Raw genomic sequence first — 135,320 nt, forward strand, 5'->3', positions numbered from 1 at the left:
CCTGGGATAGACTGGAGAACCTTAGTTTATTTGTTGTGTTGGAATTTGAAAAGAAAAGAAGTTTTTTGAGGGCATGATTGTTTGTCTCAATTAAAGCAGTTATTTGGGAGCTATCAAGGATGTGAAAGTTCTATTGAATGTCTTTTTCAAGAACCTAGCAAGATATATTTTAATAAGTGAAATTTATGTCTTTTCTTAGTAGTAGTAATGTTTGCAACTTTGAAGGGAGTAAGAAATATCCTAGCAAAGCCTTAGACTGTGACCTCAGAACACATGGAGATTCGTAATTTTGATTTAGTCTTTGGGTGTCTATAAATCAAGAAATTCCCAGAGGTTTCTGTTGTTGTTGTTGTTATTGTTGTTGTTGTTGTTGTTGTTTTGCCTTAAAGGGGACAATTTTTAAGCAATGGCCTAATAGCTTATAACAAATGTAAAGATAAAACCATTTGTTGACCAGGGCATCTAGTGCAAACACACTGGCCTGAAGTTTGGCTAAGTGCATGGTTTCTTGGTCTCCATCATTTATTAGGCACTGATATGGTTTGAATGTTTGCCCCCTCAAAATCTCATGTTGAAATGTGATTCCTAATGTTGGAGGTGGGGCCTGGTGGAAGATGATTGGATCATGGGAACAGATCCGTCATGAATGGCTTAGCATAATCCCTTTGGTAATGACCGAGTTCTCCCCTCAGTTAGTCCACATGAAATCTGGTTGTTTAATAGAGTTTGGGATCTCCCCCTTGTCTCTCTTGCTCCTGCTCTCATCATGTGACATTTTGGCTCCCCATCACTTCTGCCATTATTGTAAGCTTTCTGATGCCTCACCAGAAGTAGATGCCAGCATCATGCTTAATGTACAGCTTCCAAAACAGTGAACTAAAATAAAACTTCTTTTCTTTACAAATTACCCAGTATCAGGTATTCCTTTATAGCAATGTAAAAATAGCTTAACACAGAAAATTGGTACCAGGAGTGGGATGTTACTATAAAGACAACGAAAGATGTGTTAAGTGGCTTTGGAACTGGGTAAGAGGCAGAGGTTGGAAGAGTTTGGAGGGCTCAGAAGAAGACAGAAAGACAAAAGAAAATGTGAAACTTCATAGAGATTGGTTAAATGGTTGTGACCAAAATGCTAATAGAAATATGGATAGTGAAGACCAGGCTGACAAGGTCTCAGATGGAAATGAGGAATTTATTGGGAACTGGAGTAAAGGCCACCCATGCTATGCCCTAGCAAAGGGCTTGGCTACATCGTGTTCACATCCTAGGGATCTGTGGAAGGCTGAACTTAAGAATGATAACCTAGCATACCTGGTGGAAGAAATGTCTAAGCAGCAAAGTGTTTACGATGTGGCTTAGCTGTTTCTAACAGCCTACAATCAGATATAGTAATAAAGAAATGACTTAAAGATGAAACAATTTTAAAAGGGAAGCAGAGTGTAAAAGTTTGAAAAATGTGCAGCCTGGTCTTGTGGTAACAAAAGAATACAAGCAGGCTGTGGAGCAACCACAGGTTAAAGAGATTACCTTGACTAAAAAGGAGCCAAGTGCTAATATTCAAGATAATGGTAAAAAGGCCTCAAAGGCATTTCAGAAGTCTTCAGGATGGCCTCTCCCATCACAGATTCACATGCCTAGGAGGATAGTGGTTTCAGGGGTTAGGCCCAGGGCACTGCTGCCCTGCTTAGCCCCAGGACACAGCTCGCCTCATCCTGGCCACTCCAGCTCCAGCCTTGGCTCAAGGGAGCCCAAGTGTAGTGCAGAATAAAGCTCCAGAGGATGCAAGCCATAAGCCTCGGCTGTTTCCACATGGCATTAAGTCTGGGGTGCTCAGAATGCAAGTGTGAAGGAGGTGTGGCAACTTCCCTCTAGGTTTCAGATGATGTTTTAGAGTGCCTGGGTGCCCAGGAAGAAGCATGCTGCAGGGCAAAGTCTCCACAAAGAACCCCTACTGTGGCAATTCCCAGAGGGAAATGTGAGGTTGGAGCCCCCACACAGAGTCACCACCAGGCCACTGCTTAGTGGAGCTGTGGGAAGAGGGCTGTCATCCTGTAGACCCCAGAATAATAGAGCCACTTGCAGCTTGCATCCTGAGCCTTGAAAAACTATAGGTCATTAATTCCAACGTGTGAGAGCAGCCACAGAGGCTGCACCCTGCAATACAGAGTTGCCCAAGGACTTGGGAGCCCACCCTTTGTACCAGTGTGCCCTGAATGTGGGACATGGAGTCCAAGGAGATTATTTTGAAACTGTAAGATTCAATGACTGCCCTGCTGGGTTTTGGACTTAGTTGGACCCTGCTGCCACCCATTTTTTATTTTTTGGCTGATTTTTCCCTTTCAAAATAGATATGTATAACCAACACCTGTACCACCATTGCATTTGGGAAGTAAATAACTTGTTTTTGATTTCATAGGCTCAGAGGTGGAAAGAGCTTGGCCTTGAGTCTTAGATAAGATTTTGGACTTTTGATTGAATTAATGTTGGAATAAGTAAGGCCTTGGGAGACTATTGAAAAGGGATGATTGTATTTTGCAGTGTGAGAAGGACATGAGATTTGGGGGGCCAGGGACATAATGACATGGTTTGAATGCATGTCCCCTCAAAATCTCAAATGTTGAACTGTGGTTTCCAATGTTGGAGGTGTGATCTGGTGGAAGGTGGCTGGATCATGGGGGTGGATCCCTCATGAGTAGCTTAGCATCATCCCCTTGGTGATAACTGAGTTCTCCCTCAGTGAGTTCATGCAAGATCTGGTTCTTTAAAAGAGTCTGGGACCTCCCCCTTCTCTCTCTTCCCATGTGACATGCTTGTTCCCTATTGCTTTCTCCCATGAGTGTAAGCTTCCTGAGCTTCAGGAGAAGCAGGTGCTAACACCATGCTTCATGTACAGCCTGCAGAACTATAGGCCAAAATAAAATCTCTTTTCTTTATAAATTACCCAGTCTTTATAGCGATGCAAAAAACAGCCTAACACAGGGACATTGTGGCTAAGGGATGGAAAGAAGCAACATTCCACTAAGTACCATGATGTATGATGGTTAGCAGTGCTGTCCACATAGTTTGCCAACTCTCATTACCATTTACTCAGTTATTCCCAATGGGCTTCCCAGGTAGAGAAGGGGTATAGGGTAAGGATGACCTCCTCCAGCACCCTGGCATCTTTGAAGGGACTGAGGACCAGGGAAGCCACCCTTCCTTCTGGTAGCATACACCAGAAGGCCCAGGTTTGGCTCCTCTTACAGGGACCTTGGTAGCTATGCCAAGTTTGTAGGGTCTCACTCCTGTTACTTAAAGCATAATGAGCAGTTGGGTATGGAGATTCACAGATTTAGGGTTTCTGAAAGTCTCTATTTTCAAGAGATCCCTGTTGGTAGCCAGGCATTTGTTGTCTTAATAGTGTATAGCATAAAGCTAAGAGGGGCGATATCTTGTATAAGAATCCCTGGGGCAACCAATGGCAGTTATCAGTTGTCCAGAGACTCCTGGAACCATTACAACAGGTTTTCATTTTTTTTCTTTTTCTTTTTTGAGACGGATTTTCACTCTGTCTCCCAGGCTAGGATGCAGTAGCGTGATCTTGGCTCACTGCAGCCTCTGTCTCCCAGGTTCAAGCGATTCTCCTGCCTCAGCCTCCCAAGTAGCTGGGACTATAGGTATGTGCCACCACACCTGGCTAATTTTTGTATTTTTAGTAGAGATGGGGTTTCACCATGTTGGCCAGGTTGGCCTCAAACTCCTGACCTCAAATGATCCACCCACCTTGGCCTCCCAAAGTGCTGGGGTTACAGGCATGAGGCACTTCACGAGGCCAAAAGGTTTTCAAAGACTCTACAGTGAAGGAGTTTTTTGAAGGCACTCACAGGAGTGCCTATTGATTTTAATCTAGAAGTAAAATTTGTAAATGAGGAATATGTTGCCACCAGAACTCAGAAGTACTAAGAAATATTGGACTTAACTAACCTTAATGGTTGTACACAATGAATCTCCTTGAAGGAGGATATTAATGTAATGGCATACCTGTGTTCCTGGAGAAAGTGGATGCCATTAAGATCTTGTTTGCAAATATTGTATGTGATGACAAAGCTGTTGGGAGGTATCCCATGGGTAACCCGGAAAGGCGCATTGTGTTTCTTCAGAGGCAGAGGCAAACTGCAGCCGTGAAAGGATGTAGAAATGGAAACTGAATGGAGCAGGTTAGCCAAATCTATAAGAACAAACTATGAACCAGAGGTTGATTGGGTTGAATCAACAATGTTAATAATATTAGTTACTGAGTATAGAGGTCCTAATGAATAGGATCACAGTATTAAGGTTGTAGTAGTCTATAGTATGGCACCTTTTGTATGTGTACATATACATATATTTTTTTCAGATTTGGGAACAGGGAAAGATTGGCTGCTAAATGGAAAAGCAGTAGGGAGAATTATCCCTTTAATAATTAGGTTTTATATAATTAGTTTTAATCCTTAAGGAACTCATTTCAACTTACATAGGGCCATATTAACTATTAACTGGGGGGTTTATGGGGTCCCATTTTTTCAATCCAATTTGTAAGTGACAAAAACTTACTTTAATTTAAATTTATTGCTTACTGTGTCAAGAGAATCTAAGTCCAACATAGAATATGTTATAGCAGTGGGGTATATGATTATGGGAAATGTAGGCATGGCCATAGTTAAATTGAGGAATACTCATTTTTATATTTTATACAAAATATAGAAGTAGAATATTTAAATTTAGTGGGACCCCCAAATGTAACTATAATTTGAGTCCTGGTATTAATTAAACCCATTCATTTTGGTCAATTAGTGCATTTTAGCAAATGTTAAAAGTTAAGTTAAAATCTCTTTTGTAGAGGCACAAAAGCCAATCAGTGCCCTTTATCATTTTTATTACTAACAAAAATTCTTTAGTATATGAAGTTTGACTTTCCAATGAAATCAAATTATGAAAAATATATATACAATTTATTATTATATATTTATATTGAAATATTGTGTGTTTGCATATATATGTATTCAAATTCTACACATAAAGGTAATTAATTTAATTACCTTTTATTTTCCTCTTTTAACTAAAGGTTTGCCCATAAATTGATAAGCAATCTAGGGTTAGCATTTTGTTTGCTAGACCTGGGGTTTGCTCAGCACTTAAAGTGTAAAGTTCTTTTATTGTTGCTGTTGGTGGTGGTGGTGGTGGTGGTGATAGATTTGTGGCCCACCCAAAGCAGTAGTGTCCTTTTTGCTGTTTTTTTTTTTTTTTTTTTTTTTTTTTTTTTTAAGGTTTTTCACTACTTGGAACTGAGGGTCTGAGTATCTGTGGTTGATAAGAGAAAAAGAGAGAGCAGGAAAGGGGCCATGGTCTCTAGGCAGTAACCTGTCTCTTGGGAAAACCCTGTACCCTGAGATGATCTTTAGAACAGCTTGTATTTCTAGGAGGCTTACATTTTTTTTTCTTTCTTTCTTGTCCTGCTTTGAATATTTACCTGACAAGCTCCTGGTGGTATCAAATAGCCTTCTGTGTTTTGACCTTACAGGTTTTTACTAGAAAAAATTGGGGTTAACCTCCATGTGTACCCGTCACACAGGCAGCCACTTCCATTTCCAGGGTGTCCAAATCAAGCTCTGAGGGCCTTAGGGAACAAGGACTGACAGCAGCAAGCAATGCGTAACAAAGGAGGCACCTGCCTTCACAGCACTCAGTCTTGCTAGGCACCTTGAGGATTCAGGTGAAGTTACCTCTGACCCACGTTACGGTTAGGCGATTTTATCCTTTCACCCCAGCTCTTCTTCACCAACACAGTGAAGCCCAGTGTCATATCACACTTTCCAACTATTCCCGAGGGGTCATTGATGTTTCCCTGGAACCTCGTGGCCCCTGTCTATAACCTGGGAAATGGTTGTAGAGTTCCACCACCCTGGCCAGCTCACTCTAGCAAGATACTAGGACTTCACCATTTATAGTCAATACATTACTGACCACTACAGAGATCCCAGGGCACTGGAACAGTGTGCCTGCCACAGGGAGCAGCACACATTCAGATAGGGACCTGCTGCATAGGGTCCTTTCGGATCCCAAGAAAAGCTGATGATGTCACAAAGGGAAACACACCTGCTTATACTGGGACTTGCTCTCTGACAGCTTCAGAAGAACTTAATGGATCATAGAGCTGTCTACAGCCACCGCAATTTCAACCAAATCCCCAAGGCAACACCTGAGAGCAGAAGTAGGCAGCAGTGTGAAATAGCCTGACTGAATACTGGCAAGTAGTAGTGCCATCAGATACCAGCTGGACCATCTGATACGGAAAATAAGTCACCCATTCCCAGTGAGCAGACAATGAAATTGTATCCTAGCTTTGACTATAATCATACCTTCTACATCAACTGTTTTGGATAAAACTCTTTGAGTTTCTCTATCAGCTTAGCTGATAGCTATTGTTTTCAGCAGCTACCAGATATCCAGACAGAAGAACATCACCCAGGGATTCACCTGCATGAGTCTCTTTTGGGTGGCTTCACAGTCAGGGGTCAGATTGCAGATGAGGCTTCATTGACACAACCACCATAAAATAGTTTAAGAGATTTTAGTACTCACAGACCCTGGAGGGTATATGGCATGTCAGGAAGCCTTACCCACATAGAGGTCAGGGGACTCCGGCAGAGAGAAAGAAAAGGGACCCATGGGTCAATGCCTGTATTGGGTCCAGGCCATTATCCAAACAGTTTTCCTGTGGGGAGCAGTAACTGGTGGTTTTAAAGCAAGCAGTCATTATTTCCAGGAGGTCACGTAGTGACTGGAAGGTAGACACTTATAATTCACAGGCAAGTGTCTGAGGGGTCTACAAGTGACAGAAAAGCTGGGAGCCCAGCCTACTACATGGGAGAGATGCCCGTAAGTTTTTGTCTCTGGTCACTGGCTGAAACCATTTAGGTGAGTATAATATAGGAAACTGTGCCAAGAGTGACTGGGCCCTATTTCTGGTAATAAAAAGTTAAACTTACATTCAAAAATGGATGTTAAGGCAACAGAAAGTTATAAGCACTCTATACTCTCCACCCTCCACATACATATTTTATGTTTTTGATGTCAAAATTTATATCATTTTATAATGTATATATCTTGGCAATCTATCTTAGCTACAATTTTTATTAATAGTTTTATATACCATCATTACAGAACTATAGTATTTTGAATATGGCTCTGCTCTACATATACCATTGAGTTTTGTGATTTATTATGCTTCATGTTATTAATTAGCAGCCTTTTGCTTCGGTTTAAAGAACTCCCTTTAGCAATTCCTATAAGGCAAGTATAGTGATGATGAACTCTCTAAGCTTGGGTGTTTGTGTAAGAAAACTTTTATTATTGTCTCAATATGGAAAAATAGTTTTACTGGATAAAGTATTTTTGGTTAGCAGTTTCCCCCACCCCTTCAACACTTAGACTATATCATTCCATTCTCTCCTGACCGTCAGGATTTCTGCAGAGAAATCCACTGATCCACTGATAGTCATATTGGCACTTTTATATTTGATGTCTCTCTTACATCTTGCTGCTCCCACAATTTTTATATGTGTTTAATTTTTGATAGTTTCATTATTATGTGTTTTAATGTACTCAATTTGAGATGAATTTAATTGGAGCTCTCTGCTTCCTGTACCTAGGTGTTGGCATCTATCCCCATATTAGGAAAGTCATTATTTATTTAAATATGGTTTCTGGCCTTTGTTTTCTTTCTTCTCCTTATGCAAAGGTTTGGTCTCTTGATTGTCCCATAATTCCTGTAGACTTTCTCCATTATTTTTCATTCTTTTGTCTGTTTGCTCTTCTAAACGAATAATTTCAGATGTTCTGTCTTTCAGCTCACTGAATTTTTTTTCTTCTGCTTGTTTGAATCTGCTATTGAAGTTTTCTGTTAATTTCTTTTGTTCAGTCATTGAATTCTTCATCTCTAGAATTTCTATCTGGTTATTTTTTTATTGTCTCTATTTCTTTGTCAATCTTATTGCTCTTTTCATTAATTGTTTTCTAAATTTTGTTAAATTTTCTCTTCATATATTCTTATAGTTCACTGAACTTCTTTATAAGTATTTTTCTGAATTCTTTGCCAATCATTTCATAGATCTCCATTTTGTTGCAGTCCATTATTTATTTATTTATTAAGAGGTAGAGTCTTGCTCTGTCGCCCAGGCAAGAGTACAGTGGTGCGATCTTGACTCAGTGCAACCTCCGCCTCTCAGATTCAAGCAATTCTCCTGCCTCAATCTCCCAAGTAGCTAGGACTACAGGCTCCCACCACCACACCTGGCTAATTTTTGTATTTTTAGTAGAGACAGGGTTTCACCATGCTGGCCATGCTGGTCTCAATCTCCCAACTTGAAGTGATCCGCCTGCCTCAGCCTCCCAAGTGCTGGGATTACAGGCGTGAGCCACCATACCCAGCTATTATTGAAGCTTTATTAGTTTCTTTTGAAAGTGTCATGATTACATGATTCTGGGTAACTCTTGCATTCTTGTGCTGTTGTCTGTGCATTTGAAGAGACAGCTCCCCCTTCTGGCCCTTTCAGGTGTTCTTTGGCAGGCATAGACTTTCATGATTTAGTCTAGTCTCTGATTCTGCAAGGGCCAGCTGTAAAAATCCCAGGCAGGTAGAGCTTGTTTTGAGTTCTTTAGCTGACTGGGATGCTGCCTTCACTCTAATGTTGGATGGGACTGCTGCTATCTGGTGAGACCACTCCCAGGGCCCTGCTATGAGGCAAAGCTACTGGCTGGGTACTACAGTGGCTTTTGGTCAGGCAAGTTACAAGATATATTCCCTGGAGAGGCAATTCAGTTATTCGGGATCTATATTTGAGTGGATCTGTAGGATGGGCTTCAGGGTTAGGTATCAGTGCTACTCAGGACAGGTTGGACCAGAGGCTATGCCCCTTACAAATGTGTGACTAAGGATTGCCTCCCTGTCTGGGTGGAGCCATGGGGTGGGCTTTTCTATGAGCTGAGTAGCTGACCACTCCCAGGTCAAGCCCATTTAGCTCCTTTGCTTTTCTTAAATCCATGGAGGTAAGAATCTCCCTGCTTGGGAAAGGTCATTGTGTAGATTTTTTTTTTTTTTTTTTTTTTTTTTTTTTTTTTTTTTTGGTTAAATGGAGCTCTGCTTCACTTCCTAGGTCAAGTAGAACTAGTCTCTCTGTTTCTTTAAAATACATGAAAAGGGGAGTCTCCCTGCCTGGGTAAGGTCATTGACTGAAATTGCGGCAGAGTGGAGTTGATGCTTCACTTCCAAGGTTAAGCCAGTCTAGCTCCTTCACTTCTCTGAAATCCACTGAGGCTGAAGTCTTTTTGTCTATGCAGGCAGGGTCTCTGGGTGGTTTTTATGGCTAAATGGAGCTGCTGCTTGACATTCTGGATCAAGACAGTCTAGTCCTTTTGCTTCTCTAAAACGGGAGGAGGCAAGCATCTCCCTGATTGGGTGGGACCATTGGAGTAGGCTCTGAGGCAGGCAAGGAGAATAATAGTCTAGAAACTCAAACTAGCTTGAACTTCCCACCATGCATCTTAAGACAACCAACTCAGCTTTGTGGATGGACTATGAGGTGGACTGATGTCTCTGATCAGGCTCCATAGCTGGCAACAGCACAGAGACATTACTAATATCCAGGTGCTGATTACTATGACTTCTGCCTCCTTTCTTTATTTCTACCTGACCCCAGGCATTCTGTCCATGCCATTTTCCCTAGTGTTCCCTGTGAGACTAGAGTGGACTTGTAGGAAACAACTCAGAATGCTGGGAAAGCTGGATGACTACCTCTAGTGCTCTTTTCCCCCTGTAAAAACTGTGAGCCCAGGGAAATCCTCTCCCTCTGGCATCGTGCTAACTTGGGGAGGAAAAAGGGCGGCACAGTCAGAGTGAGACCATTCTTCTTATCCTTCTAATTCAGATTTCATTCAGTTCTATGGACCATATAGGTGTCAAAGGCTTGTTTCTAAATGTTGGGGTTTTCAAAAGGATGTTCTAATCTGTGAATAGTTGTTTGCTGAACTTTCTGTGATGGGGGATTGAAGCCCAAGACTCTCCATCTTGCTGACCTCTCCTGTCTTTTGTTCATTTTTATCTCTTACTTTCTACTCTAAATGGTAAAGTAAATAAAACTCTTACCTGTCCACCTGCCTCACTTTTATAATTCTATCATAAAGTATAAAGGTGAGAAATCTTGGCTTTCAAAATACCTTCTAATATTTACAGAGCCAGAAGATTGTAAAAAATTCAGAGTGGCCATATTCATTAAGAACTTTGCTCTCCAAGGCTACAGGAATGCATCAAGAAAATAAACCATAAATATGACACATTGTTGATCATTCAACACTCAAAAGACTCTCTTCAAGGACTATACTTTAAAAATACATAGTTATTCTACTAAAATAAAATGAACTTAGAATTTGAAGCTGATGAACAGCAAAATCAATGTCAATGTAATGAAATTTTATCATAATATTTCTTTTCTGGTTCCACAGCTTTAATACTCTTAGCAGTTATTTATGTATATTATATATATATATATATATTTGCTTTTATTTGTATATTTTATTTATATATTGTCATTTCCAATGAGAATGTTCCAAAAATTAATATTTTAACTAAAAACAAGTGTTGAAAGGCTTGTACTAAATGTGAAGTTTTACAAACACAAACTCCATTTTCTTTTGTATAATGTATGTAAACAAACTCTTTATGATGTTTTTCATGAACTGGTTATTTAAATATGTGGAAGTGAGCAAATGTTATTGCTGATTCAAAAGATGGCAAAGGCACTTGCTGTGTGGGCAGAAAACGTTGAAGCTATTTGTGAAGGAAAGAGTATGTCACGTAAATTAATGTGGTAGACTCGCCTCATAAGTCATCTCCACCACTCTGCTCTACCACACTGCTGGAAAGAGTAGAGGTCAATATTCTACTCATTTAGAACATACAAGGCCTATTTATCCACTGTGAGACTCATATTTCTTCATGTAGTCAGGATACAATAAGACTCAGGTTAAAAACTTATTTAAGAAATCAATTATTCAAGATACTATATCAGCCATTAAACTTAAGCAAATATTTCAAAATCTTGCTTGCTGTCGTTAGTGAATGCCATGACTAGACTACATATACATCTACAGACTCCAGTTTCAGCACTGTTACGTAGGTTCCTCACTCCCACTCAATAAATTTTCCTTCCTCATGTGTTTATTGAATCCTGCTTTCTTTTCTTTTATTTTTTTTCCAAAATCCTTTTTAAAGGTACGTGACATTTCTCTGCTCAATTAGACTTAATAAGTAAATTTTTGTATGCAGAAGGGGTGCCATATTAAGCATGGTGGCCATGCTGACACACACACACACAAAAGTGAGGGCCGCACGTGAAGAATATCAGACATAAAGAGGCACTGACAGTGTCTAAAGCAAATTTCAAGTGGTCAACATTTTGTTTCTGATTCTCTTTTTGTGGAAGGTAATAAAATACTACATGTACTTATGGTAATATTTAAAGAGCAATTTCTGAAGATTTAGATTAATGATTGCTACTTACAGAAATTAGGATTGGTCATAACAATTAAATGAATATTGAACAAATGGACTCTTCCTATCCTTGTGGGCCAATTTCCAACAGGATACGTATTCTTGGTACTGTTTTGTTCCCATAGTTGCACAGTTATACTTTGGTTTTGTTATTCAGGAAATAAGCTAATTCAGTATACCCATATGGTGCCCTAGATTCTATTGAAAAGTCAATGAATTATGTTGGTGAATGACAGTGGACCACTTGATGCCCTCATTTTCTTTTCTATTATTTGGTTTGAGTGCTTTTTGATTGCTGAATATTAAGTATCTGTATCTGCTTAGAATGGATGAGAATTATAAGAGCTGAGAATATGGTGGAAAAAGGCAAGCAGCTGACTCAAATCTCACAGCTGATGTGACGAGATTTGACCACCTGGGTTGCCCATTTTCTAATGTTCCACAGAGATCTGTGTACATTCGACCTTTTCTGCCAGTCTTTGTTTCAAAATCAAACTACTTCTCTAATAACTTTCTTTCAGATTAATTTTTTAAAATACTCATTGAGTACCAATTATCTATGAAGCATTGTGATAGGTTTTTAAAATAAATAAATATTAAGAGACTGTAATTCATGTTTTCAAGGAGTTTAGGATCCTTGGGAAAATCACCATTAAATCAATACACTGAAATAAAAACTACTGTAACTGGTGGCATGTTATATGTGCAATAGAAAAGATAAACGTGTCTAAGGAGGCTTGGGACAGAAGGGTTAAATAGCAAGAAAAACAAGTAGTACTTTCTAAAAGAAGTGACATTGAAGGGGAGCCTTAAAAACTGTGATCGTACTCCCTTCTTAGTATATGTAAAGGAATAGATATTGCTATGCCAAAGAGATACCTGCACTCGCATGTTCATTATTCATAATAGCCAAGGTATAGAAGCCACCCAGGAGTCCATCAACAGATTAATGGATAAAGAAAATATGATATATATACATATACAAAATAAAAGGAAATTCTGTCATTTACAACAACACAGATGAAATTGGAGAGCATTCTGCGAAGTAAAATAAACCAGGTACATAATGACAGATATTATACCATCTCACTTACACTGGAGTGTAAGAAAGTCAATCTTTGAGAAATAAGGTAAAAAGGTGGTTACCATAGGTTGGGAAGGGATGGGTATAGGGGAGATGTTGATCAACAAGTACAAAATTTCAGTTAGACTGGAGGAATAAGTTTTAGTGATCTATCGCACTCTATGGTGACCACAGTTAATAAAAATATGTTGTATATTTCAAAATTGCTAGAAGAGTAGATTTTCCATCTTTTTAACACAAACAAAAAAATAGTTGGTGAAGTGATGGATATGTTAATTAACTTGACTTAATTTTCCTGAAATGTTTATATACATCAAAATATCACATTGTATTTTTCAAATATACATAATTGCCATTTGTCAATTAAAATATAATTTTAAAAAATTGTGATTGCAAAACGTAATGTGAATTTGACAGGTGAGATCTAGCGATTACTGCCTTTGCCTCACCAACTAAAGGTATAATAATAAGGTCAGAGTTTGTCCTTCCATCCCTTGCACTTTCAGTTGATATATGTTTCCATTCCATGCATTGCTAGCGGGTTGGTTAGAATTTTTGTTGCAATGAATCCATCATCCCTACTCTTCTTTCATTTCTTTGTGACAAAAGACTCAATTTCTATAAACATATTTTCACATGTCTCTTTTTCTATCATTTTGTCATATTTCAGTCCCTTCCTTGACAATTTGTAAGTTCTCTAAATTCAGTGAAATGGTGCTCTCCAAAGCAAAACAACAAAGGTATCAGACCTGGAGCAAATCAAAGTTGGTTTCTCTTTTCCTCTATGATATAACATTAAAAAAAAAAAAAAAAATCTGGCGGGGCGTGGTGGCTCATGCCTGTAATCCCAGCACTTTGGGAGTCCTAGGCAGGCAGATCAGAAGGTCAGGAGTTCGAGAGCAGCCTGGCCAATATGGTGAAACCACATGTCTACTAAAAATACAAAAATTAGCCAGGCATGGTGGTGTGTGCTTGTAGTCCCAGCTACTTGGGAGGTTGAGGTGGAAGAATCGCTAGAACCCGGGAGGCGGAGGTTGCAGTCAGCTGAGATCTTGCCACTGTACTCCATCCTGGGTGACAGAGAGAGATTCTGTCTCAAAAAAAAAAAAAAAAAGAAAAAAGAAATGAGACAAGTCAACAAAAGCAGACCTCACAAAACCACCTAAAATGATTTGAAGAGTAGGCCCTGTTTCTTCAGATTGCTGAGGGAACACCATCATAGAGGAAAAAGCAGGAACTCTGAATACTGGGTATCTCTCCCACTATTTGTCCCTTGTGTTTTCATGTTCTATAATGCGGCCAAACCTTTGGCATCGCCTGTATTCAAGTTACATTCATGCACTTGTCAATGTCATCCCTTCAGGTAGAAGAGAGGAGGCTAATTTTGTTGTCATATGAAAACAAGCATATGTAGAAGTGAAGGTGCAGAACAGGCAAGGAAGCATGGCTGTTTATGGAGAGCTTTCAGCAACAGGAAGCAGAAAGAATCAAGCAGAGCACAAATGTGTCAATCTGGAAGAGAACTGCCTCTGTATGTTCAGCAAGCATTCATCAACCTCTCCCTCTCAGCTCACTCATTCTTCAATAACCACACCCTAGAAATTGACACTATCACTTTCATTAGTTATATTTTTGTTTGTCTAATTGTTCTCAACCCTCTCTTGGCATAAGAAACATGATTGTAGACAACTATTGTTGACTACTATCCCCAGGAAAAGTAGATTCCATCTTCAGTAGCTTATCGAAAGGCTGAAAATAATTTATTCTTATTGATCTCTTCCAGAAAGTCACAGAAGGAACAGCCCACCACCCAGAAGAATAAAGAGAGGCAATTTTTCTGTGATTTTAAATGTATAAAAAGAAAAAAATATCCATTGCAGCGTTGACTATAAGCTGCACAGACAATAAATTGTTTTGAAGATTGATTAAGCTCCCAAGTGTTGCTGTGATTATTAACCAATAGCATCAGTAACTTACTACTCTACTTTACGTGTCATAAACAGAGTAATAGTGAAGGATCAACAGGCACAACTACATATGGTTATAATTTGTTCAGGTAATCTTAGAAATCTCATGAAAATGGAAAACAAAGCAGGTATTAGACAGTACAGAAATCTAGGTATTCCCATTTTAATTGTTCCTGTACCAGCAGAGTTTAATTTCAGATTGTAACATTTTAGGATAGAGATTGGTTCATTGTGTGTTCCAGTTTTAAAAGACAGAATTTTCTTATGTGGAAACCTGCCTGCAATTGCTGTAATTTTTTTCTATCTTTTACTGTAACTTTGAAAAAAAAACACACTTAATTTCACCACCTTTCACACCCTTTATTTTTGTCTACTAGAATAAAATTGAGCTGAATATTTAATCTACCCACTTTACCAAGCATTTTCAATCATCAAAAAGCTGATGTGAAGGTAGCTGAATGTGATATGGAAAAACAGTATGAATCAGTAGAATTATCTAAAATTTATGTCATTCTAAAGCCGAGAGGTCAGTTCTGATCTTTTTTACACTTCTTCATATTACCTAATTCAGTAGATGGAATATAACAGGTTCTCAGAATTTCTTGGTAAAATTGGATAAAGATGAATATTCTTGTGTTATACAGAAACAGTAAATTATATTTGTCACCCACTTCTTACAACAGAGTCTCTAGGGAAGCAAGAGGTCATCTAGCCTTTCAGAATTAAGGCTCGAAAAGTAGATTTGCTAAGGTAAACGGTAAAGGCCAGTTACAGGATCAGTGTTTCAGAGTATGAGACCTGGCCAGCAGTTTAAGTGAAATTGTCTCTTCAAAGGGGAACAAAGCATAGCAGAAAAAACACTAGAGTGGGAATTGACTAACAGAATTCTGTCTTATGTCAAACAATGTCACATAATTGTTTGTACACTGGATAAATCTTTTAAACTTGCTAGATCTCAATTTACTCATCTGTAAAGTAAAGCAAATTGAACCTAGAAATCTTCTATGTATGTCAAGGTGAATGTCCTTTTTACTAGTCTATTGCCTTTTATTTTGTAAACCAACATACATGAGAAATATTAACAGAAGTCTTTAAAATTAACCTTTAATAATTATTTAATAATAATAATTAAAATAAAATCATGGCAAAAATGGGTCATCATATTTGACTCCTTGCCGAGGGCCTTGTCTTTCTTCATTATTCTTTTTTCTCTGCTTTGTGTGCTGTTGGAACATGTGTGTATGTGTACGCCTGTGAGTGGTCCCACTTTGGCTGACAAGTGTGCTTGGCTTCTTGGATTTCTTCACAAGATCCAATGTGTTTGCCTGCACCAGTGCTTTCATGATTTCTTAGTGATGATTTCTTCTAATCTTCCAACATCCTCCTTCCAGAGCTTGATTTTCCCAGTAAGCTCCCACATGTATCTGTAGTGTAACTTCTTTCACAAATTCTGAAAAATGCCTTACTCCATGGCTCTGTTCTCTTTGATGATAACTGCAGGATACAATGGCAGTAGGTAACATGTTAACCAGCAATTACAGTCTTTAACTTTTTTACATTATCTTTAGTCTCTAACTTCAATCTCTTTATTGCTATTTGGCTTTGAACTTCCTTGATATACTGAATAAATGCAGAATAAATACAGGATGACTGCAGATCCATATACCTATTCTTTATCAGGCAGGACACAGAGTCTTGACAACTGCTTCCTGCTGAAAAGAGTTCTTTGTCCATTCTACAAATAAGAAAATAGAATTAAGGGAGAAATAGAAATGTTTCTGGGCTGATCTCATTCTAAGAACAATTCCAGAACTGTCCCTAAGGAGAGGAAAGAGGCAGAGAAAAAGGGCTATGAGGTGCAACTCCAGCAACTGTCCTTGAGATCTCTATACATTTTTACACTGATCCTTTCTTTTCTAAGAAAAATTAAGATAAAATGCAGAAAATAATTATAAAAAAACTAAACAGTAGGCATGAAGGGAATATTTTGCTACTGAAAATCAGTACAAATATATGTAAAACACATTTAAGAATAAAACTAAGCCTATATTTTGATTTTTGATTGAAAATAGATTTCAAATTGTTGAATGACACAGAAGACACAATCATTGGTAACTGTGAAGGACGATCTGACTGTTAACTACTTTGAAAGGCACTCTTTGACCCCTGTGTCCTACTGGTTTTTTTAGCCCATTTCTAAATAGCAGTGCCCTATCAAATGCTCAGATGCAAAATCTAGAGTTCAAATAATTGTCAGCACTCATCTGGACTCTTTTTTATTCCATCTTACATTTCTAAATCACATTTATTTCATAATGTTAAACTCAAGCCAGATGAAATCCCTTGACAAAGGAATTGAACAAGTCCAAATTGATCTCTAAGTGGATCAATAGAAACTTAACTGAAATGGATTGGGGATTTTATCAAACTTGATGTAGTAGAACACTAATAAGATCACTTCCAATTCACACACATAGAACTAAATTTTCAGCACAAATTGATCTGATTACTAAGGATGAATGGTCACCTTTAATAATGGATTAAGGTGGTAAATAATTCTTTTTTTATACAAAAATGCTTTTTTTTTAAACTCTTGGAGATTACTTTAACTTTTATTCTAATACCGAATTGTATTTGCTTCTTACATGGTTTGACTTACAGGTATGACTTTAGAAGCGTTTTAAATTTTTGTAATTTTATCTTCTTTTTTAAGTCAGAAATGTCTTCTGAAGTGTTTTCAAAAGAACAGTTTGTTAATTGCCAGAAAAGCCATTATAATACAGTGTACTGCTCCAATAAACCAGAACATCTCTAAAAGCTGTTTGTAAACTAATGCAAATAATAGTTAGTAAATCTGTCAATGTGACAGAGAATTGCCTGTTTGAAATGTTTGCTTTGTCCATTTTGTGACTATTAATTTGATAATTTAGATACATGATACGAGATCTGTCACATGTTAAAATTTATTAAAATTTCTCATAAAATTTATGCATAAAGTTTGCTGATAAATCTTCCACTGAATTGGTTTAAAAACTTAACACAGTGATGAATAAAGGCTGAAGATTATATTTCTCTAAGAAACAAAAGCCCTAATCTACCTTCCAATCCACTTGAACTATTAGAAGACTCGTTTATCCTAACATCCATCTCTTCATTTCAATGTGCAGTGACCAGCTTCTGCACTTCTCTCTAGTGTTGGCTACAGAATGCTCAGAACAAGTTTCACTGTTCTCCAACAAGGAGAGTGTTCCAATAAAATGTTTTGATTCTAGGATATCTTATTAACATTTTGCTAGTGAATGCATACTTTTTCTGGACTTTTCCTTCCTAAGATCATACAGTCTCTCTTTCTCTTTCTCTCTCTTTCTCTTTCTCGATCTTGTATCTCCCCCTTTTGAAGTCCTTGACTCTGTTGACTCAATCTCTCTTCACTTTCCTTCCATTAGATAAACAGACCCTAAAGCAGATATCTTCTCTTCTCTATGCCTAAGAAAATATTCAAAATAAGCAGCCAAGGCTTGGAGAAAAGGTGTCTTGTTTTGCATTCTCCTTTCCTAACTGGTTGGTGTACTCTCAATTAGAAATCCTCAAACATATTCATACTTCAGTAAAGGAATAACAACACAGGACACATAGGCAGACTTCTTTGCTTCCAGTTTCTTAGATGTGCTGAGTTCAGATGTCTGGACTCCATTCTAAAGTGTTCTCCATCTTTATGTTTCAAGAAAATTCAAAAGAGTTCTGCATTGGTGTATTCCTAAAGACCTAGAAATTCCTGTAATGTCTTTTCCCTTGTGTTACCTTTTCTGTTCGTTTTTACCAAGAACTACAAAAATAGCTGATTTGTCTGGTGTAGATTTTGGATATTTGTGGATCACTAGGACCATACCACCATAAGGTCAAACTAACATCTTTCAACATGAGAACTATGCTAAATATATAAGTAAACAAGGTATTATATAGACACTCAAATAAATGACTTGGAATTATCCCTGTCTTCCCTGATGTCGTTCTCCCATAGTTTTTCTCTTTACTCTACTTCTTCTTATGTTGTTTTCCAAAATAATTTTATTATATTGTTATGACTCTAAAAGTAATAATATCCTTATTGTGAAATAAATATTTGGAAGATCTGAAAAACTACAAAAATAAAATTTAAAAACTCATATATAATACCATAAGCCAAAAACAATCATTATGTTTTAGAAAGAACCTACTGGGCCAGGCACAGTGGCTCACATCTGTAATCCCAGCACTTTGGGAGACCAAGGAGGGTGGATCACGAGGTCAGGAGATCAAGACCATCCTGGTTAACACGGTGAAACCCCGCCTCTACTAAAAATACAAAAAATCAGCTGGGTGTGGTGGCGGGCACCTGTACTTCCCAGCTACTTAGGAGGCTGAGGCAGGAGAATGGTATGAACCCGGCAGGGAGGCGGAGCTTGCAGTGAGCGGAGATTGCGCCACTGCACTCCAGCCTGGATGACAGAGTCAGACTGCGTCTCAAAAAAAGAAAAAAGAAATAACCTACTGTATATTCAAATCCAAAAGTTCTGGAACTGAATAGTTATATAGGAAATCTCTTTCTACTTCTAGATCAAAGGCCAAATAATAGTCACATGTTCTGTCTATTCAAACCAAGATAAGGCCACCTTTTCCAAAAGGAACAGAAAAAAGATTCAAGAGCTTTAACAGAATAGTTATGTCCAATTTATTTTAGGCGATATCTGGTCCTATCCTCATTTCACTCACCCATCCTACCTGGCTATGTGGGAAGGAATCCAAAAGGGAGAGAGAAAGTAAATATAAATGGCCCCAGCATCTCTTAGAAAGAGCACGATCCAGGCCACCAACAGTACCAGACCACCCTAGCTCAGCACAGAGAAAGCCCTGCCCATTTACAAGTGGATGATGATGTGTTTTTGCCTTTGAACAATATACATCTCCTACAGTTTCATTTAAGTGAAATATTTCCATCATTTCTTGAGTAAGGATTCAAGAGGTTGTGTGAGGAGACAGCATTTCAACTCTCTTAAGGGGCTAACACCATAATATATAATATGTGACATGAGTATAGATGGTTCAAATGGAGTAGTGGTGGAAATTACTTAATCTGAGATAGCGGAGGGAATGAGAGATGAGTGTCGTTATTTACTGTAAGGTCAAATATTATTATTTCCCTTCTTGTAATGGTGAGAGTGATGTTTCCACACCCTCACACAGTAGAACTTGGGAGTAGGTATGCCACTTGTTTGGATCCATGAAATGTTCATGAAGTGATGTGAGTCGATGAGAGACAAAGGTTTTGGGAGCCTATGTGTGGTCTTTCACGTCTCTTTTCTGTCTTCAGTGACACAATTCCAGAGAGAGAAGGCTCCATCACCCTGAGTTCTACAGGGAAAGAAACAAGGAGTAGAGTCAGAGCTAACAAGTGAGGACATTAACATGAGAGAGAAATAAATAGTTATCAATATAAATCAATAGAATTTTTGAGTCATTGTAGCGTGACATAGCCTATTCTGACGGATATAAGCCAGATGCCAAAGCTTTCACAAATTGATGGAGGACATAACAGATAACACCAACAAGTAGTCGCAGAGCATACTACAGCTATAAGGACTGAGTCACAAAAGAGATTTGTTTTCATGAACGGGCCAAAGGTAAACTTCTTAAAGCTGCATAAATTCAGATTTTTTTTCACTATGTGTATGATTTTGATTTATGCATTCTTTATTTTTACTTAACATAATACTGTGAGCATTTTTCATGTTTTAAACATTTTTGGAAAGTATGATTTTTAATGTCTATATGCTATCCCATTTATTTACTTATCGTATCACTGGCAGTTAGTCTCCTATTTGTCATTGTCAATGAAACTGTAAAAATTATCTTCATTCTAATATTTAAATTTTGAGTACAAAATTTTACAACCTTAGTTGGCTATTCATGTTTTTAAAATCTTTTTTGTGTTCTCCCTTGCATTATTATATAGTTCCTTTTATGCACATGTCATGTTTATTATTTCCCCTTAATATCCCTTGATATTTACTCCAGTAAATTACACAAAGGTAATACATAATAATTATAACTAGTCAACAAACCAAAGTGTGCTATGAACAAACTTTAACTCTTATAAAGAAAACTGGAAGAATTGTGGAATGACTTCTGGACAGTACTTGCAGCACAGGTGATCTAATTGCATCAGCATTACTTTGTATTTACAGGAGGGCTAATTCTAGCATGTGAACTGAGTTTTATGGTACATTTGATATAGATGGCTGGGCTCTCATCAGAGTTTAGAAGACAATTTAAGGAAAGGGGCAAAAGTCTATATTTTAATATATCCAGATTCCTCTTTTCTTCCTTATTGATGAAGTAAAAGCTATTAAATACAATAGGATTTTGTAAAATCAAAATTGTAACTAATTTAGTTATGAAACAGGACATTACTGGGAATAAAAGAAAAACTAAAGTCTTTCTAATTAGTCATCCATAGATGATACACAATCTAGATACTTCTGAAAGGAGTTGAAGAGAGAACTCAGCTTCACTCAAATTATCTTGTATGCAATAAAATTAGAAAATCTATCAGATATAATAGATGTACAGGATATTGTGGAGGGAGTTGAAACTGATAACCAAATCTCTGACTTGAGCCATAAGTAAAATGGCAATGCCAATCCCTCAGACAGAGAAAACCAAGTTAGGTATTGAGTCAAGAGGAAAGCCTCTTGTAGACATGGACATGTGAGAACAATGTGAAGCCAGAGTATTTAGAGTGTTTAATACATGTTTCTCCATTTGCTAATGTGATGGTAACTTGCTACACTTAACAGCCTGGTTGGTGCAGTATCTAATCCTACTCATTAGCTAGTTATATTCTGTGACATAAACTTACAAAAGAACAGAAAAGCAGTGGAGAAGCAGGGAAAATGTTTATCAAGGCAGTAAAGTAGTGAAAATAAATGCTTACACAATAACATGCTTTAACTCATTTGGAGTAAGTGCTGGCTATTAAATATAGTCAAAACAGATACCATGCTGTGAATTATAGGGTCTTAAACATCTCCTTCACTGATATTTGACTTGTTAGAGTGTAATGGTGGGTGGAGAGAGGAGTATCACAATAAATAATAGAAGACAAATTCTAGGCCTGTCAGCAATGATTTCTTATGTGTTATTTTCACTTAAACACTGAAGGAAATGACAAAGGCATAAATAGAATGAAAGCCAACTTAATGAAGTCTTTTTTATACAGTTCAGCAACACTGAATCTAAACCAGACAAGAAAATTTCCACACTTAAGTCAGACCCCAGGACTGGTTTGCCAGAATTGAAACTGAGATGCACTTCTGGAATTATCTTAGAATGAGTTAAAAAGGTTAATGTGTTCATGTCATCTAATTTTTGTATTTTTTCAACGTGGTGGTGCCTGCAAAATCTCTTTAGAATTATAAGGTTTACTCTGCAGTTGAAGATGTGCTATAGATTAGTGACTACTTACTCACTGCAGAATTTGAGCATAGCAATAAATCTAAAAAACAAAACAAAACAAAACAAAAAAACTATGAACCTCCAAAGGTTAAGAGGCCTCCAGTTCAAGCTAGTCTACCTTTTAGCTTCCAAAGATACTTATATCTGAACTGCAATTCACCAAAATTTACATTGTCATTGCAAAATTAAAACAAGTCAAGGATTGTGCTGTGTTAATCTTCCACACACTGATAGCTGTCTATGAACAAAAGTTGCTTCAAGAAAGCCAATTGGTATTTCATTAATCCGTTCATTTAACCATTTTATTGAGGATCTATTTCATGTCAGACACCATGTCATGTACTACTATAATCCAGATATTAAGCGCATCTTCCTTCCCTCTCTGTCTTAGGGACCTAGGTATATGGCTTGAATCATAAATTCTAAAATAGGAAAGCCAAAGCCTTCTTGTATAGCCTTACTTTTCCTTGGTGCCATCTACTTCCAGACCTATTTATAAAGAAAGTTTAGTTCCTTTAATAGTAACACACACACACACACACACACACACACACACACACACACACACACACATATACTCCTGCGTATTCTCAAGTTCAGTAATGCCATTAAAAATGTAGTACTCACAAATATAGATTTAAATGGCAAAATGCATAGCCTTCTCCCATTTCTCCAGGTCTCTGCTTATACCTCTCTCCTCTTTTCCAATCTCTCTCATGTCTCAAAACCAAAACAAATTTTTTCCTACTTTTATACCAAATTATTTCTTACTTTTAGACATCTCTGTAATATTTCATTGGAATGTTCTAACTCAAAACTAAGTCCTCTTTCCAGTTCATGGTACCCAATAATATCTCCAATCTCTAGAAAAGGATTGCTCAACAGAATTTTCTGTAATAAAAGTATTCTATATTCCTATTTTCCATAGACTAGCCACTAACCATTTGTGGCTATTGAGCATTTGAAATGTGGCTAGTGTAACTGAGGACTGACTTTTTAACTTTCTAAAATTTAATCTAATTTAAATTTAAATAGTTACATGTGGCTAGTGGTTACCATTTAGGAAGGACAGCACTACTTCATACAAAGAAATTTCTACTAGACCTTCAAGTACTTGCTTAATAATCAGAGCTTATTTGCAACCATGTCACCAAGCATATCTTCATAGACCTCATTTTCTTCATATTAAATATTTCAATCTTTTGACAAAAACCTCAAAGAACTGAATTATCAAACCAAACTCACATGAATCAGAGATTTTACCCAGTATCATGCTTTCCTAATAGTTTTGAGTTTAAGGTAATCCATGGCACAGGCAGAGTAAAGAGAAGTCCAGATCCCCTAGTTTAGCTGTCCTGGTGTCTTCTCACCAGATCAGAATACTTTCTGGCCCTGAGTAACTTAGGTAATCTCTAATAACATATGCAACAACACTGCTTACACAGAAGACATATCTTTTATCATCCAATATCTCCATTTTATACCAAAATAGTTTTCACAAAATTCCCTAGAAAGTCTTGGCTACACATCTATAGACTTCATTCCTAATAATTGACAGTTTGCCATAAGCAATAATTGACAGACTAGGTGCATCTGCTCAAAGCTTTCCATTGATAAGGACTTTCCCATTACTAAATACAGTTAGTGTGTTTCTCAGTAGATCTGTAATTTGAATGTGTATAAGAAGACTCAACTCGGTCGCTTTTGTTCTTTTTTGGGGACATTTTCCAGGCAAATAAGAAAATAGATTATACTGCTGCTTAACCATTTTTTTTCCTACTCAAGAAAGTGTGTGTTGTTAGAATGGTGATCATTAAAGTCAGGAAACAACAGGTGCTGGAGAAGATGTGGAGAAATAGGAACATTTTTACACTGTTGGTGGGACTGTAAACTAGTTCAACCATTGTGGAAGGCAATGTGGTGATTCCTCAAGGATCTAGAACTAGAAATACCATTTGACCCAGCCATCCCATTACTGGGTATATACCCGAAGGATTATAAATCATGCTGCTATAAAGACACATGCACATGTATGTTTATTGTGGCACTATTCACAATAGCAAAGACTTGGAACCAACCCAAATGTCTGTCAATGATAGACTGGATTAAGAAAATGTGGCCCATATACACCATGGAATGCTATACAACCGTAAAAAAGGATGAGTTCATATCCTTTGTAGGGAAATGGATGAAGCTGGAAACCATCATTTTCAGCAAACTATCGCAAGGACAGAAAACCAAACACCACAGGTTCTCACTCATAGGTGGGAATTGAACAATGACAACACTTGGACACAGGAAGGTGAACATTACCCACTGGGGCCTGTTGTGGGGTTGGGGAATGGGGTAGGGATAGCATTAGGAGATATACCTAATGTAAATGAGGAGTTAATGGGTGCAGCACACCAGCAGGGAACATGTATACATATGTAACAAACCTGCACGTTGTGCACGTGTACCCTAGAACTTAAATTAAAAAAAAAAAAAAAAAAAAAAAAAAAAGAACGTGGAGGAAATAATAAGCAAAAAAAAAAAAAAGAAAGTGTGTGTTCATTTATGCTAAGTTATACATCTAATAGTTAGGCAGCTGTGGTAAGAATGTATTCCTGGTTAAGTGTCATCCAAAATGCAACTCCTTGTTTGTGCTAAGTTCATCAATTCCAGAGAAGCACTAAAAATAAAATACTAATATTGAATGCAGCTTACCTGCACTATGCACAACTAGATTTTTGATGTTGCAGAACAAGGCCCCTGGTGGCCTTGCAACCCAGCTCTTCCTCTTTCTCTCACTTTAGAATAACTTATAGAATGTGCTGCTGGGAATATAATATCTTGGACTAAGGAGGAATTGACTAGAATAGCTTGGACTCTGTTTTCACCCTCCTAGAACAGGATGGATGCTTGCAATGCTTTAGCTTAGCTAGTCAAGTTACCCCTAGGTATAAAACCCAGGATAGAGTGCCTTTCAGGGTACCTCTGCTGTGCTGTGACATACAGCCCATGCATATGAGGCTCCATCCACCCTGGACAGTGTTCCTCAGCCTTAGGAGACCGGCTCACCATGGATTTTAGGCTTCTATTGTCCCTTGCTGCCCATCTCTGAGTAATAAAATTGCTTCACTTGTGTGAGTGTTTTACTGGAATCATGTGGATTGATACCAGTGCATGTTATTAACAAAGTGTTTAGTGCCCTCCCCTAAGATTGATGCCAGTGCACAGTGAACCTGCTTCACAGGTGTCCAGTATGGTAGCCAGTAGCCATATGTATCTATTAAGCACCTGAAATGTGGCCAATCCAAATTGAGATGTGCTGTAAGTATAAAATGCACACCAGTACAACAAAAGAAGTATAAAATATTTTGTTAATAATTTCTATATTGATTACTAAGAAAATAATACTTTGGATATATTGTGTTAGATAAAATATGCTATTAAAAATAATTTTACCTATTTATTTATTTTCAGGGTTTTTTTTTAATTTTTTATCTTTTTGAGACCGAGTTTCACTCTTGTCACCCAGGCTGGAGTGCAATGGCCCGATCTCCACTCACTGCAACCTCCGCCTCCTGGGTTCAAGTGATTCTCCAGCCTTACCCTCTCCAGTAGCTGGGATTATAGGCACACCGCCACCATATTGGCTCCTTTTTTTTTTTTTTTTTTTTTTTTTTTGTATTTTTTGTAGAGATGGAGTTTCACCATGTTGGCCAGGAACTCTCGAACTCTTGATCTCTGCCTCAGCCTCCCAAAGTTCTGGGATTACAGGTGTGAGCCACTGCGCCCGATCTATTTTTACTTTTTAAATGTGACATGTAGAAGTTGAGGTGCCTGTGGAAGCTCAAGCCAACAGGAGATATCTAGTAGGTATGCTTTATTTAAACCTGAAGCCTGCATGAGAATGCTGTTGGCACTTTAAATTTGGATGAACGTAGCCTTTAGGGAGCAGAGTTGAAACCATGTTGGATAAAAACGCACAAGGAAGACTGAGAGTGAAGAGAGCAACAGGAAACCTTCATTTTAGAGATATTTGGAAGTTGAGAAGCCTTCTACATTCACTGAAGGGGACTTATCAGAAATGAAAAATTGGGAGAGTAGAATGTCTCAGGGGCCAGGAAAACAGAACAATGATTTTTACACCATGCTCCCGGAAGTCCCACTGGGGATTACTACGTTTTGTAACAGCGGAGAGGAATGAATAGTTGAATAGATGTGGCTCCACATCTCTCACCAAAATCAGAGTAAGGGTGCTTTTATTGATCAGTTTTCACTTGTTCATAGAATTTTATTTAAATAACCAGTCTGTGATAAAATTACATTTAAATTTTGAGTAGAAAATATGATGTAGAGTGAATGATGAATGTCACCTGGTCACTTGACTGGAGCATACTATAAATGTAGCCAAAAAGATGCAGCTACTAGGCTGAGCAAGATGGCTCATGCCTGAAATCTCAGCACTTTGGGAGGCTGAGGTGAACAGATTGCTTGAGGTCAGGAGTTTGGGACCAGCCTGGCCAACATGGCAAAACCCCGTCTCTACCAAAAATATAAAAAATTAGCTGGGTGTGATGGCACACACTTGTAATCCCAGCTATTCAGGAGGCTGAGGCAGGAGAATCTCTTGAACCAAGGAGGCGGAGGTTGCAGTGAGCTGAGATTGAGCCCCTGCACTCCAGCCTGGGTGACAGAGTGAGACTCTGTCTCCAAAAAAAAAAAAAAAAAAAAAAAAAAAAGATTCAACTACTAATTATGTTCATCAATTCACATAATTAATGATATGCATTTTTGTTCTCTGTGTTCCCATAGCCTCTATACAGTGCTGTATGGTGGTGTTTTTCATATCTATCTTCATTTTTATTTACCTTCCCTGTATACCCCTCTAGACTGTGAATACACAAAAAAATCTCTCCGGTGACTTTCATCTTTGTATTGCAAGTGTAAAAAGTTGAAGAAAACTTTATTCACTAGGCCTGATCTTAAGGAGAAAACTGCCTGATTTCAGGAAGACAGACAAGTCTCAGAAGCGTGCTCAAACAAAATAAGATGCTTACTGAACTACTTAGCAGGAGAGAAATAGTTTCTTTTGTTTCTTAGAAGAAAGAAGAAAAAGAAGAATGAATAAAGAATTAAGGGAGAAAATGGGTAGCGAAAGAGAAGGCAGAGCTTATGGTAGATTCTGTGACTAATACATTGTCAATAATGTTTCTACACATATGAATTTTTTTCTTTAAATAACTGATAAAGCTTCTAAATTTTATATTGGTACTAATGTAGAGCAAAACACAGACAATGTGTGTAGGGCAGATATTTGGACAAAGTCCCAAGAAAATGGACTATCTGGGAATTCAAAGAGATCATGCAGAGGCTTCGAACTTTCGTAGGCCAAAGGTATTTGGAATAGGACTTTTTAGACTAGCACTGGCTAGTAAAAATCTAATGTGAACCACAAAATGCAAGCCACATATGTAATTTTAAATGTTGTAGTTGTCACATATAGTTGTCCTCAACATTATAGTCTTCACACCTGAATGAGTTTCTTTCCAATATGCTTTGTCTCAGTAGATGAACACCGTCATTTTTTTTTTCTTGTTTGTTTACTTTTTAATTTTACTTTTATTTTATTTTACTTTAAGTTCTGGGATACACGTGCTGAACATGCACGTTTGTTACATAGGTATACATGTGCCAGGGTGGTTTGCTGCATCTGTCAACCCGTCGTCTAGCTTTTACGCCCTACATGCATTAGGTATTTGTCCTAATGCGCTCCCTTCCCTTGCCCCCTAAACCCCGACAGGCCCCAGTGTGTGATGTTCCCCTCCCTGTGTCTATGAAACACCTCTTTTCTTAAAATTAAGTAAATTAAATACCTGGGAATATTTTACTGTCTCCCTCATTCATTCCACCCCATCTTCATAAATTAATAAATTCTCCCAAATACTTTTTGCATGTACTCCCTGTGACAGACACAATAATAGCCCACCAAAGATGTCCACATCCTAGTCCCTCAAGCCTGTGAAAGTGTCCTCTTAGGTGACAAAAAACACTTTGCAGATGTGATTAAATTGAAGTTCTTGGGATAAGGAGATTATTCTAGATTATCTCAATGAGCCAAACCCAATATAATCACAAGGATCTTTGTAAAAGGAAAGTAGAAGGATCACAGTCAGAGAAGGAGATGTGACAACAGAGAAAGAAGCCAGAGGGACTCAGGAAAGAGGCCTTAAGGAATGCAGGAAAACTGGAAAAGGCAAAGAAACAATTCCCTTCCCCAGAGTAATAAGAGGAAACACAACTCTGCTGATACCTTGATTTTAGTCCCATAGATCCATTTCAGACTTCTGACTTCCAGAACTGTAAGATATAAGTTTATGCTATTTTAAGCCACTAAGTGTGTGGTAACTTACTTTAGTAGCTATAGGCAACCAATACGTCCCCTCATTACAGTCTCTATGTCCACAGACTAGGTTTGGTGCTTATCATGTTGTAACCACCCAATGGGTTCACCTTGCCCACTACCTATGGAGAGCCGATTTATCAAGACAGTGAGATTGCAATAGAGAAAGAGTAATTCACTCAGAGCTGGCTGTACAGGGGACTGGAGTTTTATTATCATTACTCAAATTAGTTTCTCTGAGCGTTAGAGGATCAGAGTTTTTAAGAATAATTTGGTAGGTAGAGGAAGGCCAGTGAGTCGAGGGTGTTGATTGGTTGGGTAGGAGATGAAATCTTAGGGAGTTGAAGCTGTCCTCTTGCACTGAGTCAGTTCCTGAGCGGGGACCACATATCAGATGAGCCAGTTTATCAATATGGGTGGTGCCACCTTATCCATCAAGTGCAGAGTCTGCAAAATATCTCAAACGCTGATTTTAGGAGCAGTTTAGGGAGGGTTAGAGTCTTGTAGCCTCTAGCTGAATGACTTCTAAACTATAATTTCTAATTTTGTGGTTAATTTGTTAGTCCTACAAAGGCAGTCTAGTCTGCAGGCAAGAAGGAAGTTTGGGGAAAGGCCTGTTGTTTTCTTTGTTTTAAAGTATAAACTAAGTTCCTCCCAAAGTTAGTTCAACCTACACCCAGGAATGAACAAGGACAATTTGGATGTTAGAAGCAAGATGGAGTCGGTTAGGTCCGCTCTCTTTCACTGTCTCAGTTCTAATTTTGCAATGCTGGTTTCAATGTCTTGCCTAGAACAATTGCCACAAACCTCTTTATTGTCGCCCTTCTTATGTGTTGATCCTCTATAATCTACTCTGTTCAAATACTCAGGGTTTTTGTAGAGATTTTCCTTGTTTGTCACCCAAAGAAATCATATACAGCTTCCTCACCAAGTCCTATATGGCGCCATCTGACCTGGTCTTCACCTGCATCTGCAGCCTATGCCTCTCTCCTCTGCCTCAAACACTGCTTAAGATCCCTGTGCACTTTGTACAGTATTTTCATTCTAACTTTGCACGTGTTGTGCCCAGCACGTACAACAGCTGGAATGCTTTTCACAATCCTAACCCTCCCATACCCCTTTGCCTGGTTAGTTTTTAATGCCTTGTGTATAAATCATACCTCTAGAATCTCATCTCTATGCTCCCTAGGTAGGATGAGGTATTACTATACGATGCCCCATTCATGCCGCTATCAGGCCCTTAAAGCACAGTCTTATATTTGTTTACGGGTCTCTCTTTCTTCAGACTGTTAATTACTTGAGAAAAACTGCTTCATGTTCGAATGCACAATACTCAATCTGGGACACAGTAGTTTTTTGTTAGTTGAAAGAGTTAAATTATTGAATTAATGTATATAATATGGTACATCTATAAAAAAGTTTGGTTTCTAGGAAAAAGAAGGAAATACTTTACCAGTAAATTATAATAATGTTAAGAAACAATGAGAAAAACATGTCATCTGTTAAAGAAAAATTAATGCGTGTTACAAAACATCACAACTTATTTAGTTATTGATAATCTGGAAAATCCATTTATAACAGGAAATGTTGTATAGAGCAAATCAGGGTTTCAATGGTACATTTCCAGTTTAAAAATACAAATTATCATTGGGTTTGTATAATGCAGATAAGAATCAGGTTGTTAAATGAGGGAAAACAATTTTATAGGATAAACCAATGATTTAAAATCTATATTCATGTTGAGATTCAATGAACATCTCTGGAAGGATCTTTCATTGCCACATTCATGTTATTATGTAGCTAAAAAGCTAATAGACTCATCTCAAGGCTTCTTGTAGCTTTATTTACTAAAGAGTTAAAGGTGGCTGGGCGTAGTGGCTCACACCTGTAATCCCAGCACTCTGGGAGGCCGAGGTGGGCAGATCACGAGGTCAAGAGATAGAGATCAGGCTGACCAACATGGTGAAACCCCGTCTCTACTAAAAATACAAAAATTAGCTGGGCGTGGTGGCACGTGCCTGTAGTCCCATCTACCCAGAGGCTGAGGCAGGAAAATCGCTTGAACCTGGGAGGCGGAGGTTGCAGTGAGCCGAGATCACACCACTCCACTCCAGTCTGGGCAACAGAGTGAGACCCTGTCTCAAAAAAAAAAAAAAGAGTTAAAGGTAAATTGTGGAGAGTATCTTATTTGAAAATTACACTGCCTGGACACCGCAGATTATTAGGTTATAGAGTCTGCTAGAAAAGCAAGAAGTGAGAGAATCTATCTGTTCTATACTTGTTTATTCTCAAACCTAAAAAATAGCAGTAAATTCTCTGGACAGTGAAGCAGGGAATTGCAGTACTTTATGGGCAAGACAGACTTTTCTTGCTAACATGGAAAACTAACCATCCTTCTTCTTTTTCTTCATTTTTTCCTCTCTCTCATTTAAACCTCAGATGTATAAATAACTGAAGAAGTTGTGCTATTTTAAAACATGCCCTGACGATTTTTCACTGGTACATGCATTTTTATCATAGTCTTTTAGTATCATTGTAATTTGCTGTTTAGTAACTCCCCTTTCTAAAAACTGACTTTAATGGAATACATTATTGCATTTAATTTGTTCAAAATTATTATTATTTTTTTTTTTTTTATTTTTTTTTTTTTGAGACGGAGTCTCGCTCTGTCACCCAGGCTGGAGTGCAGTGGCCGGATCTCAGCTCACTGCAAGCTCCGTCTCCCGGGTTCACACCATTCTCCTGCCTCAGCCTCCCGGGTAGCTGGGACTACAGGCGCCCGCCACCTCGCCCGGCTAGTTTTTGGTATTTTTTAGTAGAGACGGGGTTTCACCGTGTTAGCCAGGATGGTCTCGATCTCCTGACCTCGTGATCCACCCGTCTCGGCCTCCCAAAGTGCTGGGATTACAGGCTTGAGCCACCGCGCCCGGCCCAAAATTATTATTTTTAATACTATTAAGCATTTCCTCAGTTCGTGATCCTTCCTCTTGCTGAAGCTGTGCAGCCCCTCACCTGGTTTTGTTGCTGCTTTGTTGTTTGTCATCGTTATTTTCCTTCCCGTGGCCACAGCTCCATTCCCCTTACCTTCTAAATGTCTCTCTAAGAACTGCTTTAGCTAGAACCTAAAAATGTTGACTTGCTGTTTTTTCATTATCATCCTCTTCTAAGTATTTTGAAACTCTTTTTTCCTACCCTAAAGTTTTACCCTTTTTTTTTTGATAGTGTCTTACTCTGTTACCCAGGCTGGAGTGCAGTGGTGTGATCTCCGCTCACTGCAACCTCTGCCCCCTGGGTTCAAGCAGTTTTCTTGGCTCAGTCTCCCTAGTGATTACAGGGATTACAGGTGTGTGCTATGTAGCCGGGCATGTAACACCCGGCAATTTTTTTTTTTTTTCGGTGGAGACAGAGTCTTGCTCTGTTGTCCAAGCTGGAGTGCAGTGGCATGATCTCGGCTCACTGTAACCGCCACCTCCCTGGTTCAAGCAATTCTCTGCCCTCAGCCTCCCGAGTAGCTGGGATTACAGGCACCAGCCACCATGCCTGGCCAATTCTTTCATATTTTTAGTAGAGATTGGGTGTCACCATCTTGGCCACACTGGTCTTGAACTCCTGACCTCATTATCCACCTGCCTCAGCCTCCCAATTACAAAAATTTTTGTATTTTTAATAGAGATGAGGTTTGGCCATGTTGGCCAGGCTGGTCTCAAACTCCTGACCTCAGGTGAACTGCCAGCTTCTGTCTGTCAAAGTGCTGGGATTATAAGCATGAGCCACCGCACCCAGCCAACGATGTATTTTTAAGATGGCAGATATGTAGGATTTTAAACTATCCTTTTGTTGTTGATTTACAATTTTGCTATATTATTGCCACAGTCTCTCAGATATTGAATTCTTGGAATTTAATTAGTTTTCACTGAGTCCCAGGAGAAATTCAGTTTTTGTGAATGGTCCGTGGTTATTCAAAAACTATATTTGCTTATTAGGTATTAAATATATATACTAATATATTAGGTAAATATAAATATGTCTATTAGTAAGCTTAATTTTAAGTATGTCTATGCATGTTAAAAACATTCTGTACTTACATGTTTTGTCAGTTTGATCTAAACCATTTTTGAGGAAGTGTTAAAATCTCTAACTGAAATTGGAAATGCATCCACATCTGCCTACTGTTCTGCCCACTGCTCATGCCACTCCTGATGAAACAGAAACTTCTGAAACCAAGGGGAAAGGGGAATTGTTAATTAGAAGTAAATAGTAGCTAGTAATCATTTTTACTAGCTGTGACCTCATGGCAGGATTGTCGAAATGAGGCCTATTATTTGTCTTGAATTGCTTTACTATTTGCTGGATTTTCCCTTGGTGAGAAAACCTCCGAAATTGTAATTCACCCCTAACATTCATCTACAGCTAGGCGAGGCAAATGCCAGTATGCCCTGTGGTCAATGGATAGCCTGAAGAACCAAGTAATATTCATCATCAATTCTCCGATGATGGCAGTTTCTTCTGCTTTTGTCCAATAAGCAAAAAAATTTCAATATTTATGAATAGATGAACAATAAAACAATTGGTGGACAAAGAACAGGAATAATTTTAAGAGGTTTTTATGTAAAGGCGTCTAAAACAGTGTGCCAGACACTCACTGCGTGCCTTTGGACAAACTACTTAACTGCATCTTGCTTCATAGCAGTGTAGACCTCATAAAGTGGCATGAGGATTGAACAAATTAGCATACTGTTAATGCTTAGAATGTACTAAAGTCATATAATGTGCATTTGATAGTCATTGGATATTATTGGCTGCATTTCACTTTTCATATTCTTTCCACTTTCTTGATTTATTCATGCTTTGTGTAACTGTGTATGTGGTATGTGTGTATGTAGAGGAAACCTTTTATAGTCATTATATTCTCTGGGAATTTTACTTCTTCAAAATCATTCACCCATCTACTTGTGCAAGGACCTTAGAACAATTTTTAGACTCTATGTGGGGTTAGAACTTAGTATCTGTTATTGTGACTAAAGATTTGAATCTTTGAGTTGTTCTCTTGATTGGGGAAGATATATAGCCTAAGGCATTGCAGAGAGAAAGCCAGTACGAGGAAGAATAGAGGTATAATACGTCACCCAGAGACATAGAGATAAGAAATGGAGAGAGAATAATGCCTGGTTTCATATTGCTTTCCATTTCCAGATTTTCGGCCCTTCTGAGGCCAGATGGCATTCCTGACAAAGGGTTTTTCAATACATTACTATATTCTTATCATAACTCCTCTTTTGCTTCAATTACTTGAAATGGTTTCTATTATTTGCATCGAAAAGAGTATCAAATAATACAATCTAATAGACCATAACAAGCTTGGTAAGGCTGAAAATTGTGTCCTTGACTGCTTCTGGGATCCGAAGATAATACAGCGATCATTGTTTGACCTCTTTTCACATATCTGAAACACAAAGCTCAGGATGTCTGCCATCCATCCAACTTGAACAAATTTGAGAAATAAAAGATGACATCAATGAAGATATTCTGAAACTACAATAAATTGTTTCATCATCTAAAATAGACATTCATCTTAGATCCAAAGATTCTTAGTAGATGCCCACTGCTCTTTTCCCTTTTAGTTCTTCTGCCTCATTTAATTTCCTACCCAACTCATGCAAGCTTATTCCATGGGGCTATACGCTTCCATTTTTACATTCTCACTGATGGAAAACCATCAATTCACATCATCTTCAACTGGCAATTTCATTTCATCAAAAAGTATATGTTGAGACTAATATTTTCCAGACAGCCTATTGAGTTAGGTTGTGGCTACAAAGTGCAATAGACATGGTTTCTAAACCCAAGGTATCATCTCTCTCAGAGTATGCCTAGGTGTGATAAGGTGGGGAAGAGCAGACGGTTTTTTCGCAAATAACATGCCTGCCACTTGTTTTCATTAAGAGCTACGTTAAGGAAATACTCTTGGCCTCTTTTTAGAACAGTAGTGTCTTAATCTTATAGATGAGTTTGGTAGAAAAAAAAAACCAACTGATGATATGTATTTTCTTCTTGGGAAGCAGCCTGACCACAGAGGACATTGATTCTGCTGGGCGTTAATTCACACTATAAGTTTTACAGGGTCAAGGATCTGTGGGAAAAAGCTTGAATGGTACAAGGCTGCCTGTGGTTAAATGGGCAAATTTTTTTAACCCTCGAGTTCAATATTAGAAAGTCCACTTGTCCATTGCCATAAGTAATATTCTCCTGTGTTAGCTATATCTGTGTGATGGTGATATTTTGTTCTTCTATCTGCCTTATAATTTCGATGTACATCTTAATTGATTAATAGACCCAGTGGAAAAGAGTGTTATTAGCCTTCTCAAGAACATTAACAGTGTGTATCTAGAATCCCGTCCTCTCACCTGAGGTTTTGCCCTGTAATCTAATAATCTGGGAAAATATCCAGGTGGATTTTTTTTTTTTGTTTTTTTTTTTTTTTTTTTTTTGAAATGGAGTCTGTCTCTGTTGCCCAGGCTGGAGTGCAATGGCAAGATCTCGGCTCACTGCAACCTTTGCCTTCTAGATTCAAGCAATTCTCCTGCCTCAGCCTCCTGAGTAACTGGGATTACAGGCACCCACCACCACACCCAGCTAATTTTTTGTATTTTTAGTAGAGACACGGTTTCACCATGTTGTTCAGCCTGGTCTCGAATTCCTAACCTCAAGTGATCCACCCGTCTTGGCCTCCTAAAGTGCTGGGATTACAGGCATGGACCACAGTGCCCAGCCCCCGATGGAATTTTCACCACCCCAAATTCAGCACTTCACAAATGGAAATTTGTGCCAATCTCCAATCATTCCATAAAGGAAAATCAGAAGTTTATCACCCAGCATGCCTGTTTCAGTCACATACTTCTCTAATCATCAACTCATTCAGCTGAAACCTCAGAGTCACAATGACTCATCCTCTTCTTATTCTACTAAGTTAGGCATAAAGTCCTTTGGTTTTTTCTTCACAAATGTTTCATTTATCTGCTTTCATCACTAATCCCAAGCTAGACTTCTTCATGCCTGCTCATTGCAAAAGCTCATCAGCTATATTTTGCTGATTCTAGATTTTTTCCTTATAATCTCTCTGGCAGAGCTGACAACATAACCTTGCTTAGTTGCCACTTTGACCACATTATTCCTGCCAAAAATACCTTCAGTGACTTCCATCTTCAGATCAAATTATTTTTCCTATTTTAAAGGCTCTGTCATAAGTGAATATAATACAACCAACTTCTTCATATTTGTTATTCTCTAGTCTACTTGGACTTAACTCTTTTATAAACCAAAAGCATGGTCCACTTTTACTATATGTCTTTACTGAAATTGTAAACCACACATATATCATCATCCGAAATCAACTTCTACCACCCTGTCAATCACCTCCAAATATTTAAGGACTAAAGCAAAGCCCAGCATCTCTTATCCATTAACTTATTTACAATTATAACATATAGTTTCGAGTTAATCATACACTATATTAAATTGTTTGTGTATTCCTGTGGTTTTATAGATTCATCTTTATCCAAGCTGAATTACTGTGAGTTCCTAGGGCTGAAGAATCATGGTACATTTCCTACATCATAAAATTCATTGTTAATCATATAGCAGATAAAAATAATATTTAATAATTGATTGCCTTATAAATAAAACTAAGTAATTGCCTTCACCTAAGAGATGGCTTGATTCAACACTTTGAAATTTGAGTCATTTGATAATCAAAATCTGCTCTGACCTCTGATTTTCTCTGTTGCTTTAGGCAAGCCATTTTACTTACTTTGGACTCATTTTCTTAATCCAAAAATGGAAGCAAGGCTTGTCATCTGTCTTATTCATAGTCACAGGTGAGGAGTATCCTAGTCAATACAAGGCACATAGCTAATACAAAGTTTAATAAAAATGATAAATAACATCTATTACAAAATTGAACCATTGTTCAATTTCTTCTGCCCTTTCAGTTCTTTGATTCAATATTCTTTCACTGAAATCTGAAAGCTTTAATTTGAAAAAGTGTTTTACTAATAATTGTAGACTTTCTACATTAGCTTTTTCTTATCATTAGGCACACCTGGATGATATCAAATTATTCTTTTAAAGAAATCAATATGTCACTAAAAATGCATAGAAAAACATCTGGCAATAACATTTCAAGTAAGAGAAAATTGGGTATGAGAAAACTATATCATAGAATTAATTCCCTGTTTTCCATGGAAACTTTCTTTAAATAATTTAAAATAATATTTTCTCTATTTTTTAATCCCTTAAGCAAAATTACTCTTCTTTTGCTACAGGAGCCACTTTTATTGTGAATTATGAAGAGTAGAAAAAAATGAAAAAAAAATATCATTCTCTGGGTCTCTAAAGAATCAGAAAAAGCTTTAAATAATTTTATTATATTGAAGATTTTCATAGTAAACTATTAAAATCAAATAATGCCTTGAGAGACAATAACTTTGTTAACAGCACATCATATTAATTAGATTTTGTTTAGTGTTTTCATGTGTGCAAAATAAAAATTTTAGGCCGGGCATGGTGACTCGTGCCTGTAATCCCAGCATTGTGGGAAGCCGAGGCAGGTGGATCACTTGGGATCAGAAGTTCCAGACCAGCTTGACCAACATGGTGAAACCCTGTCTCTACTAAAAATACAAAAATTAGCCAGGCATGGTGGTGCACATGTGTAATCCCAGCTACTTAGAAAGCTGAAGCATGAGAATCCCTTGAACCTGGGAGGTGGAGGTTGCAGTGATCTGAGATTATGACACTGAACTCCAGCCTGGTCAATAGAGTGAGACTGTATCTCAATAAATAAATAAAGAAAGAAATTTTAGAAGTTAAAATTAGATTAAAAAATCAAAATACCAGAAGAGTATTTATTTTTTAAAAATCACAAATGTTAGAGGTAATAATCAGTGAGTGTTTAACAATGTAGATCAGATATAATCTAACTTGGAAGAGAGGAGGGAAACACGCTAAGGAGAGATGATGGTAAAATTCCTAGAAATAAGATTTCTCACATTTCTTAATTATATAATTCCTTCAATTATTTTCTCTTTCCAAATATGTGTCTTAAGCCCGTTGCAGTTTACAAAGATAAAATATAAGAATTTTTAAAAATAAACTTAAATCTTTTTTTTTACTATTTAAAAAAATTCTATGTACATGTGAGAAGGAAATATTTGAAATTTTGATAAAGTTCGGTTTATATTAAATGTATATTTCATTTGCCTATGCTATCTTCATTATATTGGTAAATACTGAAATCTAGACTATTGCCTAATAAGTACTCTACGCTTGCTCCTCCTAGAGTGAACTCTGTACTTTGCCACTATACTCTAGTTGTGCTGGTCTTTCGTTTATTTCCTTAAACAAGCCTGGATTATTCTGGCTTAGGGCTATTGTCACATCATTCACTTTGCCTGTAACACTCCTCACCCTGCCTCCTATTATCTGGTTAATGTGCACTCATCCTTCAATAGCAACTCATACTACATCTTCAAGAAAGTCTTTGCCAACTTCCCAGGCCAGATCATATCCACCTGGCTGTACTGTCTTACAGCACCTGAGACTAATCCTAATTTGTGACTACACATTTGACTGATTAAGAAAAAGCACCTCTCCCCACAACTAGATGGTAGGTTCATGAGGCAGAGGCACTACTTGTAAACTGTTAGTCATTGCACTTACAATATTCGTTTGGCATATGGGAAGTGCTGAGTGAATTTTTGCTGAATTAATGAACGAAGAACTAAACTTTGACTGTAGATCATTGAGTAACAAATTATGAAAGGAACATGGCAATGTGAGAATTAAAAAGAGAACATTCAGAACATGAAATAAATTTTTATGGTGTCCTTAGATTTTAGGAAACAAAATATATGACCATAATGACATGTTCCATAGTTACAATGTTAATTACATAAAGTAAAATTAGTTTATCTTATTTTCAATAAAAATGAAAACTAGTGGAAAATAACTTTCCCATATGTCTCTTAGGGTTGTCTTCATTTACACTTACTAAGTTATTTTATCATAGCTGGAGAGTTATTTCAATGTTTGCAGTGTTTAGCCTGCATTAACACCTCCAAAATCCTATTTTATGCCTTTCAGAGATGAATAAATGTTAGAAGCTAAAATTCGTAAGGAATTGAATCCTAATTATATTTTTATTTCTGAATTCTTTCAAACATCACATGTTTTTTAGATCATAGTTTTAGCCACTGCCCACTGATGACCAGGTGTTCTTAAGCTTAAGAACATTAAAAAAAAAAACAGGCCTGACTTTCAAAGTCAGATCTCTAGGGAGTCTGCAAATGTAATTGTTAGGGCATGTAGAGACAAAAGCAACAGTACACTTACCCACCCAAAGCCTGCTTGTCCCAGCATGCATAATCATCTCAAATCCTTATAAATTAGACATTGCCTAAAAGTTTAAGAAAAAGTGTTTAGATGTATTCCAGTTACAAAAGTCTATCTAAACCTGAACCGGCATGTTTAAAAGCCTAATGACAATTTAAAAACAAATTACTAGACATTATACATTTTCATTCAATACATGCCATATTTATTAATTTTTAAATAAATATATCTGAATATCTCATGGCTTGCATTTATTTTCAAAACTGTAAAAATTTAATAGGTGCCAAAGTTGTTGGTTTCTTTTTTCATTGTTCTCCCAAAACATTTTACCCAGGGAAAAGTGCTATTAAATCTCCCATGTCTATTTCCAAGTAAAATTTGATCATCAAAAATTTAGGGTTTTTTTCTGCTCTACATATCAGACCATTTTTTTTTCAAGATATATGAAAAAGATACTGTATCAAGAATGTAGGGACCTAAATGATTCATAATAGGCTATTTGTCTGAGTATTTCCCTCATCAGGACCTACCTACCTGTGGTGGTAGAGAAAAAGAGAGACTGACTCAAATTTCCCAGTCAGCTTGCTTTTGTTCTGCTGGTAGGTTTTATAGAAAATCTGTTTCCATAGAATCTAATGGATTGCTTAAATTCAGGAGTAACAAAACCTGTTTCTATGCTAATCATAAAAAAAGCTTATCCTGCAACCTAATGAATGTCATTTATTCATACATGCAGTTACTGAATTTATACATTTAATAAACATTGAGCACCTACTAAGTTTCAGTTGGCAAAAGACAAAATCAGCAAATTCAGGCAGAAAAGTGAGTCCAGCAAATCAATTACAGCAGTATACAATGAGTTCTACAAAACAGATGGCCTCCAGATGATGAATGAGTTCAGGTGTCAGGTCTTAAAGCAACTTGGGGAAGGCTTCTGGAATAGATTACTTTTGAACTTAATTTTAAATGTTGGGTAGAAGTTATCTGTGTGTGGAATAAGGAGATGGGAGTTGGGGAGGAAAATATAATTCCTATAAGAGTCTTCACTGTGTAAAGAGAAATAATGGCATCACATTTTGTTGCTGTTGAACTACTGTGAACACATTTAATATGGCTGCCGAGAATGTGGGAAGCTGGAGAAAGAAAGGGGACAGGTGATGGAAAGCCCTATGTGTTATATGGAGGAGTTTGAATTTTCTCCATCCACAAAAAAATAAATATATAAATGTGAAACCATTGAAAATTTTGACCTCATTTGAGTTTCAGGAAGAACATTCTGGGGAAAAATGTGAGAGTGTAAAGAGACAAAAGACAAAATTCTTGTTAAAGGCATGAAATGAAAAGATTTTGAACTTGTACAGGTGGAAATAGAACAGGAGCTAGATATTTCAGACCAGAGGACAGACGGATGTAGACCATGAGAAAGAAGAGTGTTTCCAGGAGACTGGGTCTGCCAACACTTTCAGTTTTTAGTACAGGAAACTGGTGTGAAGTAGGATGCTCCAACAAACTCATGGAATCAGTGATAGATAAATTCAGTCACTAAAACTAAGGCCTTCAATTTAAATGAATATACACTACTTAAAAAGAAAGCAAAACATGATATTTATTATGTAAACTAACAAATGTTTATTTAAATTTCCATTTAAAATATTTTCAAGTAAAAATATATACAAAAATGGTTATAAAAAGGTTGAAGCAACTAGAAGCATGAAAGGTATAATACATATAAATACAACCAAAATTCAATTCAATGCAAAGTTAAATGACATCATATTGCACCAAAATTTATTCCATACAAAAGTACATGCATCAAGAGTTTCCATACGATGAAAACACACTTATTTCATAGTATCTTACCACTTACACAAATAACCCATAAACACCATCTGGCATTGTGATTGTGGTACCAGAACTCTCCCCAGAGGGGAATCATTTAGCTATAGAAGAATCCATTTTATTGACATATTACATGCTTGCGCAGGCATCAGTGCCAAGGAACCGTAAGAAACAACGCAATCCACAGATGAAAGTCTCTCTGCATTGTTTATATCTTCATAGATAAATATCTTAGTTCTACTAATATGATTGGAATGTAGATGCAGAAATAAAGTGCAGTTTCGCTCTTTAAGAATTTATCAATCAACGTGAAGACATTGTATTAAATTTGTATAAAATACACACAATCCCCTTTACTAAGTTTCATCATCGCAATGCCAGAGTGAAGAAACTCTGCCTGAGTTCAGGACCAGTCAGGATATTGAGCCTCACTCTTTCTCAGCTGGATCTCTCTGTTCTTCTGTTTTCAATCACTAGACCAAACCCACGATGCCCCTGAAATTCTGGGAACGGTACAAGGTCATAGCTAATGCATTCCAGATCCAAGTTAGGGATTTAGCTGGTCTATAAATTACAGTTTAAGCACAGATCAAAGAGATGGCTGCCAGCATAACCCTCAAGGGTAACCTGAGTTCCAAGACTTTCCCACTGGGCTAAATGGATTCCACTGTTGCAAATTATAAATGCTTGTCACAGAATATGAAAGATATTGAAATACATTCATAGATAGTACCTAATCATATGTTAATATAAACATAACAACACACATTTTATTATTCTACCCCTTGGCAACTGAAAATGAAGTTACCATTCCTAGGTCAAACTTTCAGACAAAGCTTTTCTAAAACCATCTTCCTAAAGTAAATCCAGATATGCTTACAATAAAAAGACATAAAAGATTTATCTTGAGATGAATTCTCAGTCAATAACTAAAAACCATTTCTACCAGTGCATCACTACCATGTAATCCATTCTACGCAAGCTCTACAAATATTGAGTCAAATCCTGTCAGAAAATTAAGACCCAATAAGTTTGCCCAAGTATTCAGTACAAGAGGCCATTCATTTGTCTTGCCTTTTTCTGACACGTGCATACTATAAAATCACAGGTAGCCAACATTTAGTATCAGTAAAAAACAACTACGTTTGTTCACCTGTTTGGCATAGGGAGAAAACAATGTATCTCATAGCATTAAATGATACAGTCTTAACACATATGATGCTTATATTTGCAAAGTTCCCAAACGTTGAGAAGTTCTAGTGAAAACTCATTACTGTTGTGCAAAGATGAAAATTTGGAGCCAATGTCTGTATTCAAAATAACCAGAATATATTTTAAAGCAAAATATATCCTGACACTACTATAGATTCTAGGAACTGTCCTAAAAGAGTAAAGTGTTATTTCCTTTCTGAACATGAAATAACACCAAAGGAAGAACCCAGTTCTCAAGACTTAAGTAGGAAATTTATAGAAATTTGATTTATACCAGGAGTAATAACATTCATGAGGAAAAACTATTAGGTAACAATTTTCTCCAAGAAGAGGATCAGATTATTTAAAATCGTTGCAGAATTCTGGTAGTTTGTGCAATAATCATAGTGATTTACATTGCTTTTCTTCTTTTCAGAGCAATAAGAAAGTTCTTTGGGGTAGTACTTGAAATAATTCATATGCACAGTCATTTAACATAGATCGTTTCAAGTATAAGCATACATTCATGGGAACAATCTGTTTCCTTCTTCAAAGTATGTTTCTACTTTGGAATGAAGGAGAAATTCTAGGGAAAAATTAATTCAGAAATCCTTTGAAATAAGACAGTTCAAACCTAGAACCAGGGAACCACATTGCATTGCCTCCCAGTGTGATACGACTGTGCTTCTAACTATGCATCTAATAAAGTTAATTAGAAGGAACATTTGATGTCTAAATTTTATAATACACATTTAAGTCAGACCACTCACAACCCAACAAATTACACAGCTTTAACATGCAAAGGCCTAATAGGTTTTCCCACAAGATGCTGTATGAAATACCCTGTCACACAAGGTACTCAAAATACAGTCACCATTGCAAAAGAGATACCTGTGCATTACTCTTTTTTTCCCTCTGGCTTTCAGCATGGCTTTTTGAGGCTTCAACAAGAGGTAATAAGGACTTAGCAAGCAGTTCTCCTAACCAATACATTAATTCACTTGAAAGTCATACTTTAAAAAAAAAATCAGTAGTGTATATGTTGAGGAAAAAAAGTATGTTCACTTTGGAACAAGTGTGGCCCTCTGTATGGCTCTCAGATGCCTAATGCTCTACAGTTTTGTGACAGAATTGTTAGCTGCAAAGCTGTAAAGGTGGTTATTGGTACTATAAATGTACGCTTGATTCAAGTACGCTGAAACACACACATGTAACAGATAGCTATTAGGAGACTGTAACCATCCTCTGTGTGTTTTAAGGCCAATAGTAACAGAGAGGAGGGAGAAAAATAACTACCAAGAAAATAAAACTAATTGGTAGATTCACCCTAAGAAAATGTAGGTAATTATATAAATTCATTGTTATGAGGCTGTAGAAAGGACAATTATCTCATAACATATGGAAAATTGGTGAATTTCCTGTGAGACCATGATTTATGCTTTTGTGAATGTATACCTGATCTAAAATTAGACAAACATTTATTTTTAGACACCAACTAATTTGAAAATACAAGGAAAGAAATAATTACATCCCAAAATTGACTATTAAAAATCATTTTTAAGTACAGTACTAATAAACTAAGGACTACCTAGAGATCATACTTTTAGCTATTATTCAAAAAAAATTTTTTTTTTTTAGATGAAGCCTCACTCTTGTCCCCCAGGCAGGAGTGCAATGATGCAATCTCAGCTCACTGCAACCTCCGCCCCCTGGGTTCAAGTGATTCTCCTACCTCAGCCTCCCAAGTAGCTAGGATTACAGGCACCTGCCACCATGCCTGGCTAATTTTTGTATTATTTTTAGTAGAGATGGGGTTTCACCATGTTGGCCAGGCTGACCTCAGGTGATTAACCCACCTTGGCCTCCCAAAGTGCCGGGATTACAGGCATGAGACACTATGCCGGGCTTATTTAAAAATGTTTTTAAAGTACAGTACTAACAAACTAAGGACTACCTAAAAATCACACTTTTAGGTATTATCTATTTTAACATAGATTAAAAATACTGTTTATGTGAAAATTAAGCTTAAATACATGTATAGGTAATCATTATTTTGCCTATATACAAGTAATGTAAACAGAAACTATCAAGGTGACCCATTATGTACTCTAATTTATATACACTATGAACTTCCTCCCAGCTATACAATGCCATATTTTAATTCCTGACTTTGAATGGTTAGGAAAGCAAAACATAACTCTGTAAACTTGATCAGCACTAATGTACAACATATTATGGAGGGTAAAGTGAAGCAAGAATATATTCAAGTAAAATTAAATGTCTTTCATGGGCATTCAAATCCCATATCTCTCTGTATTTCTTTCCAAACTAAGAAAAAGAGCTATAATTAAAATCCCATTTATTATTTTTCTGTAGTTCAGAATCAACATATAAAATATGATGAAAGTGAATCTATCTCCCTATATATCATATCATATATATTATGAGAAAGTCACTTGTTATATATGGACATTTCAATTAACTCATAACTTACATTTTTAAAAATATATCCTCCATACTTATTTCTAATAGAAAAAAATAATAGGAATTATTTTACTTTACTCACATGGACAATGCAGATTTTGTGGGGGTAGAAGTATACACAACTTTGCTAGTCCTCTTCAACAAAATTAATACAGAATTCCTAATGCAAAGTTAGGTTCAGGACCTCGAATGGAACATGTCTAAGTGAGAGGCACTGAAGCTTAGGTTTCATTAACTTCTTGGGAGATCCACCTATGCACAGCAAACAACTAATTTTTAATATTTCTCTGACTATGTTGCATAACATTAAAATATTGTTACCTTCAGTCACATACTATCTTTCATTTCCTGATTCTCTGGCCTTCAGTTTTTTATCTTTCCATAACTTATACCTCAATTACAAAAGGTCAACTTTAACAAAGGTCAGAGTTTCTCCCTTTCTTAGCAGCATATTCATCTGCAAATCGAGACAAAATAATGATTTTACTGTAGACTGATTACAGTTCATGAGGAATTCTGTTATGTAATTATACTCTTGTTAACCCTCTATCGATAAGTCAAATTGTAATTGGGGAAACAATTTTACCAGACACATAAGACGAACAGGAAATCTGTTTCAACGTGAATATCTTAGTGTTGGAGAAACCGCCATGCATTGATAATGTAACCTAATAAACTGTCCAAATTTTGTGTCCACAGGGCTGAGGAGCTACAGTCTACATGCATATGCATGTTTGGAACTGAAGTCAGCCATCTTCCCTAGGACAAATCTTTACTCTTCTAAAGAAGGACAAGAATAGGGTCTACTTTCAGCTAACCATTTATAATGGTTCAGATTTCATTTGATCAAAGGAATATAATCTAATACTTTTTAAATGGGGTCAAAACAGTACTATGAGGAAAATATTTACTGCAAATATTTATAATTGTGTAAGGAGAATCATTCTTTTTAAAATCAAATTGTGTTTTAGCTTTAGAAGTCTTCTTTTTTTTTTTTTTTTTTTTTTGAGACGGAGTCTCGCTCTGTCGCCCAAGCTGGAGGGCAGTGGCGCTATCTTGGCTCACTGCAAGCTCCGCCTCCCGGGTTCACGCCATTCTCCTGCCTCAGCCTCCCAAGTAGCTGGGACTACAGACGCTGCCACCTAGCCCGGCTAGTTTTTTGTATTTTTTAGTAGAGACGGAGTTTCACCGTGTTCGCCAGGATGGTCTCGACCTCCTGACCTCGTGATCCGCCCGTCTCGGCCTCCCAAAGTGCTGGGATTACAGGCTTGAGCCACCGCGCCCGGCCTAGAAGTCTTTACTGGATCTTTTAAAATCACAATTAAGTATTTGAGAATCCATCCCCACAAAAATTAAAAAATACTATATTAGTTATTTTAAACAGTATTCATTACTTTTACTTTTTATGTTATAATAAACTTATGAATATGCATGGTACAAAGTACAAGTACAGCACATGTAGTAGTATGTGCATGTGTGTGTGTGCATATTGTATAAAAATATGAGAAAAAATTACTTATATAAAAACATACATATATAAATAAGTGTACAAGAGAGTTTTTGAATGAGAATCTGCTTTACATACTACCATTTTGAATGAAAATTATGAGTATTAATTTCCTGATTAAAGGAACTCTGTGTCTTCTCATCATGAGTCCTAAAAATAAGCCAAAATATGACTTAATCTCCATCACTTTTTTTCTTAATTACTGGCTGACTTTTTTTCTGCTTGAAATGGCATTACAATGGCAGGGAAATTTAATAATGCAAAAATCACTTTTGAAAATGAGAAAGAATAATTCTAGTTACCTTTTAAATTGATACTTTTAAAGAGAAATTCAAATCAAAAATAAATAAATTAAATTCTGAGACCAATTTGCCACTGTGAATATAAGCACATTAACCCCAGGAATAGCCAAGAACTGCACAAACTCTCTGAGAATTTACCAGTCTTCTTTCATTTGGCAAGAAAAAGCTCAGGAAAAGTTTGCTTGTTTAAATTCTATGAGCCTAGTCTATGGGGAAAAAAAATAGGAATATAAAAGAAATTCTTACCTCCAGCAACATATGATAGGGAGAGATGTGGACAAATGAACAACATTTACTAGAAATAGGAATTATAAATCAAATTTTGAAAACTCTATGCTAAGGAAGGAAGGAGTTATTATAAATTCACTTAGAGACCCAAACGTTAGGTTCGGCTAAAGAAATGTCAGTCTTTGATATATATTAAATATTTTCAAGAGCAAAATTGAAATTACTGAATTGGAAATGCTCCAAATTATAGGTCATCATTTATACTTTGGACAATTTTCTATGAACTCTATGTTTGCCTTTAATAATTTTAATTGGTATAATTCTTTCAAAAATCCTTATTTTCAAATGGACAAAAATTAAAGGATGAAACATATTCTGACCATGACTAACCATTTTACCTTAGATGTTTATAAATAACAGTTGAAAATTTCATCATTATATTGCTCTCATTTGTAAGTTCCACCATACACACACACACACACACACACACACACACACACACACACACATATACTTTTTGGAGATGGAGTCTCTCACCCAGGCTGGAGTGCAGTGGTACCATGTCAGCTCCCTGCAACCTCCGCCTCCTGGGTTCAAGCAATTCTCCTGCCTCAGCCTCCTGAATAGCTGAGATTACCAGCATGCGCCACCATGCCCAGCTAATTTTGCATTTTTAGTAGAGACAAGGTTTCCCCATGTTGGTCAGGCTGGTCTAGAACTTCTGACCTCAGGTGATCCACCTGCCTCGGCCTCTCAAAGTGCTGGGATTACAGGTGTAAGCCACCATGTCTGGCCCACAATATTTTCTAATACTGGCATAACAACATCTTCTGAACACAAACACTCATCCACAGATTCTCATTCTTTCAATTTTCTTCTTATCAGTTATCTCTTTTGCAAGTTGAATGATAATTAAGGTGTGGAAATTACTGACAAAGCCTAGATATAGAAGTGGAAATTTTCTAGAAACATCAGTTGTAAATCTTATTTAGCGGTGACATTTCTTTCTCAATTTTTATGTTAATATATGCCTTTTCCTAATTAATCTGGACAGTTTCATCTGAAGAGATATTTTAACAGAATATAAAATGTATAAAGAAAATGCACAAACTGTCAAAATTCATCATGATGTAAAAATAGCCATAAATTTAAAAAACTGTTCAGAATTACTAACATTGCATGTAGATATCATTACAGATATGGGACTATTATTTTGAACATTTTCTTTGTTGGTGATTTCTCTCATGTTGACAATGTAATTTGAAGGTTTAAAAATGCATATGTTTAGATATACTCATCAGGGGTAAGTTATTAGTGAAACAGGTGGTTGTTCTTAAGAGGATTTAATACCAAACTTACTCTTGCTCTAAGATGTGTTATACATTTTCCTGATCAAACTCATGTGAAAAAAATGACAGATAACTAAAACTTCCTGATAATGAATGACAGAATATCTGACATAATAAATTCTCAAGGATTTTTTACTCAAACATAATTCCTGGATAGTGTCTTATAAACAGTAGCCCCTAGAAACTCTTCTTTAATGTATTCAACAATCCCCTCTGACCTTTGTTCAAAATGCTCTGGGTATAATCCATTAAAGCATGAGTGTTATCTAAATTGGTATCTAAGGGGAAGCAATGCAATGTCAATGTAAAATAAATTTCTTTCTCTCCTCTTGGTCATAATCATGATGTATGCTTTTTTTCAGAATTGAAAACATTTTTCACAGTATAGTCATCTATAGTGTGTAAAACCATGTTTACAGAATTCATATATACAGAAAAATCTCAGTCTTCAATTTGAAGGTTCTTTGCTATGCTAACATATGTTGTAGAGAATGACCACATAGTAATTGTTTAGTCTTTTCTCCTAACCCCAATAGGTAGGTATCAGAGACTCAAGAATTGTGTGACTCATAGAACAACTGCATAGTTGCTTTCTATAACTACAAAGAGTTATAACTAAATTTCTTAGAAATTAGTTTGAATATGCTAAAATATATGAATAGAAATAACTGACTCCTTTTGTTTATCAGCGAAGTTGTAATTCTCTGGATTTTCAGAAAATGAAGTAAAAATCCCTATTATGTGTCTCCCCTTGGGCAGATTGCCAAGATCTCAAGTCCATTAGTTCATAACTTATCTTCTTCTGGTACAACTTCCAGTATTATTTGTAATGTTCTGGTTATTCTCTCTACAAAGAAAGAAAAATAAATTAAAAATGCATGGAAATCAGAAATGCATAAAAACAGCAAAATAGGAATTATTTTGGGGTGAATACCAAAAACACACAACTGTCTACTTCATAGAGCACTTTCAAGAATTTTTTGCTTCATTAGAATCCTATCATGCTCAATTAATTTATTTGTCACTTCTGTAACTTCCCATGATGGCTTCTCAGCAAGAATACATTAATATTTTGCATTCAAATAGGATTTTTATTCATGGACCCGAAGAGTGAAAATATTTTGAGACAGTAGGACCAATATATAAATAAATGTTTAAAAATACACATCATATTCAACTTAAAATTGGTTTATTCTTTTTGCACCTATGAGATTACAGTCAGTTCCTCAGAAGAATCAGAAGGAGAATCAGAATATGATTTTCATTCTCTAACTTGTAACATATTATTGAGAATATTGTCTTATCTCCTAGGGCCTAATATGCCTAATCAGTAGAATGAGAGACTAAATCAGTGATTCACAAAGTGTGATCCCTGTACCAACAAAATTAGCATCACCTACCATATTAGAAATGCATCTTTGCAAGCTCAATCCTAGACCTACTAAATTAGAAACTGAAGATGGGGCCTAGTAGTCTGTAATTCTGATAGACACAAAAATGTAGGAACTGAGGACATCTCAAGAGAGGCTGACTCCAGTGTTCAGAAGGAGGCCTACCTTTTTTCCTTCAGAACCGTTGGGCTAGATCTAATTCCCAAGGTCATTTTATCTCAGCAGTTCTAGAACTCTATGACCTTGGTTTCTGGTTTCTGGGGACATTAATTCTTGTTTGCCTCTTTTTTTTTTTCTTTTTTTGAGACAGAGTTTCATTCTTGTTGCCCAGGTTAGAGTGCAATGGTGTGATCTCAGCTCACTGAAACTTCCACCTCCTGGATTCAAGTGATTCTCCTGGCTCAGCCTCCCAAGTAGCTGGGATTACAGGCATATGCCACCATACCAGGCTAATTTTGTATTTTTAGTAGAGACAGGGTTTCACCATGTTGATCTGGCTGGTCTTGAACTCCTGACCTCAAGTGATTTACCGGCCTCGACCTCCCAAAGTGCTGGGATTACAGGTGTGAATCACTGTGCCCAGCCAGTTTGCCTCTTATCTTTGTAATGAATTCCTACAGAACCTTTTCAATGTCCTGCTAGTCCTGGAGCCATTTAGAGCCTGACCTCTTGATGGTTTCAGACCCAGATTGTCTTTCGTCTGGACATAGAATATTTCTCCTCATTCATGGCTTGTTATCCGTAATAGCTCCTTTCAGGCCATATTTAATGACATTTAAAAAGGTATTTTTTTCAGGCAAGGCACAGTGGCTCATGCCTGTAATCCCAGCACTTTGGGAGGCTGAGGCGGGTGAATCGCCTGAGGTTGGGAGTTTGAGACCAACCCCAGTAACATGGAGAAACCCTGTCTCTACTAAAAATATAAAATTAACTGGGTGTGATGGTGCATGCCTGTAATCCCAGCTACTCAGGAGGCTGAGGCAGGAGAATCACTTGAACCCAGGAGGCAGCGGTTACGGTGAGCCGAGTTTGCACCATTACTCTCCGGCCTGTGCAACAAGAAAGAAACTCCATCTCAAAAACAAAAAAAAGGTATTTTTTCATCCTTTTCTTTCTGTGTTTGTCCAAGATGTTGTCCTCAGCCCATTAGTTTTACAGTCTACATTAATTGTAAGGGGCCCAGCACAGTCGCGGTAAATTATAAACTCTATGTGAATGTTTCCTAAATAAACTGTATTTTACACAGCCCACTCTTTACATTGAGATGTAAGTGCAGCATAAGGGAGCACTCAAGAGCAATTAAAGCCCATATTTTCAGAAAAGGGAAATGACAAAATTATTCTATAAAAAATAGGCATTTTTGGGAAAAGGAAATATTAATAAATTGTAAAGAAAATGTAGCTTAAACAGAGAAGGGGCTAGGGATATGTGACAGTAGTTTAAAACAAACAAATAGAAAAACAAGAGATCTCAGGCATCTGCAATGGCCAAACGAAAAGCAGTGATGTTAAAGAGACATCATCTCCAGCCCTGCCTCCCTAAAGAGATCCTGCCGATAGCCTCCTGAACTAATCTCCATGACTGCCCTCCACACCCAACACGAAAGCCTTTTCCAAAAGTGTCTCTCTATATTCAGGGATCCCCAGATGTCTGCTATCTTAGAACATGCCTCCATTCAGACAAATGAGGAGCAACTTAGATCCTGCTGCTTCCCTAATGTGTCATTCTTCCTAAAAGCTTGGTTTGGGTCCATTATTCAGTAGCACATCATCATAGAATCTCTATTCTGGTTTTGCACACTTTCTGCTATCTTTCCTTTTCCTTTGTGTTCAGTCAGCCCCGCTGACAATATCCAATGTATCTTGCTTATGTGATCTCTCTTGGAATCTCAGGATTTGAATGACTTTCATCGTAATGAAGGCTTCTACAGAGTAGTTGATTTTGACCATGAGTACCTGTTGGAGTCACACCAACTTTCCCTTCCAGATTATCTGACAGCAGTGGACCAGACAGCGGTGCTCAAGAGAGTCAAGTATGTCTTTAAGGAAACTTCCCGCTTGCCTGGGAAAGCTGCAGAGCATGTGGCATTCAACTGCCATGTCTACATCCATGTTCAAAAACAGTCTTTCGGCTTTAAGGATAATCAACCCATGGTACTCTTTCTTTAAATAAAGGTGTGTTAATGAGTCTGCATTTGGTGTTTTCAGTAACTGTAAGGTACAAGACCAAATAACAGTTGTAGTATTTTTAGCTTTACCTTTCATGTTCAGTGTTATTCTTGAAATAATTTGAAACAACAACTGGCCTTGAAAAATTTGATTTACGCAACCATACCTGGTACCAGCATGGGAACTACAGCAAAAATTGCCTACATTTTTGATGTAGCACAAGGTCATTTTTTTTTCTGGAAGTGTTCATAAGAATAATAGTATTTTTTTAAGGGTACAAATATTTTCACAAGCATGAGCTCATTTTATCCTTACAATGAAGATAGTTTGGACCCCTAAGAAATGCAGGGAAGCTTAATTAATTTGCATATCACACCACAGTATTTGTGAACAGTCTGTTAAATGCATTATTCAGCTTTCAGTGACTTAACATAAATGAAGTTATCTTGACTGACTGTATGCAGCATATGTTTTTAGGACTCTCGAGTTGCAAATTCGCTGTCCACAAAGATGCATTACAGTCATTCTGCTGGTGTTTCCCAATCTGATTTTTTATAATTAAAGATTTTGTTTAAATAAGACTGTCCTCTATCTCTCTCCCTGAGCAAGAGGGACCCACTTCCAGTCACCCTACTCAACCCCGTGACAAGGTTTGGCTGATAAATAGAGACAGCCAAGTAAAATGGCTGCTGTGAGCCCTGGCCCAGGTTTGCCAGGTCTTGCTATCTTTGTGTATTTGCATATGTCATTGGGGTATCTGCCCCTTTTTCCTCACGTGAGAAGCTTGTGTTTCTGTAAGTAAATAAATAATATAACTAACCCACCAGAAGAATAAACCACTGTGTCACAGATGGCAGAAAAAAGCTTTCTGTGTATCTCACCATTCCCTTAAGAGCATGTTTTCTTTTCTCCCTAGAAATGCTATCAAACAAAAAGTGGTTCAATACTGGCATCCTGTGGCTGGAGAGATTTATCAAATCTCTGATAAATCTCAGCTCCTCGGATTCTGAACATTCCCTGGCTGTCAGTTCTCAGCAACCTTTCACCATTTTCTGAGTGCTATTTGGTTACCTCTCATTTTTCATGGAAACAACCTAGGTAAAATGTATTTTGATAGACTATCATTTTCACAGGGCTAATCTATTCATGCATTATCAGGGTAAAAATAAATGATAATATAAGGGTTATGGAATTTTACCAAATGAAAGCACATGATATTAAATCATTGAAAAAACTGCTCCAAGCACAGGCTCTTGGTCTCTAAGTTCACACTGAGTTTCTCTCTAACAAAAAGATCATAGAGTAGTTGGGAGAAGGCTCAGGGCACTGCCTCAGGATTCTGTTGTTTGTGTGTCTGTGTGTGAGTGTTTTGTTTTGGCCAAAGGCTAAGAAAATACTTCCTATTGCATCAATAAATATTATGAATTTTCTTTATTTTACTACAAGAATGCTGCCTCAGAGAAAAATCAAACAAAATTACGGAGGACTGTTGCTTTTGCTACTCACTTTCAAGGCAGCTATAAAGATAAAGAGTTACAATGATCGCAGTTTAAAAGCAGTATTGCCATGCTCCCTGGTAAGACTTAATGGCATTTTTGAGAACCAAATAACCATTATGGGACTACTCCATTGCTGCTAGTTTCACAAATGGCTAACACTAAATTTGGAGGCCTTGGAAATGTTCAAAACATCATTAGAGACACAAAAATAGGAAAAAACTTTAAAATTACATGAACACCAAAAGACATCAATGAGGGATCAAGCATGAAAACTGCTTGTTGGGATGAACTGACAAAGAAATAATGCAAAGTACACACATGTTTGTTAGCAAGAGGAAAGGACTATTAGAGTTGGCTGACTCCAAACAGGAGAAACAAATGCCTGCTAAAGTGGGATGGAACAATGGCTTCCCTCTTTAATCATACTCCCTCTCGTTCTAGTCTAACTCTAGGACCACCAGCTCTTTCTTCCTCAATTCTGTTAATTTTCTGTGCTGCTCAGGGGTTTTAACTGTCTCAGTTAGTATGGGAGACAGACATAGATCTCACAGCAATGAGTGCTAATCTGTCCTAAATGTTAGCAATGAATAAAGCAACCCTAATGGTAAATGGTATTTAGTAAGATCCCTTTTCCCTCCGAATAGGCTCTATCTTTAGTGTTTAGAACAAAGAGAACTTAAAAACATTCCACAGAAAACTAGTGTGATCTGAGAAGAAATGGAGATTAAATACTCAGTTAAGGCAATCAGTGCGCCTGTGTCAGCCATAAAGCACCTCATTTGTATAGTAACATTTCTTTGGGGAAACGAAATCCAGATATAAATAGCAGTATAAGATCTAAAGATGCAAAATTCCAATTGAATGCTAATAAAAGGTATTAACAAAACTGCTTTAAAGGACTGACTTCTCAATGAGTCTGCACAGCACACTAGAGATTCAATATGCATATCAAAGTTTTCGGTTGTTTGTTTTCTAGTAACACTGCCATCATTTATTAATAATTTAACCAGAAATCTCCCTAACCTTTTAACTGGAATTTAAAAAATTAATTATGGTAAAGTAAGTAAATTAAAACAAAGAAAAAGTATGAAAGCTATGTTCTAAACTCACCAAATTCACCAGCGAGACTAGATCTGCCCTTCTGGCTGTATTTGTGACCTACCTGCCCCCCTCTCTTCCACAAGGGATCCAGTCTAGAAAGAGCATGAACTTAGAAGTCCAGCAGATGTGGGTTCAATTCCTAGTTCTATGGTTTAAAATATGTACACTCAAAAATAAATTATCCATTTTTCTGAGCCCTGGTTTTCTCATCTGGACTTGGCAATAACAGCACCTCACCCAACAACCTTGTTGAGGATTGCTTGAGAAGATCATGTAGGGGAAAGGACTCAGGAGAGCCTCTGACAGAGAGGCAAGCTTTCAACACAGGCTATTCATAAGCACCCTTCCTACCTAATGATCTACTATGTTTTCTCCTCCCCCAATTTAACTGGTCACCAAGTCTTGCTGGTTTTTCCTTTTAGTATATTTTTCACTTTCTCTCACACCCTGCTAATACTGCCTGTCTTCAGAACCCCCTTCAATTCTCAACAGGACTGCTGCAGTAACCACCAAAGTCGATGTTCTGTCTTCAGCCCCAACCTATCTTAATCCATCCTCACAACCCCCAGGGTGACTCTCCTAAAATATAAAGCTGCCTGAGTTTGACTTTCAGCTACTCTACTTTAAATCTGTATGACTTGGAACAAGTGACCTGAATTCTCTCATGCTATAAATCAAAGCCTATTAAATGGGGTTAATAATTTTTCCTACCTCAGTAGGATATTATGAGAATTAAATAAAGTCTTGTTCCCCTCCCTGTGTCCATGTGTTCTCACTATTCAACTCGCACTTATGAGTGAGAACATGTGGTGTTTGGTTTTCTGTTCCTGTGTTAGTTTGCTGAGAATAACGGCTTCCAGCTTCATCTATGTCCCTGCAAAGGATATTAACTCATTCTTCTTTATGGCTGCATAGTATTCTACGGTATACATGTGCCACATTTTCCTTATCCAGTGTATCATTGATGGGCATTTGGGTTGGTTCCAAGTTTTTGCTATTATAAATAGTGCTGCAGTAAACATATGTGCTCATGTGTCTTTATAGTAGAATGATTTATAATCCTTTGGGTATATACCCAGTAATGGGATGGCTGGGTCAAATGATATTTCTGGTTCTAGATCCTTGAAGAATTGCCACACTGTTTTCCACAATGGTTGAACTAATTTACACTCCCACCATAGCACATGTACAACTATGTAACAAACCTGCACATTCTGCACATTTATTCCATAACTTAAAGTAAAATTTAAAAAAAAGAATTAAATGAAGTCATACACGTGCACACACATGTGGAAGCTGATATTGTTCTCTTCATTGTTCTTGTTATTATAATCCTTCATGAGGCACCCTTCCTTTTAAGGTACTGCACAGTCATAATGTTTAAGGCATTTGCAGGCCACTGCCTAACTTCCCAACAAATCTCATGTCACTCATCAAGTTACATGTTACGATATAGAATCACCAAACTGCATTCAACCCAGAAGGAAAATAATTAGGTTAGTAAGGGATTCAAAGAGAGATTAGGTCGTTTAGAGAACTACTGATAAAATTTCATCTAAAACAAAGCTGTTTCTCCTAAGAAGTGATTAAGGCAGCCCAAACTAATATCCTCAAAGGATTCAATGGCTGTACCCTAAATGTCCTTCCTGCCAAAAAGTAGTTCCAATTAAAATGCCATAATGTTCTCAAATTATCAATTATGCCACTTACATTTTTAAATGTTAAGTATATTACGTATGTACACCTTTACGGGTTTTCTACATGGTGTTGCACAATGTCCTGAAAGTATTTAAAATTCTTACCTGACATTATTCTAAACCACTTGGGTTTCTTGTCCCATATAATAAAGAGATAATATGCAGGCACTCCAGTCAGAGTGATGATAAAGCCAATCCCCGTACTAAATGGGTCCGAATAGAGGGAAAGGGCAACCATGAAGAGGCATGTGAAGGAAAACAAAGCTGGGATGAACAGTGGAACCTGGAACACAGAACACAAAAAAGTCACTTCAAACATGTTCAAGCAACAGAAGTTGGGTTTGAGATGAGCATGTCAGTCATGACATATACTTTAGTGATATGCTGTAGTCATGCGACCAGGTGATAGGCACCAATGTGCCTTACCTTAGTAACAAAATCTCTTTCATGGTGCACAGATAATGTATTAAATATACTCTTGGCCGGGTGCGGTGGCTCACACCTGTAATCCCAGCACTTTGGGAGGCCGAGGCAGGTGGATCACGAGGTCAGGAGATCGAGACCATCCTGGCTAACACGGTGAAACCCCGTCTCTACTAAAAATACAAAAAAAAAACCTAGCCGGGTGAGGTGGCGGGCGCCTGTAGTCCCAGCTACTCCGGAGGCTGAGGCAGAAGAATGGCATGAACCCGGGAGGTGGAGCTTGCAGTGAGCGGAGATCGCACCACTGCACTCCAGCCCAGGTGACAGAGCCAGACTCCGTCTCAGAAAACAAAACAAAACAAAAAAAAAAAAAAAAAAAAAAAAAAATTAAATGTACTCCCTTAAATGTCTTAGATGTAATTCAACTTAATTTAAATTGTTTTTAATTATTTAGATAGAACAAAATCTAAGGACAAAAAAGGATATTTTATTAGAGATGTTCTGTTGGAATTATTTTACTAGTTAAATGCCATGATGATTATGGTTTTGATTTTAAAAGACTGACTCTTTGATAATTATGATTAGAACCCACTTTAATGTGGAGTCAAGAGCACCGGCTGCTTCTTACATGTTAAAGTCTTCCAGTGCATATTGATTTTCTGTTGAGATTCACAATAAGAACGGACAGGAATAAAACAAGCCAACTCCTATTCAACCACTAATAAAGATGCCACCAGCATTAGGCAATGAATATTATTAGAAACAAATCCTGACAACATGACTGACAACATTATCTATGCCATTTCTTAAAAACAAATAAATGATGAGGTCAAATCAACCTGTGAGTCAAGTCTGAAGAAGATGACAAGCTTCTTCTCCAGTCCTCCAAAACGGAAATGCTTACTTATGGGAAATAGGTATTAAGTGGTAAATTCATAGATCTTCTCTTTCCCCGTATACTTTACATTTCTATTCCTTTTAGAGTGTATAATATAGAGAAAGAGCAATGTAACAAATGACAACATTTAAGTACTTAAAATGCCTATTTTGTAAAGGCAAATTTCTTTTTGGAATTGGCATTAACGAAGTATCTCCCTTACTCCTTCTCACCACGGCTGTCCACAACTCCAGCATAAAGACAGACAGAAGTAGCCCATACTTTGAGTATATCAGGTCGTTGAACACATTCATGAAAAATCAACATACCAAACATTCATTCATACCGTCATTTTTCAAAAATGTGACATACAAAGTTCAGCACGTCACATAAAAAATTGGATGAACTATTTTTTTCCAACTTAAAATAAATCCAACAGGAAAGCACTGCCTGCAAGAGTTAAACATTTTTATTCCACAGATGCTGCCCCCAGCCCAACCTCCCCATCAGTAAGTTATGACCAAGGGAGGACTAGGTATTAGGAGAAAGATTTATGTAAACCCATCAAGATTGCTGAGGTTACCTTGAAAGGACGATGCATATCTGGGCATTTGTATCGAAGATAAATCAGCCCAGCAACTGCCAGCCCAATAAAAAGCCACCTGGCAAAACTGAGGAAATTCAAAAGACTGTCGAGGTCTCCAGAGAAGAGCATTATCATTGTCAAAGGGTGCTGAGGGGGGAAAGGGAAGCAAGCTTGGTGAATTCAGTGAAAACACAGATGATTAACAACAAAAACCTCGCTACGCATTATGACCATTTTCAAATAATTATTTATACCAATAAATTATCATCATAGTTAAAACCTGGATTTGACTAATCTCTTTCCTGTAATCTGCTGTCATAATCCATTTACACACCAGTAACAGTATGAGAGTGATATGGCCATTATACTTTACTCAAGTGGAATTCTATATGAATGTTGTGTTTTGTTTTTAGTTCCTTTTGCATTTGAGAGAAGATAATATGTTTTCAAAGAGTAAAAGAAAGGGTACTCAATGACTCAAAATTGAAAGACTCAAAGATTGAGATGATTAGTAAATAACCAATAATAAACAGTAAAAGAGACCCAACTGGAAGATGTACAGAAAGCTCTGCAAATGCTCTGATGAGCTCTTGGCTATCCACACACAGGAAATACAGACACTCATGGGTGATTCTGTTGGCTCTTGATTGCAAAACATTGAACTTTTTTCCTCCACATTTACTCTCCTGGTGTGCTTGTTGTGTGTGACCCTCAAGACCACGGAGAAGAATGAAGCGCAGAGATCAGCTTAGCAAGTCTCTGCAGCTGCACATGCCAAGGACAGCATGACTGATAGCAGAGGCTTAAAATGAAAGCCCTCTTCACGGAATAATACATTCTGTTCCCACAAGTGACGCTAAAGTCCAGATTCTGCACAGAGAGTACGCACACTTTTAAAAGAAATTTCAAGGAAACATTCTGAAACAAATTAAATGCATGAAAAAAAAAAATGTTCAGTGCATTCTATGGTGCTCCTGACAACAGATTCCAGTTGAGAGAAATGTTACAAAATCATCAGTAAAAATGAATATAACATTGCCAATGGGTATTTGAGGACTTTTACACCTTATACAGTCTTTTGTAGCTCACATTTCACAACACTTTGCTCTGCATAAAGAATTTTACAACTCAAATTTACCTCATGGTGCTTTTATTTTATCCTGTAGGATAAAAGACATTATTTGCTCTCAAATGTCTCAAATGAATAATGGCACTGTCTAGGATTTTATCAATTCTTTCAATAATTTTGTGTGCATTTCATGATAAGGTGCCTAGATGGCACATCTGGGTACTTTTTGGGCTGTAGCTTTTTGCTCTACTTTCCTTAAGCAGTTGGGACTTAATACTCTACATTCTTTTCTGTGAGGTGCTATGTCGATGAGAGGAACCAAGCTAATCATTTTCCTTAGACCTTACACATTTTTGCAAAGACGAAAGAGAGGTGATGTGATTTTTTGCCCCAAAGCATCAAATGGGCATCAGAAACATGGAGTAAAGGGAAGAGATGGAAGATATCCTGCCTCCCAAACTCCACCATGACATACATTAGCAGTGAATGAGAAAGTAAAGTACTATTAATGTCTGGTTGGAATTCCTTTTTGCTAACTTATTATTCAAGGTTATATCTAGATACACTTGTTAATATGCATTACCAAAACAATAACAGCTGGCAGAGGAGTGTGCTTGCGGACATGAATCATGGAGAGGATTTCTGGAAGGTGACCCTCTCGAGACGCAACATAGAATAACCTGATGGGAGAGAAATGTGGGTGGAGTTGACTGTATGATTGATCATTTCAAAGGGAAAATCCAGAAATCCCAGAGAAAACTTGCATCTTTTTCATACCAAATGGTCAGGCATTTCTTAGGTGATTGCCTAAGTTCACTTTTCAAATAAGGTGAAGAAACATCATAGGAAATCTAAATTTGAATTTTGCAAAATCTGCCAACATTATATTATTCTTTGAAGAGAAAGAATAGCAATATCTGATTCAGCATAGCGCTCTCTACATATAAATAGCTGATGGGAAATCTAGTTCTAAATTCCTGGTATTTATATGTGTGTTGTCAATACAACTCTACAAACACACGCACATGTACATCCACAGGTACACACACATGTATGTAGCATTCACATTTATCTGATCGGGTTTTAATCTTATATTAAAACAAAAAGACTTTTGCATCAAACTAAACAAAGGAAATACAGATGGTAGGGGTGGTGATTTCTGATGTCTCTTACTTTACTTTTTTTTTTTTGGCATCTTCAGAGAAACAGAAAATTACATCACCAGAAATAAAATGCCGTTGTTAGGCTCTGTGGAAATACTATTTTTAAAAAAGCCACATGTCAGGCTTCCAAATAAGCTATTAATAGGCAAGCAGTGCCCTCTAATGGACAGAATAAAACATGCTGTTGATACTTGGACCATTTCAATCTTGCATGTCCCTTTAAAACAACAGGTTTGGAGGCACTATTTCTTTTCTTTTTAAAGTTATCCTTATCACATCCAATCTCAAAAACAGAAATGTGTTTCTGGAAATATATGAACTCACTCACCTGGAGACAGCAAACACACCACCATTCATGGAGCCAAAGCAGGAGAGGGCAACAAAGATCGGAACTGCTAATGAGAAATTTCCCAGTAGCCGCTCAGAAAAGGTCTAGTGAAAGAAAGAACGAAGCAAATTAATGCCTTGCCAGAAAGTGGAATACAATGAAACAATTTAGACCAAACTAGAGACTTTCTACTAGCCTGGTGATACTTATATGTTTTATAATTTCTCTCTTTGGTTAGGGTCAGACTAACTCCATAGACAATAATCAAAAGCAAGGACCATGACATTGCTTGTTGCAAAACTGTAGTCAAAGGTCTAAACAGGCACCTTCTCTCGACTTTCAAAAAGCAATGATCCATTTATCGAATCTTTATCAACTATGATGTGTATTGTCTCTGACTCTGACAAGTGATAAAAGCTCAAATCAGAATTCTACTTCTGGAGATAGAAATCTTTCTGTATAATACCTTCTCTTTAGCCTGGAAAACCATGTTTGATATTGAGATACACTGAGAAGTATTACAAATGTGTGTTTCATATGCCAATCCCATTGTTAGGAGGTAAATAAAATAACTGATGACTTAATAATTTATAGCATATACATGAGTAGCTCTGAAAATCTTTTTCCCAGCAAATCACACTAGCTAAACCTCTGTTTATAAGGTCACCCCCTCCCCCTCATGTATCTGTCCATTTATTTTGTGGTTTCCTATAAAACGGCTAGAACACAAATAAAAGTCCAATAAGCCACAGAAACTTAAAAGATAAACACAACTTCTAAAACATTATTTTATGCCATGATATGTGCAATATTGCAAATTTCCATGAAGGATGTATTTTCCAAAAACGAAAATGTGTTGGATTCATTAGTTGTCCTTGATGCAGCTGGTGCTATGTAATTAGTGGGGCACATTATGCCCAAAGAGTAAGTGCTGCCCTTTGTCTCGAAAGATGAGATGACTGACCTGACTTCAATAAGCTTTGTGTATTTGATTGTCTGGTGGGACCTAGAGCAGTGGTCAAAGTCTTTTTCAATACAGTGAACTCAAACAGGTTCAAATGAAATGAGATAATTTATTCCCTGTAGATGTTGCTGATATGAGGTTATACTAACTATTTTAAAAGGAACTGACATCAGGTAATGGGAACTTAATTTTTCACCATTCATTGTTATGAAGTCAAGAGTGAATGGTCTCTTACTAGCTGTGTTATGCAAAATAAAAGTATGAGTCACCAAGTCTTTTCTTTTTTTTTTTTTTTTTTTTTTTTTTTTGAGATGGAGTCTCTCTCTGTCACCCAGGCTGGAGTGCAGTGGTGTGATCTCTGCTCACTGCAAGCTCCGCCTCCCGGGTTCATGCCATTCTCCTGCCTCAGCCTCCCAAGTAGCTGGGACTACAGGCTCCTGCCACCACACCTGGTTAATTTTCTTTGTTGTTGTTTTATTTTTAGTGGAGATGGGATTTCAGCATGTTAGTCAGGATGGTCTTGATCTCCTGACCTCGTGATCCACCTGTCTCGGCCTCCTAAAGTGCTGGGATTACAGGTGTAAGCCATCGTGCCCAGCCAGAATAACAGTCTTATAACATGATCACTGGGGACAAAGATGGTCCTGGTGTCAAATAAATTTTGGAAAATGCTATAAAATTATGTGTATCCACTTCTTAGGGAGTTAAAATTCATTTTGGTATCTTGAATATTCTGAGAAGTATTATAACAACAACATCTGTTTAACTTTGAATAACCCAGTATTTCCTAAATTTATTAATATTCCAGGGCTACTATTCAAAAGGATATACTAGGAAAACCAAATTTACACGGTCCACATCAAAATTCTTAAGTGACACTTGGGGAAAGGATTTTGAGTTCGCATTTGAAAAGTTTATAAATAGGAAAATGTACAAAACAAATTGTAATTTGCATACAAAAAACGCATTTACTTAGATTCAGTAACTGTCTACCTATCTTTAAAGACATGCTGGGAGAATAAGCCTTGACAGATTTTCAAGCATGTTGTGTGTGAAATTGTTTTATAAGCAATTAGAAATAATGGGAAAGCATATAGGAATTTAGATGTATCAGTTAAAAGGAACACACTAAGGTATGCTGTAAAATTTTTAAATATTCATTATTATTCAGGTCAAGAAAAGATTACAGAATTTCAAAACACTTTCTGCTAGAGGGAACTACTATAAAATTGCATCAACTCATTAACCTAAATTCCAATTGGCATTTTCCCAACTTGGACTTACCACTGCCACTGCATTTGAAAGCAACAGCTCCTCAGCATTAATGGTCGTAAAGTAGGCCACATTTGTCAGCACATAGCCAATGGTGACAATGGCCATGGATATACATATTGCAAGGGGAATGGTTCTGAAATGCACAAAGGAATTACTTATTCATTATCTTTTGTTAGTCATTCTCTGATACCGAAGAAAATAACAAGCTAATTCAAATGAAGAATATAATGGTATCTACAATAATTATAGGCTCTGTTGGGTATGTATACACATTTCATTAGGGCAAAGAACCACATATTCCTTTGTAACTTAATAAGGTCCACGGGGGCAGATACTTCGTCTGTCTTGTCTATTGCTATACCCCAGAACATATGGATTTATGTCACTCATGTACTCCGTAAATGCTACAGCAGTGTTTCTCAAACTTGAGATGCATCAGAATCACATGCAGGGCTTGTTAAAACACAGACTGCTGAGCTCCACCCCACAGTTTCTAATTCAGTAGGATTTGTATTTCCTCATACGTTCCTAGGTGATTCTGAGGCTGCTGATCAGACTACACTTTGAGAACCACTATCCTATAAACATTAATACTAATTCACTGCCTTGACATCTTTCTAACACCAGTCCTTAAAAATGTTTTTCACGCCGGGCGCGGTGGCTCAAGCCTGTAATCCCAGCACTCTGGGAGGCCCAGACGGGCGGATCACGAGGTCAGGAGATCGAGACCATCCTGGCTAACACGGTGAAACCCCGTCTCTACTACTAAAAAAATACAAAAAAAATCTAGCCGGGCGAGGTGACGGGCGCCTGTAGTCCCAGCTACTCCGAAGGCTGAGGCAGGAGAATGGCGTAAACCCGGGAGGCGGAGCTTGCAGTGAGCTGAGATCCGGCCACTGCACTCCAGCCCGGGCTACAGAGCGAGACTCCGTCTCAAAAAGAAAAAAAAAATGTTTTTCACACTCAATGTTTTTTCCATCAGTAGTTTTCCTTACCAACAAATAAACGTGCACTTTTGGAAGTATGATAGAGGGATATATCTACCTTTCTAAATGTGGCCATAATTTTGTATAAAACACAAGAAAGCACAGAAGTGTTCACAATAATGACTTTGTACTGCCCTGCTGTGAGTTCAAAGGAAGCTCAAGATTGTGAGTATGTAATAATGCAACAGCACAGATAATCCCATGAAATTAGAGGTGACATGCTGTGAAGTACAGACAACCAGACAGTGCTGACACTATGTGGCATCAAGAAGTACCCGACACAAATGCAATATTATATGTCTTCATTTAATGCACTGGGAAAGCCAGGAAGTTACTGACCCTAATAATTTGATTCCATGTTACCAATACACATTACTTGCTTAACATAATCGCCTCTTCAGACTCTCTCCAGTTCAGGCAGCTTAAACCTTCAACTGCCTGCACAAAGGCTGATCATTTTTCAGCCATAGTGCTTATCAGCCCTCATGGAGCCTTCACCCTGCTGGGTGCCACTAATGAAGACCTCAATACAATTTCTTCGAAGATGAAAATGTAGTTCAGAATCGGGGAGGGGAAAGGCACAGCCTGTCTCACTACCCAAGCTGGGTGTGTTTACCACACTAAGTCCCAGCACATTATACTGAACAGCGATATCCCCTGTTGAAAACATGCGAGCCTAGCCAGTCAGCAACTGTCATTCATTATGCTGCTTGGAGCCTGACACTTTCCCCGATTCCCAAAGCCTTCAGCCTTGATGGGGAAACACATTGACCTCTAAATGCTGACATCCTAATATGAAAGTAGCAGATGGTCCCCTTCCCCAGTGTGAAGAGGGTCCTGTGGAATTTTCTGTTAACACTATAACATGCATTGCTAGTTGTGATTGATAAATGCTAAATTTAAGTAAAGAATATCACTGAGCCAATCAAATATAAAAGGATGAATGGCATAAAGCAAATTAAAGATGAATTCTGTTTCTTTGTAAGAAGGGCTATTGTAAATGCAAAAGGGTAAGAAGGAGAACATGAAGGTGTATACACAGCTTTTCAACCACTCAGTGTATTATTTTGACCTTGAATCCTTTCAGCTTTTATAACACCCCCACATAGGGAGTAAATTCTTTCTGTGAAGGAGAGGGGAAGAGAGGAAAAGAAGAGAAAAAGACTCTCTGTTCTTTGCAAGCATATGATTAAGGTATATAAAGGTTCCATTAATAAAAAATGAAGTGACATTATTAATTGCAGTGAAGTAACCTGTCCAAAACAGAGAGCACTGTCACATCACATGATGCTGCAAAATAGCAGAAAGAAATAAGTCTGAAATTTGGGATTGTGACTCTCCCAGCATAGAATTTATCTTCCCAGTCCAGCTCCTCCAAGTCAGCCGCCTGCCTGTTTCCTGCCTAGACATTACAGTCTCTCTGAGGGCCGTTTCCTAAATTGATCTAAGCAGAAGGTATCCCAGAAAATCTAACATTCTAGGTTGGTTTCCCTTCATTCTGTTTGTTAATAACAAAAACAACAGGAGCAGCTGCTACCATTGGGCTGCTATGTGCCCAACATTTTATAAGGCACTTTACATATGTGTCTCCTTTTGTCCTTAGAAAATTCTGTGAGTTAGGAACATCAGCACATTTTATATATGAGAAAATAAAGTCTTCAAGAGCTTAAATAACTATTTAAGGATACAAAATTGGTAAGGGGAAGCCCCAGAATTCAGGTGTATACACATTCTACGTTGAAATTCGGGCATTTGGACCACCAAAGTGTGTTCACTTTCAAGCATGTGGGTCCCTCAACTCTACTACTTTTAAGGAAAATCACAGTTGTTTAAAATAAAGTTTATTGGAGCTTTTATCAAGCTAGTATTTCTCATGTATTCCTTGACACTACAATTTTATCTACTATAAAGACGGGGACAAACTTATTTCATGAGTTTTATCACTTTTCTGTGTAACATGAACTGTAATGTGAAGTGAATGTTTTCAAATAGTTTCACTGCTTAGGAAAGACAATTTTAAAATTATATATTATTTAAAAGAAAACAGAAGCTTACAATAAATTTCCCTAAAAAACTTTTTTTTATAGAAAAAGAGGGAAGGTAAGAATGCCTCAGATAAGCAGAAACAGACTAACAATTTTACTATTAGCCAAATATACTATCCAGATAGTAGTGAGAAAAATAACAGCTTAAAATATAAACAAAAGAGACAGAGTCGAATCTTGCTGCAATGCACAGCATATCCAGTAAATTCTCTATAATTATTCTTTTTTTAAAAAAATGTCTTTTTTTTTTTAAGACAGACTTGAGTGCAGGGGCACAATCTGAGCTCACTGCAACCACTGCCTCCCGAGTTCAAGCAACTCTCCTGCCTCAACCTCCTAGTAGCTGGGATTACAGGAACCCATCACTATACTCAGCTAATTTTTTTATCTTTATTAGAGACAGGGTTTCACCATGTTGGCCAGGCTGGTCTCAAACTCCTGGCATCAAGTGATCCTCCTGCCTTGGCCTCCCAAAGTGCTGGGATTACAGGCATGAGCCACCACTCCCAGCTGATAATCAGATGCAATTAAGCAATGGCAAGTTGGATGGGGTATGGCAAAATAGCCACTAACTTCCATACTTAGGTTCCATTTCACTTTGACAGAGGGAAGTGGGTAGGGAGGCTCTCTTGGCTGTCTTGGCATAAGCAGCCATTATTGACAGTAAAGAGCAGTTGACTCCTTCAGAAGGGCTTGGCCCTACACAGTTAACTCTAGGTTTCAAGTATCAAAGTGTAAGAGCCACTGGGTGAGCAGATAAAAGCTATTAGGCCATGCCAGAGCAATTTCCTGGAGGCTTTAGATGCAGAAAGCAGATAGCATTGCTAGTAACCCAAGATTAAGGCAAATGGCACTTGATAATGAAGGGAATTAGAGGAAGGAACCGGTAGGCCATGGATATTTCAAATCCTCTGTGTTCTTGTGAGGTATCCACCAATCCTAATTGCAACAAAAGCATTATTTTTAAGCTGAGTAAAAATGACTCACTCTTAACAAAATTAAGTTCTATTCTTTCTCAAATGTTAGTACATGTTTGTTATGACTAACAAAATACCATTTACAAGACTTACTTAATCCTAAGAGCTTTTTGTCATAAATGCTCTTTTCAATTAACAGGCATTAAGTATGTGAGAGTCTGCTATTTTTATTAGTTGCAAATGGTCTTCAATCAAAAAGGTCTTGGATAGTCTTCTTCCCTACAGGCTTATTTTAAACTGGCACTTATAACCAGTCTATGTCACACATATTTGCTTTATTTGAAATTGTTAAATGGAAGTCTCCAAAACATGTGCTTAGAAGCACTTTTGTTCTGAGTGATAGGCTTCTCCAGAAATGAAAATGGCCCTATACTGATGGCAGGCAACTTATGTTTGTATAATCTACAAAGCACTGCCAAATACATCTTATTTTACCTTTAAATATATGCATGTCATTTTAAATCATTTGTGGAATGAGAAGCAGCATGAGCAAACAAAATTTACAACAACCAATAGAAATAGGAAGTAATATCCACAATTTTTAAACAAGAAAACCAACGCTCAGAGAGGTTGAGTGACATAACCAAGGTCACAAAAGTAGTAAGTGGGAGGGCTGGAACCAGGACCCACATCTTCTGGCCCTGAGTTCCACACACACGGTATATCTTGTCACAATGTCATGGCTGCTTTGTGCCTGCTTTAACTCTAGGTACAATGCCCCCAGGACCTTTACATGCTGACAAACATGTACTATTTTTATATAAATGAGGCAAATATTAGAAGACCAATTGTCATGGTGTGACACATTTCAAGCCAAGTATATTTTTCTTCACACCTAATAGTAGAAATAGTAGAAAAAACATTCACACCACAAATAAACTTGTAAATAACGCAGAATAAGGTGCGTTTTTTAAAGTATGCTTTGCAACACTATCATGGAGCATCAGAAATGACTATTGTTTCCAGTGCATCATTTTCACTACAAGTAACCCTTGCTATGAAAATGAAATGAATAAACCTAGTCTGATTCTCCTGAGAAGTCAAGGAGACCTGAAGGTTAGAAGGCTTTCTGACATACAGCCCACATGAGTGGTCTGAATTACATGAGTGATTCTCTAATCACCTGGATTTAGGATATTTCAAGATTGTTTTATAACGTGAATACAGTCTTCTGAGATTTGTGCAAGTCCAAATAGATCATATACACTCTCCTCTGTTGGACACATAGAATGGAGACTACAGAACTCGTGGATCCTGGGACACCTAAACTTGTCTTTATGCTGTGGGGCTGGGCATGACGATAGGCAGTTCTGTCAGAACCTCCAGTTGTGTGTTCTGGAGAGAAATGGTTGAGGCTTCACATTTCTGTTGAAAAATTCTAAACGTTTTAACAAATATACTTGGCATTCAGAAAAAAAGAAAGAAGGGAAAGAGAAAAAATTAAGAAGAACAAAAAATGGCAAATACCTTAATATGTAAGACACAAAACACAAAGGGAAAGCGGGGACTATTTCTTTACATACAATTGAAATGGAACCGTAATTTATCTCAACATAAAGTACTTATAATCATATTAAGTACCTTTTGATTCAAAGCACTTATTTTTGAATCATACTTGTTTCACATTTTCTTTACAGTGACCCTCTAAAGGTAAAGACCTTGAAAGCTTTTCTGTAAGTCTGACCCAGAAATGACGCAAACATCTCTCACTTCTCTCTTTTCGACCCACCAATTTACTTTTTTGCAGAAGTACTCTATTTATCTTATTACCACAGCTGTTAATTTTATTCTACCCTTCAAACTTCAGTCATGTGTTGCAGACAAAAAAAGTAAATGAGTACATTTCAAAGAAAAGCTATCTGTATTTTTCATTCACGTAAGTTTTCTTCCATACATTTTGACATACTTTCCCTGACTCTTGCTCACACTAAACTCTCCAGAGACCCCTTGACATGGAACTGTCCTATCTGCCTCTCTGATTTCTGACATTTCTAGCAGGGATTGAATTATAAGAAAGCATTCAAGAAAACACATAGTTTTCCAGACATGAAAAAACTTAGACTACAGATGACTGAGAGCATCTGTAGAAGAACACACATTTCTTTGTGTGTTTTCAGTGATTTTGCCTCATTGTCATTTAGTGCTATGGCGGTAACTCTAGTTTTCTACTGAGTGGGAATTGGGCTATTAAAAACATTATAAATGAAATGTATTTGAAGAGATACAGCACATAGTTGCAGGTAAGGCATAGGTGGTCACTGAAAAAATATATAGCAAGAGGAAGAAAACATTCAATAAGCCTATTTATGAACATTTTTTAAAGGTCTATGGTTCATGTTCATGCTTAATGATGATTCTGGGCCAAGGCTGAACAAAGTGATGGGCCGAGCATATTGTTACATAAATGTACACAGTGATCTCACTGATTTCTGGCATCAAACACCTGCCCTCTGCTTCTTACTGAACCATGGCAAGGCTATGGGAGTTTTCACTGAGACATTTTAAATTTCAATACCACTGATGTCTAATCTAAATCTCACCATTCTCCATTGTCCACAGATGAAGAACTCCATAAAAGAAGAGAAGACAGAGAGACCTGTAGGGAGATGTAAGAAATGAACAGACAAAGATTAAAAGACGGCAGGGCTAAAGGAAGCTCATGGAAAAATGTGCAGAGATGCATAAAGGAAGGAGAAAAGTGCAGCAAAGCCACATAGAAAAATGACCAGAAGGGTCATTCTTAGCCACCACCACACAGAAAAATGAACTAAAATGAAAACTTACAACTCAGAACTACAGAATAATAAGCAATCAGAAACATACATATAAGCAGTTTTATCTATTCATTATTTTTCTTTTAGTATTAGAATAAATTCATGACTAAATAAAATTATTCAGCAAAATGTAGCTTGAGAGTAAATTTTCATTTGCTTGCATTTCATACACACAAAAAATTTGCGTTGTCTGCATCTCATTTTTTCTCATTTTCTAAAGATTTAGAGTGTGTCTTACAGATATATTACAGTTATCCATATTTATCATGGATAAACACAAACATATTTGTAGGGAAGTTCTAGTGTACAAAAACAAAATTGGTTTTAAACAAAATACTAGCAATTAAATAACTAAGAAGACAACATATTTTAATAGTAAAAAATTAAATTTTACAGTGATGTTCAATTCTTCTATCTGTTAGGTTGTTATTAATTTTTTTAAATTTATTATTTTCTTCAGGATTTGGTCTACAGAACACTAAGATAACGCAACATTTCGGTGAACCATTTTTATAATAGTGTTTCTGAGATTCAGATTTACAGCTCAGACAACTAACTACTCACCAAAAGTTTGTGTTCCCTTTCCAAAGTGTAAGTTATTTATGAGAAGCAGCTAACAAAGCAGACACCACATTTCCCAGCCTCTCTTGTGTCTAGGAGGGGAAAGTGACTCATTCTTGCAAACAGAAAGTGAGTAGATGTGTTCATTGAAGACCAAGGTGGTTAAGTGGGTCACCCTGTGACCTCCTTTTCCTGAGTTGAAAAGGACCTATAGCATGACAAAGCCACATGACGGAAGGAATATGGGTCACAGAATAAATATGTGAAAGACAGCCTGCCAGTAGCCAGGGACACCAACAATGGACTGTTACATAATTTTTAAAAATTAACTTTTGATTATGTAAAGTCGTTGAAATTTTGTGGGTTGTCTGCTGTAGCAATTAGCATTATTCTAACTAATAAGAGAATGAAGGACCTCATTATATCAAGACTTTTCTGTAGCTTTTAGTTAGTCTATACAAGACTCAAAATGGTTCCTCATTAAATTTTATTTTACAATATATTACTTGTTTTATAAGACACAAATATATGACATAAAATTATTAAAATGATGTTCTAAATTGTAATATCAAATAAAAACTGATTTCATCTTTAAAAGCTAGGAGAGACAAGCATTATTATTACTCACACTTCCCCAAAACCGAACAGAGATAGACCCCATTGTTCACTATTGTGAAATTTTAAAATATCTTGCACTTTTGAAAATTGCCACCCATCCAACAAAGAACAAAGTATAATTGCCTGTTGTTTTGCCCAAGGACACATAATAAGACAAGCAACGTTAAGTTAATATACTCGTATGCTAAAAACAAGGCAACATAAAATAAATACACACACTTTGGCATGGTAAATATAAATGAGTCAAAATTCCCTTAGACAGTAAACACAGGTCTTAGAAGGAACTGAGAAAACTTATACTATACACACACAAACCAGGTCCCATCACATTTCTGCTGCACAATAAGAAATGAAACAAGTAAACATGGAGACATTCAATCATGCCAAATGAAACTGCTTCTACCACCCAAAATTGCCTCCAACATTTCTGACCAATAAAGGCAAGTGCAACAAATGTTGATCATTTCACTTTGACATCTTGTGGTCAACTAAACAACTGGCTTTCAAGTAGGGTGCTCTGGAAATTAGAATATAAGATGAGCAGTGAGATTATAGAGTACCCTGTTCTCACTCATTTCAACCAGATGAGTCCTCTTTTACTAGCTTCATGTATTGACATTCTGTCAAAGAAAGATGTGCTCCAGTAGTTGAAGTAGGTTTAAAATCACCGTTCTAGATGCTCCAAGTCATGTCTTTACATTGCTTTATGGACCCAATGCTGGCTTCCTAAAGTATAGTTTAAAATATATATGAATTGGGCCAGGCACAGTGGCTCGCACCTGCAATCCCAGCACTTTGGGAAGCCAAGGCAGGTGGATCACCTGAGGTCAGGAGTTCGAGACCCACCTGGCCAACATGGTGAAACCTCATCTCTACTAAAAATAGAAAATTAGCCTGGTGTGGTGGTGGGCACCTGTAATTCCAGCTACTCAGGAGGCTGAGACAAGAGAATCACTTGAACCCAGGAGGCAGAGGTTGCAGTGAGCCAATACTGTACCACTGCACTCCAGCCTGGGCAACAAGAGCAAGACTCCATGTCAAATAAATAAATAAATAAAATATATAAAAATTTGTTTTTATAAAATGCCTATATATAAATGATTATATAGGTATGTATGTACACATTTGACCCTAAAATTGAAAATAATTTTTCACTGCAACAAATCTCTATTTGTACTCTTAGGGTAATTAAGGGAAAAATAACTTTAGCAAATGAAGCTAATGTTAGTAGGAAAAGTATAAAGTTGATAGCAAAGCCAATAACAATGGCCTGGCTTTAGTAAAAGTGGTAAATCCACATGCCAAGGCCACAGAGGACATGATATAGCAGCTGAATGGAGCAGAAGGAAAGGTGGGAAAGAGAAAAAAAGAGTTGATGGGCTAAGCACCCTGCCAGTTCAGAGAGATAATACGTCACTGTCAAGGAAGTGATGATGAAGACTCCTGGTTGGAACAGTTGACAGCTTCCTGAAAAGGTCACAAAGGCTCTCAGAATGACAGAACCTCCAGTAAGCCCTGACTCTCCTCTCCTCAGGCTGTCAATTTATATTCATATTCCCCACAGGAATGGAAATGTTGTGATCTTTTATCTTTCAGCTCAAAAGTTAAAACTTGTGAAAAATAAGCTTTTGTGCACTCATTTTATATTTACTAATGCCTTTTCTTAGACTACAAACATTCATGTCCCTCTCTCGAGGAACATTTTTCTCAAGTCAAGTGACACTATCTTATGGCTCAGGGACTCTCTGCCCAAGGGAAACAAAATTGGTTCATACAGTTGTCCATCTCTTAATTTCCCTTTTCTTCCATCATTTCCCTCAGCTTTATACTCTAAATTCCTACAATCAAGAAAAATGTCTATATATGCCATCCCAAATGTAAATCGTCTTTTGGTGACATCTTTTCTCTGGAGTTCTGTCTCTGGTATTTGTATTCACTTGATTTCACAGAATTATGGAAAAGTCTGGGTCAAGTCATGTCCCCATCACTAGCAGAAACGAAGATCACCAAATCTCTCTGGACTTACACTTCCCCATGAGTTGACAAGGGTGTTGACTTGGTGAAATCTAAAGTTCGTTTTCTTGAAAGTTCATTATTTAATAATTTTAGCACATAAAGCTAATCCCTAAAGATTGTTTAACAGAATTCTTTGAAAACTCAGTTAAGCCCACTTGCTCATGTAACAGGCATCCTAAGGAAGTTTCTGCATTTGCTTTGCTCTGTCAATTCACAGGAGAGAATAGGATGCCAACTTTACAATCTCTTCTCCTGTCTTCTGAAGATGTGATTCTGTCCTCAAGCAGCAGTATAGCACATCAAAGTACCTTCCATCATTATAACTTCAAAGTGTCAGCCTGGCTGAAAAATAATGATAATTACAGAAGATCATTTAAAGGATAAGTGATCTGTTCACTCTCCTGCATTCTAAAAAGGCTGTCTGTGGGATCAGGTCAGACCTCTGGAAGGTTACATACATTGACCGTATTATCTCATGTAATGTTTTCATAAGTCACTATATCTTATAACTTTAGCTTTTATCAAAACCTTATTGCAAGAAATATTTTTTAAATCATCTGAATTTCAGGAGGATATTTCCCATTGCATTTACTAACATTCTTTATATCGAGTTCATTCATTTAATCAATGTTTGTTAAATATCTTCTATATGCTAGACGCTTTAATAAGCAAAGCGATAAAGACATCAGCTACACACAAAAAATCCGTCCTCTCATGGAATCTAAAATTCAAACAGGACAAGACATGGAAGACCCTCTCTCTGGCATGCTGCTCCCCCTAGATCTTCACATGGTTGCCCCATCTTTCTCAGATCAAAGTCTCCCTCCTCAGAGAAATCTTACCTCCTCCTTCTAAGTAGGTCTCCCACCATGGGACTCTCCATTACCTACTGTTTTTAATATGAAGATAAACTAAAACATCTTCTGACTCCTTATAGTCTCTTCAAATATCTTTACTTATGTATTCATTACGTATTCATACTCACCAATTCCATAAAAATATTAAGATTATTCAATGAGCATTATTAAGGGCCCTTGAAGTGTTTCTTCTATATCTCTAGTGCAAACATTTTTGAGAAGGGTTGTCAGGACTGTTTGTCATCCTCAAGGATAACTCTGTTTTTTATGTGGCTTGTAACCACAGGCAGAAAGGGTTTCTGGCTTCTTTGGCCTCTTTCGTTGTTGTTCTATGTTTTATTATTTTTTTTTTATTTTTGGCAAAGACTAAAAGAAGACTTGAAAAAAATGGAAGCAGTGAAGAGAAAGGCGAAAAAGGAAGAAAGTTAAGAGGCAGCTTAACAGAGAAAGGAAATGTTTATTCCACCAAATCTTCATGTGAATTCTAAATTACTAAATCTCTGAGAATACCTGATTTATGAACAGGATAACACTGTCCCTAGCCAAAATTACGTATAATAAAAAGCAGGAAACCTCCTGAAGTTCATCTCAGATTTAATATCAAACACAGCAGCCACACATGAACATTTCTCCATAAAATACAAAAACAGCATGGTATGATCAGCAGGCAGTCACCAGTGGGGAGTTGGGTACAAACAAACAGGGTATGAGTGACATGGAAAGGATCAGCCTTCACTATTCTAGAGAAACCAGCCAATGAAAAATAGTCACAGACTGAAATAATGTCAACACTTGGAAGGGAAAGGAGCACAAGGAAGACTCACTTCTAAATGTACAACGAATGGCCAGTTCACATTCGTTGTCAAAATACTGAGCTCCCCCCGTGACTACTGAAGTTGAAAGAGCTACACAGTTGTGCTTTGTGAATGCATGTTTAGAATATGCCAAGTGAGGATGAAGCACCATGGGAAAAAAAGACTTGTTATGAAATAGGCTTACATTGATAATGCCTTTTTTTTTTTTCTTTGTTTTTTTTAGACAGAGCCTTGCTCTTGTCACCCAGGCAGGAGTGCAATAGCACAATCTCAGCTCATTGCAACCTTCACCTCCCAGATTCAAGCGATTCTTCTGCCTCAGCCTCCTGAGTAGCTGGGATTACAGGCAACCGCCACCACACTCAGCTAATTTTTGTATTTTTAGTAGAGACAGGGTTTCACCATGTTGGCCAGGCTGGTCTCAAACTCCTGACCTCTGGTGATCCTCCCACCTTGGCCTCCCCAAGTGCTAGGATTACAGGCATGAGCCACTGTGCCTGGCGATATTGCCATTTTGTAAGAAAAGTAGCAAACCTCTAATAAGAATTTCATTAAAATTTGATTCAAATATTTTTCTATAGATACTTGGTTCAAAAAGAAGAAAGATGTCAAGCAGGAAAAGGTATCTTATTATTTCTAGCATACACTTCTTAGGTAATGTGTTCATTACCATTTTTATAACATATGTAGTGAAGGATTGTTTCTCAGGATTATATATCCAACAATTTGAATACATATATAATAATCAAATTTATTCATGTTTAATCTAAGGCAATTTCAATAATTATGAGAATCATAAAGAAATATTTTTTGCATGTTTCCATTAATACTTCCATTAATATTTTGGCATTTGCTATATTATTAAGAAGTATTCTGAAAAGTAGAAAATCATATTAAAAAGTCGCTCTATTAAGAGGATTTAGGGGGTAAAAAGAACAAAAGACAAAAAGAGGTAGATTAATGTCACTGGTAGGTATTTGGGAAGTTACTTTAATTAATTAACATTTTTTAAATCTGAAAGAAGAAAAATAAGTCAAGTTAATAAACCATAGTACACAGAAAAATAAATTTTTGGACTATAAAAGACTCAGCCATATACATGGACTATATCTTTATATAGAACAGATTTAATTATGAGCGATAACACTACCAAGATAATTTGAAGCACCACAAGCTTTAAATGTAAAAGCACTGTACAGATTTTCTTCATCCACATGAACAGCCAAGAGTAAAAACTACCTCCATGCAAATATAAGTTCTACTCAAAGTCAACTTATTCAGAGAAAAATAATAAAAATTGAGGCTACCTTTCCCTTCAGATTAAAAAAAGAGTATTAGAAACTTTTAATAAAATTATATACTAATTGTTTGATATATCTATAAAAACACAAGTGGAATAGATTACCTTGAAGTACAACTTAGTATATAATATAAAAATATATTAATATAATGACAAGTATCAATTTTTATAATGTAAGTATCATAAACTAAGGAGTAATATGACTATTTGCTAATACTGGGATATTGAGAAATTTGGGGGAAAGTCAAGAGCCTATATTATATCAGGTTTAAAAAAAAATCCATTCCAGATAAGGTAAAGAGTGGGCTGTAAAAAAGAAACCAAGAAAACAAACAAACAGAAAATATGGGTGAGATGAAAATGATCTAGGGATGTAAAAATTTGAGGATCATAATAGCAATACAGAAATAAAAAAATGGTTATTGTATCTGATTACAAATTATAGAAACAAAATCACAAGTTTTGTAAGCTGGGATCATAAAGAAAATTGAGTGATATGAAAAACTGGGATAAACTTTTTACAAATAACATAAAAAAGAATCAATACCCATAATATACAAATAATTCTGATGAATCACCAATATTCATGCTCCAAAATGGTAACCACATGTAGCTACTAAAAATGCTGGAAGTGTTGAGCCTCACTGGTGATCAAATGAATGCAGTTTCAAACCATGAGGTGTAATTTTTGCCTTTCAATTAACCAGGATTTTTTAAAATAATGACACCCAACACTGTAAGTATTCTTAGATATTGCTATTGAGAGAGGAAATTAATATACCCACTTTGGAAAGCAACTTGGTAACAGACAAACTGTTTTAAAGTTTGTTGCCTTTGACAGAGCAATTCTCTTCTAGCAATCTATTCTAGATCTATTCTATGTAAGGATGTAAATCCTTACATATCCAATATGTATATATGAAATGTATAACCCAGAATTATTATTATTTTTGCACCAGCCTAATACATTAAGAAACATTAGGAATGCTTTCAATGTCCAACAAGAAAGTTACCACAAGAATATTGGCACATCTCCCCAAAGAAATATTACACTAGCATTAAAAATGTTCTTTACTAAGATCTAGGTGATATAGGAAAATGTAATAAAATGACATGAAATGAAGATGGTGAGACAGATCTATAGCACATAAACAGAAAGCACTGGAGTTGAGCTTGAGATGCAGCAAATCTAAAGGGCAGGGCACACTTGGAGGAACCTTCCAGTCATCAGAGATACAGCTGTAACGGTACAGACAAGGCTCTGGCCTTGGGAATCAGACAGTACACGACCAAGTAAATACATTATATAACACCAAAGTTAGGAAGAAAAATGCACATTAACATTTATCTCAAGCAATATAATGTAATACATACATGCACATGCACACACAAACGATGGGGGAAAACAAAACATCAAAATTATAACAGTGAGGACTTTTATTTGATGTGATTAAGATATTACAGGTGATTTTTAATTTCATCATAATTTTTTGACATTTTAAATATGTCTATTATTATTAAAAGAAAGGAGGAAATGCTATATATTGTTACTGAAAATACCACAATCATAAAGTTTTACTTTGATTTCCGATATGGTACAGAATACATATAAATTTTCCTTTCTTCATTTAACTAAATGGATCATCGACCACAACTACTGGGTAGAGATTTGTGTCCCCGTCATTTAAAAATAGAATAAACAAATATGTGTCCATTATGAGAAATACTGAAACAGGATAATCAGGATATCCTGTGTTTCTAAGAGCTCATAGATCAGAGGCAGGGAGTGGAGGAGGCAGGGTTAAGCAGGGAGGGACTTCCACCCAGGTATCGCTATAGAAATGGCAACAATAGAACAGAACTAGCACTATCTTTTAGAGAACAGGAAATACCTGCTCTGCCTAGCCACAGGCTTGCATCAAAAGCCCAATGGTTTGAAAAGCACCTATGTATTCAAACTGAAGCTTTCTGCCTTGCTGCAGTTCAGAGTCCACGTTGTGACTTGGCATAAAGACAAACAATTCCGTAGCTCAGAGAAAGACATCACTGAGTTCAATTTCTAGTGGCTTTCCCCCAACATTTGCCACTTGATCACTTCTCCTTGGCAAGAGGACACTGCACTATGAGGATTAAATAGCTAAACACTTACATATATTTAAAACACATTTAACCTTTTTCCATAAGACCCAGAGCAGCTAGAGAATAGTATCTTAAAATCATGACTTCCACTTGCTATCTCACTCATTTCTTTTTGTCATTTTCTGGCTGAAAACAAAGTTAATCTTGTTTTCTATTCAAATTTCTCTTTTACTTGCCTCAGGCCAGAATATAGAAAGTGAGACTTTGTTTGACAATATCAATAACAGAAAAATTAAATATTGCCTTCACAAATGATATTTAACCTATTTTAAGAGACAGTGTATCTGTAAAGATGTTAAAGACAATACAAAGCAGCTATTTCCTTATAATATTCTAACATTTCAGCATTTCCTAATCGTAAACTTTCTATTTTAGTCTTCTAACCAAATGACCTTCAGTAAACGACCTGAAATGTATTACTTACTTCAACTAGCCTAGCACCCTCTTTCATTATCTATTTGACTAACAGCTTTAGAAAGTCGAACGCAGGCAAATTTTAATGCTCTTACACATTTTTAAAAGCAGTTTTGTTCTATTCTCAAATGACATAGAGGTCACGTCTAATGATTACATTTCCCCCAGCTAACTTCAAGGCTAAAATCTTGCCATAGCCATCTTTCTTAGATTTCTATTCAACAACACTAAGCATTTGGAAAGAGCACTAGAAAAGGATCAAGATTTTAACTTATAAATATAGACAAATTAATCCATCTCTGTGGCTTCTATTTCATTAGCTTCACAATAAAAGGGTTGTGAATTTTAATGGCTCCTCCCCTTCTAACATCACAGGCTTTGATAATTTATTTTCTCAAGGTCAAATTAATTGTAGTTTTAATTATGACAATGAGTCCAATACACTAAGTCAAGTCAATGTGTGAATAGAAGAAGGTAACCAAGTAGAGAACTATTTGTACACACAGGTAATATGATAATTGAAACCATTCTGAAATTTAGAGACATTACTATAATAAATCTTTTGCTATCTGTCTCTTAGAGAACGGCCATAACCATAGAATATCAGGGAGGAAGAAGGAATAGCATTGTGAAAAGCCAATAGAAGAGATTCTTTGGAAGAGGTGGGACTTGGGATACCAAGAAAAGCATTGTGTGAGGAGCAGTCTCCCAGGACCTAGAAGTGACTTTGCTCATAAAATCAGACATTCTATTCTTTAATATCTCATTTTGTGCTATATGGCTATGTATTATAAGCTCTAGTTTTTACATATTATGGCATATTTTAGTGCTATGCCATGAACTTGATATCATAAACTATTTTTCATACAGTATTGTACAGCTTGATATATAAAACAGTGACCTTTGTATTTGATCACTGCATTCTCAATAATATGTATCAGTATGGGTTATTGTTTAAACTTTTGTGACAGAAAGATGTATTTTTCCACTTCTGTAATTTTAAGACAGAGCATATAAGAAAGGGAAAGAAAGATAATATGGTACAGCACTAAATAGCAAGGAAAACCATGTGATTTTAAAAAAATGAGCCTGTCTCCTTAGAAAGCCAATTATAAAATATTATATGTTCTTGAAAAACAACCTCCAGCATTGGATATTAGAAATGCTCTAACTCTGAGACTGAGATAACTGTCGTTTCCCATGGCCGGGTGTTTCAAGTAAGGGTGTCTTTTCCCTTGTGAGCATGGGTTTTGTCAAAGCCAACACTCAAGCAGTACAGAAGAAAAGAAACAGCTTCCCTATGTCCACAAATCCTGATCTGATAGTCCCTATAGGTGAGAAATGAACTAATGACATGATGTTCAATATCAGTAAAAAGCAAACCATCTACCATTAAATAAGTATCTACTATGAGCAAAGCATTGTCAGACACAGCCACAAATTATATCTAATCCTCACAAAGCTCTTAAGGTAAGCATTAGAATACCCACTTAGTTGGGAAAAGGAATGAATGAATGAATGCAGACTTTTGAAAGTCATGACAAGGATTGCTCCCTCTCTTTCTTTATGTATGCAGCATATTAGAAATATAGAAATGCAATCCTAACTAAATTATGGGGAATGTCTAATACTGAAATGTAGCAGACCCATCAGAAAAGATTCCTCTCATATAATTGCATCTATAGATACTTATGGGCAATCCCATATGTCTACGCTATTGAGAATAATAATGAATCACATAATAAAAGACTAATATAAACCTTCTGGACCACAGAGGCTACAGATCATTTTATATCTTCTGTGGGCATATATAGTAAAAGTAGTAAATAGGATTAGGGATTCGTCATAATGCCACATTAATGGTACTCTTAACAAGCATTTTTAAAATCTGTATTTTTCCTGGTACACTCCATATGTCACAAGACACTCTACTTAAGGTGATCCCTTAAGTAGAATTCAATTCTACAGGTTGGATATGATCCTAGATCTTCAGATCTAATAACTAAGTTTCCACTTTGAAGGGGTGCCAATTTGGACCCATTTCCTCCATTTACCCATTCAAACTTCTTAACATTTTCTGAGACAACTGAGGAAACTTTGGTCCTGCCTAATCTCCTAACCATCATGGGATCTGGAAAACGCCCATAGCATCCCTTTCTCTTGATTCATGTTCTTGACACTTTTTCTTAAGTGTCCCTAAGACAGATATTCTGTTTACATTTCCACCCTTCGGCCATGCTCCCATAGTGACGTACTCTCCTTGTCAAACTAGGTACTCTTGTGTCGTTGACAAGAATCATAGAACATGCTAGAGTTGAAGGGAGACTCAGAATTTGCTACTCTACCATTTCTTTTTTGCAGCTGATAACCCAGAGGCTCAGAGAGGACAAAAGATGTAGCTAAGGACATAAAATCAAATATTTACAAAACAAGAGCTAAAACTGGGGCCACCTGACTCCAAGTCCAGAGCTACCTTCACAAGACCAGTGTGATGCTCACTGTGCCTGGAAGTGCCCGTTGTCCCCAGGCTGACTCATATCGTGCACTGGCATTGCTATTTTACTCTCTTCCTTATATCTCCCTTCACTTAGAATACGAAATGAGTAAAATCAAATCGTTAATACATCTTATTTGAAATATTTAGAAACTCTGACCTAAGATTTCTATTTGACCTTACCATACTTACAAGAATAAGGAAAATCTAACTAAGGATTTCCTTTGCCTTACAAGTACATGACACCTTCTTCCCTCCCCACCCCAAGAAAATAGGCCTGTAGTGTAAGGTGTGCTTCCCTACATTGGTTCCCATATATTCAGCAATCTAGAAAGATAACTATAATATTTGAGAACTAGAAACACATTTAGGCAATAGTCTGTCATTTTTTCAAACTGCATATCCTTTAAATTGTGGCTAAACAATAATCCTTTTTATCTCTATTTTGAGAATTCCAATGCTTAACCAAATTCTCATTTCAATGCTTTTGAAATACAAATTTAATTTTAAAATGAACTATGTTCTCATTTAATTAAATCCCATTTGTTCTTCCATTGTCAGGGAAAATAAATGATAGTAAGATAGCTCTATATTTTTGCATAGTATGTAAACACTATGCTGATGCATCCTTCTTCTCTAAGCAGTCTAATCCATATCTTTGGGCTTGGACAGTGTGGAGATTATGATGCTGTTTGCCATAATTTCTGCCATATGATTTATCATATTGTTTGACTTTAGCAATGATGCAGGTGTATGAGGCAATTAACAGAGTTACTTGCTTTTATTAAAAATAAACATGCAAATAAAACTAAAACATATCTTCATAGACTATAACTTTTTAAAAACTGCATATGTGTCACAAAATGAAAATCCATTAAAATTGTCATAAAGTTAATTGTCTCCAAGCACTGCCTCCCATACATTCAAAACTTGCAACAGTTTTCCCACCCTCCATCCCACCATTGGCTACTGAATAAGATCCAAAATTCTGATAGTAGAGGCTAAGAGTTGCTGGCCCACCATTGGCTACTGAATAAGATCCAAAATTCTGATAGTAGAGGCTAAGAGTTGCTGTATCCCCTTATCAACATCCTACCACTATCTTGATTTTGACTCCTCTTCACAATCCTTTCCTTTAGTCAAAACCGTCTACATGCTATTCCCTAAAACCAAGAATTCTTCTATGGCTGTATGTATGCTCACCCGCTGCCTGAGCCATCTTCACTTCTCTGTTCTACTCTTCTAGGTTCTATTCTTCCTCCAACTTTCTCTTCCATAGCAAAATTACTTCCTTAGCCATTTAGCCACCTTGTACCCTCATGGATCAGCTTTTTTTTATTTCCCAAAGACCAGCTGTCATGTTAGAAAGAGTATGAGATCTAGAACCAGGCAAACGTGGATTGCAATTCTGGTCTTCTCATTGGCTAACTATATGGATATAAGAAGTTACTTCACTACTCTGAACTTCAGCTTTCTCCACCGCAGAATGAAGATAATATACAGTATGTTATTAAAAGTAATCTGAGGTGCTACTTTTATGCTGCAATCAATCTACTTGTTAGAAAGCAGATGCTGTTTGTGTTTTTAATGAATGGCTTATATTTTTAAATTAAACAAAAATTCATAAAAATTATCTGGGAGTGACCTTGTATTTGTATTCTTCTGTTTTGTATCAACAGAATAGCTCCTTTTCTAGAAAAAGTAAAAATAAATATTAAAATACATGATGTCAGCCACTCAGATCAAGATCTTGTTTGTCAGATTTCATAAAGGAGTTTCTTGGTAAGATAGTAAACCTAAAAATAGGTGACTTCAGTAGAAACACAAACAGTCCATCCATTATATCAGCACAACCAGCCAACAGTGACAATGACAATAGGAGTGTGAGCATACAAATATTTGGTTAAGAAGGAAAAAAAAAATCTGCCAGGAAGTCATTCTGATTACAATGTGTGAGCATATTGTCACCTGAGGGAGGTTAGTAGACTATAAAATAAATAGCGATTCTCATCATCTTCTGAACCTTTTAACTACTAATAATTGGGCACTTTGCTGATGATGCAGAACAACTTTTCAAGCTGATTAATAGGTCATGTATGTGAAAAGGCACTCCCTGTTCATAAAACAATTATGCTAATCCTCTAATTTTTTCAAAGATTATAAAATATTCTAATCTTTGAAGAATATAGGTTTTGGTTGCAGATGGTGTTTGTATATTACTTGTAGAGCTCATTAACATTTTTGAATTTCACATATTTTATCCTCACAACCCCATGAGAACTATAATATAGGGATTATCATCTTCCATTTAAAACTGGTAAACAAAGATTCAGAAGCAATTTAGAGGTCTGTCCAAGGTCAAACAGCTAGTTAAAAAGAGACAGGATTAGAATTTTGATTTCCTGAACCAGTGCTATTTTCAAAGACTCAGCAAGTAGATGTTTTTATAGTTCATAGAAGAAAATATTTTTTTCACTGGAAAGTCTCAACTTCACTTGGTTCATTTTAGATGTTTACATTGGTAATACAGTTTTAGCTTGTGCCTATCCAAATTCAAAAGTTGCTCATTTTCCTGAGCAGATCAATAATCTAAGTCAGTGTTGGAATGTGACTAGAATAAAGTTACCAAAATAATTTCAGTGCATGGTGTGTGTAAATATAATAACCTGAATGCATTTTGTCTCTACCCTTAGTGAACTACATGTGACATTATCCTATTTCAGTGAGAATCTTAAACAACATTGCATCTGCATGAATGCCCAGATGGCAGCAGGCCTTGGACTAGATTTTAGTTGTCCAAGAAGTTTTTCACCAAGTATGACACAGAATGTAAGCTTTACTTGTGAACCTCATTTTGGGCACAAACACCTAACTTTCAAATCCAGACATAAAGAAAAGAACAAGGGCAGCTTATATGCATAAATAAGAATATGGATGAGGGGGTCTATATACATGTGGACTCAACAGCTGGAGACAATCTAATAGCTGACTTACTGCTTCTGATTATGGAAGGTATTTCTTTTCAGATAACAAGATTCTAACTCTGGAATCTCTGGCATATTTTATTTAACTCTCATTTTGGTTGTATCTATTGCAGTCAAAATATTTGACCCATCGTTTATGACAGCTAACAAAAATTTATCTAGGCTTGAAATAGTCATAGCAATTAGCAGGTTGCTACCCAGCATAAGGAAGTAAAAAAGGCTGATAGCCCAGTTCAAGGAAGTTATATTAATACTTTCTCAATTTATCATACATGAATTATTGTTGTGTAAAGGTATTATAGAGAAGATCTCTGCATCTGGTTAAAAAGGATTAGATGGACTTCAAGGTCCCCTCAAATTTTGAAATTCTGTGATTCTATGACTCTACTTATCATGCCACTTGTATTCTCTCTCTTTCGCTCTCTCTCTCTCTCTCTCCCTCCCTCCCTCTCTCTCTCTCTCAGCTAATTAAAGAGAACAGAAACATAGCATAAAACTAAACCAGCCATCGTTGTTGCTCCTAAAACAAGAGTTTATTGTTCTAGCCTCAAAATATAAAATTCAATGAGATTAAAATTAGAACTTTGAAACAACTACTATGAAAGAAAGTAAAGCATTGCCCTTCAAATTTTGCCTCATAGTGGAATTAAAAAAAGAATCCTTATAACTAAAAAAAGAAAGAAAGAAAAGCTAAATGGCTTCCACAAAGAACTTGAAGGATTAATATCTGTCTTCTTTGATTACCCCATGATAAAATATTTTAATATAATCCTATAATTTCTGCACCACTTATTTGACACTTCAGCCTTATATGAACAAACTGTCTTTGGGCAAAATGTATTTTTTATGCATATGTGATGCAGAGAAATGCAGGAATTTTGATCCCAAGGTACATCAACCACATGTTCTATTAATGTGAGAAATTTTTCGAGTGAACAAAAGCAAGAGAGAGCAATTTGGTGACCTTGTTCTTTGAACATAGAATCATCTCTTCTCTGTGACATCTGGCCAAATACCGATCTTTTGTCTGCCTCAGTGGCTCAACTAGCACAATTCTATTTCTACTGTGAAACATATTTAAAAATGGATTCACCAAGCTTTATGTATATTTTCTAAAGAAAAGCAAAAAAAAAACACCAGAAGGATTCTAATTTAGGTATCAATTATTTCAACAATTGAAGAAAAGCAGTGTCTCATTTTAAGATAATTCTAAGGATGTCATATTGTCATTAGTACAGAGATGCCTCATTTTGCCCCAGGGAAGATCTTTATAAACTTGTAAATAAATTAATACATATCTTAAAAACATATAACTTGAGTATTTATAACAGAAACTTTGGAAATATTCTTTAAAATAATATTAAATGTTGTCTAAAAATGTAGATAACATTGACTTGTAATAAAAAGATTACAAAGTACAATATTGCTGTAATCTGCACATATATAGTTAAGATATTATATGTTATTTTCTAGCAACTATTAAGTTAGAAAACTATAATGCATGTAAAGATGCATTCTTGGCTGGGTGTGGTGGCTCATGCCTGTAATCTCAGCACTTTGGGAGGCTGAGGCAGGTGGATCACTTGAGGTCAGAAGTTCAAGAACAGCCTGGTCAACATGGTGAAACCCCATTTCTACTAAAAACACAAAAATTAGCTGGGTATAGTGGCGCATGCCTGTAATTCCCACTACTTGGGAGGCTGAGGCACGAGAATCGCTTGAACCTGGGAGGTGGAGGCTGCAGTGAGCCAAGATCACACCACTGCACTCCAGCCTGGACAGCAGAGTAAGTGAGACTCTGTCTCAAAAAACAAAAAGAGAAAGAAAGCAAGTTGCATTGTTAAGTTGTCAAAATACAAGATAAAAGACTTCAATTAACCTTTAGTCTTTAGTCATGTAACTCTGCTACAACACATTTGGGCAAGATATTTTGCCTATTTTGTTTTCTCATGTTTTTTACTCAGGTAACAGTTATATAACTGTCCTACAAGCAATAGGCCTTATAAAAGAGTATGGTAAAGAATTACACGATCAATAAGCAATTAATACAGACACACTAAGAATTTAAGACTGTAACATCTGAACTGAATGCAAATAACATGATTGTGGATCATTTGTAGACCAATCTGGTTGATCACACTGCCTTAAAGGTCTTTGGGCATTTTTCCCAAACCAAGTTTCACTTCTTCAAAGTTATCATTGGTACAAGGTGTGCTGACTTTGAGGCATCAATTAATATAAATTGGAAGTAGGCAAAGTATTAATTAAACATGACACTCTGATTATTTAAACCTTCTATTAAAGTTGATTATTCAGAGTGTGTTGATAGCCTGTTTTTCAAAAATGACTAATGATATCAAGGTTTACTGATTTCCTCTAAGTCTACTATTTCCAACTCTTCAAAACAGAAGGAATAAATGAAGTGAGAAGAACACTGGAACAAGGCTAATGGACAAACTGGCTAATCTCAGACCCCCAAGGTCAAAGAAAAGCAATTCATTTCTTGCCTTTCATCAACACAAGACATGATTTATCAATCTAAGAGCAGGATTACCAACATTGTACATCTCAATGACATGTTCTGTGCACTGTGTAACTTTTTGAACAATGACAGATTGCATAGTCACCACAAAAGTCACGTCATAAGGCAAAATTCATTACACTTGCACAAGCACTGTGATTTTTTTAAAACAAATGTACACAGTAGCAATCATTATTACTATACATGCCATTTTGGGTGGTGGGGAAGCCTTTTAAAATTCAGTTATTCCTTGGGATTCTATCATCTTCATGGTCCAAACTTTGGACATTCATGTCCCTCAAAATACAATCCTTACTCTAATATATTAATTTGTGGAATCAGCCATCATGTTATAGATAATCGGTAAAGGCAATATTCTTATGTTATTATAAAAGTTCAAGAGCAATTGTATTTGAAATATTGCTACTTCCATGAATTCAAAGCTATTCTTGGAGAAGAAAACATTGTAAGAAAGATCATGGGAAAATTTCTTAACGTTATAAATGTAATCACACAAACAGGAATTTCGCCCACCTTTGTTTCTCATTCGATACAACACTTAAGGAACTGTCCTATACCACCTACTTATAATAGCAGCTCAGAAGTTATTTCATGGAGTAATGGTTGATAATTTGAAAGATTTCTCAAAATGAAATTACACCTAAAGTGTAGTCAACTGAGATCATGGAAACTTACTCTGCATTCGATATATTTTAATACACATTGGTATTTTCACTAATCTAAATTAATCATCATCTTTCTATTAGGTCACAAATTTAGGAAGATTTTATTGTCTAGGTGGAGGAAGACCATAAAAGGTGTTGTATCTTCAGTGGATGATTCATTTCACCAGCTGCCAGAAAGTTGCATGTTGCAGCACACCTGGACACATGCATCCATGACTGATTGGGAAACACATTTATCTTGGCACATCACAAAGGAGATGGAATCATAATTATTATCCCTTGTAACTAAAGGTATTTTGGAGCTGTATCTACCTAAAAAATAATGCAAATTACACATCTGGGCTAGGTCCAATAATTTTACCATCTGCGCTTGATATTCACCCATAAATATTTCTGGAAGCATTCTCGGTGTTTAAAAAAACTTCAGTAAAGTTTCAAGATACAAAAATCAATGTATGAAAATCAGTAGCATAACTATATGCTGATAACATTCAAGCTGAGGGCCAAATCAAGAATGCAATCCCATTTACAACAGCCATACAAGCAACAACAAAAAATACCTAGAACTACATCTAACCAAGGAGGTGAAAGATCTCTGCAAGGAGAACTATAAAACATTGTTGAAATAAAATGTAGATGACACAAACAAATGAAAAAATATTTCATGCTCGTGTATTAAAAGACTCAATCTCATTAAAATGGCAGTACTGCCCAAAGCAATACACAGGTTCAATGCTATTCCTATCAAACTACCAACATCATTGTTCACATAGTTAGATAAAAGTATTCTAAAAGTCATATGAAACCAAAAAAGAGCCTAAATAGGCAAAGCAACCCCAAATTAAAAGAACAAAGTCAGAGGCATCACATGACTTGACTTCAAACCATACTATAGGGTTACAGTAACCCAAACAGAATGATACAGGTACAAAAACAGACAAATAGACTAATGGAACAGGTTAAAGAACTCAGAAATAAAGTCACACACCTACAACCATCTGATCTTCAACAAAGTCAACAACAATAAGCAACAGTGAAAGGACTCCCTATTCAATAAATGGTATACTTGGATAACCAGCCAGCCTTATACAGAAGGATGAAACTGGACCCCTATCTTTTATCATATACAAAACTTAACTCGAGATGAATTAAATATTTCAATGTAAGACCTCAAACTCTAAAAACCCAAGAAGAAAACCTAGGAAGTACGATTGTGGACATTGGCCTTGGGAAAGAATTTATGACTAAGTTCTCAGAAGCAATTGCAACAAAAACAAAAAATGACAAATGGGACCTAATTAAACTAAAGAGCTTCTGCACAGGAAAAGAAACTATCAACAGAGTAAACAGACAACCTACAGAATTAAATAAATTACTCACAAACTATGCATCTGACAAAAGTTTAATATCCAAACTCTATAAAGAACTTAAACAATTCAACAAGCAAAAACCAAGTAATCCTATTAAAAAGTGGATGAAGGACATGAAGAGACACTTCTCAAAGGAAGACATACAAGTGGCCAACAAACGTATGAAAAAATGTTCAACATCACTAATCATCAGAAAAATGCAAATCAAAACCACAATGAGATAGCATCTCACATCAGTCAGAAGGGCTATTATTAGAAAGTCAAAAAATAACAGATGCTGGCAAGGCTGTGGAGAAAAGGGAATGCTTATACACTGTTGGTGGGAATGTAAATGAGTTCAGCCTCTGTGGAAAGAAGTTGGGTGATTTTTCAAAGAACTTAGAACTACTATTTGACCCAGCGATTCCATTATTGGGTATATATCCAAAGGAAAATGAGTAATTCTATGGAAAAGACGCATGCGCTCGTAAGTTTATTGCAGTACTATTCACAATAGCAAAGACATGGAATCAACTCAAGTGCCCATCAAAAGTGGGTTGGATAAAGAAAATGTGGTACATATACATGTACTATGCAGCCATAAAAAAGAATGATATCATGCCCTTTACAGCAACATGGATGCAGCTGGTGGCCATTGTCTTATGCAAATTAACAGAGAAACAGAAAACCAAATACTGCATGTTCTCACTCATAATTGGGAGCTAAACATTGGATACTCATGAACACATAGACAGGAACAATACATACTGGGGACTATTAGAGTAGGGAGGGCAAGACGGGGGCAAAAGCTGAAAAACTACCTACTGGGTACTATGCCCCCTACTCAATAATAACAGGATAATTCATACCCCAAACCTCAGCATCATGCAATATATCCATGTAACAAATAAAAAAAAAAAACTTTTATTTTAAATTCAGGGGCTACACATGTAGCTAAATTATGGGATATCTGTGTTATCTTGATGCATGCTGAATCTAAAATTCACTGTTGGTGGGAATGTAAATTAGTACAGACAATATAGAGAACAATATGGAGGCTCTCAAACCACTAAAAATAGAACTTCCATATGATCCAGCAATCCCACTACTGGGTATATATCCAGAAGAAGGGAAATCAGTATACTGAAGAGATATCTGCACTCTTATGTTTATTGCAGCACTATTCAAAATAGTGCTGCAATATAAATACATAAATATAAATATATATAAATATATATACTATATATAAATACCACACTTATATATGTGTGTATATATAGTATATATGTATATATACCATATTTATATATAGTATATATAATAGTATACATAATAGTATATATACCATGTATATAAATGTGGTATATATACATATATAATAGTATATATATACAAAAATGTGGTATATACACTCTATATATGCCATATATACTATATACACTATACATATACTATATATACCATATATAATACTATATATACTATACATATGCTATATATTGTATATATACCACACATATATATGGTGTATATATGGTATATATACCACATTTATATGTAATATATGGTATATACATACACCACATTTATATATTATATATACCATATATACACATATATATACACACTAGAATACTATTCATCCAATAAAAGAATGAAATCATCAGTTATTTGAAGCCACATATATTAACCTGGAGGACATTATATTAAATGAAGTAAGCCATGCACAGAAAGACAAATATTGTATGTTTTCACTCATGTGTGAGCTAAAGAAAGTTGACCCTATGGAGGTAGAGAGTAAAATGATGGTTACCTACGTTAGAAAGTATAAGGAGAAAGTAATGAAGATAAGTTGGTTATTGAAAACAAAAATACAGTTAGATAAAATATGTTCTAGTGTTCAGTGGCATAGTAAAGTGACCATAGTTATCAAAAACATAGTATATTTTAAATTAGCTAAAAGAGAAAATTTGGAATATTCTCAATACAAAACAAGATACATGTTTGAGTTGATGAGTATTCCAATTATCCTGATGTGATCATTACACATCGTATGCATGCATCAAGATAACACAGATATCCCATAAAGATATTTTATGGATCAAGAATGCATAATAGAGATAAAAAATGCCTATGAGGTTTGACACTAAAAGTTTGGAGCAAGCTTCAAAATGGTGTAATTTTTCACATTTCTTTCAAAAGCTCTGAAGAAAAATAATTGCTTGGAATATTGAATTCTAGAAAACACTATTCTAGAAAACACTATGTGAATAACATTTACCTTGCTCTAATAAAGTATATAACAATAATAGTAGTAATGACAACCAATTATATAGAAATTAAAAAATGACAATTACTAATCTAAGCACTTTATGCATATTAATCAGCAACACAACCCAGTGAAGTATGTGCTATTATTATTTCCATTTTTGAGATAAGAGAATTTCTTTGCAACAGAAAAAAAAAAAAGAAAGAAAAAAGCACTGAATCAATACATCGCCATCACTGTTCCTTAGTATCTGTGTGCACTAAATCATGGACCTTATCAGTGGTGTGCAACTAAGGCCCTTCATTTAAAGAAGAGAAGGAGACAATCCTTAATTGGAACACTAGTCTAGTGGAATACATCAGAAATTTGGGTTGAGGTAATAATGGCGTAAGTAGCTTAAAGATATGCTTAATATTCACAATAGTATTACTGTACATGTGTCAAACAAAAATCATGCTTAAACTGTTAAATAATATTAAAGATAATATGAATTATATCTACACCACTGATGTATCATATAATAAATGTTGTGTTATAGGTCTTGTCTGCAACCCTACAATTTGCCATTTGCTTATAAAAAATATTCTCATGTTAAATTCTAGTAACTGATGTCTTTAAAATGTCTTTAGACTTAACAGACTTAGTTACAAACCATAATAATTTATTTCCCATAAAAGAAATTCAATAAATATTTTATATTATATCCAGTAAGAACTGTCTTTTCTCTACGCTGCTGCTTATGTACAAGCTATTCTCAAAAACTAAAAAGACAGGCCAACCTATTTATCTCTGTAATCAATGGGTTTACAGTCATAAGGTAGTTTGCCATTTCCAAGTAATGCTTAGAAAGAACTAGCTCTTGGGAAATATGTGTTCTCGACCTACAATTCCAGTTATAAATATGACAATACTAGCATAAATTGGTCATATTTCTTAATAAAATAGACTTTCACATGTTTAAATTACATATTGATTTGCATAGCAGTTGAATCAGATACCAGTTGCTGGCTTGTGTGTTCTAAACTCTGACATTCCTGGTACTTGGCCAGATATAATCAATTTACCATTTCCCAAGACTCCAGGTTCCAGAATTTCTTCGTCTATCTTAGTGTGAATTGTCAATCCTTAGGCATATTCTTTGATGTCCAGGCTATTTCATACTGATGCACCTTTGTACTTGTTCTTTTTCCTAGAAATCAGTGTGTGTTTGTTTGTGTTTGTGTGTGTTTCTCCTCTCTGTCTCTCTCTTTCTCTCTCTCCCCACTGCCTGCCCCATACCCCTCTTCTCTCTCACTTATATTTACATAAGGAACACCTACTCATCATTTGAGACACTATTATAAACAACATCTCTCTAGATACACTTAAGTATTTCCTTCTTTCCTTTATTCCAAATTAGATAAATAATCTATTTTGGTACCAATCACACTGTTACATTTATTTGTTTACACATTTGACTCATTGACTAGTCAACAAAATACTTCAAGACAAGTCTTATGCATCATGAAAGCTGTTCCCAGCACAGTGACTGGAACATAGCAGATGTTCAATAAAGTAAAATGAATTAAATAACTTTATAATTTAGTCTACATTTTATCCTATACTATAGTTCCTAAATTTTCCCTCTTTTGCCCATGAATTATTTTTCCCTGTAGAACATCCAATGTTTATGAACAAATTATAAGAATAATTCATTTTTCTCTAAGTTAGTTCATTTTGAAAATATGACATAAATCACCATCAAATCATCCACTTATCAAATTGCTACCTGGAAAGAAAGAGTAAAACTTATCCAGTTCCCCAAATTTGTAAGTTCCTATAACATTCTGCAGGTATTTCTAGGTTTTTGTAAGTAATCATCCAGTAATTACACTACTCACTTTAATTCTATAGTTATGAAAAAAGATTACATGAATTGTTAGAAATAATTAACTTTTTGAGTTCAAGCTATCCTGTGGGTAATTGAGAGTCCATATTAAGTTACATGTATGCATTGATATGGGATAGGCTACTTAAAATATAACTTTATTCTTTCCTATGTTCAGGTTAAAAGACAACTTAGTATTGAAAGTAGACTATATAATTAAGCTATTTGTATATAATTATAATATATAATTATGTATATAATTTATGATAAAGTCAAATAAATCTTATCTAAGAATTATAGTGATGATGATGATGGTAAGATTGACTAGCCCACACTGAATTCCTTCTTCAAGTCTGCTTTTCAAACTATGTAATCTTAAATTTTATCCTTCATAAAAATTTCAGGGTACATCTGGCTACTTACTTTTCAGGGTTTTCCACTTCTTCAGTAACAAAGTTGAGGTAAAACCTAAAAATAGATAAATAAATTATAAACTATTAATAGATTTTACCATTTTCCAAAGTCTCAAATTTTAAATATTTAACATTGAACACAGAATTATGAAAACTATAACAATACTTATAGTAAGATGAAAATATCTAACAACTAAATACTCCCATAAAACATTTTTCTATTTAGCCATATTTGTGGAGTTTTTATCATGTGTCAGAAATAGGCAAGTGGTAAGCCCATAGTCTCAAGGAGCTCATAGTTCATAGAATCTCCCACAGAATAGTGTGATACAGTGCAGATCCAATACTGGAGCAAGCACATGGGAGCCAGAGGGCAGGTCTAGCCCAACCTGGTAGGTCAAAGGAGGTTTTCTAGAGGAGGCATCACCCAACTTAAACCTTTAAGAATTGCTTTATCTTACCCTAGTTAGGTGGTGTGAGGCCATTCCAGACTGAGAATAGCACACGAGCACAAAAGTGTGGCAGAGGGGTTAGGCACAGGAAAATGAGCACCCGTTTAGTATTCTGCAGTACAAGTGTGACAGAGGGATTACTATAGAAAGAGCCAAACATATGAAGGCAAAGACTTTTCTACCTTTTCGTTTTATATGCTTAGAAAATTTTTGCGAAATAAAAAAATCACTTATTCAATATAATCTTCTGTTATCTTATTATTATTAAAAGTAACCTTTTATATAGGTATGCAGGAGCACAGATTCATAGGTACAAATTCTCTAAAATCTAAAATCAAGTGGCTGGAATATTAGTTCATCAGCTCTTAACATACTTTAAGTATCTCTCCAGCTAAAACAAAGATGAAGAAACCTGTAGTCAGGCCTCTGAGCACAAGGCAAGCCATCACATCCTCTGTGACTTGCACGCATATGCCCAGATGGCCTGAAGTAACCGAAGAACCACAAAAGAAGTGCAAATGCCCTGCCCCGCCTTAACTGATGACATTCCACCACCAAAGAAGTTAAAATGGCCGGTCCTTGCCTTAAGTGATGACATTACCTTGTGAAAGTCCTTTTCCTGGCTCATTCTGGCTCAAAAAGCTCCCCCACTGAGCACCTTGTGACTCCCGCTCCTGCCCGCCAGAGAACAACCCGCCTTTGACTGTAATTTTCCTTTACCTACCCAAATCCTATAAAATGGCCCCACCCCTATCTCCCTTCGCTGACTCACTTTTCGGACTCAGCCCGCCTGTACCCAGGTGATTGAAAGCTTTATTGCTCACACAAAGCCTGTTTGGTGGTCTCTTCACACAGAGGCCTATGACACCTGTCTTGCTCCATCTTTATAAAACCATCTAAATTCACAAGTAGTCAGTTGATGTTCAAGGTTAAAGTGTCTACAATTTTAAGGACTGTTTTAAGTAGAAACAATTGAGGAGCTGACAGAACTGTAGCAATAACGGTGATCTAAAAAGTCAGCAGCCAAAGATTTTTTTAATGACTAGAAAGTAAGTTTCTATAAATAGAGATTATAGTTACACCACAAAAGCAAGTGACAATCAGTACTTAGATCTGGAATATGCACTCTAAGAGGGGTTTGATGTGTTTGCTATAAGCCTGAGGCAATGGGAAGTAGCGGAAGGGAAAAGAAAAAAAACACAGGCACCCCAAAAAACAAACACCACCACCAATGAAAAATCACAACACCAAGAAATATTTCTAGGCTTCTCAGGTCAAAAATAGCCAGTTCCTTCCTAATAGTTGTTTTAGAAAGTAGTCTTTTCCAACAATGTTAAAGTAAGAAAGAAAATATTTATGAAAAATAGAACAAAATTTCATATGTTTGCCATAGCTCCAGGGAGTAGAGAAAAGGAAAGGACTTGGAGCAGGGTGGTGGGTAGGAAGGAGAAAGCTTCTTGTTTTAGTCCAAACATTCACACATCCTGTGGGAAATCCACCTTTACATTCTAGTCTCCAGGAATGAGTCCATGATATTCTCTTTGGTTTACAACACTTCAAGGCCTCTAGAGAATGCTCATAAGATCTATTGTTCCATCTTTTCCATGATTGTGCATAAAAGGTACTGCAATGCTAGCAAAGCATTCCAATACCCAACTATGTGAATTATTTTTAAAAGGAGCTTCTTCTTTAGATTAGATTTGACACAATAGTACAAAATAATCCTAGCAAGTGCTTTAGAAAGACTAAATCCATTGAGGATAGGATTTAAAAGGAAGAGAAAAAGACACTGAAAGCGATTTTCTATCATACAATTGAAAAAAAAGAAAACCCTACCAAGCAATGTTTAGCTTTGGATCAGGATATGGGACTGAGTTCCCCAGGGCCACAAGGGGGACTGGCAGATGTATTTCTCTGAATGCAGACCTTGGCAATGTTATTAACATTGTTCTGACCCAACTGTGTGACCTGAGTTAATGATTTCTTTTCCCCTACTCAAGTTTCTGTGAAGTAGCTTTATCATCCTAGAAGATTCTGCATTCCTCAGAGACAAAAGCCTCCTCTATTCATATCCCCACCCTGCGCTTGGTGGTATCTTTTTCCGTGCTAGCAGAGCAAGGTCTCCAGGACAACAATGGTCTTGCTGCTTTTACTTACAAGCTAACAGGCTGGGCGGTAAGCTCTGATGACAATAGTTGTTTTGCTTCTGACTTACTCATTTTCAATGCCCTCACCTTTTTTAGGGGGGCGTCAAACTTGTCACAGCAGGAGCATAGGGAGTGGAGAATCATTTACAGTTCCCCACTGATAATTCTACAACCCAGTCTTGTAATTACATCTTGAAAGCAAGGGAAAGGTCAGAAAGGCAGGGATCACATTTGGCAAGTAAATAAATGCCCCTCTCTTTAGAATTATTTTAGGCTCCATTTTGTTTCATTAACATCCAGATAATAACTTTTCCTCTAGAACTCCACACCAACAGACTATATTTTTTCTAAACATAGCTTCCTTTTTCTGAGACTGATGACCATAGATTAACAACCAGATTATTTCTACGTCTTCACAAAGCAGCATTCAGGTAGCACAACAACCTGTTATAGAAACACGGTTACTTATCTGTCCTCTACATAAGCCACTTGTATCAGATAACATTCCATTTTAAATCCTGGACTTATTTTCCAATAATGTGATTGAACCCTGAAGGAAATAAAGAAATCAATGGTTTCTTGGTCTTTCATATAAGGAGTAGACATGAGGATTATATGGGTAAAAGTATTAAAAAAGGTTCACGTAAACCCCTTTTACCTTGTAATCAGAGTAACATTTTGGGGTCAGCATCAATAAAGTTAAATATTAATACGATAATTCAAAATGAAAAGGGTCTGCATCCATGGAGAAATTCATTGGCCCTCAAAAGCCTACATAAGCGGAGAAATTTTGCTCTACATAAAGCAAGTGACCTGAATTTTTAGCTCTGGCTATTAGAAAAGTAAGGAGGGCAAAAGAATATTTTAAGATTGCATGGGAACAGATCTATGGTACTCGCAGGCAAAAGAAATTTCATTCAACAGAATTAATCAAATCTCCCTTGTGACCATCTTCACATTCCACACTCGTGATTGCATCTTGCCCGGCTCCCAACACTTGGCTGTAGCTGAAAGCTTTCTCTACCTCCCTGCTTTGCTCTGGTGTCTCCCAGTGACCCTCACAGTAGCTTGGCTTCAGCCCCAGGGCACAGAGCTCTGATCCACGCTGAATAGCCATAGAACAGTTGATTCTGCTTTAACCCTGTGATCACGCTCAGTTCTTTTGATGTCTAGCACCACATTGAGCTTCAGACAAAAGCAAAAAGACTTCAAAAATACTGAGTGATTCTAAACTAATGCTTACATATAATGGTTATAAAAATATTCTGGGAATATACAAATATTTTACACTGATCTCCTTAGAACTATAATCTTCTAACGATCTTCAAACGTATTTTGCCTCAAAGGCCATGTTAAGATTTTAAGTTCCCATACTCCCTAATTATCCTCTAATACTATATTTTCATAATTCAATGAGATTAATAGGGTAAATACTCCATTCATTTTGAAATATATCTATGTTCCACGCATTGGCTAGAAGGTAAGATCTTAAAAACTAAAGAAACAAAAGGAATTATATTTGTGTTGGAAATGCGTTCATATAATTTTTGAGCTAGTAGTTTCCTAATATTACATCATTCTCACAGCTAAAGCTGTATAACAATGAGATTTATAGAAAATTTAAAAATAAATATTGCCATAATTTACCCCAAAACAATGAAATTTAATCTTACTATAACAATTTTGATAATTAAATAATACCTTGTAGGTTTCCTTGCAACTGTCATCTAAACTAAATCTTACAAGGTCAATAAAATTTACTGAAGAAAAAGTCCCACTCTTATCCATGATTACTGGTTTTCAAGTATCTGAACAAACAAGGTACAAATACAAAGTTTTAATGCCTTAACTAGAAAGGTAGGTATCACAGGTGGACATACATCAAAGGAAATATATCTGTGGCATCAAGATTTTACTCATCTTTATTTTTTAAATTTTCAGATGTTGGGGAAATTTTAAGGAACATGTAAGGTTCTTTTAAATGTAGACTGTCTAGCAGAGTTTACTGCATTATCTTGGTTTCTCCTTCTCTGCCTTTAGATTACCATTACCTTCTGGGAATGTCATACTTATTTCTACATCTGAGTTACTTCTCTCATGAGAAGCTGGAAAAAAAAAATCAATTAATCACTATCTGTAAATACCCTTGGAGCTTTAGCTGAAAGGCCTTTTGACAAGCAAAGTATTATTCTCTAGTACCTTACGGCACTATTATGTCCTTACTGGTACATACTTATAAGTAATTTTTATTGGATCTTAAGACCCAGCATTTGTTTGTTTTTTATGACATCAGGTTAAATCTAGCAGTCATCTTGACTGGAAACCTGTTATGTTTGTGTTGTCATATGCAAAGTAATTGGCCTGGTGGAGGGGACAATACCTTATTGCTATTATGTGGATTATGCCTATTCACATTTGCCTGGCACCTTGGTTGGCACTTAATCTGAGTGCATAATGGGATTAATGAACTACATAAACCACCAGATCTGTAGCTATCGACTTACCAGCCAGCATATGCGTACATTCCATAATAAAAAGCCAGTGGCAACCGCATAATACTTGAATCTCTTCCTGAAAAGGCGTCTTTAAAGTTCTGTGTTTGACCTGTAATTAGAATAGACTGATTTTAGGATTTTTCCAAGAATTGGTTCTTATTCACTCTTAACCAGAAACATGGGGGTGTGGAGAACCATACTGTTTTAAGTCTAGATTTCTTACTCTATGTTGATTACCATCTCTATCAATGCTGTACCCATTCTACAGAAGGGGTTCCAAAAGTATATTGATCATTAACACTATTTCACATTTCTCTTTTAATAAATGTATAACAAAGATGAAAATGTCATTGAAAAACAATCCTCTGTTTGAGGATGCCTCTGTTGTGACCATAAAAGAAGACTAAAGGGTTTTCTTTTTTTTTTTTTTTTTTTGAGACGGAGTCTTGCTCTGCCACCCAGGCTGCAGTGCAGTGGCCGGATCTCAGCTCACTGCAAGCTCCGCCTCCCGGGTTTACGCCATTCTCCTGCCTCAGCCTCCCGAGTAGCTGGGACTACAGGCGCCACCACGTCGCCCGGCTAGTTTTTTGTATTTTTAAGTAGAGACAGGGTTTCACCGTATTAGCCAGGATGGTCTCGATCTCCTGACCTCGTGATCCGCCCGTCTCGGCCTCCCAAAGTGCTGGGATTACAGGCTTGAGCCACCGCGCCCGGCGACTAAAGGGTTTTCTGTAAATTATAATCTTTATGAATACAATAGAATTCTTAAAAATGAAGATAATGTTTTGCTTGGCAAAAAAATATGCAGAGGTATCCAAGGTTCTACCCTTAATGAGGAGATGGAAATAAATCCCAGGACTCCTTTCCTACACAATTTACCTTTCTGCTTTCTGTTTATCCCACGTTGTTCCTTAGAGGCCTACCTCCTAGAACAGAAGTTGGAAAACCCTGAGGACCATGTCTGCCAACCCAAACTGCAAGGATTTTTTTTTTCCTTTTTTTTTTTTCTTTTTTTATTATACTTTAAGTTCTAGGGTACATGTGCACAACGTACGGGTTTGTTACATATGTATACATGTGCCATGTTGGTGTGCTGCACCCATCAACTTGTCAGCACCCATCAACTTGTCAGCACCTATCAACTCATCATTTACATCAGGTATAACTCCCAATGCCATCCTTCCCCCCTACCCCCTCCCTCTTTATTTTTTTGAGATGGAGTCTCACTCTGTGGCCCAGGCTGGAATGCAGTGGCAAGATCTCGGCTCACTGCAAGCTCCGCCTCTCGGGTTCAAACGATTCTCCAGCCTCAGCCTCCTGAGTAGCTGGGATTACAGGTGTGCGCCACCATGCCCAACTAATTTTTGTATTTTTAGTAGAGATGGGGTTTCACCATGTTGGTCAGGCTTGTCGAGAACTCCTGACCTACTGATCTGCCCGCCTCCGCCTCCCAAAGTGCTAGGTTTACAGGCGTGAGTCACCGCGTCCGGCCACAAGCCTTTCTTGCAGATAAAGCTTTCTTTATAATATAAGTTAAAAATGCCTATTCATGAAGTACTGCCCATTCATGAAGTATTGCCTGATTTCAGCCTATAATAGCAGAGTTGAGACCATACAGCTTGAAAAATTGAAAATATTTACCATCTTTTCCTTTACAGAGAAAGTCCACTCACCCTATGACCCTGTCCTAGAGAATGACATTTTTTTTTCCTAGAAAGATTGAAAAGATATTATAATGAATTCTAAAATAAATAGGTTTCAATAAATTTTGCAGCAACATGTAAATTGAACACTTTTATTCATCACCTTTTTCTCTATTTTGTGAATCACAATGGAAGTTTTTCTTTTCTATCTTTTGAATAGTTTTAAAAGTTAGAAATTCAGATTCACTTTAGTCAGTCAATATTCAAACTTAAGAGGAAAAAATGTTTCTACTACCCAAAGAAAATATCAAATGAGATTATCCAAATGGGAAGTGAGACTTTGTTTTAAAATAAAACTTCATGTAAGTAAACATAAGAGGGACAGAGGGTGGATGATGTGTATGAGGCACTCTCTCTTCCAAGTCAAATCTCAGTTTTTCCTGCATTCATCGCCCAGGCACAACATATATATAAATATAATATGTGTGAGTATGAAGACCAAAAATGAAGAATGTTGAGTTATATACTAAACAATTTTTCCGTCAAAGTAAATGATTCCCAAACATAGCTCACTTTTTAAATGATACGATAAATTCAGAAATGCCCATTTTACTAAGACATCGTTGTGTCCTTCCAGAAGAAAAACATAAGTAGTGGAATTAAGAGAAAAGTATCTGTTGAATATTCTTTTATCATAATCTGTGGTCTCTTTGGCATAAAGGCACAATATTTCTAAGAGTACAGCACCAAAAAATCAACAAGAAAAGCCAAATTCTGTAAAGACTGGGTCACAAGCACAGATCTTCAAAAGTGCCATTTTGAGAATATTACGAAAGAGAGGTATTTTGTTTCTAGAATTCAGGAATATTTTGGCTATATAACAGAGGTCTCATGAAGATTAAAGTCAATATTCAAAGGAAAGTTCAACAAACCCTCATAAGTGAATACATTACATACAACTACTTTCAGGATATGATTAGAATAGAAATAAAAGCACAATCTGTATTAACAAAGTCTCTTACTAGAGTTTCAGATTAATGTGAAAAATGTGTGATCATGTGAGAGATAAAGAAAATCACAATTTTATAGTAATTGAGCAAATATATCTGCTAACAATGGTCTCTAAAATGTTAAAACTTACATTAAATGTGGTAATATTCTCAGGGAATTTCTCTGTTGAGTGAGATCTCTGAATAAGCCTGTCACATTAAGCATTGATATCATAATTATTGATTAAAGTATCTCTGTATTGTAGCCACCAAAAAAACCTCAAGATATATCATGACCTCTGCTCTCAAGGAGTTTGTAATACAGTAACATTTGAGCAACCAAACCCTTCCTCATATACATATATAAATACCTGGTAAAAACTGAATGTAGTCTATAATGCTACCTATAGTGTCTTACATTACACTAAAAAGAAAAAGAAAGAAAATATATCTTAGTTTCAAGTGATAGCGTATAATCTTTTGGAATCTAAACTAGTATTAAAGAACAGCCAATGACCCAGAGATTCTGCACTTTTCAAATACTGAAGAAACTCCTTACAGAAGACTGAAGAGTTAGCTCAGAAAAATAAAGCACTAACAAAACAGATTATTGTGCCTACATTCCTAATAAATAAGATAGAAGTGAGCAGGCTAGCTCTGTGGAGGCCAAGCTGTATTAGACGAGCAAGCTCCTGTATTAGAAGAGAAGCTCCTGTCTTCTCTTCAGAGCAAGCTCTAATGGTCAAAATCTACATTGTGTTTATTCTGCGTTGGCTGCGGTTGCCGGATTTCATCAAAACATTTCCGCCAGCAGAACTCTAAAATCTCCCGTTGGGCTTATTAAATGGGCAACAACAGCTCCCTTTCCCAGCTCCAGAATAGCTGATCTTTCAGTGTTTGTCATTGTTTAATGCTTCTACCAACAGTGGTGATTTTACCAAAAGTTGGCATTTCCTTTTGCCTGGTGCAGTTCTTCTGCAACATCATTACATTTCTCTATAAATTCCCTTTCTTGGAACAGACAACATGAATGTAAACATTAAATACTTAACATGCCCAAGTTACGTCATTCCTTTACCATTTCTTCTCACTTTCTCACTTCCTGCTATATTCCTGTTGCTAATTCAAGGACACATGTGAATCTCTGTCCTTCAACAATTTCCACTGAAGTCAAGCAACTGCATGTGCCTTCTTTCCTAAAACAACTAAAACTCTAAATATCACCTCTCAACTTCTTTTTTAAAATTAAATGTTAAACTCTATAAAGCAAGTAATCACAGAAATGCAAATTTTATATGAAAAATAATGTAACAATCAAAATTCAGTTTTTACAACTATTTTATTGTGATATAATTTTGCTGTTTAGGAATGCTGTTCTGATATTGACTCCTCTTTTGAGGATACCATTCTCAATTTAAAAGGAATAATAACCAGAAAGTCAAAGAATTATTGATCATCTTTTATTATTTTCCAGATACCTTTTTCTCTTTAATTTTTATTACTGTTATTAGACAATTTTAAAGTAAAAAAAAAAAAAAGACATATTTATCTGTAATTAAAACTAAACGGCAGTTTTTTTTTTTTCTACTTTGAGTTTTCACTTCAAACCATTACACCTAGAAAATTCACTGATGGCCTTATTTTGTTGCTTGGCCCAGTCTTAATCCTCTTTCTGCCATTCAACTGTAAAAACCAACTCACTCACAATGTAGCAGCCTTTCAAATCAATTAGATGACAATATAGACTTTAAGTTCCACAAGCGGAGACTAATTAAGGATTCTGCTAGTACAAGTAAAAGTTAGTGTTAAAAAAGACCAAAAGCAGATAAGTATTTTAAAAAGCATTTACTTTAGTCCATACCTTTAATTAGCTGCATAACTCCAGGGACTATAATTATCAGAATTGCTGTGAGCTTGCAAAAGGTTAAGAAAATCTGGATCCGGGCGCTCCAGCTGACACTCATGCTATTTAGGACCATCACTACAGCTGCAAACAAATAGATGAAGTTACAAAAGGTGAATCCTCAATGGCACAAAGACATTTTAGGTCCTTGTTACTCAAAGGGCAATCTATGAGGCAGCCGTGTTGACATTACTGTTTTAGAAATGCAGAATCCCAGGCCCTTCCCCAGACCTAATGAATACAAATCTACATTTCAACAGGTTCTCCAGCTGGTTTCTATACACATTAAAGTTTGAGAAACGTGGATAAAACCTCTGGACAATAAGAATTCTTGTTCTTTGTATGTAAGAGTGGGCATATATTGTAGTACTCTAACAATCCTATAAAAATGTCTTCTAACCAAACCCTCATTCAATCAGATGGCTGAATTTGACTCTCTAGCTTGATGTGGCAACTCTTTTCTGTCTCCATGAGGGTATGCCTGCCACTGTGGATCACACTCAAGAAGGGGCAAGACATGTAGAAGTTGGCTCAGATCTTATTTTTCATTCTCAGGACTAGCTTCAGGCAGCAGTTTTCTTTTGGTTTTCTTCTTTCTAATTAGCATGTCAACCTACTGTACAAGAATCTTTTTTCAAAATATGTTTTAGGGCTTGAGCACAATATTCTAAGTGACGAGTGCAAAAGACTAACCAGTCTAGGATGCACACTAGGTTCAAGCCAGCAGAACTTTTCATTCTTACTGATGCTATCCACAATTTCCCAAGCAGCAATAACTATCCACCTTCGACACCTTGTGGACCATGAAAACCTCAAGGATAGAGCAAGGGTTATTCATTGCTGTATTGCTAGTATCCAGCTCCATGCCTGGCCCAGGTAGTTTAATACATATTTGTTGAATGAATGAACTGGGTCCTCAGTCAGAAAATCTAAGGCACAAGGGGAATGGTGATGCTCTAAGACCTTTCTCCCCTACTCTGCTGGGATGACTGAGGTTATTCTAGACAGTGGATTTCAACTCTATACCCTTTCCACAACCTTATGGTCAGTTTTAACAACCCAAAACACTACTTTATTCCTGACATTTACAGTTATTAGCTATAACCTTTATATTTATAAAGGTATATTCTCCCTAAACAGATATTAAAAATGTAAAGATATTTCTCAAAGAAAGAAACAAAACTCCTACAGAATTCTTATTATTCAAATTGCAATTGGAAGTTTTCTTATGTATAGCAATGAGTCCTCCTCACAGTTTTCATTGCCTGATATAGTTACTAGCTCACTTCAGAATTTATCAATGCAAATGTTAACAACACATAATCTTTAAAGGCAAAAAAGTGGAAATAGCCTAAACCTCCTAAGGAAGGCTAATTAAGGTATATCATTTTAATAGGTTATATGCAGCCACTTAAAATTATGAGGCAGTTAAATATTTATTATAAGAAAGGATATTCATGATATATTACTGATCAATACAGCAAGTTAGAGAGATGGATGGAAAGAGGAAGGAAAGAGGAAAGGAAGGAAGGGAGGAAGAGAGGGAGGGAGGGAGGAAGGAAGGAAGGAAGGAAGGAAGGAAGGAAGGAAGGAAGGAAGGAAGGAGAAATAGAAAGATCTGGAAACATATTTACCAAAACATCAACAGCAGGTGTTTATAGGAATACGAAATAACTTTCAGTTTTTTAAATTTATTTTTAGGAATAGTTTAATATATTTTATAATGAACATATACCTTTTTGGTGACTATAGTTTCAAATACTGAATTGTATATTTGAAATATAGTTAAATGTTCTCACCACAAAACAAAACAAAAAAAGAGGGGTAACTAAATGATATGATAGATGTGTTAACTCACTTGATTGCGATCATCATTTCAATATATATATAAATAAAATCATTACATTGTACACCTTAAAATTACAATTTTATTTGTCATATGTACCTCAATAAAGCTGAAAATTTTAAAAAGTAAATGAAGCAATAAAATAGATTTTGTTTTTGGAAAAAACTCCAAGATGGGAAAAATAAGGGACCAGAAGATCTCATACAAAGTGAAACAGGGGGTTATTAATGAAGAAATATTTCAAAGGAGTAATTATGAGAATGATCAAAAAGGCCAAACCCCTGAATAAGCTACAGGGGCATCTAAGGGGGCGTATTTCATCTGTGTTGGAAGTTGAAAACATGAAGGAATAGACAGGTCTGTCGTCAATCACAAAGTGCATTATTTTATCAGAGGAATCACAAGAATAAAATTATTTTTGTCTCCCCAATATAAGCACTTATATATGGAAAATGTTAGTGTAACTCTGCTCCCTACTCCCTACTCCCTACTCCCTAATCCAGTGGTTCCTTTCCTTTTCTACGCAAATGACTGTGTGAAGAATCATTATACGACAATGACTATTGTTTTAATTAAGGAGATTCAACGTTGGTGTAAAAGTGAAAAAACTGTCTCATGTGGCCACCAGCAACAAAAGGGCAGTGTTTTCTTTCAAATAGGGCTCCTAAAACCCAAAGCAACTCTGTATTTATGAAAGTTCTTTCCGCAGTAGAAAAGAACTGTTATATAGAGAGAAAGAGAGAAAAAGAAAGGAGAGGAAAGGAGAAAGATAAAAAGAAAACGAGGCAGGCAAGGAAGAAGGAAGGAGAGAGAGTGAGGCATTCTTATTTTTGGAACAACTAGCCATCTATATGTTTGAAAATAAGAAAGAGGTTTTGTTACTTTCATAAAGAGTATAAGTACCTAATGCCTATTGAAATATTAAAAAACAAAAAGACCCTGGGTATTTGGGATTTTAAAAAACACTTTGTAAAGTTTTCTTAGGCAAATGGAAGACATAATTCAACAGATACTATGAATTGATCATCTCATCCTGCTTTCCTCTCAGATAGCTTAACAAAAATTCTCATTAAGATGCTAGTACACTGCTAGTGGGAATGTAAATTACTGTAGCCACTATAGAAAACAGTATGGAAGTGCCTTAAACAACTAAAAATAAATCTCTCATATGATCCAGCAATCCCATTGCTGGGTACTTGATTGTGGTGATAGTTTCACAAGGGAATACATACATCACACTTTATCAAACTGTACATTTAAAGCATGTATGGCTTGTTGTATGTCAATTACACCTGAATAAAATTTTTAAGAAAAAAAAAAAGATGAATTTTTTTCAAAGGGTTCTCAAAGCCCTGCTTTATCTGAGCATCCAGACATTGTACTCATTATTTGGTACACCAAATTCCAGCTGAGATGCACCTGTACTACCCTGAAGGCACAGCTTAACAAGTAACAAGGCAGCCAGTGAGAGGCACAGTGAAGCTTCTCCAGTGGCTATAACTGCTGTTTCATCATGTGTCTTTACAGTGAAATTTATGTCTATGTATGTTGCTTATCCAACAATATTGAAAAGAGATTTGGGATTCACTAAACGCAAGAGCTTTCTGAGTTTCTGAAACAAATAATATATACTTTTAAAAAATACTACCTGCCCACACTGCAATAATGAAAGAAATCTGAGCCAGTTCTCTGGGGAATAACAATTCGTTAATTTCACACATGAGGAAATAATTATATCAGTTTGGGCAATTTTTGTGTGCTTGCCTTAAATTTTACCAAAATAAAAATATAGGGACATATAGTTTTTATTTACTTATTTATGATGCAGTTTCCTAAGAACTGAAATGTGGCAATGGAAGCTATGTCTATAAATCCTGGAGATAAGAAATACATATTTGAAGGAAGCTATATTTGAAGAGGATGTTTAGGGGAATGTTAAGGACTAAAGCTGTGATTTAAGGACTGGAAAGTATCTCTCTCTGCACTGTGTAATTCAAGTCTATCTTTGAGTTTTGAAGAGTGAGATTACAGAGTCTAGATATATTGGGTTTTCTCCCAGGTTCAGGTTCTTCTTGGCTTCTGAATTCTGAGTACTTTGTGCTAAACTGATAAAATATATGGATATTGTGTAAGTGTGTTACATGTTGAGATAAAGTGAGTTGTTTCACTGCTGTTTTGTAATGGCTGCCTGGATTCCTTTTATCTTTTTATTAGCATTCGTCTCCTGGATGCATTAATTTTAGAGAAGATATGTAGCAACAAACACTAAAAAGCAGAGTGACAGTTTATATCTAGGATCTCACTATTGGGAATAAAAATGTTAAGTGATATATAAATATAAACTATTATTTCATGGCAGACATTCTACAAAGACTTTACATGAATAATGTTATTTAATCTTCATATCTCTATGACATAGTCATTTTATCGGCCTTATTTTTCAGATGAGCAGCTGAGACTCAAGATATTATTTAACTTGCTTATGTTTGCATAGGTAGTAACAGTGAAGGTGAGTCTGGAGCCCAGGTAATCTAACTCTGGAGCCCACACTTTTAATTAGTTCCCAGGTAACAATGAGGAAGTAGTTCAAAAGACATACATGATTCCATTAGTGTACCTAGTTCTTTTAAACTCTCAATAACTCTTTCTCTCTGCAAAATTTCATATTTATGTTAGCTGTGATTTCAGGACCCTTTGTTTCCACATTTTACTTGTCATCCTCTGAAAGTATATGATAGTTGTTCTGCAGTATTTTTATATTTTAATACTATGTATATTTACCTAAGGATTGGTTGTGTTGGTAATTTACTTATGGTAGAAAAGAAGTAGGTATAGCCAGACTTCAAAGATGTAAACAGAGCCACTTCATATGCTATATTTGAAGTGCTAACACAGAAATAGTCCCAGATTTTCTTTTATGTAATTTAATGGTGCCAGGAAAATATAGATTTCAAAAAGAATATAAAGTAATACATTTGTAGAACTGGCTAACTTTTTTCACAATACAATCACAAACGTTATTTTGTTTGTTCCTCCCAATTACTTTCAAAAGTTTGAGAATTAGGATGGAGCTCTTAACTCATCTTTATTTTATATAGATAGAATAAACTAGCAAGGAAATTGGCATTCAACAATTGATAGTGTTAGGGACGGATCTGGGACTAGATCTCATATCTTAAGGAGAATATTTTTATTATAATATTCTGACATTCAAGTGTATCATTATAAAGGGTTCAATTTCAGGAAAACAGAACAGATAAATATTTTAAATATTGAGCACACTTCAATGCTTATTGAATCTATAAAAGCAGTGAAAATTCATGAACTTCTACAGAAGGTGAAGAAAGTAATTACAGGTCGGGTGCGGTGGCTCACGCCTGTAATGCTAGCACTTTGCGAGGCCAAGGCGGGCGGATCATGACGTCGGGAGATCAAGACCATTCTGGCTAACATGGTAAAACTCCGTCTCTACTAAAAATGCAAAAAAATTAGCCGGGCGTGGTGGCGGGCGCCTGTGGTCCCAGCTACTCAGGAGGCTGAGGCAGGAGAATGGCGTGAACCCGGGAGGAGGAGCTTGCAGTGAGCCAAGATCATGCCACTGCACTCCAACCTGGGCGACACAGGGAGACTCTGTCTCAAAAAAAAAAGGAAAAAAAAAGAAAGAAAGAAAGGAAGGAAGGAAGGAAGGAAGGAAGGAAGGAAGGAAGGAAGGAAGGAAGGAAGGAAGGAAGGAAGGAAGGAAGGAAGGAAGGAAGGAAGGAAGGAAGGAAGGAAGGAAGGAAGGGAGAAAGAAAGAAAAGAAAGAAAGAAAGAAAGAAAGAAAGAAAGAAAGAAAGAAAGAAAGAGAGAGAGAGAGAGAGAGAGAGAGAGAGAGAGAAAGAAAGAAAGAAAGAAAGAAAGAAAGAAAGAAAGAAAGAAAGAAAGAAAGAAAGAAAGAAAGAAAGAAAGAAAAGAAAGAAAGAAAGAAATTACAATATTGGGCTATAAGAGAGCAGCCAAATATGAATCTATAAGATTTTCCATCTAAACTTCTATGCACCTGACATGCTTATTGGAATGGATAAAATTTGTATAAGCAAAAGCTTTTTTATCTTCATTAAATTTGACAGAAATGAAATATAGTACTTAAAAAAATGGGGGTGAATTAGTATTTACCTAACCCCCCACCCTTATCCTATTATCATCTCTCAAATGGTTACCTAACATTTCACAAAATTTGAAATTCTTTTTTTCCATGATGCAGCAAGACCCTTCAGGTTTGCCCTTTTTCTATGCTTAACTAGAGATTTCAAATGACCACAAACTGTTTCCTTCCCCAAGGTTCACAGGGAAGCAATTCATGCAATTAAACTCTATTTTCTACATCTTAGTAACCTTCCACCCCTAACAGGTAGAAAATCACCTAGACTCACTTTGAAGAAAGCAGGATGTGAGAGATTTGCCCCTAGATAAATTTCTCCTTCTCTCTCTCCATCTCCACCCCCTGTTGCTCCATTAAAGCTAAATTTTTCTTAAAGACAGTTTGACTTTCCCAATTAGGGCATTGATTTACATTACCTACCACTGAGTCATAAGGATATCCAGTTTTCTTTTTAATTGTTGCTGATTACGGAAACACATTTCTTTCTCAGAATTTCAAGCTTGCAAAAGGAACATCAAAATTTAAAAATGAATGTAGTAACTTGTGGCAAAAATAGAAGGAAACGTCTGGGTTCATCTAAGATTTATTCAGGCTCCTTGTTAACTATTCCATCACCAATGTCTACTACAGAGGTTTTGTAAATCCCAACATAGTTATCCTTTCCTAGAACTGTTTTAAAGTTTAGTTTGAGCAGTTTTCATTTAATCCTCTGAAATACTAATTTTCCCTTTAAAATGTTTAATTAAATTGGGATAAACAAGAAGAGAGTTATCTAGACTTATAAAAACATAAATATAGCATTATTATTAATGTAATTTTAACTCCAAAGTGAGTAAAGTTTGTGGATTTATAAATGTTTACATGCAATCTACTTAGTCTTCTGGTTATGGCTTTTAATTGATAACTATTATTATTAATTTACAGAGCTCTCAAAAATGCCACCCCTTCTCTTCTCTTTCTTAAATATAATAACTCTGATATGATTCTGCCTCAGTCATTCGAGGGATAAGAAAATGGTGAATATAACAATGGCTGTTAGCCCAATCCCTTAGTGGAACAGTGGACTTATCAAGAACTTTCTATAGACAAGGCACTCCATTAATGGTCTTAAAAATCTGACTTTGATCATGTGTTTTGTGGGAAGATGGATGGAGCTAGAGGTCATTATCCTTAGCAAACTAACACAGAAAACCAAACGCTGCATATTTTCATGTACAAAATGGAGCTAAATGATGACAACTCATGAACACAAAGGGTAACAACAGCCACTGGGCCTACTTGAGGGTGTCTGGAAGGAGGGAGAGAATCAGAAAAAAATAACTTGAGTACTAGGTTTAGAACCTGGGTGACGAGACAATCTGTACCACAAACCCCCATGACATGAGTTTACCTATGTAACAAACTGCACATGTGCCCCTGAACTCAAAATAAAAGCTAAAGAAAGGAAAAAGAAAATATAATGAAAAAGAATGTGACCTAAACAAAAAATCTGGCTTAGTTTCATCTTCCTTCAGCCATTCAAGATATTAATAGATTATTTTTTCACAGGCATTTTCCTAATAAAAAAATTGGGGCTTAAATAGGTTTAAAAATTAACACAAGATCATAAAACTAACAGTTGTAATACCAAGTTTCAATTCCAGGTTGTTTGCCTCCAAAGCCTAAACTGTAACCACTATGCTAAAATGGTTCAACCCACAAAAACTTAGACTGCTAGATCTGAACATAATATGAAGCAAACTCTATTTCATTTTTATCATTTTCCCACTGCCTGGAAATATATTGAAGATATCTAATCCTCCAAGTTTAACAAGTAAACAGACTATAGACTTTTCTGCTGGAGAAAAAAATTCTTAGACTTCTCAGAAAATCAAGTCAACAAATACTTATTGAGCACCAACAACATGCTAGGAGCTAAATGAGGGGCTGGAAATACAGCAATGAATAGGTCTCTCGTCTCATGGAACTTCAAATGATGCTTTACTAAAAGTATAAATAGCTACCATTTTTATTGTGTTCTTAATAAATTAAATAAAATAATGTCTTTGCTGCAAGTAACATGGATGGAACTGGAAGTCACTATTTTAAGTGGAATTAGAGAAAAAGAAAGTCAAATACCATATGTTCTCACTTATAAGTGGGAGCTAAATAATGTATACACATAGACATAGAGTGTGAAATAATAGACATTGGAGACACAGAGAGATGAGAGGGTAGGAGGAGGATGAGGGATGAAAATTACCTAATTTCTACAATGTACACTATTTGGGTGGTGGTTACACTAAAAGCCCAGACTCCACCACTACACAATATATCCATGTAACACAACTGCATTGTACCCACTAAATCTATTTTTTAAATTTTAATTTAAAAAATAAATGAATTACAGGCAATAGGTAAATTACAGGCAATATCTCAATTTGGAGACCATAAAGAAATCCAGTTGGAAAACACTATTAATAATCAATCTTGAAAGAAAACTCTTTTTATGACCAACAACAGGCAGCTAACATTATAACACTGGGAGTGACAGCTACTAACACTACAAAATGTATAAACACAACTTACACACCCACTACATAAATAACTAACTATGTAACTCCACAAATACACATGAGATATAATTCAATATATAGCTAATTTCCAATTCAAATAATCTCTAAAATAATTGGGGTTTCCTCTTTAAAAGTCTTGTTCATGTATAATCGACTTAATATTTTACTAGTGAGGTGATTTTTACTATTTAAAAAGATTAGCCATCCTATCTATTGACCAAATACAAAATTGGCATGGAATACAATATTGGATGTCACTCCAAATCCTTCCAGCAGAAATTTGGAACTGTAAGCAAGAAGAACATGATGTGAGAGGCAATCCCACAATGCAAAAAGTCTAAAGACACTTTGTATTCAATCGTTTTTGTGTTGTTTTTTCCTTTTTTACATGTATAGCTATAATACTCACTTATGCCCACAGCTGTAATGAGCTTGATCGCAAGTTCAGGGATTTCACATTGAATAAAAAATGGTTCCAGAATGTAGCGTCCAAATGCCAGGGATATCACAGCAGTAGCTGCAGGGCTAAAAAAAAGTATATATTTAGATTAACCACAGGGGGAAAAATAGCATTTTTATTAAATTTAATTTCATTAAATTTTTCTGCCTTGAGTGTATTTAGCATATGGAACATGTTAAATATGAAAGTCTATAGTTTTCAGAATTCCATACTTGATTAGGTTGTCATAGACATTCCAAATGAAATATTTCCTATAACATTGGTGGCTAGTTTTTAAACTTCACATATTCTTGGGAACAAGGGTAAGTACTACCAACTTTTCTCCTGCTCTCCCATATTTGACTTTTCCTTCAAAATCCGGCTTATTACATGAGATCTTGACAGAGCTAGGCTTACAGGAAGCCATCTTCTTTCTCAAAAAGTCAGTAAATAAACTTCAGCCATATTATGAATTAGTTAATGCCGTACAGATCTAATGTGTCAAGGCATAGTCTAAAGAATGAACACAACACTCAACCTAAAAAATTAGTATTAAGTGTTCCCTGGAAATACATGCCTAAATACTTGATGTTGTTTTATTCTTATTTTTTCTGTACAGACAAAAACTCAAAGTCAAGTGATTATTCTTACTCTTATAGTAACAATCAGATATAAAGTATAAATTTAAAAATAATATATTCATTATAATCTTATACAAGTAAGCAAATATAAATGGGACAAGAATATGAAATAAATTCAAGTATATAGAAATATAGGTAATACATCTTTCTATTTAATTCTTCAAATATTTTTACGAGAAAATTGCACAGACCTTTTCATTTTAGATGTATGTATATATGAACGCATATTTTTTCCATAAACATGCAAGTCTGTGCAATTATCTAATTTCTTTTCTTTCTTTTTTTTTTTTTCTGAAATGGAGTCTCACTCTGTTGCCTAGACTGGAGTGTAGTGGCATGATCTCAGCTCACTGTAACCTCCACCTCCCATGTTCAAGCAATTCTCCTGCCTCAGCCTCCTGAGTAGCTGGGATTACAGGCACATGCCACCATGCCTGGCTAATTTTTTGTATTTTTAGTAGAGACGGGGTCTCACCATATTAGTCAGGCTGGTCTTGAACTCCTGACGTGGTGATCCACCTGCCTCAGCCTCCCAAAGTGCTGGGATTACAGCCATGAGCACCGCGCCCGGCGGCAATTATCTAATTTCTTATGTCAAACTTCCTTTTTAGCTTCTCTTTCTTCTCATGGTTACCCGACATTCATGCCTGATCCATAGATTATCAGAAAACCAACCACCAATACATGTTCTCAACTTTGGCTGGCTGATACTGGAGAGCAGCATAAGGTTTCTGATTTTCTTCTTTTCCTAGACACCCTCCCATCTTCCCCAAACAAAACTGTTTATCCTATTCTCCATCATTTATACAATTTTTGATGTATAATTTAAAATTTGATCATGTCATTTTAGTGCTTTCAAAATATGTTCAGGATATGCAAAACTCCTTCACATTGCGTTCAAGGCTCCATCTGGTCTAAGCTCTCCTTACTTCTTCAGTTAGCTTCCTCCCACTAGAAGGATACGAATCTTCTCTGCCTGCAGCCTCTGCAACTCATTGGCTATGCTATATACTTCAGATCTTGGTTCCATTTTCCTTTGCCAGGGAAAGCTTCTCCAACCTCTGACTGGGCCAGGTCTCTTGGAGTATATTCATACTGAAGTTCTTGGCCTGTCTTCCACAGTGCTTATCACAGTAGCCATTTTATATTTACCTATGTGATTTCTCAGTTGATAATGATTTCCTCCCACTTGACTCTGAGCTCTAAGGGTACAAAATCGTATCTATCTTAACCACAATTTTATCTCCAGTGTTTAGCACAGTGTCTAACATATAGTAGAAACCCAATATATATTAAATATATAGTGAACACGCAAATTCGGTTTAATGACCCCTGCTGTGTACGGATAGGTAATATTTTTCTCCTTGAAATCTATGTTTTACAGATTATTTCTGGCAATACTAACTTAATCTAAAGGTATAATTTTAATGTGAAGTACTTAGGAACTATGGGTATTAGTAAAAGAAGAGAAATGTTTAAATACTTAGATATCTTGTCCCTCCTCGTGATATTTGTTATTCTACCTATTTAAAAGGCCAACTCAGCAAAATCAGTATGTTATGACAAAGAGATATATAAGCATATTTTAGAAGCTTCTAGGATACAAAGGTACTTTCCTCTGTCCACAGACACACACACACACACATACACACAGAGAAAAGTAGTTTTTTTTTTTTTTTAATTAAAGTAACAAGTGATTATCAGCTACCTGGGAGCAGAAATCGTGACTGATTTCACTTTAGATCTCTTTTTATTGTCATTTACCATTCAGTAGCAGTTTGTGGAATAAATAAATTAACAGATGAATATTTTATCTGTGCCAGCGTAAGATATAAGCTATATTTATATGGAATGATCGTGTTCATCATAATGACAACGAGCCAAAGTTACACACTAATACATGGTTGAAGATGGAGTCAAGTCCAACTGTATTAAGCTCCAAAGCCCACAAGTCTGACAGGTCAGCAGTCTAAATAAGGAGTACATGCATTTGAATGCTGAGTATGTTGTACACAATATATTGTAACTTTAAACTTTCAATTACTTATTCAAAAATAATTTAATATATGCCGAGAAAAGGGCACTGACCTAAGTGCTATACAGGTTACAAAAAGATCTTATCTTTATATGCTTGAAAGGTTGGCAGTTTTAAAAGGGAAACAAAATATAGACACCTAAAATGTTAAGGAAGAATAGAAGGTATCATGTTCAACGTCAAATGTGAAGCAAGATAGCATTTTCAGAAGAATTTAGAGATGAAAGAAATAACAAATTAGAATAAACAGGAAATTAATTATGAGAAAGAAAGGATTTAAGATGACCTTTGAAGAACAGATAAAATTGAGATAACCAAAAAGGAACAGAAAGTACGTTCCTGATACAGGAATTTTAGAAAAGGAAAAAAAAATTATTATTATATCATTATAACAATTTTAAATAATGCAGAGTTGTTTAAAATGAAAAAGACTTCATGAAGTATATACTACTTTGAAAATCTTTTTTCTGTTAAAAAAAAAAAGACTTCTAACACTGTAAAACCCATGATTAGTGTTAAGTCAGCACTAACTAGCACTTATTGGCATTTAGCCATAAAAGCTCACATGAGCTCTAAATCATGTATGTTTGGTAAGTTTGATAAGAGCAAGTTTCCCTAGTAACATCCATTAAATTCTGTAATCAGAATGTCCACATCACATTTTATAGAAGTAGTTAGCCTAAAGAAACTGTGATACTCTGAAATGCTCATATGACATCATAAGCTTCCCACAAAGTTGAAGGAAATTTGCTATTCAGAGTGACTTGGCACTATTCAGTTTGATTTTAAACTAAGACAAGCAGGAATGTAAACACACTGTTACAACAATAAAATCAAAAAAGGCTTTTGGAACTGTAGTTCCTGATTTGTTTAACATAAGGAAATGAGTCATTTGACTCTGTCATGCAAACTCTGTTTTTTATAAAGTATAAGACTTGGTGACCAATTAAGTTGTCAGGCACAGAAGTATCTTCGTCACAATGACTAAGTAAAGTTAAATGCCTTAGTGATATAATCTACAATAAGATAAAATTCCAATTCCTAGTATAATATTTAATTTGTCTAGTTGGTCAAAAGGTATCCAGGTGAATTTTCATGTTCATATTCTTTCAAGTAATCATCTTTCTCCTAGAAGTGTCAAAGAGGATAGCTGAGGGTTAAAGAAAGGTAGATACTTTTAATAGTTTGACGTTGCTGGTGAACTGCTTGTCAGTGACAAAATTGCATTAAAAATATCTTAATCCAGAAAGGTATTTTATCACAGGCTCTATATTCTGAGGTAGACATGTTTACACGTAGTCACATGACATGCATATGTTTAACCAGTTAAAAATAATCAAGGTGATTCATAAGAATGAATTGGTTTATTTTTTCTTAATTCTTTCTACTATGTTCTTACCGTATTATGAGCAGTTCCACCCAGACTCGTACAAAAGCTGGTAATGGACCAAAGACTTCCAAAATATATGTGTAATGACCTCCGGATTTCTTTATACTTGTTCCCAATTCAGCATAAGACAAGGCTCCTGTGAAATATTTGTCACAAAATGGTACCAATTTAACACATTTTCAAGACACCTAGCATTAAAATGGATACAATAATGTTTATATGCTGCCTGAGATGTAACTACCTCCTTTGGTCTGAATGGCATCCTTATTCAAGACAAATAACCGTCATCTAATTGCTAAGACCCGCCAAGTTCCTTTTCTAACATCCTCACAGTTGAGATTTAGTTCCCTCTATTTGAACACTATAATTTTACTTGAAATGACAAAGACACATGTCTACAACAATATCATGTGCTCCAGAATTTTGAGCTGAAAACCTGGAAATAGGGGAAAAGGAGAAGAGAGATGTCAATAATATTGACCTATTTTTAGAAGAACACAACCTCACACCAAGACAAGGCTTTAGTCCAAATGTTTGAGTTAGCTTTTAACTTTTTTTGAATTATTTTTTGAGAACCCTTTTAATAAATTATGTTTCCATGGAAAATCAAAATAAATAAGCTGTATCCACTCTTTAGAAAACTATGGACTCTATGCCTTGCAAGATTTCATTTAATTTGTAGGATATATTTTGTCAACAAAATGAATTCTGACCCCTTCTGTTTCTATAAAAGGCTATCTTGAATGTTTTTTGAAGTGTACACTCTGGGTTTTTTTTTTTTTTTTTTTTTTTGAGATGGAGTTTCTCGTCACCCAGGCTTGAGTGCAATGGTGCCTTCAGCTCACTGCAACCTCCACCTCCCAGGTTCAAGCAGTTCTCCTGCCTCAGGGTCCCGAGTAGCTGGGATTACAGGTGGCCACCACCACGCCCAGCTAATTTTCGTTCTTTTAGTAAAGACGGGGTTTCACCATGTTGGCCAGGCTGGTCTTGAACTCCTGACCTCAGAAGATCCATCCACCTCGGCCTCCCAAAGTGCTGGGATTACAGGCATGAGCCCTTGTGCCCAGCCAGAATATACTTTTTTTTTTTTTTTTTTTTTTTTGAGACAGAATCTCACTCTCTCCCCAAGGCTAGAGTGCAGTGGCATAATCTCTGCTCACTGCAACCTCTACCTCCAGGGTTCAAGCTATTCTCCTGCCTCAGCCTCCCGAGTAGTTGGGATTACAGGCACCTGCCAGCACGCCCGGCTAATTTTTTGTATTTTTAGTAGACACGAGGGTTCTCCATGTTGGCCGGGCTGGTCTCGAACTCCCAACCTCAGGTGATCTGCTCGCCTCGGCCTCCCAAAGTGCTGGGATTACAGGCGTGAGCCACTGCACCCGGCCCAGAATATACATGAGGTGCTATAATTTATATTTGTGTACTTCAGATCGAATTAACTATGAGCTAAATTTTTAATATTTAACGATACAATTCACATACAATTGGACAAATATGCAACTTCCCAAAACCTCAGTTTCACTCTCTGTGAAATGGAGATCTCAGTTTCTACCTCATAAGGGAATTATGTGTATAGATGTGGCAGTGGGTACCTAGGAGAGTACATGGCCTGACACATGGCAAGCACCACATGAAATATAGCTATACTTATTAATTTGAGTAATTAACAAGAAAATAAAAAATATATCCTGTCATTATGTGAAAAGTTCTATCTGTACTGCCAAGTGCTCAAATGTAAGAAAACGATTTTTTTCCAAGCTACTTCTGAGAATAAAAGTGTAGAAAAGTATTACTGATTAATAATAATTTAGACAGAACTGTCCAACATAAATATAATTTGGATACTCAGTGAAATCTTAGTGTTACATATTTTATATCTGATTTCTAAACTTGTCATGACATCAAAGTCACCTAGGAATAATTTTTTTTTTTTTTTTTTTTTTTTGAGAGAGAGTATTGCTCTGTCACCTAGGCTAGAGTGCAGTGGCACAATCTCGCCTTACTGCAGACTCCGCATCCTGAGCTCAAGTGATCCTTCCACCTCAGCCTCCCGAATAGCTGGGACCACAGGCGTGCACCACCATGCCCAGCTAAATTTTTGTGTATTTTTTGTAGAGACAGGGTTTTGCCATGTTGCCCAGGCTGGTCTGGAACTCCTGGGCTCAAGGGTTCTGTCTGCCTCAGCCTCCCAAAGTGCTGAGATCATAGGCATGAGCCACCATGCTCGGTCTGGGAATAATTTTTAATTCGAAAACACTCAAATGAAAAACAGACTCTAATCAAGAGAGTGTAGATTGTCCACAAGAGAAATTTAAGAATCTCTATCATTTTAAAATTTGCACAAATAATTCTGAAGTAACTAGTCTGCAGACTGATATGTGGGGAACACTGATAAATTTCATCTACCTATAACTAATTATAACAAGTTGCCACTCACGCTCCATGGGGGAACATTCGCCATGTTGGTAGGCTGTCCAGAAGAGGATCCAATATAAAATGTTATTGGAAAGAGTCTTAAGTACCTCAGAATTTATTGTCAGAGAATCAATACCTAGACCTCTGTATGCTTTGCTGAAACTCCAGGATGGTTGCCCTAGGTTTACACTGAGTTCTGGGGGAATGATTTTCATTTAAAGGTCTAAAGCTTCATAACCATTTTGCCCAGATGAAAAAAGTTCAAAACAAGATGTAAAAATCCATGTATTGACCCTTCACTTAAAAAAAAAACTATATATATGTGTTAAACCAAATGTACAGATTCTTTACAGTTGGTCCCAGAGTTCTAGAGTCTTTTTAAAAAGAAGGATTATTTTTTCTCTACATTTTGCTTTGCTTACTGTTAGAGAGGCACTCCTGTCCAAAAGCTTCTGGTAACTTAAGTGACAAATGCAACGCAAATAAAGATAAGTAGATTAATACGAGAGCACACTCTCTTCAATTATTAATCAAAGAACACCAGCTCAAGTGTAATGTTAGCTAGTCTCCTTAGCTGTTTCTCTCTTTTTATTGTTTTTGAGCTTCTGCTTAAGATGATATGTAATACTTATGCATAAGCATATTTTCATAGTGCAAGTCAACATCACTTTAACTAGTTCAATATGCATACTGATCTATTTTATTACATCTGAATAATCTTTTATTATGTGTAAAAATTGAATCCCATAGTGGAAGCTGCATGCACATAAGTATGTAAAGTCCGGTAAACTGGTTGTGGTTTTTCTGATTAGATATTGATTTATTCTGAATATACAAAGTGTTGTAGGAAGATTTAAAGACTGAGGTGCACAAAGTCATTTAAGATGATCAACAATTAGGTTTCTCTTTATCTACAAGTGCATACACCAGAGCTATTTTAAAATTAATAGTGGCTAAGGGTACTATCAGAGTTTCTCATAATGGTATTACTCCAAATTATTTTATAAAGATGGGAAGTAATACTGGGAAATAATGATACATAATTGTTACTGAATATTTAATAAAGCACAAGTTAGTCATATAAATAATACCACAAACTCTTTTTAAAAACCCCAAATAATTCCTCTATAAATCTTTCTATACTATGACCTTGTTTTAACAAGTTTTATTTAAAATAAATAATTTCTTCCTAAAAATGGAATTTGAGGACCAGGAGCGGCATCACTGCTCATGCCTGTAATTCCAACACTTTGGGAGACTGAGGCAGGTGGATCATGAGGTCTGGAGATCGAGACCAACCTGGCTAACACAGTGAAACCCCATCTCTACAAAAATACAAAAAATTTGCCAAATGTGGTGGCACACACCTCTAGTACCAGCTACTCAGGAGGCTGAGGCAGGAGAATTGCTTGAACCTGGGAGACGGAGGCTGCAGTGAGCCGAGATCACACCACTGCACTCCAGCCTCAGCAACAGAGCGAGACTCCATCTCAAAAAAAAAAAAAAAAAAAAAAAAAAGGAATTTGAGTTATCTAGATGAGCGTCAAACCAATGATTTAAAACATCACAAGGCCTGAGTGGAAAGAATGAATGGATTGGTACACATGGGAACAAGAGTTAGTACTTGTTAGTTAGTCCTAGAGTTAGTGTTAGTACTTGTTAGTGTTAGTCCTAGAGTTAAGACAAAGAGTAACTTTAAAGTATAGAATCTTTCCCAAGAAGAGTAAACAAAACTTCATAGCATAAATCATATTTAATGTTTGACAGTTCACCAGTTTCTATCATCTTTACAACAAACTCAGGTAGCTCTCTAGTAATTTGCCTATTTCATAAGGGGCATTTATTTATCTCTTTATTATTAATTCTCAAATCAATAGAAGAGACATAAATTTTGAAGAAAAATTCATAATTATACTTCTACCAGTTCCCTTCGGATTAATTCGGTGAACAGGTGGACAAATTATCTGTGTCCCTGGAGAATAAGTGAAATATAGATGATAAAAACAGATCTAGTCAAGCACAGAAAACTAACACCCAACTGAAGTTTTAAAACTTATATTGCAAAAGTGTATGGGTATTGAGAAGAGATGAAAGGTTGAAAAGTAATTTGAAATTTGCTCAGGCCATTGCAATATGCCCCATTATGATAGGGATTGAATTATGTGCCATCATACATTTCTCTCTCATGTCAAGGACTTTTGAAAGGATATTAAGAGGTGACAAGCACATGAACTTAAAAAATACTTTTAAGGCCGGGCGCGGTGGCTCAAGCCTGTAATCCCAGCACTTTGGGAGGCCGAGACGGGCGGATCACGAGGTCAGGAGATCGAGACCATGCTGGCTAACACTGTGAAACCCCGTCTCTACTAAAAATACAAAAAAAAAAAAAACTTAGCCAGGCGAGGTGGCGGGCGCCTGTAGTCCCAGCTACTCAGGAGGCTGAGGCAGGAGAATGGCGTAAACCCGGGATCCGGGCCGAGATCCGGCCACTGCACTCCAGTCCGGGCGACAGAGCGAGACTCCGTTTCAAAAAAAAAAAAAAAAAAAAAAAAAAAAAAAAAAAACTTTTAAAAAGACTGCCACCCATGTGTTTGGCTAATAAAAAGTCAGTAAGGTTTCTGCTGAACACTCCGTTCTATGTCTAAATAGGCCATGCCAGGTTCCACTTCACAGGTGTTTCATTCAACATGCCAGCTGCCAGAATGCCCAAGCTAAGCACAACTGCCCGGCACAGAAAGTGTGCATGTTTTTTACTGGGTCATGAAAGTTAGTCTTTGCTCTCATCCCACAGGGAAAAGTCAGAAAATAGCCTGTCTTAGTCAGGAAAAGAAAGTACAGCCTGTAGGAAATAATTTGAGGGCGTTCCAGATCCCACCAACAGTGGATTCTGCGTCTGGGTAGTTCACGTACCTGAACAAAAATTTTAAAAATTTGGTGTGGCCTTTGCCATCCATTCACTCCTCAAAAATTACCATTTGCTTTCCCAGAAAGCAAGCTTTCCAGTCCCACAGCCACGCCCCCTCCCCCCCAAAGAAAAAGTTGCACTCACCAAATAATGACAGGACCCCACACACCGTCCAGATGGTCAGAGACATGCCCACGCTGCCTGTGTTCTGGAGCACGCCCTTAGGAGAGATGAAGATTCCTGCTCCAATGATGGTGCCAATGATAATGGAGATTCCCCTCAGTAAAGTGACTTTCCTCTTCAGCTGCACTTTCTCCTGCCCAGGTGGCTCCTTGTTGCCCAGGGAAGGCAGCCTCCTGTTAACATTTCCCTGCAGGTAACCTCCTTTGGAGATGGTGGACACAACAGGCTTTCTGACCATAGTAGGGGCACACGGGGGGAAAACAAAACAGAGGGAAAGAAAACAAAACTTTCAACTTTGGTGTCTCTTGGTGTTAACTGATCGAGGTCTTCCTCTTTGCTTTCTTTGCTTTCAGACTGTCTCTCTCAGTGCTATAGTGTTCACAGGTAAAAACCCAAAGGTGTGCTTTTTCCTTCACAGCTGCTAATTACTAATGAGAAACACCTGTGTATGCATCGTGCTCCCAGCTCTCCACCTCCTCGTTCTACCGCTGCTGCTGCTGCCGCCCTATCATTACAAACCAGCTCAGCTTCCTCATGGGCTTGTATTTAAGCGCCTGCCTGTCACACCAACTTACTACAGCTAAATGATGATGCAAATTCTCCAGGTTTGCATCAGCCACATGAGAAGGCTCCAGCATTACTCAGCTCTTTTTTTTTTTTTTTCAAAAAAAAAAAAAAAAAAACAGGAGGAGCTTGTTGCTCAACTGACCTAAGCTTTTTAGAGAACAAAGCACACACTTTAAAGAGATTTTGGCCAATCCAGAAGTAGTAAATTCGGAACAGACCTTCCCAGAGATTTAAAGCAACTCGTAGTGAGCAACAAAAGCTGTTCAAACAAAATGAAACAGGAAATAGTTACTTCATTTTAAGGAATTTCTTTTTCTTTAATGCATGTATAAAAACATTTTACACGCGACTGTTTTGTGAGTAGAATGTATCCTAAAGCTGCATTTTTGATAACAACACAGTTTGAGTTTCATAATTTGTGTAATGCTTATTTTTATTTTTATTTTGAGTTTCTTATAAGGCAATACAGTCAAATCTAACATTTACAAAATTAAAAAGATTCTACACTTTATACTGCTGTCACATACATACAACTGTAAGCCTTCCTCAACATTAAAAGATAAAATGATTTCTTACTACTCATAATAAACCAACATTTTAAATCACATCTGAGTGTGACAAATATAAAATTCACCATGACTCCAGAAAATAGTCATTTTCTGATTCTCATTAGCATAAGGTGATTTTTTTAACTAATGAAAAAGATACATATTGTTCCTTTGAATTACCAAAAAAATTTCTAAGTTCAAAATTACGCAATTGCAATTACATAAAAATATGCATCTAGCAAAAGTCTGTAAAGGAAAACACAGAATAGTAGTTACAGAAAGTAATGATATTATGTATGACTTTTTCCACATTATATAAACTATTGTTATATTATGATTATAAATTTAAAATGTAAGCTAAGATTTAAATATTTACTTTGCAATAGTCAAAAAGGCAAAACATTTTTAAACCCTTCTAACTTTCTCAACCAAGTGTCAAGAAAAAACAAATACGAAAAGAAAAGAAATCCTAGATATCATTTTTGGCTATAGTTACATGTGGTTTTGAATTCAGTGAGAAGAATTGAATGTTATCATTACCCTGAAGCTAGCTTTACGCACCATTAAATATGCTTCTGAACCTTTGAACAAAAACCACAAACAAAAAGCCTGTGTGCGAGAGGTTGGCAAGGAAAGAAGGGAGTCAAGTATGGTCAGGATGATCAAAGAAAGAAATAAGAAATTGCCATTAGGAAAGTAGCATCGAAAAGGTCAGACCATTTTCTGTTGTGTTGGCACCTGAGAAAATGACACCACCTCAATGCTTTGCCATCCAAATAATTGAGGCGACATTTTCTCCTTTTTAAATTATCTATCTAAATTCTATATAATTGGCTTTGGCTACACCAAGTTAAAGTTTTTATTTATTACTTTTTCTCACTTGCTATGTCTTTCAAAAAACAAAAATGGGTCATTTTCCTCATGCAATCTTGCTAAAACTCCTAAAGAAGGAAGCTAAATGGAGATTCTTTTCCTTCCAATTCTCTTCCTCCTCCTACATCTCCTTTCACTCACACAATTTTCCTGATTAATGTACCTAAGGGGGAGTGGCTTTTGTTTCCCAATAAGAGAAACATATTAGCTCTGAAGAAATATGAGATAAAAGTAGGACGCTAGGAATCACAGGGAACAGCAACTTTCTTTCTCTAATTAACAGTGTCACACTTTAATTTTGAATTTTGTTATAAATAACTGAACTAATAAGTTGAGTCAAAGACCCCACTCAGATAGGAAGCTGAATGAATTCTAAAGGACGATTATTTTTTCAATATTAAGTAACAGTTTCCTCCTCACAGCATTTTTTTAAAATTGCAAAGAAAAATGGCTGATGTTAGACTAAAAACCAAAAGGATTGTACTTTCATGTAAGATAGAGGCCACCACTCAAATGTTTGCAAAGCTGCACATTGCTACTAAGGGCAGCAGTGTACCTCTTCTAAGCACCCCAAAATCTGTAGAAAATGCAGTTTATAAAGAAAATGTTGAATTTTCTTGAACTCTTAAAATCGCCAGTTCTAAGCGTGTAAACTAAGAGTTTGGATGGTCCTCAAATACTTGTGTAACATAAAAATGTGTTCAAAGCAAATGAATACATATTCTTCATCCTCTATTAGGCCTTACTTTTAGCATAGCTGTCAAATTATGAGACTATCCTAGTGCAATTCGCAAAAACTTATTTACTGCTTACTGTGCACAAGAAATAGTCCTAGCTTCCTCACAGCATCTCATAATAGAAATAGACATAATGTATAGTGATAGCTACCATTTTCTAGTAATAATTTCTGTCCCATGGTTATAAATATAGGTATATAATCTAGGCCTGGCCAAAAATAATCCATTGCTCTGGCTGCAGAGTATTGGGCTATTACCTGAGCTTGGCTATTTCTAAATAGAATTAGAATTAGCTTTTTTCATCTGTTGTTGGAGATTGTAAAGATGTGACCTGAGAACAACCGGTGGCCATGTTCCTCGACATATTGCAAATCTCCTCATGGAATAAGATTGAATATGCAGAAATTAGAGATATTCAGAAAGTCCGAGTACTATCATGCCCTATCTTAGTTCCTAAGGGACACAGATTGGCTCGGGATCCTGAAGATCTTCATTTGCTTCTGTAAGCTACCTTGTTTCCTTGCCAGGTGTGCTACCTAATAACATATCAAAAGTCAATTGTACATGGATCATGGAGCTAAATTTGAACGGTGCATCATGAATGTTTCTAGAAATGGGTCACCCGATATGATAGTAATTAGTCACATGTGGTTATCAGCTCTTGAAATCTGACTAGATTTTGAAGTCTTAGTTATTAATAATTTGTATTATTCATATCAGTTTTACCTATTTTACTTTTTATTATGGCTACTAACAATTAAAATCATATCTGTGGTTCAAAGTTGTGGCTTACTTTATAATTCTAACGGACAGTGCTGATCTAGAGGAAAATGCAGAATGTATTTCTAAACTTTGTGTAAGCAGGGATTTCTTAAAAGGGACTCACAAACCCTAATATAAAAAAGAGAAAAATACAGTGTAATACATTAAAATTAAGAATTTGAGTTTATCAAAATATATTACTTGGTTATAAAAGTGGATCTTAAAATAGGGCAAAATATTTCCAATTTGCAAAGCTCTCATATCGAGAATACATAATAAGTTTGTATAAATCAATAGGAAAATGACAGACAACCCAATAAAAAATGGCCAAGAAATTTGAACAGATGTTCAATAAAATGGTCAATTCATTTGTGAAAACCTGCTCAACAGTATTAGTTATTGGGGCAATTAAAACCGAAACCACAATAAGCCATCAATTCCCACTGAGAGTGGCTCACATGAGACAGACTAGCAATACCAGGAGTACTGACAGCATGGAGGAACCAGAATTCTTACACTGCTGCTGGCGGGATACAAATTGGTACATCCATTATAGAAAGTTGTTTGATGGTATCTTTTTTTTATTTTATTTTATTTTATTTTATTTTATTTTATTTTATTTTATTTTGAGACGGAGTCTCACTCCGTCGCCGGGGCTGGAGTGCAGTGGCCGGATCTCAGCTCACTGCAAGCTCCGCCTCCCGGGTTTACGCCATTCTCCTGCCTCAGCCTCCCGAGTAGCTGGGACTACAGGCGCCCGCCACCACGCCCGGCTAGTTTTTTGTATTTTTTAGTGGAGACGGGGTTTCACAGTGTTAGCCAGGATGGTCTCGATCTCCTGACCTCGTGATCCGCCCGTCTCGGCCTCCCAAAGTGCTGGGATTACAGGCTTGAGCCACCGCGCCCGGCCGATGGTATCTTTTAAAGTTAAACAGACACATACCCTTTGAACAACAACAACAAAAAAACACTCCTGGGAATATGCCCAATAAAAATTCAGGGCATCTATATGTCAAAAAGCATGGATAAGAATATTCCTAGTACCTTTATTCATTTGAAAATAACCAAATGTCCATTAACAGTATAACAGATATATATATCATTGTATTTATTCAGTGAAATACTGCAATACTATAAAAAAAAAAAGGACGAACAATAGTGATATAAAAAACAATATGGGTGATTCTCACATAATGTTAGAAGACAGAAGAAAAAAGCATATACTGCATGGTTCAATTTATATAAAGTTTAAAAACAGGTGAAATGATTCTACAGTCTGAGAACTCTCCGGTTATCTTTGGAGATAAGCATTTCTAGTGATTGCGAGGGGGAACAAAAACAGTTCTAGAGTCCTGGTATTGTACTATTTTATAACCTGGGTAGTAATTACCTGAATATTTTAACTTTCTGACAATTCACTGAGCTTTACATTTATTTTATTTTATTTCACTTTATTTTATTATTTTTTTCTGAAGCGGAGTCTCACTCACTGTGTTGCCCAGGCTGGAGTACAGTGATATAATCTCGGCTCACTGCAACCTCTGCCTGCCGGGTTCAAGCGATTCTCCTGCCTCAGACTCCCGGGTAGCTGGGAATACAGGCATGTGCCACCATGCCCAGCTAATTTTTGTATTTTTAATAGAGACAAGATTTTGTCATGTTGGCCAGGCTGGTTTTGAACTCCTGACATCAACTGATCCACCTGCCACGGCCTCCCAAAGTGCTGGGATTACAGGCATGAGCCACTACGCCTGGCCTACATTTATATTGTTATACCTTTCTGTATTTATATCATAACTCAGTTATAAAAAAAAAAGCACAACAGTTGAAAATTTGTGATGTTCTTTCAGAAACAGATTGCTCAAGCAGACAAATAAGCAAAACTGTAGAAAATTTGGGGAGCATAATTGATCAACTCAATACCGTTACTTTATAGAGAATTTCCCATCCACCAAATACAAAATAAAAATTATTTTCAAGTATATATGAAACATTAACAAACCTATTCGTATCAAAGGCAAAAATGAAACCCCAGCAAATTCCAAAGAATCAACATTATATAAACTATACACTCTTACTATAAGTAAGGGAGGAGACCACCCTTCATATCATCTTATGCCCAATTTTTGCCTCCAAAGAAAGAAGAAGAAGTAGAAACTAAAAGACAGAAATGAAATCCACAGGCAGGCAGCCCGGTGCCGTACCCTGGGCCTGGTAGTTAAAGATCCACCTCTGAGCTAATCGGTTATGTTATCTATAGATTACAGGCATTGTATAGAAATGCACTGTGAAAATCCCTATCTTGTTTTGTTCTGATCTAATTACTGGTGCATGCAGCCCCCAGTCACGTACCCCCTGCTTGCTCAATCAATCATGACCCTCTCACATGCATCCCCTTAGAGTTGTGAGCCCTTAAAAGGGGCAGGAATTGCAGGGAGCTTGGCTCTTGAGACAGGAGTCTTGCTGATGCCCCCGGCTGAATAAACCCCTTCCCTCTTTAACTCGGTGTCTGAGGAGTTTTGTCTGCCGCCCATTCTGCTACATAAATATGCAACAAAATTAGAAATTAATAGTTATAAAACTAATAAAATAAATCTTATATGTCTGGAAATTAAAAATCATACTACCAGCTGGGTGCAGTGGCTCATGTAATCCCAGTGTGAGGCTGAGGCAGGAGAATCGCTTGAGCCTGGAAGGCAGAGGTTATAGTGAGCTGAAATTGTGACGCAGGGAGACTCTGTCTCAAAAAAAATAAATAAAATAAAAAAAAATCATACTACCAACTTATCTTTAAATTAGAAAATGGCTCTGAGAAAAAATTCACAAAATAGTTAAGACTGAATAACCACGAAAACCTTATGTTCAAATTCGTTAGAGTAGATTAAAGAAAACTTAAAGGAAAACTTAAAGCTTCAAGATACATTCATCAGAAAATAAAAGAGGAAATGAGCTCAATATTCAACAGAAAAATTTAAGTAAAAAGAATATAGTCAAAGAAGATAAAAAAGAAGAAAAAAAGAAATTACAGATAGAAGAAGAAAAAAAGATAATTACAGAAATCAAAAAATTAAGAACAAAGGGGGAATAGAAAACATTCCCAATTGGAAAATCTAATTATTTAGAAAGAATAATAATTTAGATACAGGTTTGGCAAATGTAAGCAATAAAAAATTAGGAAATACATTAAATGTGAGTTTAAAAAAAGAGAAAATAGAGAGCTAAAGAGAATTTTTAAATAATAAAAGAGTATAGTGATCTACTACATGGAAAATAATTTGAGACTCAGAATAAAATGGATACATTTCTGGAAAATGAATCGATTCTGTTAGTCACTAGAAAAAACAGAAAAAGTGAATGGAAGGGCAACTACTTATGGTGCTAATCAAGGATATCCCTGGCTCGAAAAACAAAACCAAACAAAACTGGATTCTACTTGTTTTACAGGTAAGGCATACCAAATTTTTATGAAATAAATAATCTCCTCCTTAGCGAAATTATTTCAGAAAGTGAAAAAAGGAGGAAAAACTGCAGAACTCATTTTTGTGAGTTTAGTGCAGACATTGGCCAACTTCCTGTAAAAGGCCAAGCAGTAAATATTTTAGGTTGTAAGGCTACACATTGTTTCTGTCCATGTTCTGTGTATCTGTGTGTGTGTGTGTGTGTGTATGTCTGTGTGTCTGTGTCTGTGTGTGTTACAGCCCTTTAAAAACATAAAATTTTTCTTAGCTCCTGTGTAGTTTGCCAACTCTTTGTTTAGCACTATCTTAACTGCAAATAAGGTATTACAAAGTCAGTGCAATGGGCACTGACAGGAAGTTTTATAAATAAAATTTTATTAGAACATAGCCATGCCCACTCATTTGTATATTGCCTATGGCTGCTTTCATACTACAACAGTAGAGTTGAGTAACTGCAAAAGATACTGAATGGCCAAATAAGAAATTTTTATAATTTGCCTCTTTACAGAAAAAGTTCGCTAACTCTGGCTTAAGAGAACATACAGGAATTGACTATTTCCACTTTGATGTTCTCTCTTACTAGCAACTCTCCTTGCATATTCAGTGCTTGCTATTCCTACAAGATAGAAGTTAAAACAAAAACAAGGTAAGGCAAAAAATATTATGTATGAAGAGAGTCATTGTACAGATAAAACATCTTTATGTATCTAAGAACACAGCACAAAATATGTGAAGCAGATACAATAAAATAACAAAGAAAATTTGATAAGCAAATGTTGGAAAATTCAACAAGCTTCTCTCAATATTAAACCAATAGGAAAAAATATCAGTTGTAGGTGATAGTTGATGTTCTATGGAGATTTTCTCATAACACTTTTCTTATTTCTGGGCATTTGTTCCTTAGCTTCTGTTTTTGCTTAAAAAGTCATACCTGCGACTCTCCTGAGAGGATGGCGCTTAGATTGGCAGAGCTATTTTTCCCATGAGACAGAGAGATGCCTGGGAGTTTACATCCCTTGTGGAATATTAAGGGATGTTAACCAGTCACTCCTTGATTTGAGAAAATGACAGTCCAACACACTTGCCTTGAATTGCGACAATCTCTAAAGTGTATTTTGCCCTCTAGAGTTATTTTCCCAATCTGCAGGATCAGGCCAGGACTTTATCCGAAATTCTACCTTTCTTTGTCTTTCTCTTCCATGTTCTGCTTCCTGCACTCCCTTCACAGTATTCATAGAAGCATTTCCTTATTTTGTGGTATTTTTCTAGAGAACTCGAATTAAGACAGTTGACATTGAACGTAGTCGAGTGCAGACTCAAAAAAATCTGTAGTTTATTCACTCACCTTCCAAATGGCAGTAACGAGCCCAACTCAAGTGACCAGCAGCGTATGTATATCTCCTGTCAGGCTGCTGTATTGCAGTTACTAAGATTTTCACCTGGGATGAACTGGGATAGGGTAGAGTTGAATAGGGATGAACTGCTTTGTGCAACCTCTAGTATTTGGGAATATTACAGTACTCTCCTTAAAGTTAGAGATAAGACAAAGATATTGTCACCTCTATCATTTATCATTTTCTATGCATTAACTGCTAGAATTAGACAAGAAAAAGCATGAAGAACGAAAAAAAGAACACAAAAACTCATTATTTTATGATTAATTACCTGGAAAAAAATAAAACATTCAACAACAACAACAACAAAAATCTCTCCTACAATGAATTAAACTATTTTAAAGTAATGGTTACAATAAATAAGTTTCCAAATCAGTACATTTTATATATACAAACAAGTTACATGACATAATGAAAGACATCATACCATTTACAACAGTAACAAAGAATTTAAAAGCTAAGAATAAAATTAACAAGACATTTGTAAATTGTATATTTTTTAAAAAAACAGCTTGACCAGATAGAAAGATATGTCATTTTTTTTTTTTTGAGATGGAGTCTCGCTGTGTCGTCCAGGCTGGAGTCCTCCGCCTCCCGGGTTCACGCCATTCTCCTGCCTCAGCCTCCCGAGTAGCTAGGACTACAGGCGCCCGCCACCATGCTCGGCTAATTTTTTGCATTTTTAGTAAAGACGGGGTTTCACTATGTTAGCCAGGATGGTCTCGATCTCCTGACCTCGTGATCCGCCCGCCTCGGCCTCCCAAAGTGCTGGGATTACAGGTGTGAGCCACGGTGCCTGGCCTGTAAATTGTATATTTTTTTAAAAACAGCTTGACCAGATAGAAAGCTATGTCATGTTTTTAGATAGTAATACTAATAACAAGCTGTCAATTTTTTAAGTTAATTTATAAATGGAACATAATACAAATAAAAATGCCAGGAACATTTTTAACCAGGAAAAGTAATTCTACAACTATATGAAAATGTTAACTTTTCATGACTAAAAAACAAAGATTGAGAAAATACAAGGTCATCAAAATATACTACGATTGTTCAGTAGTTAAAACCCAGTGGTGTAGGTAAATTAAAAACAGAATCTAAAGACCAGAAATTGGCCCAAATAAATTTTGAATTTTACCAAATGATAAAAGTATCATCTCAAACCAGAGGAAAAAATATCAACTATTTAAAAATGATGTGGGACTTGGTTATACACCATGGACTACTACTCAGCTGTATAAAAAAGAACAAAATCATGTCCTTTGTAGAAACATGGATGCAGCTGAAGGCCATTATCCTAAGTGAATTAATGCAGAAACAGAAAAGTAAATACCACATGTTCTCACTTATAAGTGGAAGCTAAACACTGAGTACATATAGACATAAAGATGGGAACGACAGGTACTGGGGACTACTTTAGTGGAGAGAGACGGAGGAGGTGGGGACTGAAAAACTACCCATTGGCTACTATCAGTGACGGTTACTACCTGGGTGATAGGATCATTAATACCCCAAACACCAGCATCATAATATACCCATAATTTACCCATGTAACAAACATGCACATGTGCCCCCGAATCTAAAATAAAAGCGGCCGGGCGCGGTGGCTCAAGCCTGTAATCCCAGCACTTTGGGAGGCCGAGACGGGCGGATCACGAGGTCAGGAGATCGAGACCATCCTGGCTAACCTGGTGAAACCCCGTCTCTACTAAAAAATACAAAAAACTAGCCGGGCATGGTGGCGGGCGCCTGTAGTCCCAGCTACTCGGGAGGCTGAGGCAGGAGAATGGCGTAAACCCGGGAGGCGGAGCTTGCAGTGAACTGAGATCGGGCCACTGCACTCTAGCCTGGGTGACAGAGCCAGACTCCGTCTCAAAAAATAAATAAATAAATAAAATAAAAGCTAAAATTATTTTTTAATAAATGAAGTGGGGAACCCTAAACTGTTAGAAAAACATAAAGTTGAATTAATTGTTCATACCATACAACAGAAATAAAATCATAATAGATCAAAGGTATAAATGTAAAAATAAAGTCACAAAAGTTCTATAACAAAACATGGTAGAAAGTCCTGTAATAAAACATAGTAGAATTCCTTTAGAATCTAGAGTGCAAAAGGTTTGTCTAACTGACACAAACTCTAGAAGCCACGATAAAAAAAAGAGATCATTTTAACAAGATAAATTATTGAAATCTTTCTGGCAAAAAGAAAAAATCATAAAGTCAAAACATAAAATCATAATGTCACAAAAATGTGATATATTTAAAACCGAAGCCAAAGTTCTAGTCCTTTTAAATTTAACAAAGTTCATACAAATTGATAACAAAACAATCAGCAACCTAACTGAAAATGAGCAAAGGATATTAATAAATTCTTCACAGTAAAAAAAAAATACATATGGCTTTTACACATATGCAAAGATATTCAATCTTAATCATATTGAAATACAATTTCAAAAATCAAGAATGTTCTCATTAACAAATAGAGTTGGTCAAAAGGAGAAGCTTTCTTGAAGCAGGATATTCTGGCCAAACTTGGAATAATTTGAGCACTAAGAAAGATAATGATTGCAATGAATTATTATACATTTTTTAAATGATGAGTGTAGTTTCATTAGAAGAGAGAAGGGAAAAAAGAAAAGGGATGTTCTTTAAAGAATCCCAGCTAATAAATGTAAAAGGAATGAAAGAAAGAAAATCAATGATTTTGCAATTCTACTCAATAATTGATTCAGACAAGCATCATAATGAATGTGGAAACCACTGAGTGAAATCTGATTAAAATAGAAAATATTCACTTACTTTTGAATTATTCATCCAAAGATCACTTATAAATTTCACAGGAAAATGTACCTTTGTAAAAGGGAGATCTGGTGGTCACTGCCTTAATTAAATGACCAAACCTAACATCACCAATAATGCCGGTTAACATAACCAATATTGATAACTCAATATACTTTATGTAAAATTCTTGCCAAAAATGGTTACCCTGAATCCAGTGATAAGAAAACAAAACAATCCGAAAAATCTAGAATATGATAAAATCTATGCCACAGTTGGCCTGGAATTTTCCTCTTTCTCTCTCTCTCTTTCTCTCTTTCTTTCTTTTTTCCTTCTTTCTTTCTGTTTGAGACAGAGTCTCACTGTCACCCAGACTGGCATGATCTCTGCTCACTTCAACCTCTGCATCCCAAGTAGCTGGGATCACAGGAGCCCGGCACACTGCCCAACTAATTTTTGTATTTTTAGTAGAGATGGAGTTTTGCCATGTTGGTCAGGCGCATCTCAAACTCCTGACCTCAGGTGATCTGCCTGCAGGCGTGAGCTTCTGTGCCCGGCCTGGCCTGGAATTTTCAAAAACTCAGTGTAATAAAAAATAAAAAGGGAGAGAGAGTGTTCTAGATTCAAAATAACTAAAGCAATGCAACAACCTAATGCAGTTTGTCAAACTTGATTGAACTTCAGGTTTTTACATATATATGATATATTTTGGGAAATTGAAAAAATATGAATAAGAATTGTATTTTAAATTATATATGGAATTATTGTTAATTTTCTTAGATATGACAATAAAATTGTAATTGCATAGGAGAATATCATTACCTTTCAGAGATGCATGTGAAATATATATGGGTGTCATAATGTATGTAATTTGTTGCCAGATGATTCAGCAAAAATATATGTAAAGATAAGTTAGATGCGGTAAACTATTACCATTGCATCAGAGTTCATGACAGAAAAGGTTTGGAAAAAAATCGATATCCATCAAAAGGGAATAGTTAAATAATTATCCAAATATACAATGAAATACTAACCAGCTTTAAAAATTTATTTAAATCTCATAATGTAGTGGTATAGGTAAATTTCTAAAACATAACATATCTGATATTAAGTAATAAAAGAAGGGCAATAATTGTGTGTGTGCATAAAGATAATTGTGTAAAATCTGCATAGAAATTGAGCAGACGGGGGTAAAAGTAGGACAAATAGTTTTAGTTTATACTTCTTTTTAACACTGATATTTAACCTTTGTGAATGAATACCGATTTTAATAACCACAAAAATGTAACAAACAATGAGGCAAGTGCCAAGAATGTAGAGAAAAGGTAGAAAACATAACAGAAATAGATGTAAACATAATAATGAGAAATAACAAATGCGACAGCTGTGTTTCTGAAAAGCTAATAAATTTAAGCATGCTTTAGGCAAGATGGCTCAAGATAAGGAGAGGCAGTCATGACTAAACCTTAAGAAAAAAATACAGGAAATAACTAGTAACAAAACACAAGTTTAAAAACCTTAATAAAGGGCCCAAATTCGGAACAATTTATTTTAAAAGTCAGATTAAAAGAGCAATTTTCTAGAAAAACCAATACTACCAAAATGACTCAAAAATAAATAGAAAATTGGAATATATTTTTAAATAGTTAGAACTCAATCAACAGTTAAAAGCCACATTTAACAAAATAACCAACAAAAAGTAGACAGGTATTTTATAGGAGACATCCACAAACATTTAAAGGACACATAATTCCTAACTTTTGCAAACTATTACCAAAGTAGTAAAAGCAGAAAAACTCCCAATTCTTTTCTATTACACTATTATAATTTTGGTATCAAACAATAGAAAAATACAGTAAAAACATGGAAAAAGGAAGTCCAGCCTTACCTAAAATATAAATGGATGCTAAAGTGTTAACAAAAATACTTAAAATATTGGCAAATCATATTTAATAATGTATTTAAAAATTCATAATAATCTAATACGATATCTTAGAATAGAAAGATAATTGAACAATAGAAAATAAGCATAGTCTTTTGTATATTATTTATATGCAATTTTCTTGTATAAGTATAGAATTTACAATTCGTATACTGGAATGTACATAATATGGAATTAACAATTTCTAGAATCCTTTAATGTGTAATCATGTAACTAAAAGATGGTAAAATGATAAATTTAATATAGTTTGTATATAGTATATTATTTTTATATATGCATATATAATAAGATGTATATTCACATATGCTATTAAACATTTTATTAGAAATTTATTAGAAATTGGCCAGGAGTGGTGGCTCACGCCTGTAATCTCTGCACTTTGAGAGGCTGAGGTGGGCTAATCATCTGAGGTCGGGAGTTAAAGACCAGCCTGGCCAACATGGCAAAACCCCGTCTCTACTAAAAATACAAAAATTAGCAGGGCTTGGTGGCAGACTCCTGTAATACCAGCAACTCGGGAGGCTGAGCCAGGAGAACTGCTTGAACATGGGAGGATGAGGTTGCAATGACCCGAGATCCCGCCACTGCACTCCAGCCTGGGTGACAGAGCAAGACTCTGTCTCAAAAAACCCCAAAAAATAAAACAAAACAACAAAAAAAGGAATTTTAGCCCACAAAAACAGACAAGAAAGAAAATAAATAAAATGGCTAAGTATTGTAAAAAAAAGTATATAAAGAGTTTTTGTTATTCACTTTTTTTTGTTATTCACACTTTAGTTTATTGTCTAAATAGAAAGTCAAAGAGACTCTACCAACAAATATATTTAAAATAATGAGGATGCCCTGTAAGGTTGTTGAATATCAGATCATTACACCAAAAAAATTATATTTCTAAAAACAAAAAAAAATAAAATATCCTTTAAAAAGTATTAAAAGTTGAAAAATGTAGATTACCTAGAAATAAATGAAAACTTTATAAAATATTAAAATCTTCACAGAAGGATTTATAAGCAGACTTAAATTTATAGAGATATATGTCCTTTCCTGGATGACAGAACTCAATAGCTTGAAGACAGCAATCCTTATTAAATGAATTGACATGTGACAATAAAATATTTTTAAAAATTTTTATAAAACTAGATAAATTCATACTCAAATATATACTTTAAGATGAAAAGCCAAGAATGATCAGTACCAATTAGAACATAAAAACTAGTAAGAGGAGGAAAGAGTCAACTGGAAATCAAGACTTACTGCAAAAACACAGTAATTAAACTAGTGATCTTGGTACAGAAACAAATAAGTAGACCAATAGAACAGAATAGAAAGCTTACTTTAAAAGGCTCAATTACATATGAAGCCAAAGGTGTACAACAGGCAGTATTACAAAACAGTGGAGACAGAATGGCCTATGTAATCCATGGCGTTAAAATAGTTGGCTTTCTGCATAGAAGAAGTTCAGATTAGATTCTTACCTCAAAGTATACACAAAAATATTTTAAACAGATTAAAGACCTGAATATGAAAAGATAATTTTAAAAATATTTTACAAGAATGTATACGAGTAAATGCTATGTCATCAGAGCAGTGAAAAAATTTTAAACAAGACAAATATCTACATGGGTTGCTCCCTCCCTCGCCCAACAAGTTCTCTGCTCTAATCAA

At 36.2% G+C, this 135,320-nt stretch overlaps 1 protein-coding gene across 1 annotated transcript; it reads right to left on the reverse strand.

Moving 5' to 3' along the window:
• Positions 1 to 46,953: 46,953 nt before the first annotated feature.
• Positions 46,954 to 121,176, reverse strand: SLC7A11 (solute carrier family 7 member 11). The gene is made up of 12 exons (XM_010379371.2): positions 120,555 to 121,176; positions 115,100 to 115,226; positions 110,995 to 111,110; positions 102,002 to 102,127; positions 97,518 to 97,617; positions 92,425 to 92,469; positions 62,339 to 62,462; positions 60,091 to 60,194; positions 59,183 to 59,279; positions 57,528 to 57,677; positions 55,750 to 55,927; positions 46,954 to 48,635 (listed from the first exon to the last, which is right to left on the reverse strand). The coding sequence occupies exons 1-12, from the start codon at positions 120,829 to 120,831 to the stop codon at positions 48,574 to 48,576; spliced, it is 1,506 nt and encodes a 501-aa protein (XP_010377673.1). The 5' UTR covers positions 120,832 to 121,176; the 3' UTR covers positions 46,954 to 48,573.
• Positions 121,177 to 135,320: the final 14,144 nt, after the last annotated feature.

The sequence above is a fragment of the Rhinopithecus roxellana genome, chromosome 2 (genome assembly GCF_007565055.1).
Source record: "Rhinopithecus roxellana isolate Shanxi Qingling chromosome 2, ASM756505v1, whole genome shotgun sequence".
In the NCBI taxonomy this organism is placed as follows: domain Eukaryota; kingdom Metazoa; phylum Chordata; class Mammalia; order Primates; family Cercopithecidae; genus Rhinopithecus; species Rhinopithecus roxellana.

Coding starts and splice junctions, on each gene's coding strand:
- SLC7A11 (XM_010379371.2), bottom strand. CDS start 120,831: ATGGTCAGAAAGCCTGTTGTGTCCACCATCTCCAAAGGAGGTTACCTG. Junction 59,280..60,090: donor GGTGTGTTTGCTGTCTCCAG/GTGAGTGAGTTC, acceptor CTCTCCCATCAG/GTTATTCTATGTTGCGTCTC. Junction 55,928..57,527: donor ATATGCATCGTCCTTTCAAG/GTAACCTCAGCA, acceptor TCTGTGTTCCAG/GTTCCACTGTTCATCCCAGC.